The 140,205-nt window shown below is 39.8% G+C and overlaps 1 protein-coding gene across 2 annotated transcripts; it reads left to right on the top strand.

Moving 5' to 3' along the window:
* The first annotated feature begins 59,272 nt into the window (after window positions 1-59,272).
* Window positions 59,273-127,748, top strand: cdh11 (cadherin 11, type 2, OB-cadherin (osteoblast)). Of its 2 annotated transcripts, none has more exons than XM_052148732.1 (12): window positions 59,273-59,738; window positions 98,918-99,383; window positions 100,832-101,126; window positions 101,881-102,000; window positions 102,684-102,851; window positions 104,401-104,588; window positions 108,424-108,677; window positions 109,132-109,268; window positions 110,366-110,487; window positions 110,736-110,853; window positions 122,321-122,572; window positions 126,132-127,748. In XM_052148732.1, the coding sequence occupies exons 2-12, from the start codon at window positions 99,135-99,137 to the stop codon at window positions 126,620-126,622; spliced, it is 2,394 nt and encodes a 797-aa protein (XP_052004692.1). In that variant the 5' UTR covers window positions 59,273-59,738; window positions 98,918-99,134; the 3' UTR covers window positions 126,623-127,748. The 2 variants fall into 2 exon arrangements, with proteins under 2 accessions (XP_052004692.1, XP_052004703.1); XM_052148743.1 differs by lacking the exon at window positions 59,273-59,738 and adding an exon at window positions 60,738-60,867.
* Window positions 127,749-140,205: the final 12,457 nt, after the last annotated feature.

Genomic DNA, 140,205 nt, shown 5'->3' with positions numbered 1-140,205 from the left:
TTTATAAATTGCCTTGTTTTCTTTTGAAGTACTCTGTAGTCATACATAGAGACATCTCATACATTCTGTTTGCATTTGCCATTTAAAACTTGTGCATCATTATAACCATCTTTGCTTTCCTTGTCTCCCTCCCTCTCTGCCTGCCCACTGCACGTGTGTGATAGAGAGAGGTAGAGAGAGAATGCATGAGAAAAAGTCACTTTTTAATGAAAACATGTAACATATGTGAAACAAGTAATCAGTGTAAATACATTTTACTGCACAAATTATATCTTTGAAGACTTTAATATTTCTTGGATGATTTGTCTGCAAACACCACAGCGCATTGTATACAACCTACAGATTATTGACGGTTTTCCCAAATCTTTAATCTTTATACCACACAAGATAATTCCCAGCACGTGTCTGGTAATAACTCTTTTAACAGGACAAATAAACCTAGCAGGCCTTAGAGCAAATGCCCTTTCTGTTCAGCTTATGCCAATGCTGTACTGTCCAAAACTGCTGCAGTCATCTATGCACAGTCTCAAGACAGCCTTTCTCTTTGCCCTCGGCCTCCTCTGCTCTGATCAGCATAAAAGCTCCCTAAGAGCTCAAAGATGAAGAAAATTGGGAGAAATTGCACAAGTAATGACATTGTTTTCACTAAGATACTTAAGGGAACTGGTGCCAGCAGCAACCTGAATCTATACCACAGTCATTACACAATCTTTAATGTAATCAGTGGACTCTTCCTCTGCAGGTTGGACTTCCATCACTGCTCTGATGAGAGAGAAAGCTTTATGTGGTATCTTCCCGCCATATGCTCCATTGGCATCTATAATCTTGGTTAGACACATTATTAAAAAACAAAAAAACAATAAGAACTCATTTGTATTTACAGGAATTTGTATGTAAAGTGTGGTTCTATCATACATACAGTTTTGTGCTTTTGCTTAGACATTGAAATGTACAATATTGATGTACTGACAGCATCTGAAATGTAAATGTATTTTTATGTTTGAACAAAAGTACAAGTTTATGAATCCTTTGGGGTTCAAATAATTAAACATTTCAGAACTATTGCATTAGCACCCACTTGCACAATCCAGGAAATCACTTAAACACCCTGTGGCAGGGTCGGAGGGTGGGGCTGGGTCGTGATCCTACACACCCGGTCCTGTATTAGGCTAATTATGCCTCCGTGAGGGATAAAGGCTGACTGCAGAGGATCGTGCAGGAGAGAGAGATTGTTAACGGACATGTCCGTGTTTGTGTCTTCTTTTAAGTTTATCATTAAAACTATTACTTATATCGTCAGGCCGGTTCTCGCCTCCTAATTTCCATTGATCATTTTACACACCCATTAATACTAGATGTTGATAGTGGTGTTTGACGATAAGGATAACCTATGGTGGTGGTGGCGTAGAGGGCTAAAGCACATAACTGTTAATCGGAAGGTCGCTGGTTCGATCCCCCACAGCCACCACCAAGGCTCCAGGGGGATTGTCCCTGTAATAAGTGCATTGTAAGTCGCTTTGGATAAAAGCGTCTGCCAAATGCATAAATGTAAATGTAAAGATAAAGAATCGGTTACCTAACGTAACCTCGGTTCTCTCTAGATGAGGGAACGAGTATTGCATAAGCTAGCTTACGCTACGGGAAAGATTCATCTTTTCTGAGATATTGAAGCCAAAAAATTATCCTTAATTTTGTATCATTTGTCAACGCAGTGCAGCAACTGCAGACCTTGAGCGGGCTAGCTAGCGAGCTCATTGGTTGCTCTGCGGCAACTGCTGCAGCCTATAGACGAACTTGGGCGAACTCGCGTCCAATGAGAGGCGTCCCACGCTACTGCATCAAAGCCCGCCAAAATGGGCGTGGCTAGAGTGCATATAAGCGTAGTTCGTAGGCTGGAACCCTGGTTTTCATTGAATGAAGCTGAAAGTCGCTCGTAGCGCGAGCACGGCCGGCTACGCAATACTCGTTCCCTCATCTAGAGAGAACCGAGATTACGTTAGGTAACCGATTCGTTCTCTTACGAGAGGTTCTCTCGTATTGCGTAAGCTAGCTTACGCTACGGGAACCCATTGTAAACGCCGTGCGCGCCAAGCATCCACTGCATGAGCCCCGGGGGTGGGGGGACCCGGGGGAGCCCTTGTGAGTGGGGAAATAATATTTGGCCAGCAAGAGTGCGGGCCAGTGTGTGTGTAATACATAAGCACATAGTGGGAAGGGAATGACAGAGCGGCGGTGCCGGTCTGTGTGGAATGAGTCCCATCAGTGCAGCTCACCAGGGGAGCTGTAGCGTATTAAACCGCTAGTAGTTTTGCCTGCAGGGCGGGCACTTCCAGATTGTAAAATCTGACACACATATGTCGTGAATGGAAATCCCGCTGGACCATGCCCACGATGAGGCCATGCCTCTAGTGGAGTGAGCCCTAATGTCCAACGGGCATGGCAGGTCTTTTGACACGTATGCGGCAGCAATAGCGTCCACTATCCATCTAGACAGTGTCTGTTTAGAGGCGGCGAGACCTTTGGTGCGCCCTCCGAACGAAACGAAAAGCTGCTCAGAGCGTCTGAAAGAGGCGGAGCGCGCAGTATACAATCTCAGTGCTCTGACTGGGCAAAGGAGATTGGCGTCGTGTTCGCTATCGGATGCTGGCAGCGCCGATAGGGAAATGACCTGTGCTCTGAAAGGAGTACCGATCACCTTGGGAACATAGCCGTGTCTAGGCTTTAAAATGACCTTGGAGTCACTTGGTCCAAACTCAAGACACGCAGCGCTGACAGACAGCGCGTGAAGGTCTCCCACACGTTTGACTGATGACAGGGCAGTCAGAAAAACGGTTTTGAGTGAAAGGTATTTCAAATCCACGGATTGAAGCGGTTCGAAAGGGGGGGCTTTCATAGATTCGAGAACTATAGAAAGATCCCAGATAGGAACCGATGGGGGGCGCGGGGGGTTCATCCTTCTAGCTCCCTTGAGGAAACGGATGACCAGCTCGTTTTTTTCCCAGTGACTGGCCGTGCAGGGGTTCAGCGAACACAGCGACGGCCGCCACATACACTTTGAGCGTGGATGGGGATCTGCCCTTATCCAGCAGCTCTTGTAAAAACACGAGCAGCGACGACACCCCACATGTCCGTGGGTCCAGGTCTCTGTCGGTGCACTATTTTGAAAACACAGACCATTTTGACGCATAGAGTCTTCTCGTGAAAGGGGCTCTAGCGTGTATGATGGTGTTTATTACCCCTTCTGGCAGAGCAACGGGTAGTCGTTGATCACCCACGCATGCAGCGCCCAGCGCTCTGGGTGGGGATGCCAGATCGTGCCGCGAGCTTGAGAGAGGAGATCTGCTCTCACTGGGATGGGCCACGGCGCTGTCAGTGACAGCTGCGTAAGCTCCGGGAACCATGTCTGATTCTCCCAACGCGAGCCTATGAGGAGCACAGAGTGATGTGGCCGAAGCCCGGCAAGACGCGCGGGTGTTTAGCCAATGCTGAAGTGGGCGCATGCGCAGTAAACCCAGCTGAAGTACTGCTGCGGCTGAGGCCATGTAACCTAGCACTCTCTGAAATTTTTTCAGAGGCGTGAGGCTGTTCATCTGAAAGGACGCGGCTAGTCGCTGAACACGGCGCGCTGTGTAGATAAGCGAGCCGTCATTGCCACGGAGTCTAGTTCTATTCCAAGGAAGGAAATTGCCTGACTGGGCTGTAGTGAGCTCTTGGTCCAATTGACTGCAAGACCCAAACTGTTCAGATGGCTGAGGAGAACTGTTCTGTGAGACAGAAGCTCCGTATGTGACTGTGCCATAATCAGCCAGTCGTCCAAATAGTTCAGAATTCGCAAGCCCTGACTCCGCTGGGGTGCTAGCGCCGTATCCATGCACTTTGTGAAAGTACGGGGTGCTAAAGACAGGCCGAACGGAAGGACGGTGTATTGATAAACCTGGCCGTCGAAGGCGAATCTCAAGAATGGCCTGTGACAGGGATTTATCTGAATCTGAAAGTAGGCATCTTTCAGATCGAGAGAGATAAACCAGTCCCCCTGGCGCGTATGCGCGAGGAGTTTCCTGATTGTAAGCATTTTGAACGGTCTTTTGCAAGCACCTTGTTCAAACCCCTGAGATCTAATATTGGTCTGAGGCCGCCGTCTTTCTTGGGAACAAGAAAATAACGGCTGTAAAACCCCGACTGCCAGCTTAAGGCGGCACTTTCTCTATGGCCCTTTTGCACAGAAGGTTTGCTATTTCTGAACAAAGCATGCAGGCTGCTTCCGTGTTCACAATAGTTTCGAGCCGCGCTCTGAAGCGGGGAGGGCGGCGATCGAACTGTAGCAAATAGCCCTGTTTTATTGTGCTTAACACCCATTTGGATATCCCTGGGATAGCTTCCCTTGCCCTGATTGCCGCACACAGCGTGCTGAACAGAATGTGTGAGCGCGCTTACTGTGCTTATGCATGACTGCTCGCAGACAGCAGGGACAGGCTGTTCTGTGAGTGACTTCCCGATTGAGGTGAATGGGGAAAGAGTTACATCTGTTAAGTGATGCGCGAGCATAGTCACGGGCATGGGACTTACATACAGAGAAGTGTTTGCTGGCCGCGTGACAGAGCGGGCAGAGAATGGGCGTGCACACGTATTCGTGAGCGCATTTATTGACTCTAACACTCGAGCGGGTTGTGTCCACTTTATGTGAGTGGGCTCTGATCGGGACACGGGAAGTGTAATGCTTGTGTGTAGGGGTGAACACTGGATTGTGGGCACATTTTGTACACATAAGGCTGGTCGTGTGACAGAGCTGCCAGAGAAGGGGCGCGCGCACAGATTCGTGGGCGCGTTTATTGACTCTAACACTCGAGCGGGCTGTGTCCGCTTTATGTGAGTGGGCTCTGATAGGAACACGGGAAGTGTAATGCTTGTGTGTAGGGGTGAACACTGGATTGTGGGCACATTTTCTACACATAAGGCATGTTTGCTCTTTACAAGATTTCTTTGGTCGCCGTGAAAACGGCGTTTGAGTGCAGGCAAGCGGGCAGTATCACCGGCTTGTTGGCTGCTGAATCCACCACTGTAGTAGCCTGAGAGAGGGGACTGACAGGGGCTGAAGCTTTGACGGTGGTCCGGCCGCGGCAGGACTGAGCCGTCGTTTTTTCAACAAGGCTAGGAGGACTTCGGTTGCTCAGGTTTCAGCGCAACATTAGAACGAGGCCCGCGGGGGGGGCGGCGGTCTGCGGCGGCTGTCTGAGCGCGATCGAGGGCGGCCACCCTGTCAACGCTGAGAAGTCTGACTTTGTTGAGCTGGGCGCTGTGAAGAGGCTCGTGCAGGAGGCTGGTCACGTGGGCGGCCTGCAGAGGAGCTAGCGCGACGCGGCAGGAAGAGGTTCATGGCTTGGGTGGCTTTCTGGACTTCTGAAAAGTGGTCAACAATGCCACTCACCTCGGAGCCGAAGAGACCGGTCGGAGAGAGCGGTGCGTTGAGGAACGTGGAGCGCTCTGCTTCTCCCATGTTGGCTAGCGTTAGCCACAGATGTCTCTCGGTCACAGTCAGCGAGGCCATGCACTTCCCTAGAGCAGCCCAGAGGCTGTTACAGATCTAAGAAGCGCGACGGACCTCGCCCTTCGCGCTTCTTAGATCTGTAACAGCCTCTGGGTGCCTGCCTTTCTCATCCCTCTCCCGAAGAACGCTTGGAGGATTTGTAAGACGGCCATGGAGTGCAGAGCAGATGCGGCTTGGCCGGCGGCGGAATAGGCCCGGCCAACATAGGCGGAAGTCGCTCTGCAGGCCTTAGACGGGAGCACTGGCTTAGACCGCCATCTCGCGGAGGGCGGGCAAAGGTGTGCTGCTACTGAATCCTCGACCGGGGGGATGGAGTAGCCCTTGAGTGTGGAGTTCCGGCAGGAAGGGAGCGGCCCGGGCCGCGGGTGTTGCGCGGCGACGGCTCTGAAGAAAGCAGCCGTCGAGTCTGTTGGGAGCCTGCTCAGGGGGCGGTGACCACTCGAGCCCGAGGCGGTCGACGGCCTGTGTGAGGAGGCGTGTTAGTTCCCCTTCAAATCCGGCGCGGGTCCTGCTGGATTCCTGGGCCGAGGAGGAGGCGTGGGAGCCTGACCACTCCTCGCTGTCCGAAGCCATGATGGAACAGCCCTTATCCTCCGCCTCGTCCTCCGAGATGGCAGCAGTGCGGCCGCTGGGCGGCAACTGCGCGTCCCGGGGGGGCGGGGAGGGTGACAGCGATGCTCGAGGGAGAGGCTCTGGCGAGGCAGTCGCTTCTATCACTGGTTCTGGCAGCCTTTGGGAGCGGCGCTTTTTCCTGCGCGGTGGAACGGAAGGCAGCGCGGCGGCTTCGGTTCTGAGCGCTTCAAGTCGAGCCCGCAGGGTCGACATTGGAAGCTCCTCGCAGAGGTCGCATCCGCCTTCAGCGAGGGCGAGCTCTGCATGCCCCAGTCCCAGGCAGAGAGCGCAGATGATGTGGCGGTCTCCGGCGCTGAGAGGGGCGCGGCATGAAGCGCAAGTGGTGCGAGGCATCTTAAAAAAGACGCTCGTTACTCTTTTGTGAAGTTCGTTAAGAACTAGCTTGCTCTAAAAAGGATACGTCGCCGGATGGCGTAGCTTCGCAGGATGGCTGAAGGTGGCGGAGACGGCCGGCTTCTTCGAGCGCTGTCCAAGCTTGCTAGATGCCCCTCGAACGGCGACGCGGCTTCCAGTTCAGAGATGCGAAGAGCTTCGCTGAAGAGATGAAAATCAGGGTTCCAGCCTACAAACTACGCTTATATGCACTCTAGCCACGCCCATTTTGGCGGGCTTTGATGCAGTAAGCGCGCGGACGCCTCTCATTGGACGCGAGTTCGCCCAAGTTCATCTATAGGCTGCAGCAGTTGCCGCAGAGCAACCAATGAGCTCACTAGCTAGCCCGCTCAAGGTCTGCAGTTGCTGCACTGCGTTGACAAATGATACAAAATTAAGGATAATTTTTTGGCTTCAATATCTCAGAAAAGATGAATCTTTCCCGTAGCGTAAGCTAGCTTACGCAATACGAGAGAACCTCTCGTAAGAGAACTAAGGTGGTGGAAAAACAGATAACCGAATCGGCTATTATTAAAAAAAAAAAAAAAAAAAACATTTATAAATATATATACTGTTAAAAAACATTTTTTTGTCTTTCCTTGGAATGAAATGCACAGACACAGAGGCCAACATGAATAAAATCCCAGATGCAGTTTATTTTTCTACCAAAATCCCAGTAATAACAAGAAAAAAATTGTGGATAATATGGGAATTTAACTGTAAACAAGCTCAAAAACATGCAAGGGGCTCTTACTTTGAAATGACGGAGACTTGGCTCCACAACAACTTTTTAATTATTTGACAAATTAAGCTTTTTATTGCCTATAAATTTACAAGATGAAGGGTTTTGTATGTATGTACTATATGTATATTTAAAAATATGAGGTTTAATGAGGAGTTAGGTTTATTATTCACAATATATAAAGTTAGAGACATGATGTTTTTTCTTTGCAAGCCCTTGCTTCAATTCAGAAAATTCCCTTAAATAGGAACTTGAGATGCTTAATTGCATTGGGACACGTCCTGAGTGTCACCTGGTCTGAAGTCCTTATACAATCACAGCAATTTATTGGCTGATGGTACTTAAATGACGCCCCAAGGGAGCTACGTCATGGGCTCCATTAAGGTGCTCGCTTAGTGCAATCGAAAAGATTGCAATCCCAATTTTCTGTTATTTAGTGTTATCTCATTTGGCCTGCGTTGTACCAATGACTCACTTCGAAGTGAGGATTATTATTATTCTCAATTTTGAGTGGCAAACAGGATGGAATTTAAGAAGCGATTAACGTTGTTTTATACAGCGTAATTCCAGAGAAATCTTTATGTTTTTTTTCTAGACATTACATGGGTTCAACGGGGGCTCGCAATTTCTCACCATGAGGAATTATTCCCACTTGTTCCAGTTCCATGGCCTCCTGGTTGGAGCTCCGTGTGCGGGGGGTGTGCTTTTGAGCAAAAGCGTGAGTCTCGTCTGACATACTTTGAGGCCTAGCTCGGTTGCCATTTTCTGACGAACAAGCGTGCAAAAAAGTTACCATGTGCATCTTGATGCATCGCTATTAAAAACACTATATGAGAGAATTTGTTGTTTGAAAATAAGGAAACAAATTGGTCACTTTCTCCCTTTTGTCTTTTTCTGTGTCGTTCTGGGACAATGCACATGAATAAGTCAATGGAGTGGCCTCGCCTTTCTCTCACTCCCCTCCCCGTTTGAAGCACTGCTCATGGCAGAGGGGATCATTCATGGACCAGTGAGCCTGTCCACATAACGAGGGGGCTGGAATAAGAGAATATTCCCCAACGGAGGGATGGAGATCCAACGTGCGAGTGCTTCATCAGTGTCATTATTCTTTCGGAATGCAATCAAGTCGTCATTTTTATTTGTATACCACCTTTCACAATACACATAATTTCAAAGCAGCTTTACAGAAGATCAAGAGATTCAAGGTATTTTACCTTGTTTTTTTTTTTTCTTCTGTGGAGCACGTGGGCATTCGGACGAGACAAGAGGTGCTATACTGCTATCTCTGCTTGATTTTTCGGTGGCGGCATGGATGTCTCTTTTCAGAGACGATTTTGCAGTCCAACCAATCGCATCACATTAAAGAATGACTTAGAGCTAATATCAGATCTGTTTGCAATTTCTGTTTTGGAATTTTTGTTTTTCCACTGTGGTTCATACTGCAAGAGTTGATTTACGATCCTTTGTGTGAATATTCTTACAAACTCCCATTCAAAAATAGTGCAGTTTAATCATGAACATTTATATCTTGACAACAGTACAAGAGACATGACATTTGTTGTCTTCAACATTCTCTTCATAAACAAGCAAGTATTTATATACTAGATATGACATTCTTTCATGAATATTATACATGTAAGTAACAAAACATGAAAATCCCTGGTTACAAATCAAACTGGTTAATTCATTGGTTTTACATCATGGATAATACATAACACGTTATGAGAAACCTGATTGTCAGGGTATAATATCCAGTTGAATAGTTACCATTCTAAGTAGAATGAGATGAATCATACCAGATTAAAGATTATAATAATTAATTTGTCAGCTATAAGTGATTACCAATCACTAAACATATTTTAAAAGGTACCTCGGCTATAATCATTCATTTATCAGTTATATAAGTGATCACAGGTCATAGAGTCATTTTCAGAATTATCTAGCAAGGCTAGGTATGGTGTATATTTTATAGGGTTAAATCAAAAGTACTGGGACTGGGATGAGGATTGCATGAGGATATCACAAGGATATCTTTCTAAAAAAATCTGCATTAGCTCTGTGTCGAAGTTCAGAAGGTCATGTTGAGGGTTTAAGTTTGTGGAACAAAGAAAGATCTTCTTTATTGGTCAGCTCTGTCATTATCAACCCTAGTTTGAATTTAAGCAGGTATGGGAGAGACGATCTCCTTCAGCAATTTCAGCGCCATGGATTTATTTTTATGACACTCTAAAGGCTCGGTGGGGGATCTCTCTGATCTGTGGAATATGATGTTGTGTTCATTTGATGGCTTTGTTCGTGGATAATCGTACAATGGGTTGAAGCGCTGTATATGAAGGTCATCCAGCCTGTGGGGTTTGGATGAGCCAGTGGCAATATTGGCACATAAACTGTCTGTAGATGTTTATGGTGTTACTGGCATTAAAGTTTTTCCTCCTGGAGATTCATGGCAGTCATGTCCTTATCCGTTCGGACAACAAGATGGTGGTGTCTTACATCAATAGCCAGGAAGGAGTGCATTCTCATGCCATGCTGAGGCTGGCATGTCACATTCTTCTGTGGGAATGGGACAATATGCTGTTCTGGGCTGTTTGCGAGAGGGAAAACCAGAGGGGACAGTTTGATGATGTCTCGCTCGAAGTGAACAGATCCAATTCCACTCTGCCGAACCCGGCCATTAGTGGCCGACAACGTGCCTTTATGCATTTCCACCGATCAGCCCGCTCCACGCAGTTCTGCACTTCTGGAGAAAGTGCCTTGGAAGATTCCAGTAAGAACAGACATGTTATCTCAGGGACGGGGCAGCATTTGGTGTGAGTGAGGTTAAAATATTGTGTGAGTCAGTATTCATATCAGCGGTGTGTCAGCCTCTGCCAGACACTTCAGCAGACAGGCTTTATTAAAATATATCTTGCCTCTGCCAAGGTTATCCAGTCATAATCTCTGCAAAACTTTCTAGCACTATGCACAGCTGACTGAACTGCAATTTCAAAGATTGCAGATCTTGACACACAAAATATTCCCATTTGCTCCCAACTGAGGAAATTTTGTGCAACCAAACATCTAAATGTTCCTCGAACATGATGTTTCAGAAAAGTGTCAAAAAAGGCATTTAAATAACAGCCATTCAGCTCAGACAGTTTTGACAACCATAATGTTATCGGTTATTAATATTCACAAAGAACACTTAAAATTCATTCTGTATGAAAATATGCTCTTGACAAGTTTTCTTATAGTGAAAAAGAGCCTTTCAAGAGGTGCATCTCAATCAGCTTCTTAGCTCCCTATGTAATGAATCAGTATATTGTGAACACAAATTCGGGCACTGGCAAGGGTGTTCATCGATTAAGCATTTGGGCACTACTGACTCAACAACATTGTTATATAAATGACCTATAAATGCATTTCCGTTGTAGATATTCAAAGTACAGTTATTATGAAAGATATATGCATATATACATACATAAAACATATAAAAGAGTGTATTTTCAACCTTCTTTTAATGACGATTCTCCCTGGCCAATCAGTGATCTGCAGGATTTTGACATCATATTTTGTATCAGCTCGGCTCGCTTGGAACCTTGACGGAGGTGGTACTAAATAAAGTATCAGGTACCAGGTACTATCCACAGTGGATAACCCCAAAAAAGCGCGTCGAGTTGAGTCGAGTTGTACTGTGCAGTAGAAAAGCCCCAAAAGTCTATATAATTTGAGCCATGTATTACGAAAATGTTAGACATACAAAAAATGCCACAAAAGACACAAAACAAAATGACTATTTCATAGATGTTAAAGCACAATTACATTTTTTTTGCAAGTTCAGTTCCTGCCTTGGGTCATGTACTGTTTTTAGCTGTTTTGCATAGTTGTATATTGTATACAACTGTATCTCAAGTACAGTGATGCAAATGTATCTCTTTGGTATGTGACATGCATGGTCTGTCTAATGTGTTGCAATGCTCTATACTTAGAAAAGAAGTAACAGTCTCACTATTCCATGTGAATCAGCATGCCTCGGCAAACTAAACTGTCTGTTTGGCATCCATCCATAACATTTGTTTGATAATGGTCTCTTCTCTGTAATTGTATTTTATACAGTAATTATTGTTATTTTGCAAAGGCTGATGGCTTTGTTGTTTAGTATATTTAATGCACAGGGGAACCTTCAAATTTATGTCGAGGCAAAATAATCTGGTAGCGTTTGTTATCCATTTTAAATAAATAATGTAGTTTCTTATTTTTCATTTGTGTGTGTAATGTATTTTAGGACTTTTTTTTTTCTGTACTAGTTGTAAATGGCTCTACCCAAGAGGGCAGAGTAGGTTAGAATGGTTTCCTCTACATAGTGAAATAATTACTACAGTTCAAAATGGAATGAGATTTGATTGCATGTTTAGTATGTTATTCCACTGAGATGTAATTTAGAAACTGATGACAACTTATGACAATATTGCTTTCTTCTCAGAGGAGAAAAGGAACATTTGTACCTCCATGTTTTTTTCTCTTTCTGAGAATGTATCCAAGATAGTGACCCAGAAAAGAACCATCTAGTTTAAGTGTAAGGCAAAATTACACATGAGGATGGAGGGAAAAAAACACATCGTGTTTGGTAATTATCCACAGAAAGGTACATGATGTGTTAGGTGACACCGGGTGGATCCATAGGAATGCTTGTGAAGTATCACCCGTGTCTGTTTGTGTCCAAGTAACATGCTGGCCTGATCAAAGGCTTGGCTGTCAACTCATATCAGGAGCACTCGAGAGTGGAGAACAAGCTCCTAATGAATGTCAGAGATTTTAAAACATGTCTATGGGACATATGGTCAAAGCCTTGTGGTTCCTCTCTTAACAGCCCCACCTTGATTGTTCATCCCCCACCTCCCAAAGACTCATCAGATAGAGTGATCCCATGGTGTGTGTATCCTGCATCAGGAGGGGGGTCCATCTGCAGACCGCAGAGGTACAAAGCTGTATTGATGTCAAGGAGGCGTTTTCAAAGCTCACTGAAGCAGTGATGCATTTCCCCCATGGCTAGCTGAGTTTCGAGAGCCCCCATAAACAATGGCAGGGGGCCATCATACAGTGCATGGTCTCTGAGGGCCAGCCACAGAGATAATCATCTGATTGTGATGGCTGAGCTATTTCATTCATTCTCTCTCCAATACAGAGCCCTATGTGTTTCCATCTCCACTCCAGCTGTTATAGATAATATTTAAACTTGCATTTTTGTATGTTTGTATAGATGCTGAAACATACAATATGGATGTATTGACAGCATCGAAAACATTAACAGTTTATGTATTTACAGCTGTAGAAATTGTAAAAAAATACTTTATATTTTTCCTATTTTATAGATATTTTAAATCCCTTAAACTTACCCCTACCCTTAACATATCTACTTTCTAGCAACATCATTTTTTTTAAATATAATAACATAAAAGGCCGATAAATGTACAGTGACAGTTTTAGATAAATATACTTGTGGCAGGGCGGAGGGCGGGGCCGGGTCGTGATCATACACACCCGGTCCCGTATTAGGCTAATCAAGCCTCTGAGGTTTAAAGGTCGACTGCAGAGTATCCTCCTTCCCGGGTTTCGGCACCAGTGTAACATGATGAATGGAAAGGAGGAGGCGCAAACCGGCTTGATAATATAACTGATAGTTTTAATGAGAAACTTAAAACAAAGACACAAACACACATGACGGACATGTCCGCTAACGATCTCTCTCTCCCGCACCATACTCTGCAGTTGACCTTTAAACTTCAGAGGCTTGATTAGCCTAATACAGGACCGGGTGTGTATGATCACGACCCGGCCCCGCCCTCCGCCCTGCCACAATACTATTTTATGCTATTTACTTTATGAAAACCTGTTAATGTTGAATAAATATAATGGCATTAATCATTTTAATTAATCTTATTTATTACAAATACAATTAAATCAACCGATTAACTTCATGAGTTTAATGTTCATGGCTTCAATAAGGATTCGTAACCATTTGTGCCTCTCAAAGATATTCATACATAAAATTATTTAAGATGCTATAAATATGTCAGAATTGTATTTTTCAGTGTCTATGCAAACACAAGCAAATATACGTGTTCTAAAACTACGCATTACATAAACATTTTTGCTGTCAGACGATTACAATTTTAATCACGATTAATCAATTTTTTTTTGTTTTTAGAGTTAATCGTGATTAATCCCAGATTTTGAAAGTGCTAAAATTTCACTCTATATATACTTATTTTCTTGTCAAAATGAATTTACTTCCTTTTAAGGAAATAAATCAAAACAATGTAACAATATAAGTCTTTTGTCACGATTCCTTGTTGTCTGCCCCGTGTTTTCCGTTTCACCCTTCACTGATCACATTCCATGTCATGTTTTCCTTGTTGTCCGCCCCGAGTCTCACTGTCCTTGTAGAAAACTACAATTCCGACAATTCCTGGCCTCCCTCACTGCCTGCACTCATCATTGCTGTCACCTGTGTCTCGTTTAGTCTTTATTGTGTCCTTGTGTATTTAAACCCTGTTTGTTCCTCCATTCCCTTGTCAGTCGTTTGTTGAATGTTATCGTTGCATGTTCGCTTCTCCTGTTCCTCTGGTTCTCTGTGTTCGTTCGAGGTTTCCCTGCCCTTCATGGATGTTTTCCCCAACCTGTGTAGCCCCTTTATGTTTTCCCATATTTAGTTCTTTTTTCCCATTGTGGACTTTGCATTTGTTCCTGAGTTTGTTTATTTCTTTATCTGTTTCATGCTTGCCAAATAAAGCCGCTTTTGGATCCGCACTTCCCGTCTGCCTCTTCCTCACATCATTACAGAATGACCGACCAAAACAATGGATCCAGCGGTTCAGCAAGCCAACTATCGCCTGCTCTGCCTGAAGCAAGGGGATCGACTGGTAGAAGACCACATCCGCGACTTCCTCGAGCTGGCGAATATCGCGGACTTCCCAGACTCCTCCCTCGTGTCTTTCTTCAGGGGCAACTGAACGCCGCACTGAAGGAGCGGTTGCCGCAGGCGACGCGCGGCTGGACTCTCCGCGACTTCCTGGAGGCGACCTTATGGGTGTGCGGCTCGCCGTTCACTGTGGGCATTGCTGTGGAGGGCCCTACCTCTCCTCCCACCGTGGAGATTCTCCAGTCATCCATGGCTCTTCCTGTCACACCTGCCCCACCTATCAGCGAGCCAACCCCCACGCCTGTCGCTGTCAACGAGCCAGCATGGCCAACTTCGTCCGCCCGGAGGAGGAGGAGAAGAAGGGCTTCCGCCTCCCAGCCAACGCCTGCCCCGGTCTGTGAGCCAGAGCCAACGCCTGCCCCGGTCAGCGAGCCTGAGCCCACGCCAGCCATGGTCAGCGAGCCTGAGCCCACGCCAGCCATGGTCAGCGATCCAGCGTTGCCAGCCTCGACCGTCCCTGAGCCAGCGCCTTTAGCCTCGACTGTCCCTGAGCCAGCGCCAGTAGCCATGACCGTCCAAGAGCCAGCGCCAGTAGCCTCGACCGTCCAAGAGCCAGTGCCAATAGCCATGACCGTACAAGAGCCAGCGCCAGTAGCCATGACCGTCCAAGAGCCAGCGCCCCTCGAGCCTTCTAGGGCTCCGCCTCCCAAATCTCTCGAGTCTTCCAGGGCTCCTCCTCCTGAGCCTCCCAGGGCTCCGCCTCGCAAGTCTCTCGAGTCTTCCAGGGCTCCTCCTCCCGAGCCTCCCAGGGCTCCGCCTCCCAAGTCTCTCGAATCTTCCAGGGCTCCTCCTCCCGAGCCTCCCAGGGCTCCGCCTCCCAAGTCTCTCGAGTCTTCCAGGGCTCCTCCTCCCGAGCCTCCAAGGGCTCCGCCCCTCAAGCCTCTCGAGCCTTCCAGGGCTCCACCCCTCAAGCCTCTCGGGCCTTCCAGGGCTCCGCCACTCAAGCCTCTAGCACCTTCCAGGGCCCCGCCCCTCAAGCCTGTCGAGTCTTCCAGGGCTCCGCCCCTCAAGCTTCCCGAGCCTCCCAGGGCTCTGCCTCTCGAGCCTTCCAGAGCTCTGCCTCTCGAGCCTTCCAGAGCTCCGCCTCTCGAGCCTCCCAGGGCTCCGCCCCTCAAGTCTCTCGAGCCTCCCAGGGCTCCGCCCCTCAAGTCTCTCCAGCCTTCCAGGGCTCTGCCCCTCAAGCCTCTCGGGCCTTCCAGGGCTCTGCCCCTCAAGCCTCTCGGGCCTTCCAGGGCTCCGCCACTCAAGCCTCTCGAGACTTCCAGGGCCCCGCCCCTCAAGCCTGTCAAGCCTTCCAGGGCCCCGCCCCTCAAGCCTGTCGAGCCTTCCAGGGATCCGCCTCTCAAGCCTCTCGGGCCTTCCAGGGCTCCGCCTCTCAAGCCTCTCGTGCCTTCCAGGGCTCCGCCTCCAGAGCCTCTCGAGTCTTCCACGGCCCTTCTCCCTGAGCCTCCTACGGCTCCACCTCCAGAGCCTCCTATGGCTCTGCCTCCCGAGCCTCCTATGGCTCTGCTCCCAGAGACTCCAGAGCTTTCTAGGGCTCTGCCTCTCGAGCCTCCTACGGCTCCGCCTCCTGAACCTCCTACGGCTCTGCTCCCAGAGACTCTAAAGCCTCCTATGGCGCCGCCTTCCAGGGCTCCGCCTCCCGAGCCTCCTACGGCTCCGCCTCCCGAGCCTCCTTCGGCTCCGCCTCAAGAACATTCTAGTGCTCCGCCTCCAGAGCCTTACAGGCCTCCGCCTCTAGAGCCTCCTACGGCGCCACCTCCATCGGCTCCGCCTCCAGAGCCTTCCAGGCCTCCGCCTCTAAAGAATCCTACGGCGCCACCTTCCTCGGCTCCGCCTCCTGAGCCTCCCTCGGCTCCGCCTCCTGAGCCTCCCTCGGCTCCGCCCCCTGAGCCTCCCACGGCTCCGCCAACCACGGCTCCACCTTCGGAGTCTCCCAAGCCTCTCCCGGCTCTGCCTCCTGAACCTCCCTCGGCTCCACCTCCTGAGCCTCCTTCGGCTCCGCCTCCAGTGGCTCCCTCAGCTCCGCCTTCTGTGCCTTCACCGCCTACGCCTTCCACGGCGCCGCCACCCAAGTCTTCGACTGCTCCGCCTCAGAAGTCCTCCTTGGCTCCGCCAACTTCCACTCCTCCTCCCAGGCCCCCTGAACCAGGCCTTGCCTTGAGGCCACCTCCCTGGCCTCCTAAACCTGTCCCTACCCAGTGGACGCCCCCCAGGCCACCTGACCCTGACCCCGTCTCACACCCCCATAGACTGCCTGCCTGCCCCCTCGGCCTCCCTGGTCTACCTGTCTGCCCCTTGCACCTCCGTGGACTGCCTGTCTGCCCTCTCGGCCTCCCTGGTCTGCCTGTCCACCCCTTGTGCCTCCGTGGACTGCCAAATTTTCCCTTGTGCCCCCTTGGACTGTCTCAGTGTCCCTTGTGCCTCCTTGTTCTGTCTCTGTGTCCCTTGTGCCCCCTTTGGTCTGTCTGTTTTTCCCCTTTTCTAGCCCCTCTCTCCTTGAACATTTGTTTATTTTTGCTATCTTTTTGTTTTTTAGGACCGTCTGGAATCCAGTCCTTTTGAGGGGGGATTCTGTGACGATTCCTTGTTGTCTGCCCTGTGTTTTCCGTTTCACCCTTCACTGATAACATTCCATGTCATGTTTTCCTTGTTGTCCGCCCCGAGTCTCACTGTCCTTGTAGAAAACTACAATTCCTGGCCTCCCTCACTGCCTGCACTCATCATTGCTGTCACCTGTGTCTCGTTTAGTCTTTATTGTGTCCTTGTGTATTTAAACCCTGTTTGTTCCTCCATTCCCTTGTCGGTCGTTTGTTGAATGTTATCGTTGCATGTTCGCTTCTCCTGTTCCTCTGGTTCTCTGTGTTCGTTCGAGGTTTCCCTGCCCTTCATGGATGTTTTCCCCAACCTGTGTAGCCCCTTTATGTTTTCCCTTATTTAGTTCTTTTTTCCCATCGTGGACTTTTCATTTATTCCTGAGTTTGTTTATTTCTTTATCTGTTTCATGCTTGCCAAATAAAGCCGCTTTTGGATCCGCACTTCCCGTCTGCCTCTTCCTCACATCATTACATCTTTATTATTATTATACTTTACTTAGAAATAGAGATGCACTAAAATAGCACCAATTCAAGTAACAATAAAGTAGGAGTTTGGCTAATTTAAATAAATTGTCCCAACATATGTTGCATATCTTTGCAATGCACATTAAATCTCTTAAAATCTCAATCTCCACAATACTAGTCTGCCGGCAGACTGTGGCTATTCACTTTGCTACAGCAGCCATGAAACCACGTTCATGATTCATGTAAGGGCGTCAATACCAGTGTCAAGTGCAACTTTGATCTCTACATGTAATGCATTGCAGACAACATCTCATTCTACATTTAGTTATAGTTAAGACTTGACCTGATTCTGTGGTAATTCAATTGTGCCTAACAGAGGCTGCATAGTACTTGCTTTCTGTAACAAGTCCCATCTAGGCTTGTTTTGTACAAATAGCATTAAGAGGTCCTTTCCCATCACTGTTGTGTGTGTTTGTGGTGTGTGCTTCAGTGGTATGATGCGGAAACATTTCAAAGGCTCTGACCTAGTCCCACCTGTGCTTATTGTAATTTATGTTGTATTAACGGTAAATGCGTTAATCTCGATTAAGAACAATGTATGTTTTTTTTTTTTTTATTAACCGCATGTGTTAACACTATAGTAATTATATGTACAGTATACCCATGAGATAACATGTTTTTTTCTCCAAACACTACGATAATTGAGTTAATACAAGTTCCTCTTTTTCTGCAAATAAAGAATGTTTAATCCTAAACTGTATTGGACAAACCAGGGTGTGCTGTCATCCATTATGGTCCAGTGGAATCATTTGTGCTGAAATTTTTTTTATAAAAATAAATTAAATGCGAGGTCCCTCTGAAAAACAAAGGCTGTCAGACCTAAAAGTACTACTTCTTTGATCTTTTGCTGCTATTGAATCTCAACAGTTCAAACAGCGTGTGAAAGCTTGATTTTGCTCAGAATGGACCACTTTAGCTTGAGGCAGGAAACTTTTAATGCATGCAAATGCCTGTGCAGTCAATTACAGCATGTTGTACATCTCATGTGGCATGAGCAATATCCCAAATTACTCCACATAGACCTCTTAACTTCTCTATGTGTTGAAAACCTATGATGGAAAAACGGGGATTTCTTCAGAAAATGCCATACATGGCGAAGACAGTAAAATAAAGATAGAACACATGCACATCAAATTGGCCTTCTCGGGCTAATAGGCGCAGCACAGGATGTAGTAAGCGTGGTATGCAGAGTTCAAAACCCATCCACTGTTGGTACAGGGTGTGTGTGAGGGACAGAGTCGACTACAGAGTCATGCCGCTTTTCCTCTGAAACAATGTATTTTATATTCCTGATTTATTGACAGCTCTAATGTCTCTTGCTGGGTCTGTGTTTTATTTCAGGAGGTTCTGCTTTCCATGCTCTCCTCGCTTTCATTTTTCATCTCAAGCAGAGAAGATGCTTCAAGTCCATAATGTACATGTCTTATTAATGTGAGGTTTTCAAAACACTGATTTAATCTTAAGGTATGTGGCCATTTGTCCCTTCCTCTGACTGCTTTCATCTCATTCTTTATCCCCTGACCCTGCTCCATCCAGACTCCAACTGAGAGGCCTGTATAGGACAACTGGCAAGCCTCTCTGGTGCTTTGACCTTGTTACAGATTAAATCAGAGTTTGCCCTGTGATTCCAATTATGGGTATCAACTGATGACTTGTAACATAATTGCACGTGTTTGAGAATGAAGTGTTGTGGGGACATAAGGGATTTTGATTCCTTTTAGGGTGTGTTTCATTTTCCTTTACATCCCTATAAAGGCAATGTTCAGGCAATCATTTCTTCTGTTCTGCGTCCTGCAACATTTTAGATGTTAAGATATGCATTCTTTATACCTATAGTAAGTGTTGTTCTGTGTTTTGTGTGTTTTTATTCTCTAACTTTGTGCTGCAGGGTTGGCTGTGCTTTTCACAGCTGTAATTAATGATTTTCTCATCTGGCTGAACCTGGCATTTGTGGGACGCTACCCATCTCCTGTGAGACCCAGTGCTAAGCAGCCTCACATTAAAGTCTGGATTTAGATCCTCCACTTGCCTTGATGGTTTGATAAAGACAAAGTACATCTGTCCTCAAAACACACAAACAACTCTAATACCACCATTTCTGCATGTTTTAATTTAGGCTACTCAAAAAGCTCACATGTGCTTTTGAGTGTGTGAAGCTGGCTGCATTTATTATTTAAAAAAATGACATTTAATATATTTGTACATTTACCCTACCTCAACTTGAAATATTATTGTCAATTTATATTTTTGCTTCAAAAAAAAAACCGAGATGGAGAAACAGCCATAAAGCCAGTATGGCCGATGACAGCTAGGTCTCTGTGGCTGCTCACAGGCAGTATCAGTCAAGCCTAATGTCATGCTGATCTTTGTGATAAATGTCACAGTTTCACCTAGTCCAAATGATGATGTGGCAGGGAAGTAATTTCTCAGAGCGCACAGCTTCTAACATGATCTAAAAAGTGTGAGTGTTAATCTTCACTTGTCACAAAGCTTTTGCATGGCATGTTGACATGACATGTTTTTGTACTTTTCCAGCGTGTAATGATAGACAGAGTTTAAATTACAAAAACTATATTTGTATCAGCAAACAAAATGTGCGTTATTTGAAAATAAAAAAAATAAAATAAATCAGTCACTTCTCAAACATTTATTTCTAGAATTTTGAGCATAACATCAAAAGGTGCACCTGATATTACTGTATAATACATGTTTTCTCTGTTACCATTTTGATATTTTGAAAAATATATATATTAATTTTTAGCAACACTACAAATTCTTAAGTACATACAAAGCTAACACTGGTATGACACTTTATTGTAGGCATTGAATTATGAATTATGTGGACTACTCTGGTGTGACCATTGTCTATCCAGGAACAAATGTCTGCCGTTGGTCAAATTATATTTTTCATAGTCCAGCCCCCAACTCACGCCATTGGTGTCATGTTTTGGGGGCAGGTCTAAGTGGGTCTGAACTTATGCATTTTCATTGTGGCACAGAGACAGTGTTTACTTATAGTTGTCTTTGTATAATGCTAGGAAATAAGAAGGTATTTTTACACTGAAAAAGTAATGTACTTCAGCTTTAATGTTTTTGTGTAATATAAAATGTCATAAGGTATGAACAACACTGCTTTTTGAATACACATTTCTAAACAATTTCCTCTTTTCATAAACAGTGCATACAGCAGTGGCGATTTCACAGGGCCAGCAAAGCCTTCTCTGCTAGCGTATCATGCCTAATAAATAAATATTTTTTCATCCTTTCATTCTCATTGACCTATTTGCCTATGTATTTTCAATAATTTTCCACTCCTAATTCATCTACAAAGGAATAGCGAAAAACAAAATGTTTATCCAATCAGAATGTATTCCTCGATGCTTACAAGCAAAGTGTGATCACTTTTTCACAAATCGCATGCCTGAAGCCATGCTCATTGGCCAAAGCAGCATATGAGTCTGAGCTCCACCCCGTCAGGCCTTCATAATTTCTGCAGAATCCCTCAACACTGTAGAGAATAGGCATTTGAAGACAGATTGTCAGATTAATCAGCCAATCAGATTGATTTATTTGTTCTTGGTGGGTGTTGGCTTTAGGATATGTCCCAGATCAGGCCTTCTAGCTGGCCTTGAGTGACGCAATCATGCTTTAAATGAAGTAATTTGTGAAAAGCGAAGAGCGCGAGATCTTGCTGACGAGTTGGCTGTCATCACTGCCTCATCACCATTGAGAAAGAGATCCTTATGGATTTACAAACCTGAGATGTCCTGCATGACCGTGCGATTGATTAATTAAACAGGAAAAGAGGACTGATTTTCAAAACAAAATTTATTGCAAGCACAATTTAAATCGCAAATATTTTTAGAGAGCTTTTCTTGGTATAAGACCTCCTTTGTTCTGACTTTCAGGCGTGGATGTGTTTTAAAAAAAAAAAAAAGTAATTGGTATTATTAGTTGACTGCCACGTAATGTATGATTCATGAATCATAGGTGTCTTATTCATGAATCTGTGTTTTCTTAATGGCATGAATCGACATAGACTTAAAATGTGCAGGCCACAGCTGGCATACAGTAACACTTGGCAAATTTATTTTTGTCAGAGAGACAGATTCAATAAAGACGTCAGAGTGTAGAGAACAAATGGAGAAAAAAGGAAATATGCAGTCCACAGGGAAAGGACAAGTTAAGACATCAGTTAATATTATATGTCATTATTTTTATAGGACGAAACTATTGGCTAAGCAATTAATTTCATTCAAAAACTGTGAATTAATTGGCTATTCTCTTTTTCATATGTAATAGAGTATATTTGGATCATATTTTTTCTCTTAACAACTGTTCTGATTATCACTTCCTTGTCTCCTAGGTTTCAGTTCATTGCATCTAAACACCATAGCCACCAAATCATATGTAAATGAGAATTGCTAATGATACATCATCTTTGTGACTATACTTCCATGTTTGTACTGAAATCCCCAAATCTTTGTAAATAATGGGAAAGTTCACTAAAATTACATAATTTTGACATCATGTTTAAAAGGGTGTGTGTTCAGTTCAGGCATGTGGAAGTTATTTATGCTTAGTGTGGAAAAAAGCCTTTGTGGCTTGATTGTGTCTCTAAAATTAGCTTCCCTGAAATGCACTTGTGAAACTGGAACATGATTCAGACAAAGCAGTTAATGATTCACTGGGCCATGCCAATCATATAGCTTTTCAAACAGCCTTACCCAGTCCACTGCTATCAGTGATTAGTACACACTTCTTGCTCATCAAACTAATTAACTGCTGGAAGACACTTAGTCATAGTTCAGATTGAATACTCCGTGACATGAAGCTGTTGCAAGTGAAAGGCTAAAAGATTGTGTCATTGCTCTGCCTGCTCAATGTTTAATTTTCTCTGTTTGGATTCAACCCAGAACAGTGCACTTCAATTTACAATGCTCTCTTAATTTCACCCTATTGCAAACGTGTGTATGTGTTTCTGCCAAACATGCAGCAATACAGCAACACACACTCAGATATTCAAAAGTAGAATAAATAAAAAGTATAAAGGTATATGTCTACAAGTTGATTAATCCACTTCAGACCTCAAATGTAGTGTCTGCATCAAAGCAAACCAAGTAAGCTGAATGAAGGAGACAGAGCAATCTGACCTGAAGCAGAAATGCATATTATTAAATTTACATCTGTACCCGTACATACTGTATTTTTGATAAGGTCTGTTGCATTTATGACAATGATATTAAATAATTAAAGATATGGACAACATCGAACAACATTTTTAGAGGGGCTGTTCTTAAAGGCCACTAGCATACATTAACAAAAGTGGTAAGAAGTAGTATTTGTTCATATTTGCTGGACAAAAATTATCGCGTGTATTTATAAATTACATTAATTCCAATATTAGATGCCAAAGTGTGCTTAAATATTGTACAGGGGGAGTGAATAATTATGCCAATTTAAATTAAATTAGACTTCACCATAATTAAAATAATTAAGTGTTTAATTGAGTTTGAGATAATTGTAATCACTTTGGTTTACATTCCTGTACTACTCTACATGAGTGATGTGTGCTAAGAAAAAAGTCTGTCACAGAGATAACAATCCAAGCTGGAATGTGTTCCATATTTAATTATTTTTGTGACAGTGATTTATATCTTCCAAACAATAACAACAAAACATATGTCTTTCAATGATTCTTAATTAAGGCTTGGAGTGTTTGTGGTCTTTTTACTTATTCTTTTTGTAAATTTGTATTTCTATGTACATCTCTATGCATGTCAGCAACGTATATTGTCTTTTTCATCCTGCTCTATATCTTATAGTTAATCACATAATTCATTATTCATTATATTTCTGTAGACAAATGAGGTGCTCTATTTTTCTGAAAGAACTTCAATTTGAGCACGGGGAAAAAACCAAAGCTCTCTTTGAATTACCAAAAATGCTTAAATATAACCAAATGAATAGAAGATGAATCAAACTGATAGGACATTTATATCAAAGAAAGAAAAAGAATCAATATTTACCAAAATATCCCTCGTTTGTGTCGGGTAAAAGAGCATACTCTACAGTGAGCTATCAAAACATCGATATGTTGCTTTCCTGCTGATGGAAATACAGTACATGTACAGTTTCCCAAAAAGTGGCCATCAAATGAATGATTAATTCACATCTGTATGTATGACACATGCTTTGGATCATATTTCCCCATAAATGTTTTATATTTATGAATACAACTGCTGGGCAACCAGTCCTCAGAGCTGGACACATGGGACCCTGTGCACCATTAAACAGGTTATCTTTATGAGCGATAACGTTACCATTGAAAAAATTATAAATAAGTAAAGAAATAAACTGAAGACAGTCTTAGTCTGTTTGTTTACTTCTCCAGAAGTGCTCAGAGAGTTAGAAAGAGCACAGAGGAATAAGAAAGATATTGACAGGAAAATATTTCTCAGAGTATACCTGCATATAAAATATCTTGGTTTCTGATATCCCCAAGCTTGAGAAAACCTCTGTCACAGAAGACATGTCCAGTGTAATTGTCCACATAGGACAAACATATGGGGAGAGATTTATTATTAGCGTTTGTCCTTCTGACCAAACAAAAGATATACACTGTGTTCATAAAACATGCTGTCATTATACTTAAACTACATTTGAAGGACCTTCATTATGCATCATACATACTGTGCATAGCATTGCATGTGTTTTGTTTGTTTTTCCTGTTGTAAAATTTTAGAAATGAACATACTGTGTTACATGGTACAAACAGTATACAGTATTTAGTCCAGGCATGAAACTCTGAATGAGCTGATTGTTCTTTAAAGTTGTTATATGTTGGCCATCCGGCTGTCTAACATTTGATAAGCCAACTGGTGTAATTGCTTAATCTCTCTTTGCCAAACATTTCAATTTTCTCAGTTTGCAACCTGGTTTCACAGCAGCTCAGGTGGTTGCTGGATATTTTCCTTCTGACAGCTTGCACAGTAAGGTCTGCTTTTAGACATGACACATAATAGCACGTCTTCATCAACATAAGCCATAGTAGCCAAACCAGGCTTTGGCACACATCACTACTGCAGGCCATTTGTTTAAATAAATCCCTTCTTTGTTGGAGTATTGTATGTATGTCTACTTGAGCAGCAGTATGTCATACAAGCTTGATGCAGCATGTGTTGTATTTTATTAATTGTGCAGCAGCATGTTCTCATGCTTATCTCAGTATCTCTGTGTATGTTCTAGCCATAGAAAGTCTCCCTACTTTCTCAGAATCAGCAGCAGTGTAGCAGATCTAGTTTCCAAGACTAATATCCTATGTCATACAATTAACATGCTGAATCTTTTCGAGAGTTTCATGACTGAAATGATGAAGTTTAAGCATCAAACTGTGAATGGCACTAAATGGATATGTTCTTTAAAGTTGTTGTCTTATAGTCAATCTGCTTGTTTACATGTGATATATCAAACCAATCAGCTCGCATTGGTGTAAAATGATAGGTCCTTTGACATGTAATCAGGTAGCCAATTAACTTGCATACTCTCTCTTTGCTTAAGATTTAAGATGCTGCAAGAATTTTCTCTGAAACGCACCTCCACCCAGCTACATCTGTCTATATCTGCATAATTGATACAGCATGTCTGTGTATGTTCTAGCAGTAGCAAGTCATTGTACTTGCTCTGCAGGAGCAGCAGCAGCACCATGGCAGATTTAGTCAACCAAGACCAATATCCTGTGTCATACCCACATTAACATGCAAAATCTTTCCAAAAAGAAAAAAAATGTATGACTAAAATGTAGTTGGCATGGCATTTGCATTTAGTGTCTGTTGTCTGACAACATGAGGATGAAGTAGTGTCAATGTCAAAAAAAAGCAGGAAATCATTATGAGACTTATGAGGCTGAACATTTGGATTGTTTGGTGCATTGTTAGGGAGCAAGACAGTGAAATTAGTATGTGATTCTGCATAGGTCAGCACTGGTCCTGAAACAGCATTCCTATCAACCAATAACATTTTAGTATGGATCATGTAATCAGATTGCAATAATCAAGTCCTTGTGATTAGAATATATGACATAGATTATATTATATGACATTCAATATAAATGTATATCTGTGTAATCAGATTACAATTGCTTTTAAGAGTTCAAATTAGCTGTACAAAGAAACTGTTATCTGGTGCAGTGGTTACATATTGGTTACTCTAACAGTCTTGGCTTTCAAAGAATCGCAAAGGGGGTACTGACAAATAGCATTAAAAATAGCAAATTGTTGTTTGATTTCATGTTTAATTTTTAAATTGTGCAAAGAAGTGTAAATTGGTACTCAAAACACTTAAAATTTGATTTTATTTAAAATATGCTCTACCTAATCAAAAAGTAATCTGGTAATCAAATTAGATGACCTAAGAAATGTGTTATCTAAAAAATTACGTACCGTAATTTCCGGACTATTGAGCGCACCATAATATAAGCCGCACCCACTGATTTTTAAATAAAATATTATTTTGAACATAAATAAGCCGCACCTGTCAATAAGCCGCAGGTGCCTACCGGTACATTGAAACAAATTAACTTTACTCAGGCTTTAACGAAACATGGTGTGGCAGCGGGGGCGTGGTCAAGCGCCCGTCCGGGAGAGAAAAGCGGTAAGGGCGCTTACACCTGAGCTAAATTATGTCTAACACCGGTGTCTAATTTCAGTAAGCATGGGGAGAGCGGCATAAAAAGGCAGCAGCCACAGAGCTGAGAAAGTGACACATGTCAGTCTAGTGTTGGCGTATAGAAGAATTGAGGAACTTTATAAAATTGATTGTAAACATTGCTGTGGCCATTAAAAGCCTTACCTAGAACGTCAAGTGCCCTGCTGAAAACTGTCACACTGGTGCCCGTGTGACAGTTTTCCCAAGAAGGACCCGTGAAGCAGGGCACTTGAAATTAGACACCGGTGTTAGACATAATTTAGCGCAGGTGTAAGCGCCCTTACAGCTTTTCTCTCCCGGACAGGCGCTTGACCACGCCCCCGCTGCCACACACGGCTTGTAATAAAACATTTGCAGTAAACAGTAGCCTACCAAGAAAGTCATTCGTCACTATCTTCCTCCTCTTGTGCACATGAAACCACTGAAGTCATCTCCTTCGGTGTCGGAGTTGAATAGCCTCAGATTTAGTTGTCTTTTTGCACTGAGTCAATTCCTCACGCTGCTGTTTCCAGCGTCTTATCATCGACTCATTAAGACCAAGCTCACGTGCAGCAGCTCTATTTCCTTTTCCAACAGCCAGATCAATCGCCTTCAACTTGAAAGCAGCATCATATGCGTTTCTCCATGTCTTTGCCATGGTGAGGGTGACAAAATTACTACCGTAATCAGAATGATGGGAAGTTTGAGCGCGCTCGATTTAATCTAAACAGTAAACAAAAAAGTTGTTTTGACCTTAACCCGTTCGGCAATTTCATTGGTCTAATGAAAGCTTCACGCTGCCAAAAAACTGAGCACGTCACAGGATGTTTTTTTCTTTTTTAATAAAATTTGAAAGCGGGAAAAATCCATATATTAGCCGCGTCATTGTATAAGCCGCGAGGTTCAAAGCGTGGGAAAAAAGTTGCGGCTTATAGTCCGGAAATTACGGTAACTGATAAAAAGTTTTGTTTCAGAAGTAATTCTCCAATCACTGATGTTGGCATTAGGTTTAGGGTTAATGTTAGGGTAAGGCTTAACGCTAGGCTTAGTAGCCTGTTCACATGTATGGCTGCCGATGTAACTGGCTCACTTCTCTATATTGTTGATATGCTTACTAATAACAGAGCTGTAAATTCTGTAGCCATATGCATAAAATAATCGCATCTGCTCTGATCCACCCAGTGCCATACAGTATGTCAGAAACCATGTTTTCACTTGTTACCAATTAAGTGAAATTTTATTTCTGGGCTCTTGACGTGATATCAAAAAGAGATTTTGGTTTACAGTGATCACAAAATGACTTTCAGATCATCATGCTAAAATAGCACTCATTTCCACTCCCTTCTGAAATAACATCTTTAATATCTTCATGAGTCGGCAGTGAGGTGAGGTTGGTCAAATCAGTCCTCTGATATACTCCAATGCGGATTACATTCAGATTGCTAGTCCAGTCAGATTTATTTGAAGCAATTGATGTTTATTTGATACACAAAACATATAATACCCCAAGACATTGCACCCTTATTATTTGTTGCTGATGAATACATACACCTACTCCGGAATCAAGAGTTGTATGGTCATCAGCACATCTTGTTGTTCATTTGCATAGATCTTGAGCAATTGTGAAGAGCACTTGTGGTATAAAATAAATTATTCTGGCTGGAAAATCTCCACAGAATCTGCAGAACATATCAACACCAGCCAACCAGTCGGCTTAGGACTAGATATCTCTACATCACACATACTGAAGGCTGCTTAGCAAGAGCGTCCTGCATCACAGGCCACCACACTCTCCCTTTCCTCCCCTTCTACTTTTGCACATAGTTTCAGATTATATATATTCATTATATATTAGCATAAAATAAAAATGGCTATAACAACTTTTCTTAGCACTGGTATGTTCAAAAATCTCATAAGAGCTCCTCTTGGGTGGTAGATGAGTTCCAACTGTATGTCTGCACTGATATCAGTCACACATTTGAGCTCTTTTAATTCCTATTTTCATAACTCATTTTAGAATTCCAATATTCTAATGGAATTGCAATGTATATTAAGTCTCTATGTACACAGTTAGGAAGCACTCAAGCTCCTCTGCACTTTTTTAATTAACAGTAATTACATTCTAGTTTATTAAGTTTACTATAGTTGTTAATTTAAGTTATTTAGTCTATCGTGTTATATTGCACATTTGACAGTGGGTTTGAGAATATTCTTGACACTAAGTGGAGTCATATGAGCATTATACGCACTATATTTGTAAGAAAACCCCTAACTTTAGTATCTGTAGTTTGCATGTCAGGATAGTTTAAGTATCATGAATGAGTAAATAATGCTTAGGTAATGATCAACATCCTGGATTTGCAAGGGCACCTTTTCATTTGTTCACACTTACCCCAGTTCTTATCAGGAATCTGGAAGTGTCAAATACATAGCCTTCCCATCCACAAGTTTTATGTTTGTTTACAAGCATCATGTTCTTAAATGCAACCATTCTTTATTCACACTACCTAAAAAGACAGAAAATGGGCAGCAGGGCAGTTTATGTGCATCTTGTCCCTGCTTTCTCTTGTAAGACTAGCATCTCGAGGAAGATTAATTGTCTTTGCTGCCTAGCTTTCAATGCAAGGATTCTAAATGAAGGGATAAAGAACATGAGTTATCATACTATGAGGAATAGAAACATCACCTCCGGTCAAGTAGTGGAGATTCACTGGTGGATGTGGAGAAGGCATGTTCCTGAAAAAGTGATAGAGCATGTTCTTGGATGAAAGTGCTTTGATAAATACAGGAAAAGTGAAAGCAATAGATAAAGCAAACAATTCTCATGCTGCACATTCCCTGTGGATGGGGGGGAAGTCCAAATATTTAAATGAAAACCAAGCAATAACACAAGGTGATTGCTATAGGGTTTTGGGTTCCAATAAAGCAATAATTTTCCACAGAGACATCCTCTGGTATAACCTTTTAAAAACATCTTAATTGGCAATTGGCATTGTTCTGAACATGAGCATTTACTATAAGTTCATAAGTTCAGGCATGGTTTTCAGTCAGCAAGGCCTGCTTGAGAGGTATTTGAAAGTTCAGGAAAGTGAGCTCTGAAAACTAGAACTACTTTGAGAGCATGAAGTCTAAGGACAAGGTTGCTTTCACTACCTAGCTGTAAGTGCGTGTGGGCGAGAGGGGTGGCATCTCTCGTCACAATGCGAGAGAGCAATTTACAGTAAAATGTTTCAGATGATCAAAAACAATTTAAGCTTTCCATGTCACATTTAATAAGAAAAGAAAGAAAAAAAAATTTGATATATATGAGTGGGGCAGTGGTGGCTCAGTGGTTGAGGCTCAGGGTTACTGACCAGAAGGTCAGGGGTTCAAGCCCCAGCACCACCAAGATGCCACTGTTGGGCCCTTGAGCAAGGCACTTAACTCCAGGTTGCTCCGGGAGGATTGTCCCTGTAATAAGTGTACTGTAAGTCTGCCAAATGCATAAATGTAAATGTTTATAATACTATTGTATTTCCTTTGAATAACAGGTGTAGAAATCATCTAATTTGTATCTTCCAAGCATGTTCACTCCAAACACTGGATTGAGTAGTATGCAGGGGTGGATTAGCCATCGGGAGAACTGGGAATTTTCCCAGTGTGCCGGCCATGAAACGGGCTGAAATGGGATGCCACGTTATCCAGAACAGGCCACAAAATGGCTCCGCGATATGCCGAAGAGGGCGGCAATATGCAGAAAAGGACATCGACATCACCCACTCAACAAATTTTGGGCCAGATTTCCACCCATTCCCCCAACAACTTTTGGGCCAGTTTCTATGTAATATACCGGGCCGATTTCTCTTCCCAGTCTGCCCCTGGTAGTATGGAATTTATTATATTATATTTATTTTGTCTTGCTGACTGATTTGTATTTTTTATTCATCCTCCCACCTACATATCATTTCATTTTGAGTGTCCTGAATATCTCTATCAAGTGCACATAACATTTGTATTGGATTAGTTGTATTGTATGTATCAATTATATGATTTATTAATGGATGTATTTCCTTTTTATTCTAGGTTTCCAATTATCCCATATACTGTATATAAAGTAGTTTATTCCATTGCCTAAAAACACATTTTGATTTACTAACTGGTAGATTTTGAAAAAGGCAATACATTTAGGGAGAATATTCATCTTTATATTCTCTATTCGTTTTGTAATCAATAGAAGCCTACATTTATTTGGGATAGTTTTGAATGATATATAATATTTTCAATTCAAAGAAATATAAAAGGTTTTATATTTTAAATAAATGTAAGCTTTTAAAATGAATAACCCTGTGTGTTCTTGTTGTGGGCCTATACAAATTCACTTACACATTGATATCCCATATTATATATATATATATATATATATATATATATATATATATATATATATATATATATATATATGTTTTTTTTTTATCACATTAAGAATTTGTTTGCAGAAGTCCTCTTGAGCTCTCATAGCATTTTCATAATCATCAGCTTTCAGCAGAGGTAAATCCCACTGAGTCTCTCGCGAGAAGTGAATCGCTTTCTCTCACACGATTGGTTGTGTGCTACAAACGTCAATTATTCATGTGCACGAGCTTGTAATCTAATCTTAAAGTCAGGATCGAAGCCTGAGTTGACAGAGAAAGTTAAGCCTGACTGAATTGGTTTGAATTTGTCCACTTGAAGCCAATCCTGAATCCCTGAGTTCATTCAGCAACCTCCATGGTACAGGCCTCAAATATGTATTGGGTAAAGGCAGTGAAACTTCTGGGGCACTGCTCAGCTGCTAACCCTGAGCTCCATGCTGCACACCTGGTGGATTCTTTGATTTTAACAATCCATTTTATGTTTGTTCATTTTAAGTTTGTTGTGAGTGATTGAGCACCACAGTGCCTTGGATCATGAACTTTACAAGATTACCGTCTTCTATACTACTTTCTTTGCACAACCCTGCATACTTTATGCTTAAATGTACTAACTCATTATGTTACAATAATGAATAGAACATTATAGAACCACATAGATGACACTGAAATCATATCTACCGCTTGTACAGTCTAACTTGAGACAACCATAAAACATATCCTATCCTCCCACTCTCAGTTTAGGACTATGGATTTCTTCCCTTACTGGTATCCTCTCTAGAGGTGGGTAGTAATGTGCTACATTTACTCTGTTACATTTACTTGAGTAACTTTTGGGGAAAAAGTACTTTTATCAGTATATTTATAGGTGGGTACTTTTCACTCTTACTCAAGTAAATTTGTAATGAAAAAAAAATTACTTCTACTTCGTTATAATGAGCGACATTCTAGTCATTACATTACTGATTTTAATTTAATAAGTGTAAATAAATGCATAACAAATTGAGATATTTTTGAAAGTGCTCCAAATAAACAATTTCTTCACTTCACACCATGAAAAAGAATAGTGCCTTCATTTTACACCAAGACAAGAGGATATTTCAAGATAAGAATTGCAGTGCAAAATTTTGGCGATTATGACAATGTGAGCTTGTGTCATTGTCATTTTCAGGGTGATTTTGTTACTATGGGCTCTTAAGACCACAGTTTATATGTATACATTTTTATCAGTTTTGCAATATATCAGTTTCTAAATCCATCTGCATTAAGTGTAATTGTATAATGCTTTGCAGATTGCATGCTTGACTTCTGGAGCACGAGCTGACAGTATGTCTGCACCTGCACAGCATTTCTGTGTTTGACAGATGCGGTGCGTTTTGCTCATGGACAACAGAGCTCTGAACTTAAAGAAGCCCAACACGCTTCCAAATAAAGAGATAATTTACAGTTTACCCTTAGTGTACTGAACTAAAGACCTAAATTCTTTTGACACTGAAAATATTGTAACACTGATCTAAGAATCCATACAGGACTTTGAAATAGTGACAGTAGGCATTAATAAAGCATGATATTGTTTAGTTTTATTCAGCATTAAATATAATTGGGCCTGTGGGAAATTGCTCATGTTTTTCACCAAAAAAATGACTAAAAACTGGCTTCCAAATTTCTCTTCTAATTGGCAGATTTGTCCAAATCTTAAAAGTGCCCTTAAAGTGATAGTTCATCCATAAATTAATGTTGTGTCATAATTTCCCACCCTCATGTTGCTCCAAACCTGTGAGACTGTGTATTTTGTGGAACCCCAAAAAATATATACAGTATATGGTAACTAAGGTGAACATTCTGTCTGACATATCTTTAATTGTGTTGCTTTGTAGAAATTCACATGATTTGAAACAACATGAGGGTGTATAATGACAATTTCCATTAATAATAAGAATAATTATTATTATTAGTAGTAGGAATATTATTATTATTAATCTGTAATACATGTTAACTGTTTTATGTGGAAGTAACTTTTTACTCGCTACTTTTACTATTCTTTTAATTGGATACTTTCTTACTCTTACTTGAATAGTTTTTCACATTACTACGTTTACATCTACTTGAGTAATATATGTTTTAAAGTAATTGTTCTTTTTCTTGAGAAAAGGTTTGGGGTATTATTTGATCTGACTACACCTCTGATCCTCTCATTACCTCATGAATCTGTGCCCCCTCACTAAACTGTTGGGCCTTAGTAAGAATTATGTGTCAAACAGAATAATGATGTAGCCTACTGGGACTTCTGAAGTTGGTTGTCTTCTATGTCCCAACCTCATTCAAAGAGGGTGAGCGATTCATCATTGTCTTTTGCGATGGAGGAGATCTACTCCTCTACACCAATCACACAGGGGACCAAGAGCATCTGCTTGACAGAATCAGATCTGACTTTTCAAGTGAATTTCTGGATGTGCCTTACTGTCACTGTTTTTTTGTTCAAATTGATGATGAGCTGGAACAGCTTTTCAAGAAGTATTCTCAGACTCTCCGTTGCATAACAAATAGTCCCAAGTGAGTTGTGAATGCCTTGTTGCTGGATTGCAAGGCATTTGTTGAAGGCCCTCCACTCTATTCCTTAACAGTGTCCTGGTTCATGATGCTATTAATTGATAAAAAAAAACACAGTAAACTGTGTAAATCAACTGCAGCCACACCGCAGTCTAACATGTATTATCATTGTGTCTGCTGATTTCTTCTAAATAGTTTTCAGACAACTTGCATATAGAGGATGTTGTCACAAGAGCAAGTTTCAAGTCGTAAATACCAATTCCCACATTTGTGTTTTCTCCAGCAGTGGCTATTATTATGTCCCCCTATTGGGGCACCTTGTCACAAAAGGTCAAAATGTCACAAAAAACTCTATATTTTTTTATGGGCAATAACAGTGGACATGTTCAATATTTTTTTTTTTTCATAGCCAAGACTTTAAATTATGTTTTATACAGAAACTGATTCTCAAGAATAAATCTACCCTGAAAATTGTGGTTGGAGTAAAAAGTGCTACAACTAGCCCAGTCTACCCTAATTATTGATATTTCAGAATACACAGTGAGTTCTGTTGTAAGTTCGGCCTGTGTGCAGTTTCAGTTCAATGCATAATCTTGAATTGTGCAGTATGCTCACCAAGTTTAGAAAGCATTGTGATAGATTCCAGAGTAGGGGAAAAGAGTGAAAAAAAGATGAATGGGCCAGTATGAAGCTGTGAAAGAATTTCCAGTGGACGTGACACACTGGTGCCTGGTGGTAGGAGAAATGTTTCTTTTAACAGCAAATAAAAAAATATGAAACAAGGAAACTGTGAGATATCTGGTGACAGGTCGCAAAAAGCTTTCTGTTCGGCTTGATGAAGGGGACTGGGAGCGCTATGTCTGAACGGTGAGCCTGCAGTCTCAGATGAGAACACAGCACTCTTGGGCCTTTTCCAATCTGTTGCCTACAAAAACTGAGAAAATGTCCTGTGTGGAGCTTAGAAATCTAGTGTCAATCACCACATCCTCCAACCCCTACATCAGGCTCCTTTGAGACATCTGACGATGCGGAGCAGTGACACAGAGGTGAGGTCATGCGGACCAAGGTGACCTTTTGTCATGATTTGTCTGATTCCCTGTGGATGCCTATGTGTATGCTCATACCTTCACATGCAATATGTAACGTTTCCTACATCAGAAAGTATGAAAGTTGGCATGTTTGCACAAAGCCCTAATAATACCCTTATGCACTTCTCCAATGGCATTAATGCATCAGAGGATTCAGCCTAATGTTTAGAGAGCAGAGGTACTCGTGCGACACTGTGGACTAACACAGTCCCATCCTCTTAAATTTATCAAGTCATTTTCACTATGTATTCCCTTCTTACGTACACAATGGGAAATGTGATAAAATGTTTTTCTTTAATTTTGTCTGCACATGCCTACATGAATTATGAATACGCTCATACATACGTAAGTATTTGCAGGGGTTGGTGCCTCTTTCTCTAAATTCCATGTTGTTTGGAATGGCTTTGAATTCAGAAAATACATTTAAAGGTTGGCTTTGTGCTATTACAGTGTGAAAGTGATTTGCAAATCTGTCATCCCAGAGGTGTTTTTTTTTAATCAAGTCATAAAATGGAGATAACATGGAGAGCTCTTGTGCTTTAGAAGTGGGGAGTCACTGGGTGAAATCCAGCACATTAAACAATATATAGTTTAGATACACTGAAGAGTCAGCAGCTACTGTAACAGGATTTTGGAGATGGTTTGAAGTTCTGTTTAGTGTCAATATGGGAGCTTGCTTGAACAAACAAATGAATGTAGACAGACAGACAAATATATGCAATTGTACATACTTACATATACATTCACTTACATTGACCTGCTCAGCTGAAGGTGAAAGATGGACCATACAGCTTTTCTTCTCTGCTCTTATCTTAGAGCCGTGGGAGCAGAGCGCAGGCAGTGAATGTAAGCGATGTGCCGGGATCACATATGCTCTTCCCTGCAGCTGCACGCCCAAGGTGCTGCACCCACTTTGGCTTCAGATGCAACTGAATAATTTAAGGCAATTAACGCTAGCAGGGGTTAGGGCCTGCAGCGTCCATCTTTTTCTCTGAATCTGCTGCTGTGTAGGTCACAGGGGAATCTTTGTTGCCTCTGCTCTTGCAGCTGGCAGTGAGTGAGAGAACACTCTGACTTTATCGCATCATGCTGGCAGGAGGCCCGCACTCCACAGTGTCAATCTTGCAGGTCTCCAGTGCTTTTTGGGTTCACATCATCTTTGAGTTAAAGGACAATTACAGGTTCAATACAAGTTAAGCTCCGTCAACAGCATTTGTGAAGTGATAACGTTACAAGAATCCATGGATCCAAGGGTCTCACTTTTTATGTGCCTATTAAATCGTTTGACCATCTTTTATTGGCTGTGTTTGCATTTACAGGCAACAAAGTTACTCAAGCACAATATGCCCAGTATTTATACCTTTTAAATCACCATATTGCATTCAACATTGTGTGACTTGAAGAGTTAAGGGTTAAACTAATTTCCTCATCCCCAATAATAGGATACAAAACAATATTTTTTCATTAGCCTACTTTGTCTAATGCTGCTGACTTTAGGTCTAATCTTCAATATCAATCTTGTCTTACTGTAAATTAAGACAAATCTCCCTCTTGAAAGAAGAATTACACGAAATCCACATAGTTTTTAAAACACTGTTATTTTACTTGATAAGGTTGATAATATTGTGCAGACAGTATATCGTCATTCCATGAAAATCATATGTCATATCATGCAAGTTATAACTACTTACATATACACATCTGGACTTGTGTATACCAGAACATCTCCTCATGGTTCAACATGCATCTACAAACAGCATAGAATGGCATTGACAGATAGCCAGTGTGCCATCATCCACTTTCATTAATTTCTTGCTTTTTTTATTCAGGGTCCGGGGCTTTTGTAGATCAGTGGTTAGATGGATCAATCAGACATCTGCATATTTTCACTTTTCTTGGTACAAAGGGCAAAATAGCACATTTACCTATTTAAATGAATATCAGATGCTAAAACTACACCAAATTATGGTCCTTACCAGGAATATACTTTATCGTCTGTTGTTGATTATGCTTGAGGACTTGCTATTGGCTGTTGTCATAGCATAATTAATGAGGTACATCTGTGCAGGTTTTGGGAGTGTTTGGGGGTGTTATTAATTAACATTTACAATTAATTAACAATTGGAGGTTATAGTTATGTTTTAAGTTCCATTAAATTTGGCAAATTATTCTGTGTTTTGAAGCATTCATGCCACTACACACTGACAACATCTGCTGGTGAAATCACATGACTTGACCAGTGTAATGTGCACTTAGAAGCATTGGATCGAAACACATGGTTTGTTAATGTTTCAAAGCTATTCCTCGTTGCTGTTGCTAGGATCATTTTGGACCATGTCATTGTTCAATAATGCAGTTCAATTACAAAACAAAATAAATAAAACTAAATAAATAAATAGAAATCTCCCACTTTCTGAATGTTTTACAAGTTCAGGTAAGTGATAGATAAATGATTGGAAGTTAAATACTAATTGTTAAATCATTATTTCAATAATAAAAAAAAACATGGTTCTACACCTCAAAGAATAGCCATAGCTCTTTACACCAGTTCATTTACATTCTATGAACCAACAGAACGTCTCAGGTTACTTTGCTGTAACCCTTGTTCCCTGAAAAAGTGGAACGAGATGCTGCGCTTGATTCAGCCCTTTGGGAACATCTTTTAGACGTGACCAGCTATGAATATGTATGCAATACATCAATAAAATGTACTAGAATTTACAGCTTCTGTTGGTGACATCAGAATGCGCCAGTACCAGGGCTATAAATAGATGTGCCGCAGGCGCATCTTCAGGTCTTTTGTCTGCAGAGCAGTCCTGGAACATCCTCAGTGCGGCAATGAATCCTCAGTGCGGCAGTACACCCCCAGCCAGAGCTTTAGAAGAAGTGACTCCCCTGGAAGAATGAGTCCTGATGCCTGCTGGCGAAGCTTGACCGCACGCCTCATAGGCCAGGGCAATAGCATCCCTCACCCAATGTGACATTGTCTGTTTTGTGGCAGCCGCCCCCTGTTACAGCCCCCATGGCAGACGAATAGTTGCCCTGACTTACGCCACTGGCTAGTGCGGTGGACGTAGGCCTGAAGAGCACGGACTGGACACAGAACTGAAGCAATCTGGCAGTTAACTGGATCTACATTATGTGCAGCGCACCGCATTCGAAAGACACCCCATTTATTGGCATAACTTCTTCTAGTAGAAGGAGCCCTAGCACTCAGAATGGTCTCAATAACTTCAGGTGAAAACCCAGTGTCCCTCAGTTGGTACCATTCAGGGGCCAAACATGAAGGTTCCACTCGGGCCGGGGATGAAATATTGTCATCTGTGCTTGAGACAGAAGGTCCCTCCTCTGCGGTTTTGCCCAAGGTGAGCCGTCACGGAGAGCTAATATCTCAGAGAACCATACTCTGTTCAGCCAACGCGGCGCTATCAATAAGAGGCAAGATTCTTATTGGCGAACCCTGGCTAGAACTCCCGGGAGCAGAGAAACCAGTGGGAATGCATACAGGCGCATTGTGGGCCATGTATGTGCCATCGCATCCAGACCCAGGGGGGCTGGATACGATGGCACATAACCCTTATCTGCACATAACCCTTATCTGCCTTTAGGGATTGGCCCTTGGGTTAAATCCCCTGGCTTTGAGCCACAACTGAAACGGTCTCATATGCAGAAGGCCCATAGGAATCAACGAGGATGCAGATGCCATTAGACCTAACATCTGTTGATACTGAAGAACAGTACAATCTTGGCCTAGCCTGACTTTGCTCAAGGTATAATGAATGGTCTCAATTATAGCGGGAGACAGCTGTGTCCGCATCATGATCGAATTCCAAATGATCCCTAAATACTTCGTTGTCTGGGTATGAGAGAGAATGCTTTTCTTGGCATTGACTCTCAACCCCAACAAAACCAGGTGAGATAAGACAATATTTCTGTGCTGTAATGCCAGTTCTTGTGACTATGCTAGTATCAGCCAGTTGTCTATATAATTCAAAATGGCAGGCTAGGCTGAATCGAAGAACCCGATTTTGGAAAGTTTTGCCCCCGAAAGCGAACCTCAGGAATTTCCTGTGTTGTGGCAGAATTTCTATATGAATATATGCATCCATGAGATCGATCATGACTAACCAATCGTGATGTTGGATTTGTGACATGACCGTTCTGACAGTTAACATCTTGAATTTGAGTGCCTTGACCGAGCAGTTCAAGCCTCGAAGATCTAAAATCGGACACAATCCCCCATCCTTCTTGGGAACCAGGAAATATCTACTGTAGTAACCTGACTCTCTTCCTAGAAGGGGAACATGTTCTATGGCCCCTATGACTAGGAGATTTTGCAGTTCTTGTGACGGTATATGTGTTTGTTTCCGGTTTCACGGTAGTGGGAACCATGCCGTTGAAACGCAGAGGATGGCGAATGAATTGAATTCTGTAGCCTTTCTCTACTGTCCTTAAGACCAACATAGAAATACCCAGCAGTAGTTTATATGCTGCAAGGTTCTCTGAAATAGGTACCAATTTTGATACTTCCCATTGAGGGAATGTTGGATGTTACGCATCCTGGGCGACAACAGGAAGCAAAGAAACACCCAACTTTTAGCTGGAAACCGCTATCTCCCGAAACACCAGAGGTGGCGGGAATAGAATGGTTCCGTGGGGGTGTCGGGAAGGTGCCAGAAAATATTTTGTGCACCCCTTCCTGAGAGGGGCTACCCCCACAAGACTGGGCGCAAGACCGTCAGGGCTTTCTCTTTCTAGAAATAATGGTCCTGAGGTCTTGCTTTGGAGGCTGCTGAGGGCGATGAGCTGATCCCCACTCTTTGTGAGGGGGAGCGTGACTCGCCACACTCTGTTTTTGGACCTCCCTTCTAGAAGGACCGGGGGGAGAATGGGTGGCCAGCAGCCCCTCCCTCTAAGTGCAGCCAGGAAGGAATTGTACAAAGGCTTCCTTGTTTCTTTTTACCTCCGGAAACCTGGTAATGACTGTATTCATCTAGTCACCGAATAGGCCAGAAGGTGAGATTGGGGCATCAAGAAGGAACAATTTGTCCTTATCCTTACTGCCTGAAATGTTTAGCCACAGATGCCTCTCCGTGCTGACCAAAGCAGTCATTGAACGACCGATAGAGTGAGCCCTCTAACGGAGAGATTAATCTGTGGCTTGACAAAGCTCTGAGAATGCTTCCTCTTCGATAGTACATCCCGCACTCAGGTCCTTGAATAAATCAGCCTGGTATGCCTGTAATACCGCCATGGTGTGTAGAGTGGCACCAGCCTGACCTGCTGCCTGATAAGCCTTCCCCACAAGCGTTGAGGTAGTCCTACATTGCTTTGTGGGGAGAGTTGGTCCTTTAAATGATGATGCCAAACCAGGCAAGAGGTCTCTTCTACCCATTGCATCACCGACTACCCCCAAGCCTTAGCACCCATGATAGTTGAATATGTCAACGTCAAGGGCACAAAGATATGGGAAGTAAAATGTTTCCCCCATGAATGAGTTAACTTGTCATGGAGATAATCAAGAATGGGAGAGACTGATTTTGAGTTACCTTTCCCGGCCACCAAACAGAAATCTCTCTTCTAATTTTAAATGCTTGGGGGTCTCTTGTTCATGCGGCCAATCTAATTGTAATCTGGCCACCGCACGAGAAACCACCTCAAGCAATTCCTCTACCATTTTGTGATCACGCAAGGAATGCTCAGAGGTAGGCAACTCAGATTCCGCGGTCCCAAGAGATTCATCGTCCCTCTCGTGAACTGAAGGACCGGTTGAATCTGGAGAGAGCGCGAGTGATAGGAACCCGTCTCTAGCTCCTCGGCCAGATCCATACATGAGCCCCACGATGAAACTGTGGGGGCTGTTTCTTGGAAAATAAAAACACACACACATCTGGGATGGCATGAGTGTGAGAAAATTATGCAAGAATTTTAAATTTTGGAAAAAAAAAATTCCTTTAAAGAGACGTTAGACAAAATGCTAACCTTAATCATCATTTACTTTCACTGCATGTTTTTCCACCTCCATATTGTGAAAGGAAATAGTGAATGAGACTGTCAATCCCTAACATTCTGTCTAAGATCTTTTAGGAATACAGTAAGTTCCACGAGGTTGGAAGGAAATGAGGGTGGGGAAATGATGACAGAATATTAATTAATGGCTGAACTATCACTTTAAGAATACATCAACATTTGGACGAATCTGTCAATTAGAAGAGAAATTTGGAAACCTTTTTCTAGTAATTATTACGGTGACAAATGTGAACAGTGCCACACAGAACCAAGTTATATATTGTAAGGATGACGTCGGCGGAGTGGATTTCATTTGCAGATATTTATTGGAAGGTTGAACAAACAATTCAAACAGTATTCCTTAAACATAATCAGGTCACAGGCTTGGGTCAAAACACTGAAAAATCGGTCCACAGGCAAATATATCCAAAACAGTAATCCAGAGAGGTAAATCCAGTAAACATATGCAATGGTCATAACAATAGTCAAAAGGCAGAGAACTGGCAATACTTCGCAAAGACAAACTATGAGCACATGACTTCTATACACAGTGAATGTTCAAACAGGAACTGATGTGGCAGGAACAGGAAGTGACAAAAGTTCAATATTCAGGTGAGGGCTCCCTCTGGTGGACGGGAGCCTGTTCAGACGTTACATATACAGGTGAAACTCGAAAAATTAGAATATCGTGCAAAAGTTCATTAATTTCAGTAATTCAACTTAAAAGGTGAAACTAATATATTATATAGACTCATTACAAGCAAAGTAAGATATTTCAAGCCTTTATTTGATATAATTTTGATGATTATGGCTTACAGCTTATGAAAACCCCAAATTCAGAATCTCAGAAAATTAGAATATTGTGAAAAGGTTCAGTTTTTGTAGGCTCAAAGTGTCACACTCTAATCAGCTAAACACCTGCAAAGGGTTCCTGAGCCTTTAAATGGTCTCTCAGTCTGGTTCAGTTGAATTCACAATCATGGGGAAGACTGCTGACCTGACAGTTGTGCAGAAAACCATCATTGACACCCTCCACAAGGAGGGAAAGCCTCAAAAGGTAATTGCAAAAGAAGTTGGATGTTCTCAAAGTGCTGTATCAAAGCACATTAATAGAAAGTTAAGTGGAAGGCTTGAAATATCTTACTTTGCTTGTAATGAGTCTATATAATATATTAGTTTCACCTTTTAAGTTGAATTACTGAAATTAATGAACTTTTGCACGATATTCAAATTTTTCGAGTTTCACCTGTATAATGTTTAATTATACACTGAAGCAAGATCATGCTTCATTCATGCCGTCTGTCATTATTTCACAGCTTTTGATGTCGTGCGTGAATTTAGTTTAGTGTAGTTCCAGCATTTTCAGTGTTGAAATAATTTAGATAATTAGTTCTGTACACTAAAGTTAGCTCTGTGTTTGGAAGCTTGCTGTCCATAAGACAAATCCAACCGCATCTGTCAAACGCTGTGCATGCTCCAACCTTGCATGTGCAGAAATGCTCACAATCATGATAGGCAGGGCAAAACATTTTCACTTAACGCAGATATTTACAAGTATTTATACAGTAGGCACTGGTGTATTGCAGTGCTGATATAAAAATTCATAAGATCATAAGAGCCCATAGTTACAGGTTCACGCTTAAAAATGAAAGAGCATCAAACAGACAAGCCCACATTATTAAAATCTCTAAACTTAATTCACTGTGTTTTCTTAAGTTGGAGCTGCAATTTTAACCTTGAAATATATCCTTGACTTGGATACCCATTGTAATGAAGTAAAAAATATTTCATCAGAAATGTACTTGAGTAAGATCGAAAGTAACCACCATAAAACATTCTCATAAACATATTTTTTTTTACCAAAAAAGTTACTCAAGTAAATGTGGTGCGTTACTTCCCACCTCTGCTTTTTAACTATAAAAGTTAGCTTCCAGTCAGGCATTGACGAATGGCCGAATTTACCTGACTGCTCCTGTAATGTAAGCGCAATGGCACGTGAACTGACACGTGACAGTCACACAACCAATGAGTCGAAGGAGCGTGCCAATGCACTTAAGTGACCATTTGTCAACACCTGACTGGAAGTGATCTTTTATATTTAAAAAGTGCTTAATATCGTTCTTTTTTGCACACAAAGTTATCAATTCGCTTTAGAAGAGCTTAATATCACCGCCGGAGATAGAATGGATTACTTTTATGCTGACTATCTGTGCTTTTTGAACCTACAAATATCTAATCACCATCCTCTCCCATTCTAAGGACCTGCTAAGCCTGGATCTTTTTCTACATGTCTTCAAAAGTGTTTTGCAGAAGAAAGAAAGTCATGCACATCTCAAATGGCATGAGGGTGAGTAAATTACCATATCATTTTAATTTTTGGGTGAATTATCCTTTTAAAGCAGCTGAAAAAATCTCTTCCAACAAAGTCACCTCCAATCTCACCTCATTGATTTGACTCCAGTTAGCTGTTGGAGAAGTCAATAGACTAGGCATTCACTTTTTCAGACCCTGCATAGTGAATGTTTAAATAGTGTGTTCAGTAAAGACATGAACACATATTATTGTTAGAGTTATAGTTGTTTGTCCATTGTTGGTACTTCGTTAAAGATCAGGTCAAACTTTACGGCAAATGTATGCAAAAATCTTTTTGTCTTTTTCCTGTATATTGGGTTCCAGTAGCTCCACTGGTCGAGCATAGTGCTGGCAATTTCAAGGTCATGGGTTTGAACCCCACACAAGCTGATAAAATTGACCTTGAATGCACTGTAAGTCGCTTTGAAATAAAACTGCCAAATGCGTAAATATAAATGTAGACATCTGGCTGTTGTAGATGTCTCTGTTTTATACCTTAGCCATGACAGCTGTCTTAAAAACTGAAGGGGGCTACTTGGGATCAACAGCTCTGCTACAAGGATAAACAGTCCTTGCGTAAAACATCTTGATCATACATCTAGCTTTTTTGTTATTGTCCTCATCAAAGCGGCTCCTTTAACCAAGAGTTATGGAGAAATAAATTCCACCATGTCTTTAGTGCCGAGTTCCATCTGTTGACACATAATCTGTTTTCATTCCATAGGTGGCAGTCTGCCGTTACTTGGGGGTATTGACAGTGTGATTTCTCTGGTTGTCTCATGTTGGGATCAAATGAAGATGTGTTTCAACCCAGAGAGTAAAGAAAACAAAAGAGTGTGAAATAAATCGACGTTTGAGGCCGACACTGACAGATTGACAGATATTTAACACCCTCCATCTTACATCTGGCCCCTCTCTCAAGCTGCCCTGAAAGGTCAAACCTTACCCGTTTGTAAAACAACACTAATCATCTTGGCCAGCCCATTTCCCAAACTGACATCCCTTAATTTGTTACCAGCCGTCTAGCCGATTCAAAGCGCTTCCAGCCACGGGCAGTGTTTGGCTTTTTTTTCTGCTAAATTAGGGAGGGTGGTGCAGGGTTGCAGAGAAGGGGTAAAAGTGCTTCATCAACAGTGTTTTCTCTCCTCCTAAAGTGAAAGGCACACTTTATGTAAAATGTATATGGTCTGTCTTGTAAATGTCCTTTTGATATGACACGTTAGCTTGCTGCCAAATACCAATCCGCAAGACTAGAGCCCTGCTGTCTGAAATGAGGCTCTCCTATCTCTGCTTGTTTACAGGCACACTCCCAAGACATGCACACTTCTTAACCCTGACTTCCTTTCAGAAATGGCAGATCCTTCATAAGAAACACCAGCCCATGTTTACAGGAATTTCATCAGCCAGCTTTGACCATGCTTTTTTTTAGAATAATTATGTTATGACAGTGATAAATATGAACAGGATATTAAACTTGCTAAACAGAGCCCAGACACAGAACAGAAAAACCAACAAGGTGTGTTTACCATGAATTGATACAAGAAGGGTTGGTTTCCCAGACACAGATTAAACCTAATTGAAAGCTAAATGGGACATTTGATGGAGAATCCACACTGACAATATAATTTTCTCCAGGACAAAGTGTAATCTGTTCCCAAAAAAACAACAAAAAAAAATCTATGTTGACCATGACAGAGGAAGCTAAATCAACAGCAGAATACAATAACAAAATAACACTATTTACTGCTATAATAAATAATACAACAGAGCTTTATTAATGATATAAATATACCTTTTCAATATCACTTTTTACAAATTTTTTTCAAAGATATCTGTGGTGACCCATCCTCCAGTTTAATTTCCACATAATAGTTAGTAGCCCTTAGTCCAGGCCTAGCTAACAAGATCCATATGTCAATCCCAAGGCAGATATAACATACTGTTGAGAAAACAGATGAGATTATAAAAGGACATCCATCAATGTAACAAGGCATGCAAGAGAAAAGAACAAAAAAATATACATAGATAATTAGGCTTTGATTAAGACCAGGTAATTGCAGGAATGGATAATGGGACTTCATGAATGGGTTATGCATAAATAGCCTCACTGAAGCATCTCTAAAAATGTGGTACTCACAATATAATAGGTTCCTTTTTGCGAGGCCCTCAGGCAGGACTGGACTGGGAAGAGAAATCGGCATGGGATTTTACATAGCAACTGGCCAAAAAGTTGTTGAGCAGGGAGAGGGGAATTGTTCGCTGTCCTTTTTTGCATAACGCGGCGGCTCATTTTAGCTTAGCCCATTTCACGGCCGACCCACCGGCCCGCTCGGTTCTCCCGATGGCCAGTACACCCCAGATTCACCCCAAAGTGCTTCGGCCCACTGGGAAAAAGCCTGATATGCCAGATTACCAGTCCAGCCCTGCCCTGCCCTCAGGCAATATCCAGCTTTCTCATACAGACCAGTCAGACATGCTTTCCTTCCACCCATATGGTTTAAGTCACTGTTGTTTACAGATGCTGTCTGTAGACTTGTAACTGAACAACGTTATGATTTGTAGGTCTGTGTGTTGACAGCAATAAACATCAACATGTTTGGAATAAACAGTGCGATGTATCATTTGTGCTGCTATGGAATAATATCAGCACATTTGGAAAGAATAAATATATCCATAACTCCTTAGACTCTTAACACTCTTGAGTCTGCATGGTATGCATGTGACAAAATGAAAGTTGATGTGTGCAATCGTTGCGATGTTAAAATTATTTCTCAAATTCCAACTAATATACAGAGTCAGATATAAGTAAACCATTTGTTGGCACATTTCACCTAAAAAGAATACTGTGGCTATCAAAACATGTCTAAAGTTTGTTTAACCCTTGCATACCTCGGGTCTTTAGTGACACGGGACCACATTCCACACTCTGTACCTCATCCATTTGATTTATTTATTTAATAATTATTATTTCATATAAATTTACTATCAAAGGATATACTGTATATTTCTTTGTTTATTACAAGACACATGTGTACTACATCCATACGAATGTCTACTACAGTATATCACATTGATTTCTGTGTGACAATTGTAAATTATTAGTATTCCTTTTGGTGGTACCTACACATATTATACATGCTATTTCTTACTCAAGGTGGCACTGATGTGTCAATGATTCCATTTGCATCAATTGTTTGCGATTCTGCTTGGTGGTGCTAAAATTACACAGATTTTCAGATTAAACCTTATCATCCTAAAATGCTAGAATATACTGTGATTTGTCTCTAGACGGATGTATCATCTTCTACATTTAAGAATTTAGGTGTTATGATGGATAGCAATCTATCTTTTGAAAATCTAGCATTCTTCCACCTTTGTAATATTGCGAAGTTACGACACATGCTTACTGTTTCTGATGCTGACAAACTAATTAATGCGTTCATTACCTCAAGACAAGATTATTATAATGCACTACTGGGTGGATGTTCTGCAGGTTCAATAAATAAGATTAATTTAGTTAAAAATGCAGCAGCAAGAGTGCTGACAAGAAAAAAAGAAGTACGATCATATCATCCCAATTTAATTGTCACTACATTGCCTTCCTGTAAAGTTTTATATAAATTTTTACATTTAGCAAATTACTTAAAAGCTTTGAATGGCCTAGCTCATCAGTTCTTAAGCAACCTTCTATCATGCTAAAATCCATCACATTCACTACGATCACAAAATACCGGCCTATTGATAGTTCTAGAATATGAAAATCCACAAAAAGAGGTAGATTCTTTTTCTGTTTGGTTCCTAAACTATGAAATAGCCTTCCTAGTATTGTTCTGGACTCAGACACACTCTCTAGGTTTAAGTCTACACTAAAGACTCATCTCTTCAGCCAGGCATGCACCTAATTTAGCCCTCATCCTGTAGTTATGCTGCATAAGTTGTGTCTGCCAGAACCGAAAACACTTCTCATATTTTATTGTATATCTCTGCTTTAAAGTGAATGGTATCTACGCTAATATTAATATATTTGTTTCCCATTGCCAGAGCCTGCTAGATCCAGCTCCAGTCCAGCCCGATGTTCAAATGCCTCATCTATGTGTTGCTGAGTGATGACTACTAACTGCAGTCTGTGCCAGCCAGACAGCAAGGTGTGTTTCGTTGATCACTGTCAGCATCACTGTAATATATTACAACAGACTTTACAGAGGTAAACTGCTGTCAACTCCAACCATACAACAAGGGACACTTCACTGGGCACTGCCTGCTCCTCAGAATTAGGTTGGACTTCTTCGGAAATTAACTGGCACAAGCTTCAAGCCGGAATGTGAGGCACACCTCACTGACCTCTGCTTGGATCATTTTGGTCATATGATGGATTACACTCTCTTAAAATTCATTTTATAAACAATAAATGAATGCCAACTATAGCCTTTATCAGCCAAATAAAAAATTACCTGCATACATGTGCGCCTCCACAGTCAATTGGGGATGGACTTCAAAGACACTTCAAAGCTCACTGGGATGCCTGAAGACAAATAAATTTTAAAGTGTGATTTTTAAATAACTTTTTTCATTTCAACTGCTCAATGAGGACTTTAAGATATATAAATATATTAAATATATTACAGCATCATTGTACAGCATATTTGTCTGTAAAGCTGCTTTGAAATGATGTGTGTTGTGAAAAGCAATATACAAAAAATCAATGACTTGACTTGAGTTAACCATTGTTTTCTCTAACTAATAGAACATTTAAATAATAACATTGTTTGTAGCTAAATAGTTCGAATAACTTTCTTTTAAACTTCAACGTTCAGTGCCCTGACAATTTTTCATCACATTCGAATAAGGTGTATGGTGTGTAAATTGCACATATTCTCAAAAAAAAATTATGTTTGTTTGTGCTGAGATCAACTGTTAATTTAGCTTAGCATTGTGTATTGCAAGTCACCTGGTTCTTTATCCAGGCAGAATTAAAAACTGAGGCCACAAACAAGGTCCTGAGACCTTGATAGATTGAACTCATTTGTGTGTCCCTGAAAGTAATTAAATTATCCAATTATTTTGTTTTGGTTCCCTTAGAGAGTGCAGGCAAAATTTGCCTGGGGACAGCCAAAGCATTTGTGACACATATGTGCCATTTCAGTCTAGATCAATGCCATCATAACACAAAAAGCAGTTTTTTAAAAGGTTGTGTTATATGAAAAGTGCAGATAACTGCCCTGAACTATAACTCCACCTCTCTAGTCGATTACATCTATTATTTGGTAGAATATGCCCTTGACCCCTTCTGTGGAAAAGCTGACCAGTAGAAGGCCTATGGAGAGCACACAGAATTTGTGATGCTCTTTAAAGGAGAGCCATTAAGCTAAAGCCAACTTTCAGACAAATAACCGAAGAGTGCAGACATCTGTGGCCATTCTTGACCCAAACCTTTCACCCCTTTCACTCAACATTGAGTGTTCTCCTTTGATGAAATTAAAATAAGCTTGTTAATTGGTTTTATAAACAAAGCATCATCCAAATTACTTTTATCATCACAATGGGTTTCATGAACTTTAACAAACAGATGGTGTAAGGAATAATACAAATACCAATAATCAGATGTCATTAAAGTTGCTGGCAGGACCACATTCTGTAAAGAATAACTTACAGGTAAACTTCAAGATGAACTGCAAGCAATGAGGATGTTGTGGTTATGTCTGATTGATATTGCCTAAAACAGATTTCTGAACAGAGAAGCCTTTCTGACACACACACACACTGGTGAACAATTACATAGTCTTTTATTTTGATCCACTGTTACAAATCACAATATATATGGTGAATTTCAAATATGATTTGAGACATCTTGCTAAGCTTCTGTGAGGCATTTATTTCGCCATCTGGTTCAGGTTGTGCCCTTTAAAGCTTCATTCTCAGCCACTCACTGAATGTTTATGGATAGTTTCCCTCTGCTGTGGAAACCGAGAATATGATGCAGGTGTTGACAAATGTTGCAATATGCTGAGGGGGCATAAAACACAACTAACAAAAACAGAACAAAGCTGGAAACATCAAACATACTTTTTCCCTCCACCTCATAAGGAGAACAAATTTACATTTAAATATTTAAATCTAAGTGTTTTCAAGTTTAAACTGGGCCATAAATGTGAATTGTGGCTTAGACAAGTATATACGTACACACATATGATTCCATTTCCATGGGAGAAGGCACAGCAGTGCACAATCAGCTAACAGGGCCTCTAATGAGTTTTCACCTCTCAATCATCCGCCTGCTGAAATAACAAAAGGATGCAAGGCATTATGAACAGGAGATTAACATTGAGTGTAGTTTGCATAGCTGCCCTGTGCTCCTATTATAAGAGACACTGAGATGAAATGAGAGAGCTACATGAACGAATTTGAACTGAAGTGACCAGGATGAGCCAGTGGATTTCCCCTTGTCCTTCCCCTTTTTTTGTTCTGCTTTGACAAGATAGAGCAGAGGTTCTCAACCTTTTGGAACTAAAGACCACCCCCCCGCCCCATCAGACAGCTGGGGATATTCAGTCATCACACTCAAACAAATATGAAGGCAGAGACCAAGAGTTATAGAGGTGTCGGAATCTGGTGTCGCTCTTTAATTCGACTAACTGTTCCTCCATCAACTGAAAGGTCTTTTCCTGGGCAACTGAAGGGATCTCTGACCCAAGCAAATGAACTGAAATCATCACTGAAAAATTACCTTCAACATGTTGAGCAACTGTGTTAATCAAAGGAAATAAATTTATCCCTCTCACTTGCACCCAGTCAGCAAAGTAGGGAAACATGTCTACATTTTTATTAATCAGCCGTAAGATCCAATTTGCCAACGAATGCACTGAATTTGTTTGAAAGAAGCAAGATGTTGACATCTCTCCCTTGTATCGATGTGTTCAACAAATTCAACCTGTCGAAAATGTCTACAAGGTATGACAACTGCGCTAACCACAGGGGGTCTTCCAGGTACCGTGCAAGGTCGGACTTCACATCAACAAGAAACGTCTTCACCTCTGAACGCAATTCGTAGAGGCAATGTAAAACCTGACCTCTGGAGAGCCAGCGAACCTCAGTGTGAAAGAGAAGCTGCTCATGTCCGGCTCCCATTTTCTGACAAAGCAAGGAAAACAAGTGTGCATTTAACGCCCGTGCTTTAATTAAATTGACCATTTGCACTGCCTGCTTTAAAACTAACTCCAGAGACTCTGATTTTTCTTTGATTTCATGAGATTTGAGATGAATCATACAGTTGGTCCACTTGGCTAAAGGGGCTAAATGCTGGACACGAGTGACAAGACCGCTAACCCTCCCAGTCATTGAACAGTCTGTGCATATCCTAACACATTTATCCCATGACATTTCTGCATCCCGTAAATACCCACCCAGAACTTCAAACAATGCCTCGCCATTTGTGTGCGCTGGAAGTGACCGACAGAAAAGAATGTCCTCCTCAATATTATAATTTTTTATATATCTGACATAGGTAAGCAACGGTGCTAGCCCTGCAACATCAGTTGTCTCATCAAGCTGCAGGGCATAGTACTGGCTTTGCATGATGTTAGCTAGCAATTGCTCCTTAACGTCGCTTGCCATGACAGATATGCGGTGGCTAACGTTGTGATTAGAAAGGGGGATGTCAACAATCTGTTTTGCGAAATTCTCTCCAAACATGGCTTGACAGGTATCTTTGGCAGCAGGTAAGATTAGCTGTGAGGTTTTCGTAATTTAGCAGCTCTTTGTGAGACATAGTATGACCCTGTTAGACACTGATGTGTGTTTGCTGATGTTGTGGGTCTGCAGTGCAAGGCAAGATAACATTCATTTGAAAAAATCTAAGGGTTTCTCTTTGAGTGTTGGGTGTTTGGTTTCTAAACATCGCTTCAACTTTCATGGCTTCATGCTATCATTTGCCAGCAAATCTGCGCATATGACACACTGGGGCAGCAGTTCAGCATTTGTCCCAGGCACCATAAAGCCAAACTGAATATAGCTAATGTCATGCTTTCGTGTTTTACTCTTCTTAGGTGTTGATGCTGACGACGCATCGTCTCCACAACTCCTTTTTGCATGTGTGATGAACTTATCCATAAACTTCTTACCAATACGAAATCCATTTGGATGACTTTCTGAGTCTGACTGAAACATGTCTGCACTGACAGCTAGATAAAAGGCAGTCTAAGCTCCGCCTCTCCCCATCAAATAGAAAATGCAGAGGGAGAGGGAATGCAGGTTTTTTTAATGCAGAGTAGGTTTTTTTTTTATTTTTATTTATGTTTCATTTAATTCTACTTATATCAAAATACACTGAGTACCCAAATGATGCCCTGTCTCTGTTTTTTTCTTGGCAACAACTTTTTTGAGCCCCAGTTTTGAGAACCACTGAGATAGAGCATAAAATCCATTCAAATGTTACACTGTGTGTGTGGGGAGAGAAACTTTAAAAGAGGACATGCTAAAAAGTCATAGTTAAAGCAGGGATAATGAACTCACACTTAAAGGTGTTCTAAGCAATATTAGCCTTTTTACTAACTTCTGCCAGACATGCTAAATTCAGTCACTGAATTAGACTGCACACCATCCCTTCGTCGCCATGTGGTCCTCTGCCAACTGGATGGCCGTTTGGAGAAGTCTGGGGTAACTGCGGCAGCACCATCCTGGTGCAGAAAGCACTGGAACATCTGCAGGTCCTCTGCTTGGGCCAGGAGGAGTGCAATAAATCGCTGCTCCTGTTCGGTGCACAGCTCGAGAAGGGCCTGATGCTGTGTCTGATGGATGCTGGTGAGGGTCTTGACCACATCCTCCAGAGGTGACGGATCCATGGTGCAGTTCTTCCTCCCTTACTTCTGTATTTCTGCACCAGTGTAACAATGTTCACAGTTAGGGGAAAGGAGGAAGCAGGAGATGGCGAATCGAACTTAAGCAGTATGTTTTTAATTATTTAAACTCAATATTTCTGCTTTTCGGTGAGCACACTCAGAACTCTGCTTTTCAGCAAACACAAAACAATAGAGTCTTTCTCCAGCTCGTGTCTCAACACTCTCTGTCGGGACTGGCATCTGGCTCACCCTTTAAGGCCGTCTCCACTCTCACTGCAATGACAAACAGCTTTTAGAGACTGTCATTGCCAGGTGATGATCTTCTCATCTCTTGATTTCGCTCTCCATTCACAAACAGGCAATTAACCACACCCCCACCACAACAGTGTGATATTTAAAAAGAAAAGACAAAGGTACAAGACTGTGTCCTTAACATCTTTAATGATGGAATGTACTACAATTCCGCAAAGTACTGCGATCAAAAACAAAAATTTTAGAAAACTATTGATTTAAAATGGATGATTATAAGTATATATCTATTTGAATTGCAATCTATTCCGATGAATACAAATACATAAGTGGTTTAGGGAGACTGACCCAATTTAACCATTCACAGTGCTCCATGGGAATCGGTGGTCGCAGCATAGCTCTGTTGATGCAGTCTGTTTTGTTGCAATTCTCTGATTGGTGGATCTTTTCCAGGATCATAGAGCTGCACAGGTTGTAGTCCAAAAACCTGAAAGAGAATTCACCATGGTTTCCCTCAGGATTTTCCTATAGGTTTTTTCAATGTAAGTTATGTAAAATATGGTCTGTGGTAAACATTACTTTACGATAAGTGGACATTTGTTCTAAAACATCAATTACACACTTTCATTCCTCAAACGTGAATTGTACAGATGTTATTTTAATAATAAATTGAAAAACCCCATTATAAGAATCCTTAGGAAAGTCCAGTGTGAACCCATGGCAAATAAGACAGCAGAACAGCTCTATTGGTTGTTTAGTTTCTTACGCAATTAAAAAAAAGTAAAAGTTAAATATTGTAAACTGATGGCTTCAGAAGATCATTCGATCATTTACCTCATAGCTCCAGTTATTGTTAAAAATCTATTCACTTATAGAGAAAATAAATGGTATTTTTACTTCTGGTATCAGACAGTTGTGCTGTTGTAAAAAAGGATGTCCATGTCAAATTTATTGTACATGAACATAAATTAATGCACAAAAATCTCATCTGCTCACAGCTATGCTTTGGTTCTCATTTAGTAATAATAATAATAATTTATTATACAGAATTTTGCACGATCCCCTTCAATCTGAAACAGGGATTTCTGCATTCTGAAATCTAGGCCTCCAGCATGTCTCTAATAAAGGATGGAAGGATGAAGTGAAACTAAATAATTCAGAAGGTTTTTGTGTTGAAATCGATACCAACCTCAAATGTTTCAAAAGTCATTACAATGTAACCAGAATTTTAGTCGATGTAACCAGCATTTTGGCATTTTAGACTCGGTTAATAAATATTTAAAAACATGCTCACAGCCATTATAGGGCTTGAGTTTGCGGGTGTTTACCAAGAGCTGGCAAAATTTTATATTTAATCTATTTGTCACAGCATTAGCAAGGTCATGAATGTGAATTTTTAGAGCTTGTGTCTTTGAATCTGTGGTGGGTTGTGTCTCTGAACAGATTGATGGATGAGTTGGACTGAAAGGGGAACAGGTTGTGACAGTATGATTCAATTGAGTGTCCCCTACAGGGTGAGGGAAACTTTAGTGAAAACACACGACAGCTAAGTGACAGGTATGGGCCTGGCACTGTCTGGGGTGACTCTGGGATGGTGCTTGAAAGGAAGTAAGAATCTCATCCACCTTGTTTAAAACAGTGACAACTGTTAAATCACTCATCAGCTCAGACTTGCATCAAAACTGCACACTGTTCGATAAGCTGGAGACATGACAAAGCAATTCTGCCATCTGTTTTTGATATATAACTTATATAAGATAATACGTTTTTTACCATGTATACATTAAGACTTCAAGACTTTCATTATGACAGGCACTGAATTTTTTTTAATTATGTATGTAATATAAGGGGAAAAAGTACTCTGATTGCTAGTGCATCAATATCCATGGTAACCATAAAGTCAAGCACACCGCTGTGCACCTATTGTTATCTGAAAGGCCTTTGAGCCTTAGTGGAGCTTTGCACTGACTGTGGCATTAAAACCTAGCTTTGACTGTATTTGGGCTGTAAAATAAAACCTATTCATGAAAATCCCCAGTATTACACTTTCTATTATCATGTCTGATTCCACTGATGCAGGGAAATGCTTAGAACCTCAATATTAGACAGTGAGACTGAGTTTTTCATGTTTTTGCAAGTTAGAATTAAGCAAAGCAAACCTACCTCAACAACATTCTTCCAAATGTAAAAAATAAATGTAGGAGTCATGTGATGACATGCAAGGATTGGACATATTAACGGCAAGCTCTTAAAATACACTTACTTGCTCAAGCTGATGCCCCAGAGCAGGCTGCAAGCCTGGGAGTTGACCAAGTCAGGTAGGTGTGGGAAATGCAGTGAGAGATGCTTAACATGTCGGCAATGCTGACGAAGGTTGTTGCTGACTTGTAGGATCTTGCTGTTATACATCGATTGAACACTGCCATGGAGGCAAAGTTCACTGATGTGGTTACAAAAGTGGGGGGTGTCTAGAAATGGATCGATTACCTGGAGTCATCGGAGATCTGCTAATCCGCTAGTGACCAAGGTGGATTTGGAGCGTGTCTGAAGGAAGATGAAGGACATGGAGAACTGTAGCTGGTGGAATAACATCTGTATCGTCTGAGTCCCTGAGGGAGTAGAGGGACAGGATACAGTGATATTCCTGGACGGGCTCCTTACAAATCTGCTCGAAATAGCGGCTATAAGCTGGAAATCGAGCGAGCTCACAGGGTTCCTGCTTTGTTCCCCAAACAATTCTGGCCAAATTTCTGAGATCATCCAATAAAGATCTTGTATTACAGAAGGTGAGGAGTACAGGAAGGCTTTCTTGGAAGAACCACAGCATTTTCTTGTTCCCAGACATTGCAAATTCGACAAGTGAGAAACGTGATCGATTCAAGGAATGCAAGAAACTTTTACATCCACAGAAGGTCGCGTTTGCACTGGTATTCCCAGCCAAATTAAGAATAGATGCTAAGGAAGGCCGTATGACATTCACATGCCCACACTAAGCGATATCCTTCATAAAGTCAATGGAGTGAATAAGTAATCTTGTTGCACTCATGTTGTAGCCGAGTCGACCAGCTCACTGAACATTCGCTTGACTGTTTGAAGAATCTGCAAGCTCTTTTTGTGCTGGTTCTGTGCATGTATGTATGTATGCCCCTCGTTTCAAGAGTGGCACACATAGATGGGCAGGGTTTTGGCATTTGAAGAAATGTCACATAGAAGGCTAGGCAAAATGGATTTATTTAATGAAAAATGGGACAGCTATTTAGCCTTTTTGAAGGCACTCGGGGAGGGGCAGTGGAGGGAGACTTGTAGTTTTAAATGTATGATTTAATTTTTTATATATATTCATAATTGTTTCCTCTTGTCTGTTTTTTTATATTTGTATGTGTGCATTCTTTCATTTTGTGGTGGACCACTGGATGTTTGTAGTCGGGGGATATGATCAGGGGATGGAAATATAATTTGACATAATTTGATTCTGTGTGTGTATTTTCTGTTTCTTCAATCCTGTTTAAAAACCATTTGGAAAAACTCTAGAATACTACAGTTGATTGAGTTCGAAAAAGGAAGCCCTCAATTTGTAATTGGCAGTGTCGGATAAATTAATTTTTTTACTGAATGCTTGCCTAGGGCCAGGACCTAGTTTTCATCAAAGTAGAATCAACATCACCAAGAGCTTATGGCATGCCTAAATAAAAGACTGTAGGACTATATTTACCAGGGGCTGTATGTCAACACATGTCTATGATTAGCACTCAGTATAATCAGGGTAATTAAAATATGCCATGTGAAAAATAACATTGGTGTGTCTTTTTATTCATATGACCCTGAAGCACAGATGTGGAGAAAGTCATGAAACTGAGGAAAAGTTGAATTCTCTCATAACAATTACTAACTGGGAATAAAAACAAGCATTAAGATGAGTGCTAACGATCCTCTTCTTACAACATATTTGCATTGCCTGTGTGATCCATGTGTTGTAGCATGTTATCATTCTTCTTGTATGCCCTCAGAAGTTGTCTCTGGGAATCATGCTTCTTATGATCAGATTAGCGGATGACACCGAGCCATGGGTCTAGGGAGATTGGGGGAGCAGGTCTCTTTTTTAACAGGATCATTCTGGGGGGATTGCCTGGTCCAGCTCCATGGCATCCAGTATACGAAACCTTATTGGGCTCAATCCTATTTACTGGATATCACCATAGCAGCAGGAGCCATCCGTATGGTGGCAAAGATTCCTATCTGAGCCCAGCAGCCTGTTTTTTTTTCATTAGCTAGTGCAGCACAGCCCCATTCAATTATATCCACTATACCTGCCAATGGCTCATCTGCACAACTCATTGCCTGGAATGATCAAGTTTACTGTTTAAAGCAGGCCTTACATTACCTATTCAAATTTAGGGGCTGAAAATTGAGAGCAGAGTGGTTCACCAAGGCAATAGCCTACATAAACATAATTAGCAATGTTAAAAAAGATAAAAAGATTTTTCAAACTAAAAGTATGACAAACTATTAATGTTTTATACTGCTAGTAATATGCTCTATCAGAAAGGTTTCAAAGGTTTTATGAAAGATGTTGCATATAGCTTGCAGTGGTTTCAATGTACAGCTTTTATAAAAGAAATACACAATGTTTAATTGTCAAATGAGGATGCATGTGCCTTTGTACGCTGTCATTCAGGAGACAAACTTTTTTGTTAATAGCGTTCCCCCTGTACTTTCAAAGTACTTTTTGCTGTCTTTTAAGTGACATAACTGAAATGCTTTCTTATTATCATATATGCCTGAAAGTGAAACTGTCAGCCAGCTGCACCAGCAATTAGCCAGTTTCATCATAAAGACTTGTATCAGCAGAAAAGTGTAATCATTTGCAGTAATGCGAAAGGCCTTCCTCATGATTTCCTCATTAAATTATTCATAGGGCTTCATCTGCTTGTATATTTTCCATTTAGAATGACATGGTTCATTATAAAGATGAAGCTCCTAGTGTGTTTTTCTCTAACACTTCTTACGTGCTTTTCTGGATCAAAATCATACGCAGGTCATATAGATCACAGGTGTGAAGAAGGGTAACAGAGTGAGTAAAAGAGAAAGGAATCAGGTAGAGATAGTAACAGAGTAGAAAATAAAACAGAATTAAGAGGCAGAGGTAGAAAAACATCATGGCTGTTTGTTTGCTTTGTAATTGCTTTAATTTTCTCTTCCCACTCAAAGTCTATAGTTTGAATTGACATGATCTGATAAGCAAGGACCCAGTGTTTTTCAAAATAACCTAAAGTAGAAAGGCAGGACCTCAACCGCAACCATATCTGTGGAGAATATCTTAAATAAAATACAGAAAGCTCTCACTGATGAAGACCTCCAACTGATAAGGTGTCAGATTTACCACTCCATTACTGTGACTAGAGTTGTTCTGTTTTTCTTTCATTTGACCTCCCACTGCAACAGAGAGCGTAATCAGCCTCTCTCAATGCTCTGTACTGTATGGAGACCCCCACCAGCTCTCTGAACCACCAACAGATATCAGTGTCTCGTAATGGATTAAAATAGGGTTAGACAGAATGGATATCATATCAAAGAGTGAATGCGTCTCACTGTTTCCTCTGTTTCTGCAGTGAATATGTGATCAAAACAACAGAAAGAGTAATAATAGTTCTAAAGTGTGCTGGAATCCAAGCTGGGGTACGACATGTTTTATTTAGCTCCTGGGATACACATTGGCATGGGTATCTTATTTTATTTACTCAACTGTGCCCTCATAAGACTATGCAATAGATATTGGCAGTCAGTTGTTTGTGTGAATTAACAATAGACATTGAAACGAATGTTAATTTTTGCAATATCTGAACTATTATGCATTTTAGCATATTCATTCATAGCATTAGTCTAGCACGTTTATAAAAGTGTTACTTCAAAACATAATCTTTGGAGGAAAGTTAATAAGACAGACTATATAAAACGTGCCCATGGAATTCTCCAGGGGAGCTTAAACAGTTTATTCTTTGATGTAAGTTGATACATGCAACTGTGATTTAGAATGACATTTTCCTTGTGTGACGACTAATTTGTGCCTCCAAGAAAACTGATTAAAAACTAAAATGCATCTGAATTCTCTGCCATCCTGAGGTGTCACTGCTAACGTGGTCTCTCTCTTTTCCCCTTCCATCCACTCCCCCACCCTTCTCTGCTAATTCTCTCTCTCACTCTCTCTAACACACTTCTTTAAACCAGCCTTGGCTGAAGCGACCATGTGAGTAGTGAATCCATTATCCAAGCGACAGCTCAATTCAAATATCAGACGGGCTAATAATCTGACTGAATTGATTGTTCACTCTATCCTTAGCCAAATGGCTCTTGGGGAGAGGATCATGTTTGAGATGTCTTGCTGTTAAGACAGGAATAGACCACAGGTTGACTGTGACTAGGAGCTGTTCTTAATGAAAGTATGAGTATGGAACCTGAAAACATATATACGCCATAGGAAATCAATTTGTTTAGCAAATACTTAACGCTGTCTTCCTTTGTTATAGTGTTCTTGCAAAAACGAGAAACAAAACAGTGAAGACAACGATTTTCATCGTATTAAACTCCTAATCTAAACTTTTTATTTACCATTTCTCCTGATATACTTTAAATAGGATCCTGAATAGCAATGTTAGATCTGTATTGTTGTAAGCTTTATTTTTCAGCATGATCCACATTCACTGAAAAAGAGACTTTTCTGCCTAAACCTTAAGTCACAAGTGGAAAAAGTGGGTCAGACTGCAGTTTTACGAGACTACTAATTTCAATCAACAAAGTAAAATGGTAAGAGACATTCCAATTAGCAGGGCAGTAATGGATACCATAATTATAGACCTAACCTACAATTAAGCTCTGACATGATGACTGGAGTAATGGTCTTACTGCATAATGATGTGTTTCCAAAATTAGTTTTGCTGAGCTTTGTGCTCTTTTCCACAGTATGTGTGCAACAGATCATATATTTATTTGTAAAAAAAAATAATTTCCAAAAAAAAAAAAAAAAAATATATATATATTAGTTCATTCAAACAAACACACACACACACACACACACACACACTGCAATTCACACAACACAATCTCTACTTGAATACACTTCTACTATAATTTTTTTTTAATTTAAGTGTTAATGTGATATTTGTTCTAGACCTTAGAGGCTAAGATGTCTTACTGACTAAAAGTCTGAGAAAAGTCTTAATTTATTGAACAAAATATATTATTGCATTATTATTTCTTTTTTAATTCTTAGTAATATTTAAAAAAAAAATTACAAAAAAATCCACCAAATCTGTCAGGTCGTGTTACCAACAGGCAGGTACCCATTATGTGATCATGTGGATAAAAAAAAAAGGAAAAAAAAAAAAAAAAAAAACCAGGGGGTATAGTGTAAAGTTTCAAGGAAAATATAAGAAATGTTCTAAAAAAAAACGCCCATTTTGTTAATGTCAAATGGAATAACCTTAAGAAAACTTTTTGCTATCCTTGATGTATATAATGTAATGCATACTACAAAAAGTAATAATGCGATCTCAATCAAAATCGCATCTTTATTCGTCTGTGAAACTCGATGCCTCAATGAGTCACTTTTTTTTTAATCCATGACAATATCTTTTTTTTATTCCCAGTGGGGGGCTTAGCTTTTATCCTCCTGTTTTGATTGGAGGAGGATTTTAGAGGCCGGTTTAACAATTGCGTTGGCCGCTCGCCTCTGATGGGACCGCGACAGGACAGATGAGAAACTGCTTCCATCTAGAAACGCAGGGAGAGAAGGAGGGCTGACTCGACTCAGTCACCGGTGGTGAGGAGCATCCTGCTTGCGTTACACTGCACTGGTCATCGTCATTCCGACTGGCGGAGGAGGAGAGCGAACCTGCGCGCAGAGCAGCTGCACCTGGCTGACCGTGGAGATACCTCAATTTGATAATACCAGTCGTCGTTTAACAGTTGCCTTCGGCTCATGCTTAAGGAGGAAGAAAAAAAGGAATCAAGTGGCTTTCTTGTTTATACATTTTTTTGTCGGTTCAATTCTGGGAGAGGACTGTGGCTAGAGGGACCTTGTGTCTGGAGTGCTTGTACACAAGACTGATCTTGTTGGATGTTGATTGTTGGTCAAAGACAAGAAGTGACAGCGTTTAGCCGCTGTTGATACCATCACTGGTCAACCGGTGTCGCGTCTGAAAGTCTTCAAAGGTAGGGAATGATTATGCTATTACGTCTGTTGTAGCATTTTTAAACGAATGCTCACGTTAGAAATTCATTTCATAACCACGGTGGACAGTAAAGTGCTCTCTTCAAAAGGAAAGCAGAGGACAGGCGTTCTCCCCTAAGGTGCTCTCCATTCCTCGGTATAGCTCATTTGCAAACTGTGCACGATTCAGTCTTTAATAAATGTTCCCGCATCAGATGACATTGACGGCAGCGACTCACTTTCGTAGACGTTTGCTGGACTATATTGCTCTTCTCTTGTGGCTTAGTGAGTGCGCAACTTTTAGTTTTGAGCTGTTCTTTACATCAGAACCGTGTAGTGGATATGCATTGCGTTCCTCTGAGCTTGACCACAAAAATAACAATTACAAGCATTAAAATCAAGTTTACTGAAATACATGTAGACAAATGCATATATGAGGCTATTGCATATAGCTCTTTTGCTATTTTTAATAATGTAGCTCTTTTGAATTGAACGAATCTGTCTAAAGGTCATACTTAGACTATCTGATTATTTGATATATTTGGTTTGTTTTTTTGTTTGTTTTTTGCTTTTGTTCAATGCGCGGTGATATATTCTGAGTTTCCATGCAGTTTTTAATATTATATCCATTATATTATTCTGTCTCGTGCACAGTGCATGCAAAGCGTATTTCTTTCTTTCTTTCTTTCTTTCTTTCTTTCTTTCTTTCTTTCTTTCTTTCTTTCTTTCTTTCTTTCTTTCTTTCGTTGGTTAGTTAGTTAGTTAGTTAGTTAGTTAGTTAGTAAATAAGTTAAAGCGTAGAGAGCACCAGTACACTATTTTGCAATAAGTCGGGGGTCTTTTTCTGCTTCATGACTTCAGCGACTTACTGGTTTGAAGAAGGGAACGTTATATAAAACTGAAAACGAACGACTCCCCTCTCGCTTGAGTGAATCCAAAACCCCCCGCAGCATTCACGGTGCTCTCTCGCTGTCGGGAACAGAGGAGTCGTGCAAGCGCAGAGAGAGTAGCCGACAAACCTGGGCATGGGTCATATACCCCCCAGTGTGAGAATCCCATCATTGTGCATATCCTTCTCGAAGAATATCAGCTCGTCTGTGACATATTGAAGGCGAAGAACTGGTCAAGACAGTAAGTGCATTAGCGAAACGGAGCCGTATGTGTTTGAATTTGATTGGAAGATGCCGTTAAAAAGTCTGCATAGGGTGATTATACAATGGCTATATATATATATATATATATATATATATATATATATATATATATATATATATATATATATATATATATATATATACACTGTATATGGAAAGGTGTGGTAATAATAATAATAATGATGATGATGATGATAATAATAATAATATATAAAGAACACAATGCATGTTTACAGGTATTCAATAGAGGGTGCTGTTGTTCTTTTCAGTCCTGGCCCAGTTTGCTTACCACAGTTTTGTCTCAGAGGGCCACTCAAAAACATTGAGCGCCACCATATGTGTTGCCCATGCTCCCCAGGGATGCAGAATTCAATCTAGCAGAGGCTCTGGCTAATGCTGTGGCACTTTGTCAGGATTAACATCTTTCTAGTCAGTGGCTTCTGTTACCTTTGGTGTCAAATTACCACCTTAAAGTTGTGAGAAGGGAGAAAAAAATAATAACGTAAGCCTCAGTATCCTGCCTGCATTGTGCTGGGTGCTGCACTGCTTCAGTCCCACATCACTGCAGGTCGATAGAGGAAGAGACTCAATCATTTTCAACAAATAAAGCCATTTGTTATTTTCTCTGGTGGAGCTTCTCAAAGAGCCCATTTACTCACTATCAGCCTCATCCAAGCAAGCCAGCTGAGGAAAGATCTCTGTATTGAGTTAACTTTTTAATTAAAGAAATACTCCCTCAGCTAGAAATGAACAAACACTACATTCACTGAGCTCTTCTGATCACTTCTGATCAGTCCATGTTCTGTGAGGGATTGTTTAATTTCAGGTTCAATTAATGCAAGTATTTGAGGGTCAAATGACATTCATGCAAATATTGCTTTTGTAAATAAATTGGCTTGACTGAGGAAAGGTGATGCAAATTAACCTGCACTCCTAGTTAAATTCAGCCATGATAAAGCATGAAGAAAAGTCTGTTCTATTTCGTATGGCAGCCTCTTCAGCAGAATGCTCTAATTGTGGTGGTTTCTACTACGACACAGAATACTGATGATTAAATTGGTGCATGGAAAAGGCCAAGTCGTTCATGCCAAATGTCTGTAGTGCAGGAATCTCATGCCATCTGTTAGTGGCCTTCATGCCATCATTTTCTGATTGGTGGAATGGTGCTTTAAGACAACACTACACTTTGCAATCTTTCCTGGTGATTGCGGTTTAGTGCAGATTGATGAAAGTGATCCATTTGATCTGTCTGCATCCTTAAATGTGAAGTATTTTCACAAAGAGTCTTCACTTACCACTATTAGAAAATATGGTGTATGCAATGTGGCGAGTAAGCCAACAGGAAAATAAATTGGATGTGTTCGTATTTTTAAATTTCCCCTCAAAGAATTATTAATAGACTATTTGACACAGTAGAGAATTATAGCTTAATTTATACAAAGCAGCCTTCATGCTGAACGTGGTTGTACTAATCACAGCGTGGGTGCATGGAATACATCCATTCACTCATATGAGCAGCAATTAGCGAAGCATAAAAGCATACCCCCTTTTTATATGGTAACTTTTAGAGCAGGGGGATATTTTCTTTTCTTTCTTGTGTTCTTTTAATGCCTTACTTTACAAGGCAGTGCAATGACAAACCATTGCTTGTCATACATTATTTCATAACTAATTCAGTACCAGGGTAATGGGATGGGCATGCGAAAAGGATGCTGAATGAACAACACCTCAGTGATTAAAGATTTTGTTGGATCTCAGTGATACAGTTGAAATGGTTTAAATGCCGTATGATGATGAATGAAACAAAACGTGTCAGTGGGTCTGTTCTAAAACCTAATGAGCTGCCTCTGGAGGCAGCATTTCAAGGCATCATTGGTACACTCCAAAAGGAATGTATCTTAATTATGCTTCCTCCTAAGATACCTCATTTTGGCCAAATACTAAGGTATTATCGAATTAATCCTTCCCCAGGTAGACAATCCCATAATGCAGTGTCAAAACCACAGTGTAGAAAAACTAATTCAAGATCAGTCGAAGCTAAATCAATTTTGATTGTAAATATGCACACACTGAGCACTTTATTAGGAACACCTTCACCTACTTATTCATGGAATTATCTAATCAGTTAATCATGTGGCATAATTGTAATGCATAAAATAACTCAGATATGGATCAGGAGCTTCAGGTATTGTTCACATTGATAAATCAGAATGGGGAAAAAATTTGATCTCAGTGATTTTGACCTTGGCATGATAGCTGGTGCCAGGCACACAACGCTACAGTATTTATATCATTAAAGTATCTCATCTTTCCTCTCACGTAACTTTAATTGAAATTAGTTGCGATTCCAGTCTTCCATGTGCTGTGCATGAGGAGCGCTATCACCAATGTACAATGTTCCAAATTGGTCACTTATTAGGCTCCTTTTCAGTTATGATGACATAGAAGAGAGCTGCGTATGTAGGCAGGAGACACTCGAGGCAGCTCGCTAAGTTTTGGAACAGACCCACTGTGAATCAAAACATGGTGTGGTATACGTTCAAGCTACCAAATCTCAAGCTGACACTCTGAACTCTGGTACTGCATTGCACTGATAATAATATGGACTACGAATGAATACACAGGAAAGCACTGTGAATTTGCTGCAGCCTGCTGGTTTAAGTAGGCCTCATTTGAAATATTCTTAATTTACTGTGGACACTGTGACAGGCAAAGTTGATTTTTATCTATATAGTACTATTTTAACCTTGCCTTTGAAGACCATGATGTAACTCTTGACTATTTTATTATGTGTTATTTTATGGATGGCTATACATGGAGACAGTCTTTCTGTTAAAAAAAAAACCTCATGGCAAATGTACATATTTGCTAAATTAATTGATTTAACGTTTGGTTTCATTCTACTGCTGGTGTTGCAGAAAAATTTGTTCCTTATTTACATGCCATAAAAGAAAATGCATTTATTTAAAAATGAAAGAGACAACCTCACACTGTGATAGTAGAAATTTGGTCCATCAGTGTAATGTCTCCTTTTTCTATTTCGCACTGTGAGTATTATAGCAGACTTTTATTTGCACTGGGAGATTCTGTCAGAGATACACAGCTCTAATGAGATATATTTTTTTTTGAGAGAGAGAGAGAGAGAGAGAGAGAGATGCCACTATTTATCATGCATATGGACATATTTTCTCTTTATTTACAAATATCTCAGTCGCATCACTTCATTTTTAGACAAGTTTGTGCATGTAAGATTGACAAGATGGTTCAAATATATTTCTTTCAGACATTCAGCTGCCCCCTTTTGCTGAAGCGCACAATATTGATGGTCCTTAATCTTTGTTATGAATGCTGGATCTTGCATAATCAAATTATCTTGACTAAAATTTAAACTGGCACATTTTTGCCAGCGCTATTTTGTCCTAGGTCTGGTCATTTAAGTACTTTTTAAAATAATTTAGTTGAAATTACCCCCAAAAAAAAAAATAAATACAGAATCTTGCTGTGTTCTTATGCAGCTGACCTTTAGAATGAAAGCACTGGTAATAATGATGTGACTAGGTGTATGAGCACTAATATACCAGATTCTCTCAGGCCTACTTGGACACAAAACAGCATATAGCATTATTCTGAACACATTTGCTCACAGCACAATTAGACATGAGGCTTGTAACCTTTTCTTCTTTAATGTATCCAACAACAGAAGTGCCTTCCTCACCCACCAAATATTTTTTTTTACCACTCAGTTTGAATTCCAGGTATAAAACCACTGATACATGAGTCAAAACAATTTCCAATTGACAACTACTAATTTTTTCATGTTATGTGTAAGATACATAAAGAATACAATTATTTCCTACACATCAAGACAATAACATGTGCTTGCATATATATCATTTTCTCTGCATTTCCAATTATCAGATTTACGCCTATATTGTTCCTGTCGTTCCAGGAATCCTTCAAAAGAAAACAAATAACTTGCTTATTTGTGATTCTAGGTAACTGGCTGGTCAGTGTTGCTGACATTGCAGTTCCTCCTTTTGGAGTGGGTAAAAAGGTGGGACGTACTGATCTGTAATGACACGCTCCATTACTCTTCCTTTGGATTTGAAATAAAGCTAATTGTTGGGTTTCCCCTGTTTAAGCCTAGCATAGCCACAATCAATCTGATATAAAAACTAACAAATAAAAAAATGAGAGTGGGTTGTGCTCCTCGCAGACCAATCAGGAAGTGCTCACCGCCACAAGTGGATCACAAATTCAGCCATTTGTTCCTTGTGAAAGTGCTGTAACATCTTTTAACTTACAGATCACCAATAGGCCACAATCTGAGTGTTAAGTGCACATGGTTCATTATCAAGTGACATACGGTAATGCATTTGCATAATACGCTAGTACTTACTCCAACTATGTCTCTTTTATCCCTCACTGTGCTATTGGCAATGTGCGATTTGGTGCAATTAAACTTTTCCCTGAGATGTATACTCATTGTTCTTTCCTCTAATTAAGTCTTGGAAGGTAATAAAAGAAAAGCAAAGAATACTTTAAAATCAAAGCCTGATTGTAATAATTTCACTCTATGCATTTGACTTTAGTCTCGGAATGCGTGGGGAATGTAAACCATGGTGTTATTCTGTCTTTAAATATGTATCTGTTGCCTTAACATTCCAACAACTTCCAGAATAAAGAGACAGTGATAATGCCTGGTAATTATTATATATATATATATTATGTCTTATGGTTTGCAATTGCTATGGCATTGCATTGTTTTTGTAGCTAGGAGTGCAATAAGCAATGTGGCTTATTGCTACCTACTCAGAAGTAATTAATATTCCTGCAGATGATTGATATTGAAATGAAGAAACAAAAGAGTGAAAGCAAATACTTATTTACTTATGCAGACTTTATTCTTGGGTGCTTCAGTATACTAAATACTAGCAGACTATGCATTTATATACTTTAAGTCTGCTAAATTAGAACAACTAATTGGGTACTTAATACAATTTAGTTTGCTGAATGCAGTGCTGTGGTGCAACTAAATATCTGTTAAGTATTCTTGGTTGTGCTAAAATGGAACTATTTCAAGTTTTCTTTAGTACACTTTAAATATCTGCCCTTTTATTTAATTTTTGAAATACACAGAATTGACTCAGTGTGAAATTATAATGTATTTTGGTGAAATTACATTTGCAAATCCATTACACTGTAAGAGTGCTGAACATATATTAATGTTATACAGATAATATAGTGCTGGCCCACTCCACAACTGAATTTCAGCGTGCATTGATAGTATTATAACGTATGGATATTTCTGGGAAGACAGTTGTGGGTTCAAGCATGGTGAGTCTTTAACCACTGCTTAACAACCATAGTAACACTGAAAATTGCACTCAGTATTTCACTGACTCACACAGGATCATATCTATCTCAAGGAACACTAATCTCAACCCTTTAGTTAGGGTAACTAAAAATAGCTCCTTTTTATAACATAAAAAAAAACAAACATATTTAACATTAAGCTGAACTTGAAACATAACTATATCCCCGATTTATTTTAAATCTGAGTTATAAATCCCCCAAACAGTCCCCAAAACCCACACAGACCTACCTCATTAATTATGCAAACACATCTGCCAATGGCTAGTCCCCAAGCAGAAACATCAACAGAAATGAAAGTATATTCCTGGAAATTTCTATAATTCTATGTAGTTTTAACAACTGAAATTTTATTAGAATAGGTAAACGTACAATTTTGCCTGTAGCACAAAGAAAATAAAAAGATACATACAGACATCTAATTGGTCCATCTAATCACTGATCTACAAAGACCCCTAGCCGACAGTGGCTAACTTGCGGCTTGCCAGAAATTAATAAAAGTGGACGAGGGCGCGCAAGCTAGCTGTCACTGTCATTCTGTGTTGTAGACTTGTGTAGAACAATAAGGAGATGCTCCATTAAACACTATTATAAGTTCAGATGTTTATGTAGGTAGTTATAACTTATATGATGTGATTTGCGTGATAGATGTAGAATGACCATATACTGTCTGCACAATATTAACAAGCAAATTAACAGTATTTTACATTATCTGTTGGTTTTGTGTTTATTATTCTTTCAATTTATACTTTATATATAAAATTTATATTGAATATCAGCCATAAAGTTAATAGCATTAGACAAAGTAGGATAATGAACATATATTGCTTTGTGCCCTATTACTGGGGATGAGGAAATTACGTTAACCCTTAACTCTTCATGTTACACAATGTCAAATGAATGGTATAAAAATTGTATAAAACACAGAGCATACCGTTATTGTGTAGCATTGTTGAATGTAGACAAAAATAACAAAAGACTGATTGAGACTGATTTAATAGACACATATAGAGGAGGAACCCATACACAAGAACACTCAGTTGAACTCATTCAGTGTTCCAGTAGGATCATTATCAATGGTTTAACAGAAAGCGTTTCATTTTGTTGAAATGAAATGTCACACTCACACACTTCAAAATTGGACTATAGTGTGCAGTGCATATACATTTAGAATCACTCTTGTGTTTTAAGGAATGTGCATTGTGCAACTAAAATAACCACTCAAGATAAAGCTAAATTATCATTTTTAAATGTATTTTGTCAGCATTAGAAACCTCTTGTTAAAAGACATCATATAAGACATAAAACAGAATGTTAAAATGCAAATGAAATATGCACTCTTAAAAGTTATCAGAACAGTCATGGCGTAATTTAAAACACAGGCCTACAGATATAACAAATATTATATATATTATATATAAGTCCTATTAGTAATATTTTTTTGTGCTTAAAGAACACATTCTTATGACAGTTGCTTTTAACACTTTTCAAACAAGTTGTAGATGGAAACAAGCACCTAACCACTGTACTGTTTTAAAGTACACTATATTTAAACTTAGTGTATACTTCTAATTGCATTTGTGAAAGCTATACTACATTACCACTTAATTTGTAATGATCAACGTTTATCTGTGTGCATATGAAGTAAGCATGAAATAAGTGCAATAACATGGTACTTACAATTAGTACATAGCTATGTTAATGTATTTGTAGTATACTTATCATGAAATAAATGTATTTAAATACAATTTGGTATATTACTATTTCACTAGGGAAGACATGAAGCATGAAATTGGGTTTTAAGTTTGCTGCAGACAGAAAGGAAAAGTGGATTGCTGTTCTCACTATTCAATGGATATCTCATTGCTTGCTGTCCTTTTACTTGGCTGTACTACTTCAGAGCAGCAGCCTCACCTGTTCTCAATATTTAATGTGGAGAGTCTTTTGGGCTTGTAATGAAGTGGAGGTCAAGAGCTTCCTCCAGCTTCTTTCCTCCAAACTGGCCTTGTAAATGTCAGACAGGCTGTGAGGAAAGTCTTTCTCCCGTCTATCTCAGTCAGTCATCGCTTATTTCTCTTCATCACTGCCCACTCTTTTGCTCCCTCTATCTCTGCGTACCTTAGTCAGAATTCATCTCAGGGCCTCCTTTTTTTCCCATTTTGAATTACCACCTCATCAGACTTTTTTTCTGTCAATCATCTGCCCTTTACCACTCCTTTTTATTATCTGATGAAAGACAGAGAAAATCCACTAAAACAAAATAAACTTGACATGTGTGATGTGTATTGGTATGGATGAGCGGACAGGATATTGGTTTTGTTTCAAATTATTTTAGTTTTTGGATATCAAAGGACATTTATTTGGCAGAGATGAAGATAGACATAACGATCACATCTCAGACATAGCACTTCAGTTTTGTGTGGTCCTGATGGCCTTGATAAAATATTCATCCTTTTAATCCCTAATCTGCGAAAATGGTGTGTGAAGAATCGGGCTATGTTCCATTCCACTGACAATCTGATGGGCAACCTTCTCTAAAGACCTAGCCACAATGCCTGCCTTTGGCTGGTTCACTCAGAGAAAACAACGGATCCAAATCTAGTACCACTGGGGCTTTGTCAACAGTGAATAACAAGCAGGGTAATTACAACGCAGTCACCAAAAGAACAGGGAAAGGGCTGGAAATAACAACAGCTCAATTTCCAAACTGTGAGAGAAAAGTAGGTTCATGGAACAGATTATGTGGAAGGTTTTGAGATAAAAAAGAAAATTGGTGGAATATCCTGGTGGGCCAATATTTCAGGTGAATTATATGGCTAGTGCTTCCAATTTTTGTTTGTATACATAGTAAGTAGAAGAAATTGAGCTTGCACTATTGGGACTTTAACAAGTACATAGCTGATAACCTTCTGTAGTCCTTGGCATTCATAGTCTTGTATCCATGGTCTCATCTTAACTCTTGGCTGGAAATCTCAGTTGAATTATAAGACAAAATAAACCCAGGGGTTCGTAATCAGTAGTTTGTTTACTTCAGCCAAATGCTGGGCCACGGATCCTATGTATGATGTGGCCTTTTCTCTGCCAGGATCCAAGGACTTGAAAAGATATGTAAATGATTTAATTTTCTCTTTTATACCCCTCAGTTTTTTCAGGCAATTATAATAGGACAAGATTCATGATTGATTACATGTATTTATCTAAATGTAACAATCTGAGGACCTCATTTCCTTAGGGGGAAATTGCTACTTAATCAATACACGTGATTTCTTTCTTTCTTTCTTTCTTTCTTTCTTTCTTTCTTTCTTTCTTTCTTTCTTTCTTTCTTTCTTTCTTTCTTTCTGTCTTTCTTTCTTTTTTAAAAGAGAGAAAGAAATAATTTGTATGAACTCAATTGGTTTAGAACATCTGGTGTTCTATATAATTTATAAACACTTTTGACTCGCTATGCTAATACAATTTTTAATCTAAAAGGAATGAACACTCAAAAGAGTACAAGGACATGCACATGTTCTCAGGGAATTTTTTAAGAGAGGGGAATTCAGTCAGTCAATGTCCTTAAACGTTATTTGTGTCATTTTCCTTTTTTAACCCTGAGATCATCAAAAATAGTGTGGAATGATTTAATCATTTATTTAGTTCTGCTTCTAGTAGCTTGGTTAATGGGAAGTGGTTTGGGCACAAAGGCATACATTTGTAAATGAGGCAGATAAACCTTTGGGTAGACAAGGAGCGTTTTGTTTGACATAGGAATTCTGTTGTTTGCTGTTTTGGTTGTCAAGTACTCTGGGAAGGCAGGATGTGTACTGGTCCTACAATGGGCCTTTCAGCTTAGCATTTCAGATTCACAGAGATGCAGTCCCGCCTCCTTTCACAGTGCCGTAATCTCTTTATCGGGCAGCCACAATGGCGGATTCAGTCTTCGGCCTTGTCGGCGAGATCGTTGAGACTAGGAGACATTTTAAAATGACCACGCTCTAACCTCAGCCAGCCTCAAAGGAAGAGCAAAAAGTTTTCACAAGTGGTCATGGGTTATCTTTATGTGCTTAAGATATGTAAATGCTACTTCAACAACTACTACTAATAACAACAGGGCTCCAGACTAAATGCCCAGGTATACTTTGTTTTTATGCGTTCTGGATCAGATCAGGCCTAGCCGACAGCATTGCCTTTGCATTCATAAATACCTTTCTGACCACGAGCGAACATGAACGCATTTGACACAAGCACAATACAACTTCTTTGTGACACTCTTTTAGTACTCCCAAGTATACATATTTTAGGCAATAAAACACAAATTTTATTGATTTTGAGTTGACATGCACATCTACTGGTATTAACAACAACAGTATCTATAAATAGTAAATTAACTCATTATATAGTGCTAATCTAAAATATTCTGACAATAGGTAAATTGAGTTTGGACTGCTTAAAATATATGGTTTTCCATTGGTTAAGATTTTAATTATTAATGCACTGTCACATATTTGGAATTTCTGAAGGCAAATAAAGGCAGTGATTTTTTTTCTTTCTAAAAAATATGCATTGCCCGCGTTAAATCAGCTGATCAGCGGGAGAGCGAGATAAAGGGGAGCCGGAGGCGCCATTTCAAGAGAGAGAGATGCACTCTGCAGCGCTCGTGTGTCTGTGTCCTTACGTTTTACGTTGTTTTAAGTTCATTTCTATAATTAAAGTTTAGGTTTATTGTTCAGCAGGTTCCAGCCTCCTCCTTGCCCACCTTTACATGTTACAATATAATATAATGTAATATATAGTGCTGTCAGTCAATTAAAAGTTTTAATCATGATTAATCACATATATTTTTGTAGATAATCACAATTAATCACAGATTTTGAAAATACTGACATTTGACACTAAATATACATCTTTTCTGGTCAAAATGTGTTTTTTCCGTCTACGGAAAGAAAACAAAACAATATGTAGTAATATAATGCTTTGTTTACATTTTCCAAACTAAGCATTCCAGAGTATAAAGACAATGCACTAAAATAGCACCAATTCAAGTAACATTAAATGTTGCCAAAGTCTAAGGGGGAGTTTCAATAATTGAAAGAATTAGTCCCCATATAGGTTGCATATTTATTGCAATGGGTATTAAATCCCTTTAACTGTCATCCTCCACAATATTAATTTGTGGTAGACTGTGGCTATCCACTTATCTACAGCAATCGTGAAGCTGTGTTCATGATTCACATCAAAGCGGCACCGCAAACGTCGTGTGCCGCTTTAAACTCACCATGAAATGTGCTTGCAAACAAAAACATCTCATTCTGCATTTTAGTGATAGTTAAAATTTGGTGCGTTCATGTGTTTCATGCCTTACAAAGGCTGAAAAATACTTGTTTTCGATCACAACTATTTTGTACATCAAATAGTACTGAGATAACAACCTCCATGTATCATATGATAGAGGATATCAACCGCCCACATTATGCTATTTTAGGCTTAGCTTGTAGGCTGTCCTTGGTAGAAGGGCTCTGGCGTTGTGGTGTATGCCTCAGTGTAATGACTCACGGGTGGACGCATTACAAATGTTCCACCCTTCACACAAATGTTTATGCAGTATTAACGGTAAATACATTAAATGCGACAGAGAAAAATTAACGTGTTAAACTTTTTTAATTAATCACATTTGTTAACTAATTAATTCTGACAGGTCTAATAATATAATATATAATATAATCAGGGTTGCTGAGTAACGGAATACATGTAACAAGATTATTATTTATTTATATTTAAAATACAAAATATAAGTAACTGCATTCCACTACAGTTACAATTTAAAGATAATTTAGAGATCATTTTGCATTTTATTGTCATTTGTTTAATTTAATATTTAGTCCTTTCAGATGGAAAACATTTTTAAATATAAATGATGCGATCCAAAGTGCATTTGAACAGTGGTGAAACGCTTTCTTATGATGTGTTACATTTATACGAGCAGACAGAGAAGTCAGTTTGAAGTAAGTTTGGAGCAGAAGAAATAGAAATAAACCTTGAGTAAATTATCAGCTTTACACAAAGCTAAAATGATAATTGTAGCCATTTTACATGCACATGTTTCCAGGAATGAACGATCATTATTTTTATCAAGGAAATTCAAGTTTTAGTAAGTCATTTGATTTTAGGGCAAAAATCATTCATTGTTCCCTAAATATAATAAAAATCATTAAAACCATAATATATTTTTTTTATTGTTTTACTGTAAAAATATTTAAAAAATCCTGTGTAGAAACAACACCGCATAAGATATTTAGGTTTTTCAAAGAATGTTCAGAGAGTTTATAATTGTCAGAAAACAAGTGAAAAAAATCTATCAATGCTGAAGAAGTAATCTAAAGTATTTAGAATATGTTACTGATCTGAACGGAATACGTTAGAAATTACATTTTACAGCATGCATTCTGAAATCCTCCCAACCCTGAATATAATATAATATAATATAATATAATATAATATAATATAATATAATATAATATAATATATGTGGCGAGTAGGAGGGCGGGGCTGGGCCATGACTACACAGGCCTGAACTCTAATCGGGCTAATCAGCCATGGAGAGGGATAAGTGCATTGAAATGTGGCAGTTCGGGAGAAAGAGAAAGAGCCAAACGCAGCTGCAGTGTGTGTATTTGTGTTAGTCTTTTTGTTTAACTTAAATATTATTTTGACTGTTCAGCCAGTTCCCGCCTCCTCTTTTCCCATCCTTAAATTTGTTACAATATAATATACAACATTTCTGCAAAAATACCATTGCTACTATAATTTGTGTTACCAAAGTAATTCCATGATACATTTTATAAGGATGGTGATGTGTGGATTGAAACAATGGGGAATGGCACAATGATTTATCTTGCACAGTGTTTTCTCTATGTTCCTTGTCTATGTCATGGCTGCTTAATATGGCTTCAAACAGCTTAAGCCCATTTGGGGTTCCCATCGCAGGTTGTAAAGCAGAATTATGTCAGATTCAAAATGTTTGTGCGACTAACATCACACTTTCCTCTTGTCTGCACATCTCATCAAATTGCTCTTGGCTGCATGGTACACTCCAGTCTGTGTGTAAATAATGTCGCTCTGTGCCATCCACCAGTCGGTCACTCCGCAATGTCCATTGGCTTGTGAAGATAACGGTCTGCGATTCAATCGGGCAGTTTTGTCACACTTTAGGTTTGTTTCGCAGTTTCGTATCACTTAGGTTTTGTTATTTAGCTTTTAGTATTTCCCATATGCAGCAGAAAAAAGCATAATATCCTTAAAAACAGTTGGGGAATTTTGTAGTTACACCAGTGCAACTGATTATAAATTTAGTCACAATGGTGGAAAAACAAAAAAATAGCAAAAAGGTGACAATTTATTTGCAGTTTGAAGCCCTGAAATAATAATAATAATAATTCTAAATACATGTGAAAAGATCATGAAACTAAATGTTGCAGAAAGAGTGTGTATGTCCCTCCATCCAATGTCCCACTTTTGTTTAGTGCCTGTCAATGTGAGTTTGCGTCAGTAAACCCATTCACACTCCTGGAGCTAGCACCCTCAGGAATTTTGCAGCACTATCACTGAAGAAGTTACATTTTCATTTCACTTTCGGGGCTGTTTGTCTTTGATGCAACAGCTTTTTTACAGCTTATAGCCTTACTGAATCATTCTTCAATCTTGCATTAGAAAAATGCATTGAGGCATTTTAGATTTGACTGGATCACAGTGATGCCAAATTCCAGTTAATTTCACACCTTTGTAAATTCTGTTGTGTCAGGGAGGTTCTTTTTAGACCTCTTTTTGTCACCGACAAGCTATGTTGTATATAGTTTTGGGCCTCAGGGACTCATCCAGCCTGAGGTTTTAATCGTTATAATTTAAAGCAAGGGTGTCCACATCCTGTTGACCCCTGTTTGTAGAGGTTTGTATGTTACAGTAAGGCAGAAATGATTTCCAGCTGCCTGACATTGTGGGTGGCCCATGGGTAGAGAGTCTTTTAAGAAAAGCAGCCACTTCCCTTTTTAATTAGGCTGTTAAACATTAGCTGTACAACTGTTGCTGGAGATGGGATGTAATGGCCTTTTCAATGAGTATGGTAAAAGGCCTGGACACTGCTTGTCGCTTCTACAAGGACACAGGGCCTTGTGATGGCCAGCAAGGCATTCATTAACAGGACAGTTAGCCTGGTGTCGTAAAACAAATCAACTTGTAATGGAGGAGACCGACCCCTGCTGAGTGACCAGGACAATGTGGGGTACAGGGGCCCTAAACTAGAGAAACCCCACCATGCAAATCAGACTACCACTCCCATGAACAGCAAACAAGCTATGCTTCCTTCAACTGTCATGCAAAATGCTGTCTTGAATAAACTCCCCCGTTTTTTTATTTTTTTGCAGACAGCAGTCTGTGTTTGACTGGCTCTCCTTGGTAACAGTATGGAAAGCAGTGTATGTAAGGGTCAAATAAGTGACTGTGACAAAATGCACTGCATAGAGTCTGTAAAAAAAAAAAAAAAAATATATATATATATATATATATATATATATATATATATATATACTAGAATAATTAGACTCCATTACTTCATTTCTTCATGCTGGTTTTCAAGCCAAGGTTGCGAACAGAACAGTTGCTGCTGACATTTAAGATCCAAAAGATTTGCCTCTTTTTTTAGTGCAAAACTCTGCTGTATGTTATATTTGGGGACAGTTCAAATGGGGGATTTCAAAAGCACTGCTCCAAGCAGCTTTTGAAGCAAAAGAAATGGGTGATTTTGAGTGGCATGAAAGCTGACAATTCTATATTTTCTTAACTTGGAGGTGTTTCTCTCCATCTGAGGACCATTTGGGGCATAGCATATTATTGCTGGAAGTGGTGAATGAATAGAGAGGAAAGTAAGTCTCTGTTGGTTGCAGATGTGTCTTGGAGTAGTCGAAATGAAATACGTTTAGTTAGATGACATGTCCTGTAATATGATATGCTATAATCCATCTAAAATATTTTAAACAGCATTTTGTTAATACTTTCAGAATTATTATAGTAGAGTGACTCTTTGTAAATAACACCTGTGACACAGCATGGCTATTTGTATCCTTATAGTCTATTGGAAACATAGACTTTTACAACAAATTGCTTTGTGAGTATCACTTCAGTGGCATGGGATGTAATGCTGGTGAGACTGTGCCTTATTGACCTGGGTTCACTTTCACGTTTGTCGCGTTGTTTTTCCCATTCAGTTTCCTGTCTGCTCTCTTAAATATTTTATTTAGTACTACTTTTAATCATAAATAAAAAAATATTATAAAGGTAGTTTCACTATAGTAATATTGTAGTAACCATGTTTTCTTGGCAGAAACAATATATTTGATGCAATTAACAATAGTGTTATTACAGTAATATGGTGTTTATATTGTAAATATTTAATTTTGCGGTAACTATGATTTTACTTCAAAATACCATGGTAATACTATGGTTGTTGTAGTAAAAACATGGTTAATTTTTGATAGCTCATGGGTTATTTGTGTACATAAACACAATAAACATGCTGTAGTGATAACCTTTACTGTTAGTTTTTAATTACGGGTGCAAGTAGTATCAACCATTATTTGCACCAGGGTTGGAGTGCAAATAATATTTGACAGGGTGCAAATAGCATATATCCTATTATTATGTTTGCAAGAGGTTATAATAAGTGAGAGCATTCATTGAGTATTTGCTCTTTTAAAAATGCATACTGCAGAACTTACAATGCTGTTTACTTCAGCATTTTTGTGAACAAATAGATTGAGCACCACTCAGACCAGAAATGAGAATATGGCATTTGATTTATAAGCAATTATTTCAATCAGTTATTTCAATTTGACCAAAATACAAAGTTACACATTTGCTTTGACCACATATAGATGCACTAAACCCCACTGAAGATGAATGAGAAAAAATTATTAAATTATTGCAATATATAAACTTAACGAACCCCATTATTATTGTATCATGACCTAAATATCGATTTCATATAATCACTTGGTTCCTGGTAATTCCCACCCCTAATATGCACTCTAAACACAGACACAATATTTAAAGTAGCTTAAATAGATGTTAAAATACACTTTATTGAGTTAATCTTTTCTCTTTTTCCTGAATTTGTTAGTTTTTTTCTTTTTTTTTCTTCTTTTTCCAATGTGCAGTTTGCTAAACAGTGTCAACCTCTTCCCAGTGGGGACCTGTAAAAGGAATTTCTGAATGCAGGTGGGGAAGAATGCAGGCAGATGCTATCATTTATCATAACCATTCTGTATGCAAGCAAAGCAAAACCCGGGGCTAAGAACAGAGAGAGAGAGAGAGAGAGAGAGAGAGAGAGAAGGATGAAAAAGTGAGAGATATTTCCATGCCGTGACATAGTCTCCTCAAAGATTAAATCAAATTCACAATGAACACATCTGATACAAACACAATGCCCAGTGAGAGCTCCAACATTGTTATTCATTCAGTCATCCAGTTATTCCACCTCCCACCCAGTCTGAACAGAACACATTATTGCATGGACAGAGGGTGCCTAGTGGTCATTATGGGTCAATGTAGTTGTCCCTGGATATCCTTTTGAATAGCTACTCACATTGCTACTCACATTGAGGTGGTCAGTGCCTCTCGGACCATTTTCCCCTCGGCCTCTGTCGTCAGTATGCAGCAAACACAGTCATTCAGTCCCTTCGTCAGAGGTGGCTTTTCAATTACTGAGCGAGGCTGCAGGGGAAAGGCACTTGACAAAAGCCATGACATAAACCATTTATAGTGCGACTCCATCATGGCTCCAATGCCAAACTGGGCTGGACGGTTCATTTGAAAGAGAAATTAATCACACATGGTTTCAGGCAGACAATAACAGATTATGACTGGCTAGTGGCACCTCACTGAATCCAGGGATAAAACTTTCAAAAGACACTTAAATCTGTGGAGAAATGCATGGGGTTTGTGCAGCTCTTTACAGAAATTGAAGGCCTATGATTTTAGGTCATTTCAAAGCTGCTGGTGAGCACAGAGATGTGTAGTAAAGAGAGAGAAACAAAAAAGAGAGAGAGATGAATAGAGAGAGACACAGAGAGAGAGAAGGAGGGAAAAAACTGCACAAATGTGTATTATATATTGAGTTTATAGATTGAGTGTTCAGCGTAATATATTCCCTCATTATCACTGACTTCTTACAGTCAGTATGTAAGATTACTCTCTATACTGGCATATTGGGAAAGAGTATGCAAGGCTCAGCTCTCTTTCATTAAGCCATTAGAATAATTCATTGTCATGAATTATTCCAATTCTATAGTCTGTGTAATAATGGGGCAAATTATTGCATAAAGGAAGAGATATGGGCAAAAAATGTCAAGGAGAGCCATCGAAAGAACAAAGTGAATACAGAGAGAAGGAGGGATTCGGAACGTAAGTATAAAAGAGAGAAATAAACATTGAGGGATGCTAGGCCAAATTGCGTGGTAGCGTATTTTGCAGTGGATCTTGCATACCACATCTAATCAGCCATGATGGAGATTGTAGGCTTAAAGAACTGAGACCTTTTTTTTATGGTGAAAATGACAGATTTACTCATTAGCCACAGTATGTAGCACACATTGGGAGTTACATCTGCCTCTCCCCCCCTACGAGTGAGGGGCGGGTGCGGGATACAAGAGCCACAGTTTTGATGAATGAGGCTCAACTGCTGCCGATTAGCGAAGCGTCCATGAGTGGGTGAGATACAGAAGCCAGATCATACATTAAAAATCTCCCTCTCAGCATTCTAGCCTGCATCCACTTTCAATGACTTTTTTTACACTTTGTTTTCTGTTAAAGTTTTATTTATCGACTATTCAGGCTTATTGATTTTATTCTCCTTTGTTTTTTCTTTTTTTTTTGCACAAACGATTTCACTGCCAGAGCGAATGGTGTGCATCGAGTCCGAGTGGATGAGCTTGAAACACTCTGAGCATTCCAGGATGTGTTTAGTATTTACAAAAGCAGGCTGGAGCCTTTTTTAATTTGGCAAGCGACTGAGTCTATGTCAGCACCCCTACCTCACCTCTGGCTACTGCACCTTGAGGTAAAGGCTGTTTAAAAGGAGGTAGCGATTATAATGGAAGGGCGGAAAACGTGGGGCTTCAACTCCAAAGGTAGGTTTTTCATAACATGTAACGCCGAAACAGCTTTTCAGTTTCAGCATAAATTAACACACACTCTGGCTGTTGAAGCGTGACTCTCTCTTCCCGTTTCTGGCCTGGTACCTCCTTATACTGCTCTTCCCATTGCTCACTGCAATCAGAAACAGGTGTTAGACATAGTGCTCAGGTGTGTGAACCCTTACCGCTTTCTCTCTCTCCGGACGAACGCACGACCACGCCCCCACCGCCACAGGCTTTTTTTGTACCCTCTGGAATGACTCTCGTCACTTGATATTCATTGGAATCTGTCACAACGCATGCAGCTCAGGGCCCACTCTTATCAAGATAACCATTCAACTGCTCCCGGCTTTTGAGCGCTGAAAGAAATAGAGAAAGTAAATAAAAAAATTATTGTGTAAATAAATAAAAAAGTGCATTTTATAGGTCACTTTGTGTAAAAAAAATAAAAATAAAAAGTGTATTATATAGGTCACAGAAGAAAATTTATATATCCGTATCACGAGGGAAGGCGTGATGGTTTATTATCACTATAAGATGTCGTTTCTATCATTTAGCTCCTGGAATGCACTGGACGCACAGAGGTTCAAGTGCTTTTTAATCACAGGGTTTGTATTGACTACTAAATTCTGATCTTGCAAAGTTTTTGGGCTTATCTTAATATTAATGCTTGTTTCAGCTTGAGGGCAGCTAGTTTTTGAAATGTCCTTTACTTATCTATCAAGCAATCTAAATATTGGTTTATCTCACATGTATCACTAGGTTTGTTGCTTGGCCCGTCTTTTCTATTTAATGATGATTTTATCTGAATGCACCGCGGCTATGCAAACAGGGCATCAATGATGTGCAGGCACAAAGCCCCATTTAATAGCAATTTACAATTTTCATAGCTTGTTCTCGAGATTTCTCCATTTCTAAAGATTTCTGTAAATAGATTACTACAATCAAATATGCTGCTGCACAAATCCTATTAGAAAGCACCAGAGTGGAGAAAATAATTTTCAGTTTGACGTGAAGAACTATAGACAAATAATAAAAACCTAATGATTTACAAAATTAGGGTCAGATAGGTGGAACTGCAATAATTCGATGTGCACCTTTTTTTTGTGCACAAAGGAAGAAACATTGCCTTTTTATCAGATATACACAACAGCAAATATGACACCACTCCCACAGAGGCTAAATGCATGTTGAAAGCCTATTGAATTCCCCTCAATTGCGGGCTTTCACACAGGTAATATGATGCAGTAGGAGCCTCTTCTTCAAAATAAATGACAGTCAAGGAGGAAAAGTGGAGTGTTTTAATTTGGGCTCGAGGTGACCATCAGCAACGCAGGGTCAGTGACCTCTTTTGGAGGAAATAAAGGAAAGATGTTTGGAGGCACATCTCATAATCTGTGAAATACATATTCAAGAGCTTATCCATAAACATCACCCTCGAGAGAGAAGAGGTGCCAGGAATATCAGCACTCAAAGGGGGGAAAGCGTTTCAATGACCCATGGTCTCCTTAAGCTTCCGCCGCTCTCCACTTTTACATATATTACCAATGCAATCACAGTTTTTTTGACCTCATATTTTTGCACTCTTACACACACACACGCACACACACAACGAGACATATAAGCCCTAACTCTCATGTTTGTACCAGGCATAGGCCTGTAATCGCCTCCACACTGAGAAGAAAATACTATGTGTTAAGGCTGTGGTTTTGACGCTGGTGGTGATGATGCTTCAGGTGAAGTCAGTACTTGGACTGCACCCTAGCTTGAGATTCAAGTGTCTTCGGGATAAAAAATGATCTGGAAAAGAAATGAAATAGAAGAATAGATGACAAGCTGTTAAAAGAGGATAGCTATTCATCAGTAACTCATTTCATCACACTACAGAAAAACAGAGAAACAAATGCCAGAATATGCTGTGAATTATCAGATTTGTTTCATATGAGCAATTCAGTAAATATGTTGTGGCAGGGCAGAGGGCGGGGCCGGGTCGTGATCCTACACACCCGGTCCCTTATTAGGCTAATCAAGCCTCCCGAGAGGGATAAAGGTCGACTGCAGAGGATTGTGTGGGAGAGAGAGATTGTTTACGGACATGTCCGTCATGTGTGTGTTTGTCTTTTGTTTTAAGTTTATCATTAAAACTATCAGTTATATTATCAAGCCGGATCTCGCCTCCTCCTTTCATTGATCACTTTACATATGTGTAGTTAGGTTTAAAGGAATATTTCACCCAGAAATTTTAATTATGCACTCTCATGTCGTTCCAAACCATATAATTATTTCTTTCTATGCCGAACACAAAGGAAGAAAAAAAAAATGTCTAGGGCTGTGTCAATAAAATCAAATATCAATATATCACAATATTTTGTCGAATGATATTGTATTGATACTTTAGATCCATGTATCAATATTTATATTAAACTATTTGTGCATTCATATCATTTAAACACAACAAATGTGGCACACTGTTACATTTAAATCAATTTAATGAGCTCACAAAGAGACAAAAAAGTGATGTTTGAATTACAAGCTCTTCATCTGACACAAGTATATAACTGAAATATACCCAAATGAATTGGAATTTAAATTTGCATTAATTTGTAATAGAATCAAATTATGATATTGTGACGTATCACAGTATAGGGAATCACGACGCGTATTTAAATACTTGATATCGTGAAGTGCCAGACGATACCAGTCCTATTTTCTTCCATCTTCTCAATACTGTGGCAACTGATACTGATACACTTTAAAGTTAAAAAGCACACACAAGTGTCATAAAAGTAGTCCATGTGGCTTATGCATCATTTTCCAAGTCTTCTGAAAGCATACGACAGGTTTTAGTGAGAAACAAAAGTATAAGTAATTATCTGTGAAAATTCTTTCTTGCACGGTCATGAGTGTGAGCATGAAAGAAGCTCGTTCAAAGCATTGCTTCAGCTGCCATTGTACTGTGAAGACGGACCGGGATATTTGTTTGATTTAGTTTTTTTCCTTTTGTGTTCCGGGTAAGAATGAAACTCAAATGTGTTTTAAAAATGATATGAGGGTGAATGATTAATAACAGAATTTTTATATTTGGTATACTATTTCTTTAAAATGAGGCAAGTCTAATGTTAGACGAGAGAACGAGAATAGTCTTTATTTTATCTTTGACCATTTTGAGCTCAGCTCGTGATATTTTCTTCTGAGCTGTTAAAGATACAATGTGCTCCGATTATATTATTGAATATAATCGGAGCCAGTGTCCAGTTTCTTTTTTCCAGAGTAAAGTATTCATGGAGATTTTTTTGTTCTCTCTGTAACAAATGCACGTCAAGCCATTGCTATGCTCCTGAAGGAACAGCCAATCAGATGTGTCGGCTGTGCTTACGTCTAAGAAGTTTATGATTGTTCCAGCTCGTGCTTGCGGGAGATTGGGCAGCTGTTATTGGTTTTTGTGCTGCCTGTGTTAGGCAGAATGCATGATGTTTGTGGATGCTTATTCATTCAGTTTGAACCCCCACCCCCACACCTTTTGAAGTGCTGGAAATCAGGGCCAGACAGTGCCATTTTTGAGATGGAGATGTGCGGTTTCTCTCGACAAACCCTTCAAGATTGCTTAAATTGTGCTCCTTTGATTGTATTTTGTTTTACTTATTTATTCTCTTACCATGCATCTTTAATGCCCACTTTTTGTGTTCTTATCCAAGGGTAATTTCGGGTTATTGTTATTCAAAAGAAACAATTTTCCAAATGGTTGTAATTGGACAGCATTAATAAATTATTAAATCAAATATATACAATTCACAAAGACAGACAAAATTCAAAAAGAGATAAAACACTCTCCCAACTCTTATCTATTCACTATATACCCATAATTTGTGAATTTGAGCTTGAGTATTTTAGTTCTGCTACAAATAACAGTAGTGTCTGGTTGGTGAGAAAGCTTGGCAGGATGCTCAGTCACGTGTTGCATAGATGAAGTCTGTGGAAGCGGCTCCACACAGCTGTGACCTGCATATTTACCTCGTAAACAGGCCTAATCGGTCCACACATGCCCCTTGTTTGCCCAAACCCAATTTCCTGTTTGCTCTGATTCGCTCAGGCAGTTTATTTGGACAGCACCACAGTGTTTAGCATGCAACAACTGTTGCAGATTACAAAATTTTATTAAAAAAAACACAACACAAGACAAGACAGAACACAACAGAGTTGTCAGTTGCACATGCATGAGTTCCTCTGTTATTTTTTGGAGAGCTTGAGTATTTTTATTTTTTTTCCAGTAGATTGGAGGTCCTACCCGCTTTAATTACAAGGATAACTTGCTCTGCCAGGCTTCAAGACTACACTGTTAATTAATCTTCTCTTGCCTTAAGATTTGCAGTCGTGCAGCTGGGGAGCAGCGCTCAACGGGCTGTGATTGGATATATGTGCTGGAACATTTCTTTCTAGATGTCTAGACAAACATCTGTATCTGAGCTTTGGAAATATTAATTGTTTTTATAATTGCAAAACTAAGATTAACAAAGGCTAATGACAGAGTCACAGTTTGGATTTGATTTTACAGACAGAGCATATCTTTCTAAAATAGTTAGGACAGTCAAATTCCATGATGATTGCTGATATGTCTGCTAATTCAAAACCCCCTAGTGCCCTTCCTCCAATACTTCCCACCGAGAGACCATTTCTCATGCTCCCTCATTACTTTACTGAATCATTGGCCATCATTGATATTCAGGGAGTTCAGAGAAGTGACTGTGAGTCTGCCTCCTAGCTCCCAAAGTTGATTTGATGCTAGTGTAACACTAAATTAAATTCAATATGTCACCAGAAGTCATTTGCGGGCCCAAAGCATATAGCATTTAATAGTTTAACCTTTATCCATCTTCCGCCGCTGTTGTAGCATGTAGCACCATGTAAGGATGAAGGGTATAGTGAGTTCCTCTATACAGTGTTTTCCCCGCTCTAATTGCCTATGAGACCGAAGGCTTCTCCAGTTTGTCATAACAAGCACTTAGTTTGCAATGTATTTGTCAGGAAGGTTTTCTGGAATTGTGCACATACTCAGCTGTAATAATAGTGGTAGTAGGGCCTGAAAACTCTAAAATAATAAATATAAAAGAAATATAAAGCTTGAATGTAGCATTTCTGGAATCAAAACTTGTTCAAACATCAAAGGAAAACTTTAAGAGAATTCCACTCATAAAAAATTCTGTTAAATTTGTGGTTGTGGTTGCCAGAAACTCACGTTTCAGGCATTACGGTGCCTGTATATTTTACAGTTCATAACTCTAACTGCTATAATGGTAGTAGACCTTCAGTTTATGTCAGCTTTTTCTCTTAAAAAATATGGCCTATAAAAAAATCACCAAAATAAATTCAGATTGTAAAGGCAGCGAATTAACAATATACACTCTCTAATGTACTGTAAATGTACATCATACAAAGATAATGCATAGTGTTACCTACTCAAAGACAAAACACCAATAGAGAAATAATTAAATATGACAAGAAATTACACAAAAATGATCGTATTACTAAGCTACATAAACCGCAGCAATGCTATTGTCACATTAAATCTAATATCACTTTTCACCATTTTTGGGAAAGTAATTTGCAGTTAACAGGTTTTTAATATAGTTTATTATTATTATTATTATGTTGTTGTTTCTTTTATTTAAATTTTCCATTAAAATTCTTAATATAATATAATACCAAATTGAACATACATGGCAATGTGGCCCACACCACAGTAATTCCCCTGGTCCTGTTAACCCTGACTGGCACAGCACTTACATATGACTTTATTCTTTATGAGGCTTCAAGGCAAACCCATCCATTTAACAAAATAATTTTTCAGCTTGAGGTCTTGGGATAGATTTGTATTTGTATGTTGTTGTTGTTTTGGTTTTTTTCTGCAGCATGGCCTTTGTGAATCAAACAGCCCCTGTGGACCCCTCACAAAAAAACAAAAACAAAGAGGTTGCGAAATGGATTCACACAGAGAGCTTGAAGAAGTCATGGGAGAACCGCTGCCTCTACTCACACTTATATTGCAGTATTATATATTATATTGCTATATTGTTCTTTTCATATACAAGATTCTTAGAAATGGCATTTTGAGAGCGCAAAGGATGACTTATCTCTTCAAGTTGTGAAAATACTTGTGAACAATTGAAGAAGAATTCATAGATCCCTATGATGTTTGCTAGCTTTGGACATGCCATTACATTTTACAAAATGTTCCCAGTTATTATTATTCGCATAGGTTTTTTTTTTTTCTTTTTTTTTGGAAGACAAGCTATGAATGATCTTCACTGCTGGGCAGTAACAGAAAAAAAATATATTATAAAGTAACCATTTATTGTCAGAGATTTGATGTAAACATACCTCTTGGTTTTTATACTCCACATACCTTAAACAGAGTAGTTGATTCAATTATTGTGACAGATTAATGTATGATGCATGTAAATTGCATGTGGTTAAAGAATGCACATCTTCATACCAATGTTCTGAAAATGACTCCTGCGGGTAATCAAGCTTTCACCTCTTATTATTTTACAGTGACAGCTCTCATCACCTTTATGATGCATTCACACAATGCAATATGCATTAATATACCTTGCCTTCTTGTCTTTTTAGACAACCATATGGTCTATTGAATCTCTTTTGAATTCATACATATTTTTTATGGCTTGTAGCCTATCTGTGCCATATGTCATGATTATCAGCAGCCACTAATCCTGTCCTGTCTACAATGTGAGAGAAAAAAAGACAAGAAGATAGATACCTGATTTAAGCAAATGCCCTGGGAGCTGGATGCTAATATCAACATTTGCAGCAGTTAGCCCCCCTCTGAGCCTTAACCCCTGACCCTGGGCTTTGAGTAGGGTAAATCAGTGTGCCGGTGACATTTATGGAGGACTCAGTCTCTTTATGGCAGATGATTCTGTTGTCTTAAACCGTTTGACCAAGAGACCTGGCATTAGCTCAGCGCACATGCTAGGCATTGAAACAAAACTCTTAGCTTTCTGGATTTTAAGCAGAGATGATAAGATTAGTTTTAGCCATGCAAGTTGAAATACTAGATTTATCATCTTGTTGCCATGGTAGAAGACAGATTTTTTTTTAACTAATTTCCAGTTTATCGCTATAAATAGATAAACAACCTCCCATCCATCCAAATCAATACTCCTAGTCGGATTTTCCTGGATTCTTGATATTCCGCTGGTGTTTAGCAGACAAATTGGATACAATGATTGTAAGCAAGAGTTTGATTAAACTGAGATACAAAAATGACAATTCAATGGTATTGCTGCATTTCAAAGCACAGCTCATTTGCACAAATCAGTTAGTGTAAAAAAAACACACACACACACACAAAAAAAAAACGTTAACGTAATGGACGTTAATTTAATTTATTGATTTCATAATTCAAGTTTTGGGCAAGTGTATTTTTTTGTAAAATATTTTTTAATCTTTTGTTTGAATAATGCATAAAATTGTGCTGTTTCTCTGACTGTATATTAAGAAACGAATTCTTCAGTAAGAACTTATATTAAACCTGAACCTATACCTACCAAACAAATGAATGAATGAATGAATGAATTATTAACATTCATTCAATTTTAAAATTAATTAATTAATTATTAAAAGGCCCAGATAAATAAACAAAGTAAGCAGAACTCCCTTGTTGAGGGATTATGATGGTTCATAAATCCCAGAGGAAACAAACTTGGAAATACAGAAAACAAATGTAAGACCCAGAGGATTAACAATCTCATTTTCCCACTTGCTAGAATAAAGAGAGGACTGCCCTGCTTCCTTTGATGCTTATCAAATTATTATCTTCTTAATTTCTACTGCTGCACAGTTAAGTGTGACCATGTGCTCTGGGGCCTGGGCAGCTTGGTTCAGAATCAAGCAGGCAGACGAGCCGTCTTTGTGCTGCTCTTGAAATGGCGGATTGTGTCAACTGACGCCCCATGAGACATATTCACGATATATTCATATATCTGAATGTGTATGCTTTTGTGAATAGGTCATTATGTAAAGGCAAAAAAACAGTTGATAAGATATACAGTTGATACGATAATGCTGAATTCAATGTTGGATTGGTTGGGGAAGATATACTTCAACTGAAGTTCATATTATACATACCACAAATCACATATATAGACCTAAAACACTTTAAGCCATCATGTCATCTGTGAAAAATGTAATGGCATCTCTCTATAAATTCACCTTATCATGACATGCATTGGCATGGTTGATGACTAATATCCTGAATGGTGACTCCTACAGATAAGAGTGTCTCCTAATTGATTCTAGATTATGACTAATTAACCTAAGTCAATGTAAATGCTTACAAAAACCCATGTCTGAACCAAAAGGTCTTGAAAAGATTGATATCAAGTGGAATCGTGTTTACCTTTCTACATTTTCTTTTGTTTACTCTTCACCGACCTACAGGTCCAAGGTGTGTGTTATTATATCACTGCCTTCTCCCGTTTTGAATCATTTACACCTAATTGGTGGCTTGAGGCTATCTCAAAGGAGTCCTGCTGGTAGGCAGTTGTCACCAGATGTTTTAAGAAAGACAGAGCATCTTTGTTGAGTCAGCGGTGCATGACAGTGGAGGATTGGGTTGGAGGATTGAGGACAGACTTCTCCCTGTTTTAACCACCTCTTAGGGTCTGTAAGCCATAGTAAGAGGGAAGCTTGAGCTTCAAATTGCTTCTGTTGAGAGACAGATGCCTTCTCTCTAATTCCCTTAGAAATGTTCCAAAAACAGCTTAATATTAATTTTTCCAAGAACAACAGTACTTACTGTCTGCAGTTTCTGCTATTGTTGTTGTTTTATTTCATATATATATATATATATATATATATATATATATATATATATACAGGGTTGGGGAGTAATGGAATACATGTAATGGGATTACATATTTAAAATACAAAATATAAGTAACTGAGTTCCACTACAGTTATAAATTAAATAATTGCTAATTAGAATACAGTTACATTCAACATGTATTTTGATTACTAAACAGATTACTTTGCATTTTATTGTCATTTGTTTAATTTAATATTTAGTCCTTTCAGATGGAAAACATTTATACATTTAAATAATGTGATCCAAAGTGCATTTGAACAGTGGTGAAACGCTTTTTTATGATGTGTTACATTCATACGACAGACAGAGAAGTCAGTTTGAAGTAAGATTGGAGCAGAAGAAATAGAAATAAACCTTGTGTAAATTGTCAGCTTTACGCTAAGCTAAAATGCTATTCCTAGCCATTTTACATGCACATGTTTCCAGGAACGATCATATTTTTTTATCAAGAAAATTCACGTTAGATCATCATTTCTTTTTGTCTAGTAATACCTTTGATATTAGGGCAAAAATCATATTCTTTATCATTTGTAATTGTTTTATGTTTTCCTGTAAAAGTGTCTAAATATCCTTAAAACAAGATCAGTTTGATTGATCTTGTTTTAGAAACAACACTGCATAAGATATTTAGGTTTTTCAGAGAATGTATTTTTAACATGTGTATTTTGTCTTATTGTAATGAGTTTTTATAGTCAAAACTAGTGAAAAAATCTACCAGTGCTGAAGAAGTAATCCAAAGTATTTAGAATATGTTACTGATCTTGAGTAATCTAACGGAATACGTTACAAATTACATTTTACAGCATGTATTCTGAAATCTGTAGTGGAATACTGCCCTACAAAGGCAAAACGCCGTAACATCATGTTTGGTCAAAAATGAGTTAATGTCATTTTTGGGGTATTCAAGACCTCCTTTATCATGTGAATAAATATCGTGAGTCAATTTGATTGTTTTAATGAGAAATTAAAGGGCTATGACAACCGTAACTTCCAAAACCATACGAGAAACCACAGCAGAACGCCGTAACAGTTGTTACGGCTCTTAGCCTTTGTTCCGGCACGCTTAAATTGAGTTAAGGTGTTATGACTTTGTTTCGCCTGGCATCAAGAGAGATGTTACGGTGATGCTGTGATGTTACTGTACTCTGGCTTTGTCATACTGTCAAAGATTACTGCTCTTTTATTGTCACCAAACCGCGTAACATACACACGACACATCTTTGAACTAAAGTGTAGACTGCCGACTGCTTGTTTGTATTATTACTCTGTGATAGCGATGTGATAGGGCGATGGTTCAGAGATTTAATCTGTGTCACGTAAATTAGCGCTAACGTTGACGCTGACACTCGCTTCACATCAGATGCTGAAAACCAAATATTAAATACAGAGGCATCCTACCTTTCCATGCAATCCGATATAATCCATAGAAGATATAATCCATAGCAATGCACGTCATCTGCTGTATCCACAACAATCCATACGTGTTTGAGCCATATTTCCTTCTTGCAGGTGTTCACGTCAGATTTTACAGCTGGTTATCGCTAACGTCCGTACAAAGTAGGCTAACCTAAATAGTAAAAGTAATTCCAACTTTTTTTCGGTATACTCTGTCTATATTATCTCAGAATTAAAAAGTAGTAATCCAAGTCGAGTTCGTTGACTGAGCATCTTGAGCAGTTTGGTGGCCCTTAACCCTTTAACTGTCACCCCTCCCCCTTTTTTCGCATAGACATGAAAATCACTATCCAAACTTAAATGGTTGTATTTCAAGAATGCTTTGTCATATATACCTATGGACAAGTTGTGTTCCAAATTTTAGGCTGATATCTCAAAAAATTAGCTTTCAATAAGATTTTATTTGGAGCAGTAAAAAACTTGGAATGAGCAGTCTCTAATCTCTAATGTATTGGTCTAATGTTTAATTAATTATTAATCTATATCTTGCATTTAAATACATATACCTTTGTATTCAATTATAATTAAATTATCTTTATTGTGAAAATATGTATTGTATTTATTCATACTGTACATACTGTACTGCAAAGTAACTTATCTGTTATACTGTTTAACTATCCTGATCATTATAGCACTAAATAGGAACAACCAAAGGTCTGCTATATAATTTAAAACAAATACCATGATGACTAGACCTTGGTTAGGTGTTCTTATAATGGATGTAAGTATGGTTAACAGCAAGTAAATATTGATTATATGTCAGTTACGGCCTTTTACCTTTGCATGACTCCTGATTTTTGGCACATGATACAAAGGCAGAGTACAGTAACTGCCAAACAAGGGTCAAAGGTCAATTTTGAGCTCAAGATTTTTTGCATACAAACATTTCTTCAGTATAGCAAGTAGTTGTGAAATTTTGGGAGTCCTACCTATAATACTTTTGTCTGGACAAAACAGAAACTTTAAAGTCATTTTTCTCAGTTTCACACTCTAGTGAGTTAAGGTCTTTTGCTTTTGCAGGGCAGAATACATTTCAAAAGGAACCCTCCCAACTCTGTATATATATATATATATATATATATATATATATATATATATATATATATATATACTGTATTATTCTCCCTAGTTCTGTTGCAAAGCCATATTGGTTTACAGATTTCTCTCAACAGCGTTAATGGACCTTAGTCAGAATAGTGCCTAATTTTTGACCAGAGTTAAACAAGGCTGTGAGGAATAGAAATAGAAAACAGCCTGTTCAATGGGTTGTACTGTTCAAACTGGTGTTGATCATTCAGCTGATGGAACATCTTCCAAAAAAGTTTTCTGTAGGCAACAATCCTCATAAGATGTGATATGTGGCCTTTACTCTAGTACAAGCTATTGTACAGACTATGCCTCACAGCTTTGTTCTTTATAAAATTAAAAAGGCCCTACTCCGTCTAAGCTCTATTCTAACATTTAGAGATACTGTAAGAAAGAGTTTCAAAGATATTTTCAAAGTCAGGCAGTCCATTTATTCTTTCTATAGTTATTGATCACTTTGTAAACAATGAGAGAATTATCTGGGCCATGGCATTTCTTAGAGTGTGTGATGACTGCTTTAAGACAAGTCTATTGTATATTTATTGACTCCAGGTGACACCATTTCATCCTTAGTTCTATGCAGTCCTGCGCCAGAGCAGCTGGATAATCATTTTAGTCTCTCTCCCTTTCTGTTGTGCACACTATTGAAATGGCTCTGAGGTTTAAATGCTATGTTTACCAATTCAGTGAATTAACCTCTCCTCAGAGGCGAAGCTTTGTGAAAAGGTATTAAAAATCGAGTGATGTATATCAATGCACCATTTGCTTTTCAATCATCTTGAAAAAAGTGATTGACAGGCTCTCGAAAACAACGAATCTGTCAATCAAGTGCCGTTAGTATGGGAATAGCTTGCAGATGCTATTGGTAAAAAATGAGTGGATTTATAGAAAAAAGAAATCTACACTGAAATTCAGAAGGGAGTTTTATTGAAATATGCCTAGTGACTTGGCATGGTCAGATAAGTTGTCTGGGCTCTGCGACTTGAAATGACTCCCTAAATTCACCCAAGTTTGTTATAGTAGCATAGTTGACTTGGCATGGTCAGATAAGTTGTTTGTGCTCTGCGACTTGAAATGGCTCCCTAAATTCATCCGAGTTTGTCATAGTAGCATAATAGGCTCATTTCTCTCTCACTTCAGTGTCTCCTTTCATAGTTTGGTGGGATCCATGACTTTTTGTCTGCTGTACCCCAACCTCAAGAATCCTGAGTATGTTATTTTCCTTTTGACTCAAATCAATTCCAGACACCGCAGTTTCCTGCTCCCCGGATCCTCCGGGACAGGGCTGTCTGAAAACCCTGACTAGTCCTCCATTTTCCAGGAAATGAAAAGGTTTGGGAATGAGAGGCTTTGGCAGGCCCTCACCATTCACCTCTTTGTAATGTAGCTGTTAAAGAAAAAATATGCAAGCAAATCTTCCATAGTTACAGAAATATTCTGTAGCCTTATGCATAAGACAAAAGAGAAAACACAGGGCCTTTATTAGCATTATACATAATAATGGATGACGTGTCTTGTGGGTGATTGAAGCTCTGAGGAGATGCAGCTGTCTTTAGTCAGTGTATTTATAGCCTAGTCATTAGTATTCTTGGATATACAGTGAAGCTATGAAGTGGTTATATGAGTAGCATAATACCGAAGAAATAATTGGGATGTTATTGATGTGTAAAGAAGGGGAAAGAGAAGAAAGGAACAATCATCTTTAAAAATTAGAAAGCGTGTTAAATGACTTCCATGAAGTCAGCTGAGAGGCTTTAGAACCCAGGAATCCTATTTTATAGCTTAATATTTTAGTCAATTATGCATGAGCTACTTCTATAGTGTTATAACTGGTGTGGAAACAGGACAAGACAGACGAGAGGTGCGGATCCAAATGCGGTTTTATTAAGGTTGACACAGAAGAAACAAAAGGTGAACACAAAGGAAAATCCACGATGGGAAAAGGGGAAACTAAACAGCACGAAACAGATTAAACACGATGAAACAAAACTCAAACATAACTAAGAACTCGGGTAGGGAACACGGACCAGGCTGACAACATTAAAGGAATGAACATCCGCGAACAGCAGGGTAACCTCGGACGGTACCGACAGGGAACAGGGTAACCACGAGGGAACACGAATAACACAAGTAGAAACAGGCACCGACATGAAACGTCATAAACATACAAACAACGATCGACAGGGACTGAACAAAGAACTGGGGTTTAAATACACAGACAAAGTGGAGACTGAACAAGACACAGGTGAAAACACTGATGAGTGTAGGCAGTGACGGAGGCCGGGAATTGTGGGAAATGTAGTTTGGACAAAGACAGTGAAACGCGGGGCGAACAACAAGGAAAACGCAACATGGAGCGTGAATGGTGACGGGTGAAACGGAAAACACGGAACAGACAAGGAAACGTGACATAAACGTGATAGTGTGACAGAGAACACAGGGCAGACGAACAGGAACGTAACATATAGACTTCAATGACTAGATTTAAAACTGCTAGGTCTCCTTGAACTGATTATCTGTCATATTTTGTTTGTTTCTTATCAATTTCCATGATAATTGCTCAATACTATTTTTGCCTTGCTTTCAGTTTCCATGTCATCATCTACAGCATGCAGCACGAAAATAATTATGCTTTCAGTATATTAACACATCTATTCATGAAAATTAACACTGTCTTATTACTGTAACTATTTATTTATTTATTTATGTATTTAGTGGAGTATTTTGTATTTCTTGTTTTGGGGTTATGGCAGGAAAAACACAGGCTGGCAGGGATAATTTACAGATTGTTATTAATACTCCTGAATTTGTGCTTGCATGAATAAACTCGAGGGTGATGTGTTAGCAGAGATGAATAATGAGATGAATTATCATTACCAAGCTTGTGCAAAAGCTGATCCTTGTAGTTAATAATTATGGGTTAAGCTTTAATGAGTTTTAGTAATGTGGTTGAATGACTCAAATACACATCCGCAACAAATACTCCCATCTGCATGTTCACACACCATTTAATGAGTGTTTGTTGTAAATGGTGCCATATTTTTTGAGTTTTGTTTAATACAAGAATATACTGCTATTAATCTGATGTTCAGGCTGATGTTCTGTTTAACTAAAACACACCTCCTATAGTGGATATTCGAGGTATGTAGGGAAAACAAGGTATATATTGTATATGATATACTCTTGTTTTTGCCTTTAGGTAGCTAACCTTCATGTTATTCTAGGTAACATAAGTAGAGTGCTGAGCCTTGTTTGCCCTAGTAAGGTGATACTGAATTCTCTTCTCCAAGGGCACATGCTGCCATCCTGAGCCACTGAACAGACAGTAGCAGAGCCTTGGGCTCTTCTGAAATAACATAATTGACAAAGTATAAGGGCTTTTATCTCTGAAGTCCAAGTTTCAAGATTTACCACCACTGCTCTGAGCAGTGTGGACTATTTGTGCTCACTGGGAAGGTTGGTTGTTAGCCGTCATCCCTAGAAACTGTGGTTGTCCATTGACATGATGTTCGTGGTGGCAGCAGTAGCTGCATCAACACCATAAACATGAAGGCAGAACGTTCATGTTCCATCATGCTCCCTCTCCTCTTACAAGAACTTAGAAACCTGGCCTAACGACTGTTAGCATATTCATAATCCCAGTCTCTCAGAGGAAGTATGGGAGGCAGTTGAGGAGAAAGAGGCATGAACATTAGTCACCTTTTTGGAATACAAATCAGCTCTTTAGCTCTGCAGTGAACCAGGCTGAGGGATTTTTGTTTGCGAAACACCTCCACCGATTAGTCTCTGTAATTGAATGGCAATTAAGAGTCAGGTTTTGCCCTGTGAGCACAATCGCTGACCAGTGGAAGTGCTGCCATGTAATGAGAAACCAAAAAGCTCTTTTCTCCGTGACAGCATCGGGAAAGGCTTTGATGGCAGAACTTTTAAGTGAATAGATACACATCTCAATTGCCAGGTCCTTCATGAGCATGTGTAATGTTTAGAGGTTATGACTTCCTGTTACACTGTACGTTTTAAAAGCGTGCTTGGTTTTTTGCCTAAAATAGCAATTAGCCATTGAACTAAAACTTCTGCTTTATATCAGCCTACTCATCTAAAAATAAAAAAAAGATCTTTATATTTAATCTCAAAATAATGGCATCTCTTCTTGGCAAAAAGTGCTTCAGGTTTTGGCTTTCATAACTTAAAACTGTCTTGATACTTTTGTCTATGAGGAGACCACATGCTAAACAAAAACACTGCCACGGAAAGGTTTGAATGACACCCTGGTTCTCAAAAGTTCCCAGTTTTAAACACTTTGCCTGGTTTAAGTGTCCTGTGCAAAAAATGCAATCATTCAAATCATTGTGCCATGATAGTTGATCTGTGTGCGTAATGAGGAAGTGAAATTGTATGTGGGGTGGAATGAGACAGGAGCAACCTTCTCAGAAGTTCAGAGTTCATATTGTCATGGCCTTTAAACATATGAAGCTGAGAAAGAGTTGCTCACTGCCTGTGGTCAAAGACGCCTTCTTAAGCAAACTTGATTTCTTCATCAAACCCATAATGTATCACTGTCTGTATTGTGATTCTTTGGACTCAGTGGAATTCATAATAGCAAGGCATAACACTATTAAAAAGATTCCGGTCATGTGGGTTCTGCATTGTATCCATTAGAGTGGATATATGGTTAGGATATGTGATGGTAAAAGCTGGGTTACTAATGTGCTTTTGAAATGCCTCCCCTCAATATGCACTAGGGTAGCAATTAGGGATGGGCATTTTGGTCATTTTATGTACTCGAATACTCAAAGTAATTACTCTAGTACTCATTGAGTACTCGGGCGAGGGTTGGGGTGGGGGCGGGCACATAGAAATGAACATATGTAGTATGTACATATACTGTATGTTATACAACTTTAACTACTGCATTACGTGTCGTTCCAGTGTCTATTCATTATTATAGGCTGTTATAATGTAGTCTGTTACAATAAGTACAAAAGAGGGCATAATCAAAATATCATGCATGATATTTTGTTGCTATATAAAGACTCACTGGCCAGTTAATTGAAAAAGGTGCTCAGAATGTGAGTGTCTGATCTTCCTTCAGTTTAACATAATAAGCTTAGTAGGTGTGCACCACTGTTTCTGTACCATGTATCTGCAAACTGTGGTTGGCGTTACCATAAAAAAAACAATTGTTATATTTTTGTATGTTTTTATTTAACCATGTATTGATCCTTTGTCTCATTGTGGTTGCCAACATTTTAAGCAAAAAGCAACTCAAGGTCATGTCTTAGTCATTTTATCACAGGGGATTGAGTGGCTTGTTGCAATAACACACACAATCACTTGTTTATAAGGAAGACAATTACTAGTGAGCAGAATTAGATGAACTGTTCATCCATAATAAATATATTCATGCAGGTTTCACCAAACAAGATTTATTGTAAACTCCAAGCATCGAGCATTGAACTTTCATAGAAACACAAATATCAGTTCAAATACAAAATGACAAAAGAACTATCAGGAACCACTTAAGAAACTATTCTGAACCCAAGTCTAATTTAATGGCAATTGCAAAAAACTAAAATAAATAAAAATAAGAATGGACATGATACTGTATGATACAGTAACACAATAGCAAGAAGCTATTAACACAATCAAAGTACCACCATGCATTATCAGTTAATGTTACACAACATCTTAAAAACAAAAAAATATATGCTTAGCTTGTGGCAGAATGTTAGTTTACAAAATCACTGGAAGTTATCACTTGTATGGGCATGGGAAACCCCATGGAAAATATATGTACTGCTTAAGCCATTTTAGATTTAAAATACATATGTACATGCTGTAGGTATAAATGCAATCTCTGAGACTTGTGAGAAAACATACCCTGCATAACTGCCAAGGAATCAAGCAGACAGTTGCATAAATAAAGTATACACAGAGATGAATCAACTTTATTGATTTACACCAGTTCTATATAGGTGTTCATTAGCCTGGTCCTAAAAATTTTGCTGCGAGTAAAAAGAAAAAAAAAGTGAGAAATGAATAAAGGGGAAATATTTGTGAAATAGAGTACAGCTGACCACACCGTTTCCTCATTAGTGTTTGCTCTCAAGTCACTTTTCATACTAACTTCATGGTTCAAGTTCCAGAGAAGCACAGTGTGCTTGCAGCCGAATTGCTGTAATTTTTGTTTAGTGATAGATGCGAAACTTCTGAAACTAACAGGGTAAGAGGCTGTTACCTGAAAATGATGTCTCAGGTTTCAGAAATACTTTCACTTCTATTTTATTTCAAGTGTCATTTCATAACTTTTCCTCTATCTCTGTTTTTCTTTATATGATAGAAAATTTCTTTTTTCTCTGACTTCTGAATGATTGCATTATGCCATGAAAGAGATCTAGATCCGGTTTGACATTTTTCTAAGTATGGTGAGATATTTGAAATCCTTCCATCCATCTGTCCATCCACCCTGCCATCAATCCATCCATTCATCTGTTTATTAGTCTTACTGTTTGGGGGAATCTTACAATTCTCAGGAGAAGGTCATTTGATTTGATTTCAAATGCCCCTCATATTCTGTAGTTATATTACTTCCTCACATTCCAGGCACATAGAATGGCAACTGAGCCCATAACTCTGTATTATGATTAAGGACTTGGCATTTTATAGCATAAAATTCAATATTGTGTTTAAAGGATGTGTAATATATTGCATTGAATATATTCCACTTAGTAATTACAGGCTGTGAGTCAGGGTAATCATTTGTGGTTCCAAAACACTAAGGCCTTTTCTTCCCTTGCCCTCCATTAACCGTAACAGTACACGCTAGCAGTTTCTTGGTCTTTTTTTTCCAGAGACAAAGTAATCCTGTTGCCCTTAAATTGCAATATCTGCACGTTCATTCCTTCATTAAATGTTGGAAGATGCTACAGAGTGTTGATATATCCCCCACATTCAACTGAGGTTGAATTGCCCACTTAAAATCACTCAGTGGAGACACTTGAACATCTGGGCAAACTATTGCTCAACAAATAACTCATTGTATCACTGTGAAATATGTTGTAGGGTTGACAAATCACTTGCCATCTTTGAGTGACTCTAGACTTGGTTTTATATACAAAAACTCCATTCAGGCCTGGGATAAATCAGTCTGGGGGTTGACCATTTACTGTAATTATCTATATATATAAATCATTGAGTGGGTTGGTGGTTGAAACAAAGAGCATGTACTCATCATGAAACAAAGAGTGACGAATAAGAAAAAGTCTGAGAATTTTTTTTTTGTTGGCTGTTGGTTACAGTTTGAACCGTCCAGAGTCCCATTCTGACATAAGGACAGACAAAGATTTATTAAAAAATATGCAGTTTATATGTATATATTAAGTGTTTTTATTGGGTGAAGTAGATGTCAGTCACGTAATCACAGCGTCAAACAAGATGCTTTGTTGTCCAGCGAGAATTAACGCTGGCTACCACCCCTGGAGTCGCGAGTTCGAATCCATGGTGTGCTGAGTGACTCCAGCCAGGTCTCCTAAGCAAACAAATTGGCCCGGTTGCTAGGGAGGGTAGAGTCACCTGGGGTAACCTCCTCGTGTTCGTGATTAAGTGGTTCTCGCTCTCAATTGGGCACGTGGTAAGTTGTGCGTGGATCGCGGAGAGTAGCATGAGCCTCCACATGCTGTGAATCTCTGCGGTGTCATGCACAGTGAGCCATATCATAAGATGCGCGGATTGACTCTCTCAGAAGCAAAGGCAACTGAGACTTGTCCTCCGCCACCCGGATTGAGGTGAGTAACTGCGACACCATGATGACCTAGTAAGTAGTGGGAATCGGGCATTCCAAAATTGAGGAGAAAAGGGGATAAAATGTAAAAAAAGAAAAAAGAAAAGAGGTGAAGAGTCAAAATAATTTTTGTGGTAATCAGCATTATGCCACAAATGCTGTCGATTGAGCATATTTTGAACAAAACTCGAAATGTTTATTTAAGCTAAGAAAATGCTCTAGATTCCCCAGAAAACTCCATTAAGAAGAAGGTTGTAAAACCACTCCAAATAACAGAGCATGCTGACATTTTGGTTGCCTGTCAATAATGAAAGGATATGATAAAATGTCTTCTTCCTCTAGTGCGACTGCCAGTTTACAGCCAGAACTGAGAAGAGCATGAAGCAATATAATGTAATCATTATATGGCCTGGCAGGACGGTGGTCTGCTTGAGTTAGGGCACCTAGTTCTCCTCTAGATGCACTTTATTTGTCAAATATTTGCGGGCTTTGCAAACTTGGAATTGGATAGTTTTAGTTTCTCTCTCTCCCTCAATTGCCTTTCACACTTTCACAAACCCTCCTTCCTACGTCTGTGAAGTGAGGATTTGGATGCTGCAGTGTATGCGTAAGTGTGTGTGTGGGGGTGTGACGGGCCACAGTGGCAGTTGTTGTCAGAGCTGAAGGTTGTTTGCGGCTCAGTGGATGAGAAAATAGCTGTCGGGCCTAACTCCCATACCACTTCCGCCTACACCCAGACAGAGAGCGATGAACGACCATTATGGGATTTCACCCAACACCTCAAGTGGTTAATTATGGAATGTGTGACATGACAGGTGTTACACAGGATAGAGAATTGGAAAGGGATGCCATTGACAGTTGTTAGAGAGAGGAGCTCTAAAAGGTGATTGACAATACATTTTCTTTTTGTGTCTGTTTATATAGCGTATGGTCTTTATTTATTATGAAGCAGTTCTCCATGGGAAATGTACAGAAGTTATTTTACGTCACTTTATCAAATAAACAGCCATAAGACCTGCAGAGCCTAGTGGTTTATATTCTGCAACATGGAGAAAAGCTTGCTGCAACAATGGCTTGCTGGTAGACCGCTGACTGTGTAGTACCTAATCGAAAAGAGCAAATGGGCTTACAACCTCTGATGCTTAATTAGTTCAGAGTACACTGTTACACAATGAATTAATACATTTCAACAGTCATATTTGATTCCTGTGTGGTCTAAAAACCCATGTTGTTTATACATTCTGTTCTCTCTTATGTGACCAATGGCATGTCTGTTTGCTTTTTTCAGACTACAGTCTACATAGAGAGTGAGAAAGAGAGGTAAAGTACAACTTTGTGATGGATCTCCGCGTGGGAAGTGAAATCCGGTGAGGTCTGCAACCCTTGTCCTCCTGACCCCAACCCCTCAACCCATTTAAAGACTATACTAGATTCTAACTGGACCCTAAAATCCATAAAAGGGCTTTGAACAGGAAGGCCCAGAGCAAGAGGAGAGTGTGGGCAGGATGTGGGAGGGACTGAGACTGCAGGTGATCTTCTTGTGTTTGGGAGCTGCACTATGGACAACAGCAGCAGCAACATACAGGAGCTCAGGTCAACGGGAGCGCAGCCATCGGCGTCATCTCTCCTTACACAGACACAGGGAGAGGGGCAAGGAGGGCCAGGTGCTTCACCGCTCCAAACGAGGCTGGGTCTGGAACCAGTTTTTTGTCATTGAGGAGTACACAGGCCCAGATCCTGTCTTAGTAGGCCGGGTAAGCATACTTTCACACGTATTTCATGTTGTCCTGATCTTGGTTCTCTCTTTACCTCCCTCTATTTTCTCTTAAGGTTATGCTGTGAATGAAAGTCATTGGGGTTTTCATTACAGACAGAGTCCTTGCAATATCCTCCATTTGTTCCACAAAAGCAATCAGCGGCCTACTTGATTAAAGGTTATAAATTGGATTTCCTTTTTAATAACGGTGCAGTCCCCTTTGGTTCTTGCATAAGGGAAATAGACGATTTATGGGCCTGCCTGATAGTTACATGGCCAACCTACAGCACATTTGCCTTTTAATTCCCACTTGAGCCAAACTGGAGGTTTAAACTTATCGAGTCGGATAGTCTGTGTCAGGAGTTTGATTTTATTTTAACCAGCATAATCAACGTCCCTTAATTTAAAGCAGTTCCTTACATAATGTGTGCAACATAAACACTCATGCATCACTAAAATTAGGTCTGCTCTCATTTTAATGTGAAAATAAGATGCTTGCTTTAGAGTAATGTAGATTTGCACTCAAGAAAATAATTTTTCCCTGCTGAACACTAGGGCTGGGTAAAAATATAGATTTTCCAATGCATCGTGATCTTGGCTTGAACAATCTCAATATCAATTCTTAAATCCCACGATCGATCTTTCACTCTATATGACAACCCTCTATAATGCAAGTAAATACAGTAAATTGCACGTGCAACCAAATCTCACTCATATCACTCATATCGCTCACTATGCAAATTAAAATGTCATGATTAACAATGCCTAGTAAATATTTAGATTTCACTCACCAGTGATTGAGTAGTATAGGGTATATAGAGTAAAAATTTGGTTTAACTTGTTCTGTGTGTCCATAGACATGATCTACAGATTTATATGTCATTGAAAAATGTCTTTTTTAATACCCTTAAAACAACAACAAAATAAAACATTTAATTCTAATCACACATGGATGATGTAAAGAAATGACACACGTCTTCTTGTTATATTTGCTAATGCAGCTAGTCTTAAAGAGACTGTACTGATTAAGCATGTGAGCTACATATCAATGTAAATACTTAAATCAATTTAAAAAGTACAAATTATGAAAATAATAAAAGAAAAATTTAACACAAATATACATAATATATGCAATTTCAAGACATTAACAGATAGAATAGACTGAATTTGAACATTTTATGTAGTTAAATGGAGTTAAATCAGATCAGGAAATCTGTATCTATACCCAGCCTTACTGAACACATTGTCGATGCAGCAGACTGTCAGTGAGGATATTGTGAGTGTTTTAATGTGATACTCTAGCGAAGATGGTATCATGGGTCACTAAAGATGAGCCTAAAAGCTTCCTATCTCAGAGTCAGCATTCCTTTCATGTTACCACATAGTCTATTTGACCTACTCATTTTTGTTGGAAAACTCACACATATTCTCTCACTTCTTTTCCAGCTTCATTCGGATGTCGATTCAGGAGATGGAAAGATTAAATACATTCTCTCAGGCGAGGGAGCAGGAACTATTTTTGTCATTGATGACAAAACTGGCAACATTCATGCCACAAAGACTTTGGACAGAGAAGAACAAGCACAGTACACCCTAACTGCCCAGGCTGTGGCCAGAGACACCAACAAACCTTTGGAGCCTCCTTCAGAGTTCATTGTCAAGGTGCAGGACATCAACGACAATCCTCCTGAGTTCCTTCATGGCCCTTACTATGCGCGTGTGGCTGAGATGTCCAACGTTGGTGAGTCTGGACCTCTGGAAGAGCATATTTGTCAAGCTCCTTCTCTTTCACTATGAGGCTATGCCTGACAACTTGTTCCTAATGCATTATTCAAAACAGCTGAAATCTGACTCTGAGAAAGTGAGTCAGTACTCTTGTTGCAACTGTTGTATTGCAGTCAGACTGCTGACTTACCTAGGAATATGTGTGTGTGCTTGCCTACATTTGTTTGTGTATATCTGTTTGTGTTTACTGCTTTTCACTGCACAATATATCATCAGTAATGCTTTCCTGTCATGGGGTAACGATCTGTTACCCTGATACCCCCCATTGACAGCTTTACTTGCATACTGGAATGGCCCGTTTTGGCCAGTTAAATTAGTTGTTAAACATAGAGGGTAAATTCATTTTAGTGTCAAAACTAATCAGATTTCAGGGAAATTAGCTCATTTGAAGCTTCAACTCACATGCAGCCTGAGGCAATGATATACTTGTGATATAGTAAGGCACCGGAGATGTTCATCATCAGATCATCTCTTTTTGGTTTTAAAATCTGCCTATTCTGGAATACCCTTGTTGCCTTTGAAAGGGCATTTATACCCTAGTTTATAACATAATAAATTGCTAAGTTGCAAAATCTCTATTAGCTTGTGCTGTGAATGTCAGTGGGTAGTTTATCTTTGACTGTGAGATCTTTCACACTTTTGGGCAAGTATCCAAAAGTGTTGGAACCCTTTAATGGCCTATGATTTAACATTATTGCCTTCTTCTTTAGGTACGTCAGTTATAAAGGTCACCGCTACAGATGCCGATGACCCCACATATGGCAACAGCGCCAGGCTGGTCTACAGCATCCTACAGGGCCAGCCTTATTTTTCTGTGGAACCACAAACAGGTACCGTCCCCAGTAATGGTATTTTTCAGGTTCAGTGTTGGCTTCTGCAGCTAACCATGCATTCAAATATGCATCACGTGCAATTTCAAGTCATGTTTGGCTTCGATTCAATTACTGCGGTGTGAGGATTGGGAATGAGGAGGGTAGTCCTTTCACACTTCACGAGAGCACCTTGCGTTCTCGCAGCTAAATTAACTAGTGGTCAGATTAGTCCTACAATGTTCCATTGGCAGTCAAAAGCCTTGCTGCTGTCAGAGGGGATAGAGCAGATGCTGCTAATAAACTAAAGCTGGATATTTTGCCTGATCCTGTTCAGTGCTGACATTTCAAATTCACATCATGCTTATCAGTGCGGTACTACCAAAGCCAACATACAACTGTCCGGCATGTATTACTTTTTCATTATGAGGGATACATTTACATTAAGTGCTTTATGAACCTCAGCAAAGAATGAAATTGGCAAATCCTTTTCATGGTTGAGTGATGACGGGAGAGTAAAGTGTCAAGTGAAATCAGCAATTTTAGTAATTTGAGACATCACATCTGTTTGGAGACAGTCGCCTGTCACACTGACTCGATTTATAGCAATGTCCTGAACTGTAAGATCAAAGTCAGTTGCAGGCCCTGGATTGAATATATTTGTGTATGATGTGCGCATGCTATATATTTGTGTGTTTCTATAGGAATAATCCGAACGGCTCTTCCCAACATGGACAGAGAGGCCAGGCAGGAGTACGATGTTGTCATCCAGGCCAAGGACATGGGTGGACACATGGGTGGGCTGTCAGGAACCACTCAGGTTAAAATCACCCTTACCGATGTCAATGACAACCCTCCTAAGTTTGCTCAGGGTGAGATAATTTATACTTTATGCCATACATGTGCTCTTTTTTCCTCTCTTTCACCATCTCTATCTCTCCTCCATAAATAATTTTGTGTCCCCCCTCCATCCATGTCAGGTTTTATTACACTCACTGTGGCCCTGCCTTTCTCTTTGGCTGGATACACACAACATTAGTCTGACCTCTGCTATGCATGCACCAAGGAAGGGAAGTTTGGTTTTAGCTATAGTGTACAGTTCTTTCTTTACCACACTTCAATCCTCAAACCACATATTAACATCGACAAGCCATCCGGGACATAGTCAGAATCTGCTAATACGAGCTACAGATGTTAACATTAAAATATCACAACTTAATTATTCAAACGTTCTTTAAACATTCGACACGAGCATGATGACATCAAGTCACTTGAGCGTGAAAGGCTGGATAAAATATTTACAGTGTTAGTGTACAATGAATAAAGCAGGAACAGGGCAGTGTGAGCAAGCATTCACATGTTTCCAATGTGATTTTAAACTGCACACTTAGCACATTGATTTGATCTGTTATTTGTTGCAAAAAATCAGCCCTATAAATCTCTTCCGAGCTTTCGCTTTTTTGTGCGATCTGAGCCTCAGGCTTGGTAGCAAAGGGACTTGAAGCTTTTCCTGAGTTAAGCATAATGCAGCTTGGTCCCAGAGCTGCAGCTCCTACCCAAGCATGTTTTGGTGGTGGTACAGACCGTTATTCACGGACCAAAATAAACTGTGCATTGCAAGGTTATTGCCCACAATGAGTAGCTTAGGCTAGCAGATCCTTAAATCTACCGCACCAATAGTTTTGAGCCTACTGCATGATGGAAAAGATCAGGGAGAAGATAGATTTTATAATGTGGACAGCAGTCTGGCTCAGTATACGGATGAGAATTTGAGCTTCTGAAATATACGGGGTTCCACTCACTTAGGACATGCAGCTTGGGCAGTCAGCTGTCTCTATTAGGCTCAATTTTGAGTTATTTGCCCTATCAGAAACCCCAGCTTGAGTGTGCTTTCAATCTTACAGTAGCTCACAAAAGAAATCTAGATGAGAATGCTGCCTGACATTTGTTTTATTTTTTTATTTTATTTTACTGGAAGTCTGATTGAAAATGCAGACCCCTTTACATGACCTGGCATTTTCATGAGAACTTCCTCACAATGTGGGAGTTATTTTTGTCAGTGCAGCTGAAGCCTTTTGCTCTTAGCAGACAGGGAGTGGAGCCATATGGTCCTCCTGCGCGCCCCAGCCTTAGGCAGGTGTGTTATAATCTTACGCACCCACCCACATATACACAGACTCTCACTCTATCACACAAATATGAATTTCACACACTAACTCCGGTTCCAATTAGCTAAGAGCTCACAGGTGCCAGGCTGCTGAAGGTAGTGCTGGAATCGTGCGGCAAATGGGCTCTCTGTTCCCGGGTGGGCAGTGTGATCATGATTTTACTTGCCTGTGACTCAGAGATATTATAATCCATATTAACTTCTGCCCCCCTTGCTAAGAGCTCCTGGGACTCACTTACTCTCCTCCTCTGCAGGTGTGTATGCCATGTCGGTCTCCGAGGATAAGGTTCCTGGTGAGGAGGTTGGCCGACTAAAGGCCAGAGATCCAGATCTGGCGGAGAACGGACTGGTGGAGTATCGCATTTTGGATGGAGATGGCATGAACTTTTATGAGATCTCCAAGGATTCTGAGACCCAAGAGGCAGTCATCAAACTGAAGAAGGTGAGAAGTACGAATGGGAACTAGTAGAGTGTGAGAGTGTAAAAGAGAGAGAATGATTGATAAAGTAGTATGTGTGAATGGGATTGGAAGGGAGTGAGCATGAGGACAAGGGGTGGGTGTTATTCAGATAGTGTTCCAGAGATTTTCTTATTGAAAGGAGGAGATATGTGGCTTCAAGTGGTGTCAGAAATAACATAATTACAAATTCCAATCACATAAACGACAAAGTCCTATTTACCAATAGAAAACTCAGAATGTCAGATGATACCTGAGTTGTTGACTTGTGACATTGGAAAAGGCATGTCAACATGAAATATGATGGAAAGAAATGATATAGCAAAATTATTTTAATTGCAGTGCTTTATTTTAATAATATTTAATTATTATATTCATGTAGTCAATGAATGTAATGCTAATGACTCACCTTTCAGGGTTTGTTTTATGAAAATGAATTAATAATGTCTAACGTACTATGTATGAATAAATCATAAATAGTACTGTGCAAAAGTCTTAGGCACATTAGATGTTTCACATTAAGAATTGTCTTAAGAAGGTTATTTATATCTTCAGCTTTAGTGTGTCGATAGGTAATATACATTTTAGACTCCTAAGCATTCCTTTTGCAAATAGAATATACTAGAAGAACAGGGAGCCCTGCAACATATGACATGGCCCTCACAAAGTCCCCCACTGAACATCAAGTTAGTCTGGTATTACATGATGAGATAGATGCTATTGACACAACCTACATACAGAATAATTAGAATAGAATAATTGTATAATTAGAATAGAATAATTGTGGAAAATTGTCCAAGAAGCATGGAACATCTTATCTGCCAACAACCAAGAAAAATTGTGCTCAGATGTACCTAGGAAAATTGGTGCTGTTTTGAAGCCAAAGGTGGTCATGCCAAATATTAAATTAGCTTTTGATTATGTTTACTATAATTTGTATGATGTTAATTGATAAATTAAAACAAGATTTTGCCATTGTTTACTGTGTATTTCTTTTAATTTGGTTTCTTCCTTATCTTGAATGACTTTGAAATCTCTGTCTGCGGATACCATAGACATGAATAGGGAATACCATCAAATAAGTCATGTTTGTTGCAAAATTGCTTGTAAATTAAACAGATTTTTTTTTTTCATAGTGCACTCCACATTCTCACTTCAAAATTATTATTTAATGTAAAACATGTTGAAGATTAGTTAACTGTCAGTCGTTTTGTTAAGTTATGAACTGTTTCTTCACAAAAGCCATTAATCTGGCATACTGAATCATCTTCTCTATTGGAATATAATGTCCTCTCTTGCCCCTCTGTTGGGATCCTGCCACCTTGAAGGCTCCCACTGGTTCTGGTGTTACTTTGAGTTTATTTTTTTCCATCCCTTACTCTCCATCTTTCTCCTTCTGTTCTTGAGGAATTGTTTGCATATAGCTTATTTGCTTATGTATTTGTATTCCTATTTGAATGGATGCACATATTTGTCTGAAGTTGCGAGTGCTGGTCTAGGGTCTTAGCTTGTACAGCAGGAAGCGTGAGTGATTTTTCACCATTTCACTCCATAATTGCAATGACTTTGCCTTGCCTTCCTTATTACATCTGAGGTGCACATTGACTTTCATGGCTGGCTCTCTTTTTCCATCTGAGGGAAGCTGATCTGGGCCATGCAGCATGCTGAGCTGCAATGCTGGCCTGGAGTATGGGTGATTCCTCCCTTGCTCCAAGGTCCTGGATTATGCAGACAATTACACAGCAACTGGGGTTAGGCTGCCGCCCATCCGTGCCCCCACTGCCTGTGGCTGAAAGAAATTCTCACAGTGCCCCTAGCAGCCTCAGAGCCACCAACCAGCTTCAGCCTGAGAGCCAAAGAGACCCTGCCTGCAGCCATAACATTGCCACCTGCTGGTGATCTGCTCTGTTGCATCCCACAGCTCACTATCACTGCTGTCAGTATGTTTCTATAATGATTGTCCACTTCTACATTATTTCAATAATCAGAAAGGAAATGCCAAGCATATTGAAAGGAAAATGTATGCAAATAAATAATTGGACTATTGCACTGATAGAGCTATGCAATCTGGTGAATCATCAGCATTGTGGATGTTGTTTGTGTGAAAGGGGTGTGTATGGTGCATGAACGGTTTGGAGGCGGGGGTGTAATTGTCAGCCCTGCTTGGTTTTTAGACATCATTCCCACAGACCAAAGCAGTGCCTTTCCAGATTGCCAAAAAGAGAAAGAGGGGATGAAGGGAGCAGAAGTGTGAGAGAACAGACAACACTGCATGCCAACAACAATCAGCTTGATGCAATGCTGCTTCACTCAATAACACAATGCCTCGCTGATACACCTCTTGGGAAATTATCACCTTTTGCTCTTCAAAGCATGTTTAAAATTAAAGTCGAAATTACTGACGGAATTGCCAGGGTTTTAATCAAGTACACTGTTTCAACTGCAGGCATGCGACACGGGCTGAATATTAAGAGGAGACGTAGCATTATTGTGAATATTATCTGCTCTTGATTAGGTTCAGTCGGGAGTTATTAGGTGCCAAAATAAAGGAGTAGGGGAAAGAGAGGGAGAAAAAAGAGACAGGGACCCATGCTGTCAGGATAAACAGAGACTGGTTTCCAACCTGTTGGAGGAAAGAACTGGGTCATACTTGTTTCCACTGTTGGCAGCTCGATTAAAGAGATACAAAGAAAAGAAAACAAAAAGGTTGGGGAAAGGGAATGAGGAAGCAAGAATAACAACTTTGAACCAATCAATACAGAGCAAGCCAGAATGTGCATGTGTGAGTGTAAATTAAAGTTGATATTTACCCTTTAAGTGTAATTCTCACTTGGTATTATGTGACAGAGAGTTGTGATGGGTGAGACAGGCTAATCAGGACACAGGCGAATGTGTGAAAACTGGCCATCCACTAGTGTATGGTTGTACACAGAACAGTTGTTTTTGCAATCTTGTTTTTTTATTTGCTTGCATTTTAATGGCATGTGGGTTACATTTGAGTATTGTGATAAGTAGTGGGATCTCTAAATTGTGTATTACATGTCTGCAATATCAAGATATGCTTATGCTTTCTGATATGAGCTTTTTTGTGGAATTCAGTCTCCTTCCCAAATGTATTACAACACTGCCCTCTAGTCAGTTTCTCCAAAACATCTTTTTCAAAATGTGGTTAGATTTAAAAGGGATAGTTTACCCCTAAAAATTACAATTATGTTGTGTACTTACTATTGTGATGTTCCAAACCCGTATGACTGTCTTTCTTCCGTGGAACACAAAAGGAGATGTTAGGCAGAATGGCAGCCTCAGTCACCATTTACTTTCATTGTATGCAACAAAGATGCAATGGAAATGATTGGTGACTAAGGCTGTGCTTAACATTCTGCCTAACATTTATTTTTGCGTTCCACAAAAAGACATACAGGAAAAACATTTTGGTGAGTAAATGATGACAGAATTTTCATTTTTGGGTGAACTATCCCTTTAAACTCTTTTGTGTGTGTGTGTGTGTGTGTGTGTGTGTGTGTGTGTGTGTGTGTGTGTGTTCTTCCTTTACTTTTGTTCTTTTATGCATGTTTTTTTGTGTTGTTTCTTTATGTTTGATTTCTATTGATTTTTTGGTAATATATTCTTGAGTAATTTTTGCTCAGAACGTGAGCTGTTAATTAATCGTTAGTCCTTAATGTAGTCCACAGTCAATTTACATATTTAAACATGCACAGTAATTCCTGAAAATTGCAGTTTTTATTTCATTTTATTTATTTTTTGACAGCATCCATTAAAAAGTATTGAATTAATATGAGCCGTGACTTCTTGTTTTCAGCCTGTGGACTTTGAGACCAAGCGATCATACACGCTAAGGGTAGAAGCCTCCAACCCACATGTGGATACCCGTTTCCTTACCTGGGGTCCGTACAAAGATACTACCATTGTGAAAATAGCAGTAGAAGATGCAGACGAGCCCCCAACCTTCATGGCTCCCAGCTACAACTTTGAGGTGGAGGAGAATGCCCCAGAAGGCACTCTGGTTGGCCGTGTACATGCCAAAGACACTGATACCACAAACAGTCCAATCAGGTAACACTCACTCCCTCTAAAAACAAATTACTTGTCTGGCTGTTTAAATTTTTTTTGTCAAGACAGCAGTATTAGTATCAGTGCTGTGTATTTGATGACAGTCAGCAAAGTTTTCGATTCTTCGGGGGAATCTTTACACAAAATTAAAATCCTGTCTTCACTTACTCACCCTGTTGTGGTTCCAAAACCCAATTTTTCTTCTGTAAAAAACACAATGTTAGGGGCTGACAGCCTCAGTCACCATTCACTTTCATTGAATGGTGACTGATGCTGTCAGTCCATAACATTCTGTCTAACATCTCTTTTAGTGTTCCACAGAAGACAGAAAGTCATGAGGGTGTGTGATTAAGGAACGGATGAAAGGATTTTTATTTTTGAGTCAATCTCTTTAATTTATTGCAAAATATACAAAAAGACAAAGAGAAAGACATTTTTTATTTTTATTTCGTCCCAGATATATGATCCCACGCTACACAGACTTGGAAGAGTTTTTCACTATTAATCCCGAGGACGGCACTATAAAGACCACAAGACCTTTGGATCGGGAAGCACAGGGCTGGCACAACATCTCTGTCAGTGCTACAGAGATTGGTAGGTCAATCCTCTCTTTTGTGGGGCTTTGAAATAACAGAGTAGTCTTGCATTTTTCTCATTTTTTCCCTAACCGAGCTCCCCAGTTCTTCCTCCACCCTGCTCTTATGTGGTCGCAGTGTCGCCAGGCCTCCAGAATGTTTTCAGAAGAGACAACCACAGATTACCTCTTCAAACTCCAAATAATCCCTCAGTTCGGTGAACAGTGTGTAATTGCCCAGAAATGTTAGATATTTATTTTTTGAGTACGTGATCTCCTCAAGGTGCAGTCTGGTTGGATTCAACATTTCAGTCTCATATATTTTCCTTTTCATTCTACTGTCTTTGATAATTTCAAGCATTTAAAATTCATGACTGGAGCTCAACATAGAAAATGTTCTTTTGTTACATGAAATGCACTGATGTCTATATAGCATTCACAAAACCTGATACTTTCAGATAGAATTCAGTGAAGCACACTCTGTGTTTTTGTTTTGTTTTTTAAAGACAGTTTTGACAGCTCTGGTTCTGTTTCATTTGAAATCATTCACTTCAATCTACTAAAGCCAAAACTTTAGTTTTTACAAAAAACTGAATACAATAGGGGAGACCATGGGTTAGTTGTCACACTTTGTACTTTTTACTACAAATTTGTCAAGTTTGCCCTCAACCTTGAATGTATGCCAGTGTGGTTTTATATTAACTTGTTTACCTAACAGCTTTTAGCCAAAATATGAAGATATTGAAATTTTACTTTGAAAGACTGGAGTCACAAAAATTGTTCTCATTTAAGAGTTTATTTTGACCTCTTGGTTATTACATTGGACTTTTGGCTCAAACACATAAAGTTACTGAGATCAGTGGTTGATTTGTAAAAAAAAATTAAAAATTGGAGCGATGGTTGGGTCAAACTAGTTTGTGTAATAGTAAATGTGTAATACTCCAATCGGTGAAGGTTTAAAGCTCTGATCATGGTATTGCACCTTTTGATATCTGGCAAACCCAGAGATGTCTAAATCTACGAGGCTCTTTGGAATATTCAGTACTGATCAGCTAATCAATATCAGCTAATCAGCTAATTAATATGCATCTCTCTTTGATGTTTGTTATTATTCCAGGTGGCCATCACCAAGACGCAAAAGTACGAGTCAATATCAAAGTCAAAGATGTTAATGACAATGCCCCAGAATTTGCCACTCAAAGTGAAGTGTTTGTGTGTGAGAATGTCAGCCCTGGCAAGGTAAGTCACTGTATAATAGCACAAAAGCTGATGGCAGACTAGTGCTGAATGCTCTAGTTTGGTAATCTAAATGTCACTTATTTGATCCTTGCACTGGTGACTTGTGAAATGTAGGAGTGTTCTAAATGTAGGAGTGGAAGTTTAATTTGGAAGTTTGAGTGAGTGACAGTGAAAGAAAGAAAAAAAGAGGCATTTTTTACGATTTTAACCAATTTAAAATGACCTGATTTGAACTCTCTGTTCTACAGCTCATTGATACAGTTAGTGCTGTGGACAAGGACGAAATGGCCCACCGCCAACACTTCCACTTCAGATTGGCCCCTGAGGTTGTCAACAACCACAGTTTCTCCCTCAAGGACAACAGAGGTGCGTGACACACCAACAATCCTATAATATAATCATTTTCACTGCAGAACTGCCTCTTTCAAGCCAAGGAAACTGCCTCTGGAAATGTGCCAGTTGAAAACACAAAATATTTTAGTTTCTTTGCAAGTCAAATTAGTTTATCCATGCGTAGGAGTAAGTGTCTTCAGTGTTACCCAGCTAAACTTGCGTTGATAATTAGGTCATGATGAGGTGGGCAAACTCAAGTCAACTTCCTCTTATTAATTATGGAAGACTTGTTTAAGCTTCTCCATCTGTGGATTCGAAACGTGGGAGAGGCGCTGCTGGTTGGCAGCAGTGTTTGTATCTGTTTCTCAGGCATCCTGCTCGGTGCATCTTTGAGACTTTCATCACCTATCTTTAGTCCGACACCCCACAAGCACAAGCCATTGCTGTATTTTGTCCAAATAAGCAGATCTAGGTCAGAAGATCATGTGTAAGAGCCCCATCTGATGTGAGACCCAGTTTTGGGGAAATTAGAAGCCATTAGTTTCAGCCTTGTGAGGTGCCTCTCTGAAGAGTGACATTGTGACTGGGTGGTTCCAGTTTGAGGGGCATTTCCTGTTTTTATGTATACTCATTTTATGCGGTGACCCTTGATGGATTACAAAACTGAATTGTTTATCCTTCAAAGACACTGAAAATGGTGTCATGAGTTTCCTCAGCTAACTATGAGGTTTTTATGTAATTTTGGAGCACTCAGTATGACTGCTATGATATGATAATGAATAGTATTGCATATTTTGTCACACTAAAATATTTCTACTGTTCCCACCTATTTCACTGCCTAATTTATGGCTATGCAATATTTGTCTTTGACCACCAACACAATGGGAGATATTTGAGTCAGTTGCTGTTGCCAGTCATTCTACATAATAGTTGCTTGACCTATTAGAGAACGTTTTCCCTTTTTCTATTTTTATTTGTTTCTTGTGACATCACTATATGACTGCATCTCCAGAATTGTGACCAAAATCAGTGTGCAAAACTAGGCAAAATGTTTATTTCTGTTTTTAAAGACTATTTTTAAAGAAGTGATACTGCTGTTTATTTAACCAGATTTGTTATTTATTTATTTTCTGTTATGCTTGAGCAGCGAGGCAGACGAGGAGATGCGGATCCAATTGCAGTTAGGACTTTTATTAAATAAACAAACAAGAAAACACAAAGGAACAACCCTCAATGGGGAAATAAAACATAAAATTGAAAACCAAAACACGATGAAAACAAACAGAGAACTCTGGCAGGGAACACATACCAGGCTAACACCAAACAACGATAGACAAGGACTGAACAAAGAAACAGGGTATAAATACATAAACATGGGACAAAGGGGCCAATGAACAAACAGAACTCAAACAAGAAAACAAGGTGATTAACAGAAGCAAAAGGCAAACTAATGAGGACAGGTGAAAACAATGACAGAAAACGTCTCGGGTTATGACTATAACCCTTGTTCCCTGAGAAGGGAACGAGACACTGCGTCGTTGAAAACGACTCTTTGGGGAACGCTCCTTAGCGTGCGCCTCTGAAGTATGAATGAAACTATTCCAATCTTGATTGGTGTTGCGTCATGACGTAACATGTGACGGCATAACCGGATGCATAAAAGTGACGCCGGCACACATACACATTAGCCTAGCGATGAAGCAAGCCGCTCTCAGGCCTTGAGGGGCGTGGCAGGACGACGCAGTGTCTCGTTCCCTTCTCAGGGAACAAGGGTTATAGTCATAACCCGAGACGTTCCCTTCCGAGGGAACTCGCACTGCGTCGTTGAAAACGACTCTTTGGGGAACGAATGCCCACTAGGCCACGCACCGAAAAAAGGCCTGCCCTAGGGTGAAACTGAACTCAGGCACTCAGCTAGGACGAGAGCACACGTGCGCCAGGCGTACTAGGGAGGTGCAGACTGTAAAAACCTGATGAAAGTGTGTGGGGTAGCCCAACCGGCTGCCTCACAGATCTCCTGGAGGGGTACTCCCGATAAGAGAGCCCTAGAGGACGCCATGCCTCTAGTTGAATGAGCCCTCACGGCCAAAGGTGAAGGCAAATTGCGCACCTTGTAGGCCGAGATAATAGCCTGAACAATACAATTACTAATGGTTTGTTTTGAGGCAGGGAGCCCCTTCTTAGGTGACCCAAAACACACTAACAGTTGGTCCGACCTCCTCCAAGAAGAGGACCTCTCGAGGTAAGCAGCTCAAAGCTCTGACAGGGCAGAGCAAATGGAGCCTCTCTTCTTCTGCCGACACATAAGGTGGAGGATGAAAAGCCTGCAGGACCGTGGACCGTGCCGTGTTAGGCGGCACCTTAGGCACTATAGCCAGGTCTCGGGTGTAAAATGGCTTTAACTCCGCCAGGGGCAAACTCCAAGCAAGCTGGCGTCACTGCCAGGGCTTGAAGATCACCCACCCTCTTTAGAGAGGTAATAGCTAAGAGAAAAGCCATCTTGAGCGTCAGGTCCTTGGGTGAAGCCGACTGAAGGGGTTCGAAGGGGGCCAGGGATAACCCTTCGAGAACCACCGCCAGGTCCCAGGCAGGAACCCTGGACCTGGTTGTCGGTCTCATCCTCCATGTACCACGGAGAAAGCGAATGACCAGCTGGTGCCTCCCCAGAGGCCCATCACTCAGTGGTGCATGGAGCGCCGAAATGGCAGCCACGTACACCTTGAGTGTGGAAGGGAGAGACCATGAGAAAGCGATCTTGAAGAAACTCCAGAACTGAAGCCACCGGGCAGTTAACTGGATCTACTTCATGTTCTCTACACCAAGTGGAGAACACATTCCACTTGAGGCCATATAATCTCCTAGTAGGCGGAGCCCTAGAGCTAAGTATGGTTTCAACCACCCCCACTGATAGACCAGCATTTAGGTACTGAACCCCTCAGGGGCCAGACCCACAGTTTCCACAGCTCTGGGCGAGGGTGGAAGACTGTGCCCCCGCCTGAGACAACAGATCCCTCCTCAGAGGAATCTGCCATGGCGGAGCTATCAGGAGTGAAATTATGTCTGAGAACCATACTCGGGCGGCCACATGGGGGCAACCAGAAGTAGACTGATGCCCTCTTGGCGGACCCTTTCCTGGACTCCGGGAGCAGAGCGTCGGGGAAATCGCGTACAGGCGAAGCCTCGGCCAAGCCTGTACCATGGCGTCCAACCCCAGTGGGGCTGGATGTGAGAGGGAGAACCAAAGTGGACAGTGGGGCGTCTCTGAGGCCGAACAGATCCACTTCTGATGGTCCAAATTTGTCCCATATCAACTTCACCACCTCTGGATGAAGTCTCCATTCCCGGGCCTCAGCCCCTGCCTCGACAGGATGTCTGCTCCTGATTCTGAACCCCGGAATATACATTGCTCTGATAGACAGTATTTTCCCTTGGGACCAAAGAATTATCTGATCGCCAGTCTGCACAGAGGCGCGATCTGAGTCCTCCTTGTCGGTTCAGATAAGCTACCACTGATGTATTGTCGAGCGTACTAGGACATGGTAACCCTTGATGTCTGGAAGGAAGCTCCTCAGAGCCCTGAACACAGCCAACATCTCTAGACAGTTTATGTGCCAAGAATGATGATGGTCCTGCCACAGACCCCTGGCAAAGCGGCCGTCCATGACCGCGCCCCAGCCAGTGAGGGAGCGTCTGTCGAAGCGGTTTTCGGCGACATGGCGCTCCCAACACTGGCCCTTGGGACAGGAACCAAGGTTTCTTCCATATTAGCAGAGAGCGAAGGCACCTGCGGCGTTACTCTGATTATCATGAAATGGATTCCGCTGGGGAAAACCCCTTGGCTTTCGGCCACCACTGGAGGGGCCTCATGTGTAGAAGGCCCAGCGGTACAATGTTGGATGCAGCTGCCATGAGGCCCAGCAGTCTTTGAAATTGCTTTACAGTGATGGCCTGGCCTAGCTCTAACCGGACACCATCAGCCATAAGGGACTCGATCGGCGCAGGAGACATGCGTGCCTGCATCGTAACCGAGTCCCACACAACACCAGAAATGTTGTGCACTGGGATGGTTGTAACACACTCTTTTTTGTGTTGAGTCTCAACCCCAAACTTGAATATGGCCAAGGGCGACATCTCGATGCCGAACCGCCATTTCTCGAGACTGGGCCAGAATGAGCCAGTCATCGATATAATTCAGTATCGCGGATGCCCTGAAGTCTCAGAGGAGCAGGAGCTGCATCCATACATTTGGTGAATGTGCGGGGAGAGAGTGCTAGGCGAGCGGAAGAACCCGATATTGGTAAGCTTAGCCCCGGCGAACCTCAGGAACCTCCTGTGACATGGAAGGATGGGTACATGAAAATAGGCGTATTTTAGATCTATCGTGACAAATCAGTCCTCGGATCTGATCTGACTCACGATGACAGGAATGGTAAGCATTTTGAACCTGAACCTCCTCAAAGGCGGTTCAAAACTCTGAGATCTAAAATCGGCCTCAACCCCCATCCTTTTTGGAACTATAAAGTACCGGCTGTAAAGACCGGACTCCTTGTCTGAATGAGGAACACGTTCTATGGCCTCCTTCAGCAGCAGAGATTGCACTTCTTGTTCCATCACCTGAGCCTGCTCGGAACCACTGTAGTCTGCACCACCCCAGAGAATTTGGGGGGTGGTGCCGAACTGCAGTCTGTACCCTGATTTTATTATATGCAGGACCCATGCAGATATGTTGGGAAGATGATTCCATGCCTCAACAAAATCTACTAAGGGAACCAGCCTCTCGAGGCTGATCTCGGGTGTTTTTCGAGCACTGTTCTCGACTTCCTGAGGCGAGATACCGGCAGGGTTTAGTCGATACAGTTCTTGTGACCACAATTGATGTGTGTTTTTTATTTTTTGGCCTTGAGCGGCGCGGTGTGCGTTAAGCTGGAAATGATGTGGCCCGAAGCGTCAGAGGCGGCGGGAACCGACACCGATTTCCTGAGGACTCCGCTGCGAGAGCAACCTCGGTTGCTCTGCAGCGAGGAGCTTCCCTCGAGGTTCTACCACCTCGGTAGAACCTCTTTCGAAGCTTCTACTAAGGGAACCAGCCTCTCGAGGCTGGTCTCGGGTGTTTTTCAAGCACTGTTCTCGACTTCCTGAAGCGAAAGACCGGCAGGATTTAGTCGATATGGTTCTTGTGACCACCATTAATGCTTGTTTTTTTTTTTTTTGACACGAGCGGCGCGGTGTGCGTTAAGCTGGAAATTGATGTGGCCGGCGTCAAAGGCGGCGGGAACCGACACCGATTTCCTGAGGACTCCGCTGCGAGAGCAACCTCGGTTGCTCTGCAGTGGAGGCAGCCCTCCGAGGTTCTACCACCTCGGTAGGACCTCTTTCCGAAGCTTCAACTAAGGGAACCAGCCTCCGGGTGTTTTTCAAGCACTGTTCTCGACTTCCTGAAGCGAGAGCCGGCAGGATTTAGTCGATATGGTTCTTGTGACCACAATTGATGCTTGTTGTTTTTTGTTTTTTATATATATATTTTTTTTTTTTTGACACGAACATACAGTGTGCGTTCGGTGGAAATTGATGTGGCCCGAAGCGTCAGAGGCGGCGGGAAACCTACACGCTTGTGTGCCGCCATGTAAGCCCTACTTATTAAAGCAGATGTATCTCTGCAGGGCTTACTAGGCAGCGCCGAGGTTTTAGCCCATATCCGTGCCCCCAAAACATCGTTCTGTAATCAAACACTGGGGCTGGAGATCACGGGACGAATCGCGGTTTACCCCACGATCTCGTTCTGTGGAGATCGGGAAAAGCGGCAAACCCGGCGCTGAGGTTGTGATCTGTGCCGCAGGAAGCGCCGCGTCTAATTTGCTTTCAACTTGCGTTCCCTGCTCATTTTGTGGCCAGCTGATATTCAGTCTGGCCCGCGACGCGCGTCATAACCTCAATCAGCTCCTCATAAGCTTGGCCAAAAACCGGCGTGCTTGGCTCACGGTCGATCCGCATCGATGCTGAGCATATCCACTTCCTCGGAAGCAGTGAGCTCAAGCATCGGGACCTGATCATGGGCAGAAGAAGCGCGGCGGGCTTCTGCACCACACACAGTAGGCTCGGGATCCTCAAGCGAAGAATGAGAAAGTGCGCAGCAGTCTCATTCTCATCTGCAAAATCCGCTCGCGAACCCGCGATCTCAATCGCCGCGCTGCCTCAACAGACGCGGGACCAAAACCGTGGGGAGCGCGAGCCTGACCGTGCTCATCAAAGCACGCCAACCGGGGCGCAGCACTCTCATGGGTAGTGCTTCACAACTTTCACAGGCAGATCCCTCGAGAGCTGCCTGTGCGTGCTACGCTCCCAAACAGTTCACACATAAAGCGTGCGTGTCCCTACCCGTAATGAAACGAGGGCAGGGGTGCACGCACTTCTTGAACTGTTAGGTGGCCATAATATTTTTAAATCAGACAAACAACACCAAATAAGACAAACAATTTCAACATAGAGCGCTTGCTGAAGAGCGAAAGCTAATGTGTATGTGTGCGGCGTCACTTTTATGCATCCGGTTATGCCGTCACATGTTACGTCATGACGCTAACACCAATCAAGATTGGAATAGTTTCATTCATACTTCAGAGGCGCACGCTAAGGAGCGTTCCCCAAAGAGTCGTTTTCAACGACGCAGTGCGAGTTCCCTCGGAAGGGAACACCAACGCTAACAAAGAGACTATGGAGTTACATAAGGGACAAAAGTGAAAACTAAGGAATGCAAAAGTGACAAAAATGGCAAACAAAAGGGCAACAGTGAAACAAGACAGGGTATACATAACATTTTCTAATAGAGTTTAGGGCTGCAACTAACAATTATTTTGATAATCGATTAATCTAACGATTATTAGAACGATTATTCAACTATTCAAATCGAATGATTAATCACTAGCTCTTAACCAATTATTCAGCTTGTGCTAAATCTAAATAAGATATTTAGACTTGCTTTAAGAGAATGTATCTTTAATATAAGTGTAGTTTGCATATAAGTGTATTTTTTTCACTTGGTTATACTTCTGAGAGTGCAGTAAAGACAAAATATATTATATTCAAGATATATTCTTTAAAAGCAAGTCTTAAAAATCTTATATGGATTTTTAGATGTTTTAAAATATTTATATTTTTAATATTATATTCAACATTCTCAAATAAATAATTTTTCTTCTGCAGTATAGTTCCTAAAGTATTGCCAGTTTTCTTCACAATAAGAAATGCACAGTGACATATATTATGATTCAATAAGTCACAAGCCATCGTGTTACAATCTAGCTGCAGCAAGTGAGAGTCTGCATCAGCCGAATGCCATTTCATTTTCTTCCCCTTAGGTTGGGACATTCGTGAAACTCATAGAAGAGGCGCTGACTGCAAAACGAAATGCCTGTTTCGTGGTTTGTAGTTAACTACAAGACCTGCTTCCGTATTATTTGAACTGTAATAAGCTATAACGCATTAAAACTGCATTTAAGATGTAACACCGGGGTGTTTCCTTTAAAGAGCTCCGACTCCACTTATTGCATAACGAGAGTGCTTCTGTATGTACTTATTTGGTATTTTTGTTTGGAAATTCATTAAGGATTATGTTAAATTTGTAATCGAGACTGTACAATTGTAATAGAGGTATGTGATAATTGGAGCAATGCATTTATTGTGCTTATGCTAATAAATTACCTACAACACATCTTAAGAAAGCAAGTTGGGATGTGGAACATATAGTATTTTTTAATTGTTATTCCATATTTTTTAAACCCCAAAGAGACAGATTGTTAAACTACAGTGAGGGAAAAAAGTATTTGATCCCCTGCTGATATTGTACGTTTGCCCACTGACAAACAAATTATCAGTCTATAATTTTAATGGTAGGGTAATTTGAACAGTGAGAGACAGAATAACAACAATAAAATCCAGAAAAACGCATGTCAAAATTTTTATAAATTGAATTGCATTTTAATGAGGGAAATAAGTATTCGACCCCTCTGCAAAACATGACTCAGTACTTGGTGGCAAAACCCTTGTTAGCAATCACAGAGGTCAGATGTTTCTTGTAGATGTCCACCAGGTTTGCACACATCTCAGGAGGGATTTTGTCCCACTCCTCTTTGCAGATCTTCTCCATGTCAGCTTCTCCATGTCAGCTAAGCCACTCCAGGACCTTAATGTGCTTCTTCTTGAGCCACTCCTTTGTTGCCTTGGCCATGTGTTTTTGGTCATTGTCATGCTGGAATACCACCACCGACCCATTTTCAATGCCCTGGCTGAGGGAAGGAGGTTCTCACCCAAGATTTGACGGTAGTTGGCCCCGTCCATCATCCCTTTGGTGAAGTTGTCATGTCCCCTTAGCAGAAAAACACCCCCAAAGCATAATGTTTCCACCTCAATGTTTGATGGTGGGGATGGTGTTCTTGGGGTCATAGGCAGCATTCCTCCTCCTCCTCCAAACACGGCGAGTTGAGATGATGCCAAAGAGCTCGATTTTTGTCTCATCTGACCACAACACTTTCACCCAGTTCTCCTCTGAATAATTCAGATGTTCATTGGCAAACTTCAGACGGGCCAGTACATGTGCTTTCTTGAGCAGGGGGACCTTGCGGGCGCTGCAGGATTTCAGTCCTTCACGGCGTAGTGTGTTACCAATTGTTTTCTTGGTGACTATGGTCCCAGCTGCCTTGAGATCATTGACAAGATCCTCCCGCATAGTTCTGGGCTGATTCCTCACCGTTCTCATGATCATTGCAACTCCACATGGTGAGATCTTGCATGGAGCCCCAGACCGAGGGAGATTGACAGTTATTTTGTGTTTCTTCCATTTGCGAATAATCGCACCAACTGTTGTCACCTTCTCACCAAGCTTCTTGGCAATGGTCTTGTAGCCCATTCCAGCCTTGTGTAGATCTACAATCTTAAGAGTGTGCTCCTAATCTCAGCTCGTTACCTGTATAAAAGACAACTGGGAGCCAGAAATCTCTGATTGAGAGGGGGTTGAATACGTAATTCAATTGATAACATTTTTGACATGCGTTTTTCTGGATTTTTTGTTGTTATTCTGTCTCTAACTGTTCAAATTAACCTACCATTAAAATTATAGACTGATTGTTTCTTTGTCAGTGGGCTAATGTACAAAATCAGCAGGGGATCAAATACTTTTTTCCCTCACTGTATACCATTAATAGAAGTGTGCTTACTTGCCTTCTGTGTATCATTCTTGAGCTAACTTTTATTTTGGTGCTCTAAAAACAGCACTTGCATAAAAAAATGGCATGGACATCGCAGACATTTTTTGTAATACAGTGACCCAATCAGACAAGAAAACAACACAAAAACAATAAAAAAAATTTGAAGAAGAGATTATTACCATTACATAGTTGTATATTCTGTTAATACAATATATATATATATATATATATATATATATATATATATATATATATATATATATATACATACACTCTATATACACTCACTTACCACTTTACCAGCAACACTATGGCCCTAATAAAGTTTCCAACATAGTCTTCAGCTGTTGTAGCCCATTCGCTTCAAGTTTAGACAGATTGTGTATTCTGAGATGCTATTCTGCTCATTTCAATTGTACAGAGTGGTTATCTGAGTTACTGTAGCCTTTCTGTCAGCTTGAATGAGTCTGGCCATTCTTCTTCAAATTCTCTCATCATCAAGGTCTTAACCGTATCTGCAAGATTGTATGCATTGCACTGCTGCCACGCAATTGGCTGATTAGATATTTGCATGAATAAGTAGGTGTACAGGTGTTCCTAATAAAGTGTCAGCGAGTATATGTGTGTGTGTGTGTGTGTGTGTGTGTGTGTGTGTGTGTGTGTGTGTGTGTGTGTGTGTGTGTGTGTGTGTGTGTGTGTGTGTGGCAAAGCTGGCAACTTTGTGCAATTGTCAGACATGTATAATTGTTTCTTTAGATTCGGAATGGATCAAAAGCAATGACTGACATTTCTCAGGTGTTTTGACATTCATTCCCTGTGTACGGTCATAATTGGTGACTTCAAAGAAAAAGTTATGTGACTGAAATGGATGAATAGCCTCCCAAATGTCTGGCTTCCTTTAAAGTGCCTTTTGGGCTTATGTCATCATTATTACTTAATGAGTAAACAATGCATTCGATGTTGTTTAATGGGTGCATGGTTAAATTCACACATCTGTTAAGACTGTTCTCTTGGTAGATAGAGAGAACCCATGTGAACTGAAAACTTAAGTGTGTGAAAGAGAGAGAAATTACTCTCTCTTTCCCATTTGGTCTGCTTTAATGAGGAAGGAGATGAGCACTTTTTAGAAAGCCATTTCAAAAGCCAACAATATTAGGGAGAAAGATTAGATGTCTCAGATTGACTGGCTTTATCAGGTCCGGGGCCTTTCAAATGGATCCAGTTTTCAACAGCTTTGCCAACTCATCTATCTAAAGCTCCATTATGCTTGGCTCCACACAGAGGCTCTGACACTGTTCATCTTATCAGTCTGACTTAATGAAGCTGATTTATAACCTGCTGATTATAAATTTGCATGAACTCTAAATATTTGTCTGAACCCACTTATTTAGTGTGTTGAATATTATTTGTGTTTAGTTGTAGTGATAAAAGTAATAACTTCAATGTCAGATATCATTAATCAAATAATATTTTATTAATCACCATCCCTAAGGCAAAATAATATACAGCACACCTGGTTATTTATGTGCACTGTAAATCAGAGCTGATGTTATGTGATAAAGAGCATAATCAATGTATCATATAAATTCATGCTCTCTGGCAGATGCCAGAGAACTCTATGCACAGCTTTTCCCAATAAAAGTGGCCCAAGAAAGCCTCTTCAAAACAACATAGTAAACAAGGACCCAGGGGAGCTCTCACAGGTTCAGTGTGGCAAATAGATACTTTACACTGGCTATGGTAATCTTCTTGACAGAATATAATATAGAAATATAATGGCTTACACTAGATTGATTGAACCAGTCCGTGGAGTTGTGCTATATTTCGAGCGCTGTAGCCATATCATTAGTGGCCTTTTCCCTGACAGAGCTGCTGAAGGTTGAAGACAGTGGTGCCAGAGGGAGGGAAAATGACTAAACCCCAGGCCCTTAAATGAACTCACTCCATCTACGCCTTGAGCGTGACCTTGCACTGAGTCAGGGAAGTGTGCTGGCACTGATCCATCCCTCCCAGTCACAAATAAAACCGATTCTTCTCCCTCCGCTCTAACTTTGATTACACTTCTAAAAGCTGATAAATGTTCACAATATTAAACATTAATTTAATATTGGAGGATTCACATCTCATTGACTCTTACCGGTGGCTGTGAGTCATTCTTCTGGCACCAAAACTCCAGGGAGAGGCAATCATTACTGTAATTCTGTTCAGCAGTTGGGATATTTACAACTCTGTTGTGTAAAAACTCTTGTAACCTCCTCAATTGAGCTAAACATTCCTTCAATGTTTCTCTGTTGGTTCTACAGACAGCACTGCTAGCATATATGTTATGAGGAAGGGCTTCAGCAGAGTGACCCAGGATGTATACCACCTTCCAATCGAGATCAACGACAACGGTGTACCCCCCATGAGCAGCACCAATACCCTTATAGTCCGTGTATGCAGCTGTGACAGCAAAAACACCATCCTCTCTTGTAACGTGGAACCTTTCATCCTGACTGCAGGGCTTAGCACTGGAGCCCTGATTGCCATCTTGGCCTGTATTGTTATTCTACTGGGTGAGTAATAGACTTTATTTTAGAGGCCTAAATTATTCATATTATTGTCTTGGACCCATATTCACAAAAATGATTACGGCTAAAAGTAGCTTCTAAAGCAGAAATTTTAATAAAAAATAAGGGGCGTGTCACTCCTAATCTAATCTATCTATCTATCTATCTATCTATCTATTAAGTGAAATATATATATATATATATAGTTGTCTGTCTTTGCTGACAAATAGTTGTTCCCTGTCTACCAATCACAGTGGGCGATTTAAAAGAGCGCGCTAATAAATGTGACGTCATCTGTAACAACGAGGTCAACTCTGCCTTACTCTTATCTTAAGATTTCCTTACTTTGCTCTTAGCAGTTTGTGAATAGGTTTTAAGCAAAAACACTTAGCTAGGAACTCTTTGGAGAACTGTTTACCTAGTTGTAAGGTAAAAATCTTCGTGAATACGGGACCTAATGTACAGTATTTTATTATCAACATATATACAAAAAAGGAATGGAGTTGTTAATAAGAGACGTCTAGTTTGACTGGCATAAAGGGGTGATATTTTTACAGGAAAACAATACAAAAATTATTATCAAGAATACAATTTTTGCCCTAATGTCAAAGGTCTTACTAGAAAAAATAAATTATTATCCATAGTGAATTTTCTTGATAAAAAAAATATGATCTTGCCTGGTAAAATGTGCATGTAAAATGGCTAGAAATAGCATTTTAGCTTAGCGTAAAGCTGACAATTTACAATTTCTTCTCCTCCAAACTTACTTCAAACTTACTTCTCTGTCTGCTCGTATGAATGTAACACATCATAAGAAAGTGTTTCACCACTGTTCAAATGCACTTTGGATCACATTATTTATATGTATAAATGTTTTCATCTGAAAGACTAAATATTAAATGAAACAAATGACAATAAAATGCAAAGTAATCTGTTTAGTAATCAAAATACTTTTTGAATGTAACTGTATTCTAATTACCAATGATTTAAATTGTAACTGTAGTGGAATACAGTTACTTATATTTTGTATTTTAAATACGTAATCCCATTACATGTATTCTGTTACTCTCCAACCCTGTATATATATATATATATATATATATATATATATAACTATATATACAGTTGAAGTCAGAAGTTTACATACACTAGTCATTAAAACAAATTTTTTAACAACTCCACAGATTTACTATTAGCAAACTACAGATTTGGCAAGTCTTTAGGACATCTAATTTGTGCATGACATGAGTAATTGTTTAGAGACAGATTGTTTCACTTTTAATTGACTATATCACAATTCCAGTTGGTCAGAAGTTTACATACACTGTTAACTGTGCTTGGAAAATTCCAGAAAATTATGTCAAGCCTTTAGACAATTAGCCAGTTAGCTTCTGATAGGAGGTGTACTGAATTGGAGGTGTACCTGTGGACGTATTTGAAGGCCTACCTTCAAACTCAGTGCCTCTTTGCTTGACAGCATGTGGAAATCTAAATAAATCAGCCAAACCTCAGAAAAAACAATTGTGGACCTCTACAAGTCTGGTTCATCCTTGGGAGCAATTTCCAAATGCCTGAAGGTTCATCTGTACAAATAATAATATGCAAGTATAAACACCATGGGCACACGCAGCCATTATACTGCTCAGGAAGGAGACAAATTCTTAATGTAGTTTGGTGTGAATAGTGCAAATCAATCCCAGACCAAGAGCAAAGGACCTTGTGAAGATGCTAGAGGAAACAAGTGGACAAGTATCTATATCCACAGTAAAATTAGTCCTATATCGACATAACTTGAAAGGCTGCTCAGCAAGGAAGAAGCCACTGCTCCAAAACAACAATTAAAAAGCCATATTATGGTTTGCAAGTGCACATTGGGACAAAAATAGTTTTTGGAGAAATGTCCTGTGGTCTGATGAAACATTTTAAATTTAACTGTAGGCCCTGACCTCAATCCGATATAAAATCTGTGGGCAGAACTGAAAAAGCGTGTGTGATCAAGGAGGCCTACAAACCTGACTCAGTTACACCAGTTCTGTCTGGAGGAATGAGCCAAAATTCCAGCAACTTATTGTGAGTTATACAATTTAAAGGCAATGCTACCAAATACTAACAAAGTGTATGTAAACTTCTGACCCATTGAGAATGTGATGAAAGAAATAAAAGCTGAAATATATCATTCTCTACTATTATTCTGACATTTCACATTGTTAAAATAAAGTAGTGATCCTAACTGACCTAAGACAGGGAATGTTTTCTACGATTAAATGTCAGGAGTTAAATGTATTTGGCTAAGGTGTATGTAAAGTTATATAAACGTATATGTATACTTATACTTATAAACTTAGGTATACATATATATAGGGAAAGATATTGACCATTTAGATTTTACAGCAACTAGATTTCTAGAGAAACACCATGGCTTGTTTGTTGTTTTAAGTCTGCTGGAAGTCTTTTCCAGTAGTGGGTCAAAAAGTCAAAGTATACTTCATTGTCCCCAAAGGGAAAATTGGTGTGGACTTCATGTTGCTACATTTCACTGAACATTAAAATTCACACACAGTACCACATACAGCATACACACAATAATAATAATAATAAAAATGCTCTGAAAGCAAAGGCTAATTGACTAAAAATAACTCTCTTAATGGTACTGTATGTTGCAATTACCCCTCTTATTAATGTACATATTAAAAATGGGTGGAGCAATAGGGATTTTAAAAATCAACAATACATCTCCAAATTTAATCAGATGTTCCCAACTTAAAAAATAAATAATAAATAAATAAAAAGAATACTTAGTTAAAATACCACAATGATGGAACCTATTTGAGTTTTTGTCTAAATCATACAGAGTTTGCTAATAAACAGGCTTAATAATGGACTTACATGTATGTGTCTAAGTAATCACGCAATAAGTGATATGGGGAAGAATCATAGCATTCATAAATAACACTGCTTCCTCTTTGGTCAAGTTGTTTCTAATAAATCTAAGAATGTCTAAATTTAATTTCACAGTGATATGTTTGTATCTGAGATGTCTTACAATTCGTCCACCACAGTGGTTGGCACACAAGCAAAATTACATGCCTCTGCACAAAATGTACCCAAATTTGGCTGGTGGTGGGCATTAATTACACCCTGGACCAGATACATGTCAACATAAGCATTTCACTCTACAATGGTCTGAAGTCTGTCTTGCACTATCAGAGGCTTTATGTATTTATAGAACAAATGCTTTACAGAGAGGTTAAGATACAGCATCATCATTTATTTACTTTGCTCATCCCTAGAAGCTGATCAGAACTATTTAATTGTGATTTCAAATTTATTCTAATGTCTAAGCATATGAAGGCATATTTTGGAGCTACAATGCTCTACTTCATTATTTCCCAAATATATAAGCTGTCTCAAGTTAAATGGACTTGCTAATTCATCAAGTATTCCCAGCAACTACAAGAAAACTGTTTCTAATGTGATTAGAGAAACATCATAGCAAATTATAGCTGTGCTAGATGCTATTTATATCATTTTAGTGTTGACCTGACCTTTGTTTTCATGTCTGCAGCGATTGTGGTGCTGTTTGTGGCCCTGCGCCGCCAGAAGAAGGAACCTTTGATCATATTTGAGGAGGAAGACATTCGAGAGAACATCATCACCTATGATGATGAAGGAGGTGGAGAGGAGGACACAGAGGCATTTGACATCGCCACCTTACAGAACCCAGACGGTGCCAACGGTTTCCTACCCCGTAAGGACATCAAGCCTGAGCTGCAGTATCCCATGCGTCTGAGGCCTGTAGCTAACAGCGTGGACGTGGACGATTTCATCAAAACACGGATTACTGATGCAGACAATGATCCCACAGCGCCGCCATATGACTCCATTCAGATCTACGGTTATGAAGGGAGAGGCTCTATTGCTGGCTCTCTCAGTTCCTTGGAGTCAGTGACCACAGATTCAGACCTGGACTATGATTACCTCCAAAGCTGGGGGCCACGTTTTAAGAAACTTGCTGATCTTTACGGCACCAAAGACTTGGCTGATGAAAACTCTTAACGTTCACTCAAATAAATCCTTTAACATCTCCCTCCACTCTGCCCTCCTCCACTAACTGTGTGTTCTTTGTGAAGTTTACTATAAGTATTCCTTGATTTTATCAATTCATAGTAAACTTTAGGTTGTTTGTTTGTTTCAAGTATACGTGCAGTATACTCGATGCTGGGAGGGTCATGTTTATGATCACAGTGTGTTATGGGGGAGCCAGAAGGATAGAAATAAAAATTGTATAAAAAGAAAAAAAGATAAAAGAGACACCTCAATGGGATGTTTTAGTGTGTATGAAATCAATACAATTCACTTTTGATGTTTGTAGGTTTGCAAGTTTGAGGTTATGGATGTGGATCACAGAGAGACATAGACTTGTTGAAACCGTGAATGAGCTGACGAAGAAAATAAAAAACAGTTGCCTTATTAAGAAATCTGGAGAGAACAACAGCAAATGACGGCTTTTATCTTCTGTAGCGCCTCCATATTGTCTTCGGAGATATTGTCCACAGGTCCTCTTGTTTTCTGGAAGCAGATGGATCCAGCAAAAATAGACTCTTCTGTCATCTGTGTTTATGTCATATGGGTAAAACTCCTTCAGCCCAGTTCCATCGATGAACAATCACAAAGAAAGACCTATGAGCTCAAAAATCGCCTTAACTAAATGGACACTCTTGCAACGCAGTGCATTTTTTTGTAACTTGAAAGCTATATCCTAAAGCAAGCTAAAGTCCTTATAATGTATGTACAGTACAATGTGCAAAATATGTCTCTTGAGGATCAATCTTAAACCTATCGGTTTATGTAAATCTTTCTCTCTCTTTTTTCATTATGCTGATATAATTATTTTCAGTTTTCTTCATTTACCGTTTTCTTTAATGGCTTTTGTTATTCTCCTTGTGAGAAAATTGCAGTCTGTCCTGTCGTAGTGAGAAATTGCTAATTTCTATGTCAATTTTATGGTAACTATTTGTACAATTTTAAAGTTCTTATTTTAGTATACATATAAATATCAGTATTTCAACATGTAAGAAAAATATTACAGCATCACACTTATATTTTATGAACATTGTACTGTTGCTTTATTATGTGCTTCTATCTGAGAAGCTAAACCTTTTAAATAAACGCTCTTTTTAAAAAACGATTGATGTCGGTAATGCATTTGTGAACACAATATATCTATCATCGGATTGCACAATTCATAATCATTGCAGCACGAGTAATGATTCAACAAAGGTTGAATTAGGACACAGGGTCTTAGAGCAATGCATCACATGAATTGCATTCACACTTACAGAGACGTGCAGAGCTTTTCACCAGTTTGAGTGCTTTCCAGTGGTGGGTCTCTCTCCATTGTCTCCCAACAGAGAGCCGTGCATTCTTTCCTCTCCCAGGGTTGCCAGACACAGAAAGGTCAACGTGCACTTTGTTAAAAGAAGGGAAAAAAGAATGAAAAGAAAAGTAGCATTACATAAAACTGAACTTCAGCCCACCTGAATGAGATTTGACACCAATTTCCCTGAAGGGGCTTGGAGATAAACAGAAGAGCACTGCTGCAGGCCATTCTCGCCCATGCAGGAGGACTACACATGCTGTAGCCATCTATAAAGCACAGGAAATAGCTTCTGATGATAAAAGTGTACCCTGTGGTAACGTAGCCTTTAGCTATTCTCCAAAGAACCCTGCTGACCACGCTCTCAACAATCAGCTAAAACACATGCCCTTTAAATATACCGGTTTGGTTATTTCACACATGATATTGTCAGAGAAAATTGTTTCTGACCACCATGTTGTATATGATGTGGCCACAAGCAGTTCTTAGCAGTAAAACATGTCACTTAGGATAGCATTATGCATGTTTCATGTTTTTTTTTTCTTGTCATGTTAATGTTGAAAGAAGTGTTGTATCTACAAACTAGATCACGGGAGAGTGATCTGAGGTGTACTAGGAGTGGAGATGTAGCCTCTTGTTAACCAATTATTGATCCAACCAGTGTACCACAGATGCTTGTCTATCACAATCCTCCTGCAATCCCCAGAATTCCACTGTTGCTTTCCAACAACATGGCTGATTATGTGTTGTAGAACGAGATTTACGGTTGATGAAAAATTTTCTGTCTGTCCAAATCTTGGTATTAACTGGGTTTTAGAACTTTGCTACAAATTCTATAGTTTTGCAGGGTTTTGCTACAATATAGAAAGCACAAAAGGTAAAATGTAACATTTATACACAAAGAACTGTGAGTGCTTATTGATAGCTTTAAATCTACTGCATACAAAGGCAGCTCGTTTAAAAATGTCTTGTATACAGTGTCCTGCCTGCAGTGTGAAATGTTAAGCCAATCTAAAACTACTTTAAACAGCATTTTTCAAATTGTATTATAAAGATTCATGACCTCATATTAATTGAAAGAGTATTGAATACTGAGACAGACTATATGGCATATTTGTAAATTGTAGTAGTGAAATCAAAAGGTTGACTAAACGTGGACAAAATAAAAACATTAGAAAACATCCTTTCCTTTAAACAAATATAGACCTATGCATTTTAACCTAAAATCTTGATGTTGAATTTTTTTTATAAAAGTCAATTTGAATTGATCAAATTGCCAAATGTTATTTTTAATATTTTAATTACTGAAATACAGTGGCATAACACATTGAAATAAATTTGAAAGTCTTCCTCAGATCTAGAGTATGAAGTTATATATTTTCAGTTAGAGTAGAAGGAGCTGATGGAATTATGAATTCCAGACATAAGAGGTGAGATGTGTTTTATACCACATTATAAAGTTATTATATATATTAAAAATCTAATGAATAAATAGTAACATAAATAAATCTGCTGCCGAGCTTGTATCTTCCCTATGATGTGAGGTATAAAAAGGGGGGCAAGATAGCACAAGAGTAATCTGAGGTGTACTAGTGGGGATGCAGCCACCTGTTAGTTGATTAGTAATTTCTAACCAGTGCAATACAGATGCATGTCAATCAAAATCCTCATGCAACTCTCAGAATCCCACTGTTCCTTCTAAACAACACAGCTGATTACTTTAGAATGGGGTTTACTGTTTATGAAAAATGTCCTGTCTTCTGGAATCTTGTCAGTACTGAAGTGGGTTGACAAAAATTTGGAGGATTATTGCTACAGATTAGAAAGCAAGATGGGTAAATTTCACATTTACACGTAAAGGACTGTGAGTGGGTTATGAAATATTTTCAGGGTTATAGAACAGGGGTCATGTGTCTCCTGTTTCTATTGGATGACAGAAGGTGGCATGGGCCCCTCAGGAGCACAAATATGTACCTGGAAAATAGAGCCAAATTATTAGATATTACAGTTTTAGAAAACAGCAATGCATACTGTTCAAAATCTTTATCAATGTCAATGACAATTCTTAAATAAAAAATTATTTTAAAAAACACTGGCCTCAGAGCAGCTATTGTTAGGTTTTACTAAGCAATGTTCTGTATGTGAAACAGCTTTTACCTTCATCACATCTAATTTATGTTTAGCCATGTTTTGTTTTCATTATGAGAGTAATAATAATAATAATATACATTTTGTTATTATATTTACTCATATGCAGCATCATACACCAGGAAATTATAGCATGACCTGTTTTGAAATGAATTATGGAATCATATGCCAGCTTTGTGTAGATTACTAATACAGTTCTTTCTGATGTTAATGTACTCTGCATTATATAACTGAATAAATCCTGCTAATATATATTTTTTTCTTCAATCAGCAGCATAAGCCATTATTTTCTTTGTGTTTTCATTCAACACTAAGCCCTCAATTAAGAATTGTTACTGTTCTAACAGATCTTGTATTGTCTTATTTTATATATATTGGATTGGTTTCACCAGGAAATGCAAACAGATTTTCTGTAATTTGATTGTTACAAGCTGACTCTTAAGCTTGTAAGCCTGAAATACTAAGAGGCTATTAAAGAAAATGCCGTAGCCTCAGATGTTTGTAAAGAGACAGAGAAAAGAATGGAGGGGAAACATCTAGCATTTGACCTTGAGTCAAAACAAGAGGCTTCTGGAATTATGCTTCCACGAGAGTTGCTCCTACTCTTTGGCAGCTAGAGGAGGGCAAAAATGTGGAAATGTGTGAAAAAAAAAAAAACAAGTTTAACTTGTTTCATGATTTATGGTGTGTCAAAGGAAACTAGCAATAGCTTAGCTTCCATAATTCACAGCAGGATCCTTGCAAAGCTTCAGGGCCGTATTGCTTTTCTGCTCTGTGTCCCTCACCCACAGGGATGCAGGGATAAATTCATCTTTGTGCTTCAACAATATTGCACACTTTTTGCTGTTCTTCACGAAATGCATTCAGAACACCTGGGACATTCACATGGCACCAAGATTTACCTCAAAGCATGGTGAAGATAGAAGCTCAGCAGCAGTTAAACACAGCTCCTTCTCAAAGTATATCTTATAAACTTCATTAAAAAAAAATCACCAAAAAGTTCCATGGTGTGTGTTTGTGTGTGTGTGTGTGTGTGTGTGTGTGTGTGTGTATGTTTGTGTGACATTGAATTACCATGCGATGCTTTGATGATTGGAGTACCATCTAAATACCATGTTATGTAAATAAGGTAGTTAATCAGTACCATGCTATCTATATACAATGGTAATACAGTTTATACTCTTACTGTACCACCCTAGTGATTTTCTGTAAGATAAAATACAGAACAGGTACATCTGAACCTTGTATTGCTACTATGTTGTTCTACATGAAGATTGTATTTTTGTATTTCATGCAATAGCCTAATAAATAATCAAATTAATCCTCTTTCACTGCACTACATGAACCAAATGACTTTTCATAACTGCTTAACAGTGGTTTTTCTGTAGCTTTCCACTTTGTTCCAATTCCTCAGTGTGAAATGTCCTGACATTCATTGTGTTCCCAACTCAGAACAGGTAGTGCTTCGTGTGACAGCAGCCATTATGACACGGGAGTTAGCATATTTAGGTCAGCGAATGCTAGATTGGGGAAAGGCTTCTGAGAATTATTTCTGGACTCACAGAGGTCTAGCTGTGTGAAAACAATTAAGATTTTTTTTTTTTTTGGCTTTAATTAACATTTTAGTTAATATAATTGTCTCCCAGGTCTTAATCGCTAGAGGTATGGCTAATTAAAACATATATCCTTCAAACTCTTAATAAGTAGGCATACCATGCATACTGATGTGATAGATCTAATCTGGCATATCTTTTCAAAATGTTCTACAATCTACACTTCTGTAACATTCGTGTAGGAGTTGACAGAGGACAGTAAACATTGAAGGCATGATCTGATAAACAATATCAGGGGCTAAAAACTGATCAGTGAAAAGACATTTGATAATCAAGGATATCTTATCAAGTAGCCAACGCAAGCTGGAATCTCATCTAAGTATGCCAATTATTAACCTAATTCTAGTCTTTTAAATTAGGTCAATTAAGTCAATTCTCAAAAGTGGAGTCATTTAAAACTGGACATGTTCACTCTATCAGGAAATCCACTTTATTCAGGCTTTTTAATTTTATAAAGGCTTAACTTAACTTAAAATAATATTTCCTTCAAACATCACTTTTAACAATTTATTATCAACCTGATTTTATTTTGTATCTTAATTCTTAGGGAAAGATCAGGCCCAAGAGCCTGTGCAACTGCCATTTACTCATTTGATTCAGCAGACCAACCAGACTGGGGATCTTTTTATCCCCAATAACATCAAATCAAAACCCAAGGACACAATAAGGGTAAGGCCAATTTTAGTACCACTTTCATTCCTCCTTAGAGATGCTGATATTACCACTTACACTTTAATAATCATGTGTTGGTCAGATGCGTGTGTTTGTGTATGTGAAACTTCTGCACAGTCTAAGAGCTCTACTTTACAACAAACATAATCTGCAGTCAGATGCTGAATATTACTACAGTGAATTGTTTTATCATGGCACACAAAGTTCTGTGGATTTAATGTGATGAAAACATATGAGCAGTGGGCACAAACATTGATTTAAATTGATCCTGGAGATGGATTCACAAATAGACCCAGTTTTCCACTATTTTCTCCATCAAATGCAATGAATATGTTGGAGATTGAATATGTTCTACCTTCAATAAATCAAGGCATTGACCATATGTTTTGCAATAACTCATTCCACTTATTTTTAACTGGCACCCCCCCTTTTTGAGCATTTACCAGAGCATTCTGCCTTGTGTCAGCCATTTACATCTGTTTGTTTTTCTCCTACATTCTGTGCTCACATACTTTATTTTAATACAGCCGAATTCCCAATAAAGCTGTTCTCATTTACATATTTGTTCTGTTTCTGATGTCAGACAATGGAATGAGTATGAAATAGTGACTGAATCGCCACCCATTATGACTACATGTTTACTAGTAGTCATGTCCAAGCAGTTTCCAAGCTGCTGCTCTGCACTGCCAAAATCCTGATTTTATAACATAAGTTAAAGGCAATGGCTCTGCTGTGATTTCAGCTATATTTACATGTAAAATGATCACTCAGAGATTAAGTTAGAAGCGACAGAATGTCTTATTTAATTTTTTTCTCACACAGTGCACAGTACCGTCTGGGTAACACATCACAAGAAGGAAGTTCTGTTTTCAGTTAGGGATGATTAGGCCTAAAGTCACTAAAGGGCTCTGAAAAGTTGCTTAATCCAGTGACAGCGTCGATAAGTTGGCAATACTAGGCTGAAAACAATTTATACAAAACGTTTTTGAAGGCAAGATTGCAATTGGTGTGACAATTCAGGTAAGGGTTTTCCAAACTGCCCCGGAGCTCATTGGCTTTTCTGAAAAACGCACTTACCACCATAGGGCAAAAAATTTTGAGGTGGGCTGTACCTGTTCAGAAACTAAAAAAAACCCTTGTTCAAAAGACTACAAACATGTCGCTGGGATGATATACAAAGGAACATAGCAAAGAAAGAACATTTGAACATACAAGATACATTAACCATGGAGAATCTGTTGATATTTCTTTATATTCTCAGTACTTTTGGACAAAAGTTTTTTTTTTCCCCCTTTTCTCCCCAATTTGGAATGCCCAATTCCCAATGTGCTCTAAGTCTTCATGGTGGCATAGTGACTCACCTCAATCCAGGTGGTGGAGGATGAATTTTAGTTGCCTCCATGTCTGAGACCATCAATCCACAAATCTTATCACATGGTTTGTTGAGCGCTTTACCGCAGATATATCACCGCAGCATCCACGCACAGCTCACCTCTCACCCCACCGAGAGTGATAACCACATTATAATGACAACGAGGAGGTTAACCCATGTGACTCTACCTTCCCTAGCAACCGGGCCAATTTGGTTGCTTAGGAGAATTGGCTGGAGTCACTTAGGAGGCCCTTGATTCAAACTCACAACTCCAGTTGGACAAAACATCTTTTTTGATGGATGTTATGTTATGAACCTCTTGTAATACAAAGCAAGCCCAATAATTGCATGAGTGTGCATCTGTGCATTGTGATTTCATAATAAATGTTCTTGTTTCCATTAGGAGATAGTTTTTTGGGTGCACAGTTACTGCAATTACTGTAATTACATCATTCAAACTGCAAAACAGTGGGTTTCATATTTAGAAACTAGAGACTTAAGAGCTTTTAAACTATATAAGGTTTATCAAGATTAAAGTAGGATTTGAAGTTAATATAGTCCAATAAACATACAAAAACAAAAGAAAAACGTCCCAAATAAGGGATGGTGCCAGTTAAGAAGTCTGCATGTGGGCTCAGGGCTAACCATTGGTCTCATCATGACCATTGTGGGTTTGAAAATCGCCTCATGCAGCCAAGGTGTGGATAGACTGTCTTTTTACTTTTGCCAGACAGTCATGGCAATGAAACAAGTCATTACTAAACTGGCTTTACAATCTACTCGCTAGGCACCAACTACTGATCCACCTCAGATGTTTATACAGCAAAGCAAAATGTGTAACTGGATCAGATGACTGACACCTTGTTTCCACAGTAAGGATTCCTCATTTACACATTTAAAAAAAGTTAAACTGTGAAAAAGATAAAGTGCCTGACATGGTCTTCTGCTGTTGTAGCCCATCCACCTCAATGTCCGATGTGTCGTGCATTCTGAGATGCTATTCTGCTCACTACAATTGTACAGAGTAGTTATATGAGTTAAATAGCCTTTCTGTTAGCTTGAACCAGTCTAGCCATTGTCAGTTGACCTCTCTCATCAACAAGGCATTTCAGTCAACGGAACTGCCGCTCACTGGAAGATTTTTTTTGTTTTTGGCACCACTGTAAACACATGAGACTGTTGTGTGTGAATATTAACTGAAGTTACTGACCCGTATTTGTGTGATTTTATGCATTGCTCTGCTGCCAAATGATTGGCTGATTAGATAATTGCATGAATAGGTAGGTGTTCAGGTCTTCCTAATGGTGTGCTCAATGAGTGTGTCTAGGATAACCCAGCCCATCCATACCTATTGTATCTAATTGTGCAATCACTTAAATGTTTGGATTTTTTGGATGCAGAAACTAAGGGAATAAAGAGATGCTTGAAATCCACATCAAACTGCTTTTGAGGAATCTCTGCAAAGACAGAGATTTAGCCTGCTTAGAAGAACTGACCTTTTAGCCAATCCCAAATTCTCTGTTTAATCAGATGTATTTCCCATGTAAATGCAAGATTAGAATGCAGCCTTCATCAGCATATGAGATAAGCCAATGGCCACATCCACCTTTTTTTTTTTTTTTTTTGCTTGATGGCTTGTAACCTGAAGCAGCTTTGTATCTTAAAGTCAAGATGAAGAATTTTTTTATCTGGGATTTGGGATACTCTTTGTCCCCTGTGCTACATTTTATTCTGTCAAATGTTTCCTTGTTCAAGACTATCCAATCGTTGTGCTAAGCCTACTCTTATAGATAAGACTAAAGCTTTTCAATTCAGAAGGAGTGGGACTTTGAAGATGTGACGATCACTGGGGGTGGAGGGGCTTTGCCGATTTCTCTATATCCCCTACTGTTTGCCCACTTCAAATACTGATGTAACAGATGCATGACTCAAAATCTAAGATATCTCTAGGGCTTTAACACCATTTTCTACTGGTAAATCAGAGTTGGAAGTGTTGGAAGAGACCAGAGTTAGGTGGAACCATATGTAACGGTAGGCAGCTGGTAGGTAGATGTGCAGTGTGTAAACCTCACTCCCCAGGCCTCAAGACGTGCAATAGCGACTGACTCTAGAAGCTGTAGCCTTTAGAATTATCTCCTCATCCTCATTAGCATGCTTGCCTCCCATGCCAGACTCCGGATTGAATCTTGCTTAGAGCGGGTCGAGCAGGACCAGTTACAGTGGTGACTAGACCCAGATGGAAGTGAGATTTAGGGGGGTGAGTGTAACAGTAGTCAGCTGGTAGGTAGCTATTCAGTGTGTAAACCTCACTCCCCTTTCCTCAAAAGGCACACTAGCGACTGACGCTAGAGGCTATAGCCTTTTAGTCTTAGTCGTTGGCGTCCCTACCTCCCATGCCAGAGACAATATTTAAAATCGCACTCAGATGGGGTCAAACAGGGCCTGTTACACATACTGTTTGCCTCTGTTTGGTTAAGGGGAAAACTCGTAGTCTTTGTTACACCACTTTTGAAGATGAATCGAGGCAGCTAATTGTGATAATGTATTTGTGGGCCGCTTACTCAGATGGTGAGCTTTGTAAACTGTCACATCTCATACCCACTCTTTTTACATTACTTCACTTCATTTTTCATCAGAAATAAGACCAAATTAAATTACACATCTGCTACTCTTTTATTCCCATATGATTACATCTTAAACCTATAGCACCCGGGGAGAATATGGAGCTTGCTAAGTGGGTTTGCAAATACCTCCAGATTGCAGATTTCTTATGGATGATGTTGAAGGAGTGATAGAGATAAAAACAATTTCCCCTCTAAAGAGCTAGAGGGTGAGTGTCACTGCCATTTGTCTTCCTGCAGCATTTAATGACTACTACAACAATAATGAGGATGTTTATGGACTTCTTTCTCCACGGCTAATCTCCTACATGAGAATCAGCTCTGCATATACATCACAAACAATCCTGGCGATGACAGATGAACCCTATAAATGTTCACCATATATAACAGTCCGTCCAGTGAAAACAATCCTCATGAAAGAACATGCCTCCTATTATTCTGAGAATTTTACCAAATCCCCTATCAGATCCATCACAACAATAACGATATTTGCATTACAGAAAAATGGTTTACATTCCTATGTAGTCTGAGGGAAATCAAGACATGAAAAACACAACAAGACTATTCTGATTAATGGTGAGTTGAGTACACTAAAAAAAATATTGAAAAAAAATAGAGACTTTAAAATATTTTTTTAAAGAAATGATATACCATCATTCCTCTGCTCTGAAAGTTTACTCAAGTATACAATTTATATCCATGTCAATCATATAGCATCTCTTTATCAAATATCTTGTTGAGAAGACCCATGTAAAAGCTTCAATATTATACATTGGCACATTTTAAGTCATTTTTATGATTTTTATCAACATTCCCATTTCACTGTTCAAGGGTGATTAGATATTTAAAAATGGGACAGTGCAACTTTAGATCTACATGTCTAAATTACCACCAAATGTCATTGCAGTTACATTTTTGCTGTACTACCCTTTAAGCTCTGAAGATTTTCAAGTATTTTTAAAGATTTTCTGTTTCAGTCCCAAATTAAAGGCTTATAAATAAATAAAAACAAATTATATGTTATAATTGGTTATTTGTTTCAATGATATAGATTATGGTAAATTATGAAACTCTCTATGAGTCTCAGATTTGACATTATACTGTATATTTTAAGGTGAAAATAAAATAGCTCCCAAAAAGGATTTTTGTTTTGTTCCTAATCATGTCACCTGTAACTAACAAAAATTATTTATCCTAGTGTTCAGAAAACGTCTCCAAGTGTCCAAAAGCCCCTCCAAACAAATAAACACATAATTCTTGTACATAGGATCTAATTTAACATGCAAATACAACAATAAATTAAGGTATGCTCTCTCCAAAACATTTGCATTGTTATGAGTTCCCCGTCTGTTGCTCACTTCGATGTTGTGTTGAAGAAGCAGCACTAGGGGTCTCCCTTGAGTGCCGAATATACCTCTGATCTCTGAAAAAAGGCCAATGAGAAGTTGGCAGACAGAATTTGCATGTTCTGCCCCCGGACATACAGGTATAAAGACGGGAAAATACATTTCATTCAGAAATTTTCTTCGGAGCCGATTTTGTGTATGCAGTGAGCTGCGAGTCACGCACTTGTTCCTCTTACCTCTGAGCGATGTGCTGTTGGATCTACGGCGCACTTCAGCGGCTTTCTTCTTCACTGCACAGCAGAGCAGTTTGCCCCTGGGTGCTTTGACAGCACAAACTACAAGAGTGTTTGTTAAAAGAGTGATTTTCTCTAAAAGAGTATTTTCCTCAAAAAGAGCAATACACAGCGGCGTTGAACGTTGTTTTCAGGATGCGTATTTATAAAGATGCCTTTCCGCTCCTGTGTAGTTCCTGGATGCGGTAGAGTGCTCTCCGCTTCAGACGGCCACAGGCGCTGTCTCGTGTGTCTGGGCTGCGATCACACCGAGGCAGCGTTTGTGGATGGTTCATGTTCTCACTGCGAGAACATGACCATGGCAACGTTGCGGTCACGGCTTTCCTTCAACCGAAGGAACGCCACTCCAGCCGCCCCCCGCGTCACTCCTTCTTCCCACGGGATTGAGGATGACGTGGCTAGCGATGGAGGCGATCTTCAGAGTGCCCTTCAGAGACCAGGTAGTGAACCTTCAAGCGCTGCCCCAGGAGGAGGCAGACCCAGCCCCTTCGTTGCTGTGTCCGGTACGTGCTTTGTGTACCAATTTGGACCGCACACAGTGCTTTAGACGTTCTGACCAGCTCTTTGTCTGCTTTGGTGGAAAGCGGAAAGGGAACACTGTCTTCAAACAGAGGCTCTCCCACTGGGTGGTTGACGCCATTTCATTGGCCTATCACACCCAGGCCGTGCCCCCCACCCCTTGCGGGTCCGAGCACACTCAACAAGGAGTGTTGCGTCCTCATGGGTACTGGCCAGAGGCACCTCCCTGGCAGACATATGCAAAGCAGCAGGTTGGGCAACACCTAATACCTTTGACTCTACCCATAGATTGTAAAATCTCGCAGTTTCGCCCCGTGTTCTCTCAGGTCTGAGCCAGTAGAACTTGGTAACACGCTGACGGACTGTGGATCACTTGCACCTAGCGCCCTTTCCCTCGGTTATTGTAAAACCGTGCACTTTTTCTTCCAGGTGATCCCACTCACTCGGCTCCCTGGATGACTCCTCCCAAGCCCTCTGGGTCCGCAATTCAGTGAAGGAATTCACCGAACCAATCCACTGCGGGTACTCAGATCTACCCTGTACTGGAATAGGTGCTCCACAGGTCAGGACTCCTACGTGGACTTCCCCCCCTGTGTGTACTTTCCGCGGTACGGTCCCCTTACCCTTGGGTAGTTCCCACTGCCCCCCCCCCCCGTGTCTGTAGCAACTCCTCCCTTCGAAGAGGCGGGATCTACCACTGCACCACTTCCCACATGTGACCTAAAAGCCCATGTGGTGTATGTCTCCACTCTTACCTCCCACTCACTGGGCAGGTGTGGTCTCCACAGGGTCTTTTTCACACTGATAAAATAGGAAACTGGGTAAGACCCTGATGCGTGTAAGGGCCCCAGCCGTTGACTCTATGCGAGAAACATAGAGAGAAAAGACGCCCGGCTAGGCTCGGCCCATTCCCAGGTTGGCACGCGTCACCTTGTTCCCCTGTCTAGGGTAACTATAAGGATTCTGATGACTTTATGGGGCATTAGGGAAGGGTACATGCAGTCTAATACAGCTGGTCGTTTTGGCACGTCAAGTACCTGCCCGCTCCTGTGTCAGCAGTACACGTACATGGCTCAGCACATGCCATGATTTACATTGGACCCCTTCAACACAACGTCGAAGTGAGCGACAAACGGGGGAACGTCTAGGTTATGGATGTAACCTCCATTCCCTGATGGAGGGAATGAGACGTTGTGTCCTCCCAGCCACGTCGCTGAGCCGAACCACAGTTGTGGCTGAACCATTTCTGGCTCCTCAGAAAAATCCTTAATGAAACAGACATATTTCCCCGCCTTTATACCCGTATGTCCAGGGGCGGGACATGCAAATTCTGTCTGCCAACTTCTCATTGGCCTTAGATCAAAGATATATTCGGCACTTAAGAGAGGCCCCTTGTGTCGCTTCTTCGACACAACGTCTCGTTCCCTCCATCAGGGAAAGGAGGTTACATCCGAAACCTAGACGATATCGTTCAGTTTCATTCTTTGTCATTTGAGCCATCTTTGTGTCTATGTAATGTACTTGGCGCCCTCTCTATGTGGCAATATGAAATTAAAGTGAACAGTCCTCTCTGCCCATATTTGGATTACGTTTACTTCTAGTTTCAGCAATGTGAACCCTAATGGACAATTTACAACATAATTTCTCAATAAGTCATCTGATCCAGGAAAGCTAACGT

The sequence above is a fragment of the Xyrauchen texanus genome, chromosome 2 (genome assembly GCF_025860055.1).
Source record: "Xyrauchen texanus isolate HMW12.3.18 chromosome 2, RBS_HiC_50CHRs, whole genome shotgun sequence".
NCBI classification, from domain to species: domain Eukaryota; kingdom Metazoa; phylum Chordata; class Actinopteri; order Cypriniformes; family Catostomidae; genus Xyrauchen; species Xyrauchen texanus.
The sequence above is the reverse complement of the archived record's forward strand: the minus strand, read 5'-3'. Positions and strand labels throughout refer to the sequence as shown.

Coding starts and splice junctions, on each gene's coding strand:
- cdh11 (XM_052148732.1), top strand. CDS start 99,135: ATGTGGGAGGGACTGAGACTGCAGGTGATCTTCTTGTGTTTGGGAGCT. Junction 104,589..108,423: donor CAGTCATCAAACTGAAGAAG/GTGAGAAGTACG, acceptor TCTTGTTTTCAG/CCTGTGGACTTTGAGACCAA. Junction 110,488..110,735: donor AGAATGTCAGCCCTGGCAAG/GTAAGTCACTGT, acceptor TCTGTTCTACAG/CTCATTGATACAGTTAGTGC.